We start from the raw sequence: 144,179 nt of genomic DNA, 5'->3' as shown, positions 1-144,179 counted from the left end.
TTTATTAAAAAAAAAAAACAATTGAAGATACAAAAATATTAATGAAACCTATTAGAATTCCTATAAAAAATAAGTACAGTTAACATATTTATGTTTCTGAAAATATATCTGGGAATCTATCCTGTTAAAAGTGCACGTAAAACGTATTATATCGACCATTATGCCCTAGAGACATACACGTGCCCTCGGTCTTTACATGAAACCGAGTTTTAAGTCTGCGTTGCGACATTTAATATGATTTTAAAACTTCCTGATTGAATATTGCTTCAATTAAAAAGTTATAGCACAGCGTTCTAAGTTTAGTAAGCTTTATTTTCGAATTTTAAAAAGTTTTTAACTGAAGATTAGTCCCTTTGTGTGTGTTAACTAAGTATTTCTAGATATATTTTTAGATAGATAAAAAAATTAAGACTTTATTAGCTTCGACGATTCTCGTGAGTAATCCTTGGGCTAGCTTCTATGAGGTGTGAAGACCAGGAGTTCTGGGGTTCTCTTACAGGCTTAATCACGACGAAGGCAGCATGTCTCCAAGCTTGTAAACCTAACTATTATTCAAGATTGGAATTGAATGGGAAAAGAAGATACCACGTGTTCCCGCCATAGTCCCAAAGTAGTCCTAAGATGACCTTCGTGCCCTAGGTACCTTTAAGGGTGAGTTGCTTCTTGTCATCTGTCAGGATGTCAAAGTATTATCTAATTCTTGATTTGTATGTCTCAATATGAAAGAAAAAATGTAGTGAAGTATGAAAGCGAAAACGATAAAAAATGAGGGCTGTCCATGTTACTTATAGGTATTACTTTAATACTCGGAAGCGTCAATGTAATCCATCAAACTCTGCTCCTCTGCATACACCAAATGCCATGTTACATAATGTTTATTTCCCCATTGTAATCTTTTTTATTTAATTTAAAGACAAATGTTATCAGTAAAGTCTACTTTTATTATATATACATTAAATATAAAAGTGTTTATTTGGATGTTGTGCTCAAATGGAATATTATTAAAAAAAAGTATAAATTCGTCAGTGTTCCACTTTTGGGCAAAGATCTCTGCTTAATATTAAGTGTGTGTGTTAATGTAATAAATGTAAAAGTAGTTTAGTCATGAATTAATATTTTAATATTTAAGATGTTCTTTAAATAAGTAAGTAGTAGTAACAGCCTGCACATTTCCCACTGCTAAGATAAGGCCTCCTCTTCCAAAGATGGTTTAGAACATATTCCACCACGCTGTTCCAATGCGGGTTGGTGGAATGCACATGTGGCAGAATTTCGATGAAATTAGATACATGCAGGTTTCCTCACGACATTTCCTTCACCGCCGAATGAATTATAAACACAAATTAAGCACATATATATAGTGGAGCTTGCCTGGTTTGAACCCGCAATCATCGGTTAAGATGCACGCGTTTTAACCACTGGGCCATCTCAGCTTCTTTAAATAATCTATAAAAATAATTAACATTGCTGTTGTTGTTGCTGATGGGTATTTAAATAAAACGAATTGTAATTTGCACAGTTGCGTCGTTTAAATATGTCTTCTATACGCTTGGGTGGTTCCACTGCAAGCGGGAGATTGATCATTTTTTTTTAACTGTAATCAACCTTAGTTAACAAGTTTATTTTATGAGATTTATCTGGTAATAAATTTACAAATAAACATTTAAAAATAACAACAAAGTTTTTTGTTTTTAATTTTATTTTAATGTCGAACGATAAACACTGTAAATCGTCGTAGCTGCTGTGTTTTCAATATTTATTTTAAAATATTATCTGAGAAATTATTAAATAGGCGATGCGTTTGTACAAATGCATTTTAAACGTAGCAAATAGTTTTAAATCGAAGGAGTTCGTAATATATTAAATAGGGTCGCAGAATATTAACTTACTCGTTCGCCAACACTGCGACGCCATCTCTTGTTTAATTAAATACGTAAAGTGCAAATACAGCGCCGTGTGCACGGGACCCTAAAAGGGCTTTCCATGACCACCGTTACTGATCACTGTATTTTAGGGTTAAGCCCGAAGACCTAGTTTAAATGGATTAAGTTTTCGTTTCATTTCCAATTGGGATAACTGCTTGTACAACACTGTTTATCCTCTCTTAATTTGGGGTATCAATAGAATCGGGTGACGTCCTATTTCGTGTTAAAACTATTTTAGGTCTATTAGGTTATTTACGGTTGAATGCAGATGTATTTAAATACATTTAAGTGATAAAGATTAATGTAATCACTACATAGTGTAAAACAAAGTCGCTTTCTCTGTCCTTATATCCCTTTGTATGCTTAAATCTTTAAAACTAAGCGACGGATTTTGATGCGGTTTTTTCAATAGAGTGATTCGAGAGGAAGGTTTTTTGTATGTAATACATAGACAATATAGTAAAGAAACACTGATCATTTTAGAAGTTTTTAATGTCATGTCGGAAGTAAACAAATTCTGTAGTATATTTAGTAGAATCGCTAGTAAATAATAAACCGTTATTCACAGCATAATACTCATATATTTGAGTATACAAATACATTGTTCATTTTTATATTTTTAATCATTTTTAATAAGAAAACAGATAAACCAAAATACACTTGAAATTGTTAGAGTTATTTAGCTCACTTTATTCATTTGATATTCTCCTGTTAACACTTCTAATGCTGTTTTATAATTAATTGTCTATTAAAGAAGTTACTATCTATCACTTGAATAAATTTGCTTAGTGCAGTAGTCAATGCCGGATTTAGGTACGCGACGGGACAATTACCTTGGGGGCTCGACTCGAAGAGATTCTGACGAGTTACTAATTTTATACATGTTAAGATATCTAGATATAGTCAAATTATGATAATATTACTAATTACTGTCTTAACAGTTACCGATATAAAGAGTAAATGTTATTAACAAACCTGATTGGCTAAATGATAATGTTCAAATTAATTTGCAACATAATAATTAGGGATTCCAGTCCTGTGTTGTTCCAGGGCCTGGAGGACTTAAATTCCAACTTTGTGAGGACTCATTAATATGTCATTCTATAATAATTTAAGATTAAAGATACTCAAAGAAATTACTTACGTAAAATTAATTACTTATCCTAATTAAAATAACATATTCACTTCAGTAAAACTTAGCATACTCATACGTACACATTACGTGCCATTTATCATGATAGTAGATTGCACTTGATACTAGGAGAAAATTAAGTGCTGAAGCGCCATCTACAGGCAGCTATTATAAAGTTGTTTACAAAAAAAAACATACATAACTATAAATGCCACCTTTCGTAGTGATCCATGAAACAGCGCAAATATTATCATGAAGTCTATATTAAGGGAGAATTAACTTTCCGTATCAATGAAACACGTAAAACTTATAAAAAATGCTGCTAAATATTACTTTTTATCGATACAAAAATTTGAAAACACGAACTATTTTTTTATCTTTTTCACATTAACCGGTCCAATTGAGAAGTTATATTTAGTTGATACAATTGACAAGTGCAGAGGTACATAAATTAAATGGACGTATTACATCCTCAGAACAAAGCATCATAGAAAGGTCTACCCTATTTAAATTAGGATAGCTGTGATTTGGATTTGCGTGGCCGTCTCATCCCATTGTATCATTTCATTGAGTCATCTTCTTTTCTTCTTCAGCTGCAACAGTTATTAACGCCAGAAATGTAAAGTTACCGCTAACACCATAAATAAGATGGTCATGCCAGCAGGGTCAACGGTATCGCTGCTGTTGCAGAGGTCGTTGAAGCACTGACAAACGGTGCCCAGATGGTCACTGTTGTCGTCCTTGTAGCAATCTCTTTCATCACGCACCCACCCACATCCTCGGGTGACGCGTACTTCGGAATCGCGGTGAGGATGGAAAACTGAAAGAATGATTTAGAAAAATACATCTTTATTAATATCCTTTATTTAATGATCATCAGCAAATCCCTTATGCTTATTATTTGCGAGTTTAATTTTTGTGTCAAATGTATAGGAAGACTTTTATTTGAAGACCTACTCCTCTTTTGCTATTTAGGTTATGCTATTTTAACTATATTTTTATATTACTATATCTTCATTTCTCCAGTAAATAAAATAAAATTATTACAAATGCGACTCCAATGATTTGATTCACCAAAAATTGAAATTTAATAGTATTTCTGATAAGGAAAGTTAACAGGATAAGGCACCATCATGTGAGTATCATATAATCCCTTTTAAGATAAATAATAACAGTATATAAATAAATATTGGACAATATCACATACATTACTCTGATCCCAATGTAAGTAGCTAAAGCACTTGTGTTATGGAAAATCAGGAGTAACGACGGTACCATAAACACCCAGACCCAAGACAACATAGAAAACTAATGAAGTTTTTTCTACATCGACTCGGCCGGGAAACGAACCCAGTCCGCTAAGTGGTGTACCCATGAATATCGGTCTACGTACTACTCGACTTTGGAGGTCGTCATACCTTTTTAATGATGCTATGTATCATAAAGCGTATGTAACGTAACACACGCCTGATCACCAAAATCTCCCGCGCACGAGACTTCATTTAAAATGGCTGCAATTGAAATCAGATAGTAACAAAACATTAACAAATATACTTACTAGTTTGAACGATTTTCCTGCAAAAGAAACTCGGGGCTATGGAACTTGGTATAGCAGTATCGCACTTCACGATCGGAATGAGCCGTGCCCTGATCTCGTCTTCGTACATATTGACGTCCAAACAGGCGGTGTTGTTAGCGCTGTTGCAATAATAACAGCTTATACACGTGGCTGAAATTACATTAATAATATCATTGTCTGTTAAGTATAACATTTAGTCTTTGTTTGACAAAAATAAATTAATTAATATTTATAATTAATAATATTATATTTTATAAGGGATGAGGACAGGAGGATGATGCTATTTTACGACAAGCTTATTTAAATATTGGACAATAACACATATTACTCTGATCCCAATGTAAGTAGCTAAAGCACGTGTGTTATGGAAAATTAGAAGTAACGACGGTAACACTAACACCCAGACCCAAGACGACATAGAAAACTAATGAACATTCAACATCGACTCGACCGGGAATCGAACCCGGGACCTCGTAGTGGCGCACCCATGAAAATCGGTGTACACACTCCTCGACCACGGAGGTCGTCAAATATTTTATTAACATAACAATTATGAATGAATTGAAAATGGTTACTGTATAAATCTTGTCTGCGCGGAATGGTGACAAGAATGCAAGCATTGAAAATAGCAATTGTAAATTAGAACATGAGAACACTTTTAAGTCACAGTTTCACTTCATAACATCCATACATTTAAAATGCTATCATTATAATCTTTTAATTATTTGATATGTTATATAACGAAAAAACCAGGTACCTAACAGTAATCAAACAATATAAAATTCGGTACCATAACTACACTGAGAGGTTAGGTTAGGTTAGTACTGCTATTACTAATTATTGCCTTAGACAGATTGCTCTAGCGTGGATTAGTGAAGAGACATTTTATTCAAAACAAGTTTCCTCAAGATGTTTTCCTTTACCACTGAGCCACTGAGTACGTGATCATACAAATTAAGCACAGTAAAACCCAGTGCTGACCGAGTTTGATCTCGAAATCTTCCATGGAAAATTCTCTACAAGGTGTACAGTGTTCCTTATATTTTTATGTATGCTCAAGTACATTAAAGATTAGAATAAAGTTTAATGAACGTTTTCGTCTCAAGAGGAAATTGGTGTAATAGTTGTGAATCTGAGCATTATGCAACATTATCGATCTATTTGCTTATTCTTCCTATCCCATTAACCATGAGTTGTGTCATTGGCGTTGGTAGGTGAGGTAGGGCCCCGGTGCATAGAAAAGGAATCGAGCCCTCACCCCCTCCTTCCCATCCCTCTTTAACTAATAATTATCCTTTAAATTTATATATACCAAATAAGAAATATTGTGCACAGGGTCGTTATTTTCTAGCTACGCCACTAAGTGGTATTAAAATGAATGAAGAACTTTTTACATCATGGAACTCCATGGATTACACAATATTACAGAATATAGAGGCATCGAAAAATATCTTGATTTCAAAAATCTCGAAACTTTTTCCAATTAATTAAAAATGTTATCTGTATACGATTATTATAGTGAGTACATATATGAATAAGTAAATATTATAAAGGATAAAACAAACTTACATTTATACACTAATGATAACAGTATCACCAAGGAAAACACAATTCTACCCGAAGAAGCCATATCTGGAATTATAAACACACAAATTGTAGTATTACCGTTCAATTAAAATATAAAATTATTTAAAATTGGAACACCCAATAGCTAGTTTATATTTCGAATTGAAAACAAATACTTTTTGCCTCAAAAATTATCTGTGGCAATAAAAGTATAATTCGCAATGTGTAGGTAGCAATTTATTAAAAAACAAATCACTAAAAAGTTATCTCCATATTTAATTAATCAAAACACACACATAAAAAATATATACACGTATTACACACATATGTATATTTAAAAAACGAAACTAAAGATGGAATAATTAAATAAGAATTACTTTACCTAATAATTACACACAATAGCACGAGTAAATTGAACGTAATTTGTTAGTAACTGGTCAGCTAGTATATAAAAGTTACATATAGTAGAGTGTATGTTTACATGTGATGCTATTAGAATATAGAGCGCCGTTATAATCTTGATACTTTATAAAACAAGTTAATCTTTTTGAGTGGGATTTCGTTATGAATAATTTATATTTAATTGTATTACCAGAGTACTTAAAATGACCAGAAATTAAATATTTTATACACTATAATTATGTCATTTCAGTTGATTTATGATTACATCAATGTATTATCAATTAAGTTTTATTATTTATTTAATTTTCTATTAAATGCTGGATGCGAGTAGCCGGAGAAAGTCCACAGTAGCGTGTACTTGGAGAGGCCTATGTCCAGCAGTGGACAAAAACGGGCTGATGATGATGATGATTTCTATTATTAATTGGTTATTTTAACTTTTAAAATTATATATTTAACTATTTATCTTTACATATCATAAGATTGGAGTGTCTGTTTGTAATATTAAAATACGGCCTTTTTACTCAATACATATGTATATATACTATAATAACATTTATTTAATAATTTTCTTTCTATCTGTTTGTTTCGGCTAATCTCTGGAACAGCTTTACCGATTTCTACGAGAAATTCGCTGGCAGATAGCTGATGAAACAAATAGTAACTTAAGCTAAAACATTAACTTTTTTTGTTGTCTTAAATTTTCGCGATTATGACACATTTAATAGACAGTCCACCCATGACCACGAACGCTGTAAAGTGCTCGAAACGTCGGGATGTCAAAAATAATTAATATACGCGATTAAAATCCGTTATAACTAGTTTTATTTAAATTAACTTTTTTTGTTAAATTCAAACACGCACGAAGTTGCGGGCACAGATAAAGTTTTAAATAAAATCCTGAGTAATTTATTTTGAAAGTAATATTTTCTTTAAACTATTCTAACTCTCAAGTGGTATTTGATCCCCAAAAGTTTTATCCTTATCATCTGTCAATGACCCGAGTTGACATCGACATATTATATTAACAAATTACGTAAGACAATTTATTAGAACGATTCGTACTATATCGTTAAAAGATATGGAGAAAGAATTAGAAACAAAAAGTATTTACTAATAATTGCCAACCTATTGTAAAAAAATGTTATCTTCTACTAAAACGCCTAAATACCGTAATTATTGAAAATCATTACAATTCAATTAGTAGTTGTGGGCATAAATCAACATTTTTTTATAAATTATCCGTAGGTCTGTCTGTAGGTGGTGACCATTTGACATTAATATTGAAATGAAAACCGCTATAACTATAAAACTTTGCCCAAAAAAATAAACAAGAAATCTTTAGTATCTCCCAAAATTCTTATCTTTTATAGATAAGCTAGAATAAACATTACGTTTAAAAAAAAAAACAACTACAATAAATACCGACAACTTTAATATACCTAATTCAAGTTTCCTTTGAAACTTTGTCAAAATAAATAACAAATCCCACAAAAAACATAAAATGTAAAAAAATGCCAAGTCTCTCGATGCAGTCCTTCGTAAAAAGTTTTGAGATCTCATAGAAGCCAAGTCCTATTCAAATTATTTTGTAGCTATAAATCACCATTTAGTTATTGTATCAATAGTTTTCTTTATATTATAATAATAATAAATAATAAATAAATATGAGACAACATCACATACATTATACTCTGATCCCAATGTAAGTAGCTAAAGCACTTGTGTTGTGGAAAATCAGCAGTAACGACGGTACCACAAACACCCAGACCCGAGACAACATAGAAAACTAATTATAATCTACATTGACTCAGCCGGGAATCGAACCCGGGACCTCGAAGTAGCGTACCCATGAAAACCGGTGTACACACCACTCGACCACGCAGGTCGTCAAATTATACTTAAAATGACTTGGCAATGTATACAACCTATTGAATTGGGTACTGCGACAAATATTAACTACTAGCTGACCCGGCAAACTTCGTACTGCCATAATCGAAATACTTAAATAGTCCAAATGTGATGCGCATAGAAACCATTGCACGCAGCGACTCTGGTGATCTAACAGTAACATTAAATAACTGATACTTACATTAAAAACGACACTATCAATATTTTGTGATGTTGCTTATAATATTTTAAAAATATTGTCTGATTTATATTGTTCAAAAATAGTCACGTCACAACAATTAGATACTTAAATAAATAAAAATTTTAACAAAAAGAAAAACCGACTTCAAACAAAACGATATTTTAAAACAAATTAATATGCACTAAAGAGTAATAAAAATAATTGCGTATTCAAAATATTTATTAGGGTCCTCCTAAGTAAAAAAAAATGAAAAACATTAGAGTACTCGAAAGTCGATTTTCGATTATATAATTATATTAACGTAGTTACAATTATTGTTCTTGTTGTTGTTGTTATCGAGTCAGTATTTTATCGTATAAAACCAAGCCAGCCAAGAGCTGATACCGACTCCAATTATGACGACCTCCGTGTTCGAGCGGTGTGTACACCGGTTTTCATGGGTACGCCACTCCGCGGGCCCCGGTTTGGATTCCCGGCCGAGTCGATGTAGATTATCATTAGTTTTCTACGTTGTCTCGGGTCTGGGTGCTTGTGGTACCGTATTTACTTCTGACTTTCCATAACACAGTGCTTTAGCTACTTACATTGGGTGATCCCAATCACATGCATTACTCTGATGAGTAATGCATGTGATGTTGTCTCTTATTTATTTATTTAATTGACCTTAGTAAAAAACTTTTCAAAAGAAGTAATTTATGTCGTACATCATATGGTCATACATCATGTTGAAAGGCAGCAACGAACGTAAGCACATTCAAATTTTACTAAGGACAATAATCCACCTATCGCATCCTCGCTGTAAGCTGTTTAGGAGTTGCATTGATTTATCATATTCGAATATGACTTGTGTTACTTGTAATAACTAACTAACTAAAATATCCAAATAAACCATATGAGATTCCGCCAAGTGTCGCTAGCGTGGTCCTCAGAATTGAAGAGTTTCGTTACTTTGGATCCCATGCTCAGAATCTAACCAAACTTTCACCCCTTAACAGATAACAGTACCCTTAAGTATATCCTTTCTAATAAAAAAAGAATCATAAAAATTGGTTGGCGTGATTTTGAGTTATTTACCTATTTATCGCGCACATGCATAATGCAAATTTAATACTTATGTGGTTTTCATATGAATACCATCATCAGAATTTTTGTTGGATTGTTTTGGATATTATTGAATTGGATAAAATTAAAATGGGACCACACGGGACCACAGTTTCGCTGCGTGTAATGGTTTATCGTCTGCGTTTTTTTTGCGACTGGAAGAAATTATTAAATTCGAGAAATAGTGGTAACGAACTCATATGTAGCTCACCGCATGGACCATGTATCATATTTTAACGACAACGTGAAATAACTATAGATCAAGAGGTTGATCTGGAGCTGATATAACGTTATCAATTTGATCCGGAGTTATTTTAAGGAACTGGCAAATTAATACATGTGCATTAGGCAATCCCCTCTGTTGCTATTCAGTGGAATACATATTGCACCTCTCCAAATATACATAATTTTACAATTAAATCCATAAGTGCTTTCAATTTTTGTCGAAAAACACGTTCTGTTATTTCATGACGATCAGTTGTCGACTGTTCTTCAAATAAATTGTTTTTAATATCATCCCATTGCGTATTACATGTAAACGTAATGAACAGATCCAGTCGACCATTTTTCGTACTTAAAAAATTGCGTCTTGTGCATATTCGTTCATATGCCGTGGGTAACCAATAAACGAAGATGGCAATATAGTCAATCGCCCGATGTCATTTACATTAGTATCATTCACTATAGTATCTTGCAAATGAATATTTTCTTTGGATCTTAATTTTGCTTGGTTAACGATTAAAATTAGGACGGTCAGTTTCTATTTGGGCATACATATCAACGATGTACTGATGATATAGTTTACCACATCTCGAGATATAATTTTGTGCTAGTGGACGAACTATCAATTGATACGAATAAAAATTCATGGAACTAACCTTTATTCTGCATATTTAGACATGAAAATAAATGCACACGCTGTACATTTAGATGTTTTTTTTGGAAATAATAAATTGAAATAATACGTATTACCTATTGAAACTGGTGGATGAGTGTACTCATTTTTAATTAATACTAATAGTTTTATTTTGATAGCACAGTTCCCCGTCTAAAAAATCTCCATTAACAAAACGACCCGCCATTTATTGAATTCATTTGTTACAAAAAATGTGATAAATGACGAACCACTCGACCGATTTTGTGCAAACTTCACATAAACCATCTACTAAATAGTCCGAACAACTCCTGAAAATTTGGTTTGAATAGGTGAGCCCAAACTTCAGTTATAAAGTGACATCGAAAATACCACTTATTTTTATATATATAAATTCGGAAAATAGATGTAACGATGATTTAAATAATGCAAAATAAATTTTAAAACATCAATGTTTTATTGTCTAACATCGATAATCATAGAAAATCAAAGATAATTCTCTAATAAATCTATTTCTAAGGAAAAACAAAGTTGTTGTTTTTATTATTTTCCTAGCATTTTTATCATACTTACTCACCTTCTAAACCTTCCCTGGACTTCCACAATTAATTCAAGACTAAAATTAGCCTAATCGGTCCAGCCGTTCTCGAGTTTTAGCGAGACTAACGAACAGCAATTCATTTTTATATATATAGATTTCGGAATCGCCATTGCGTCAGGACGTTGAGCCCTAAGATGTTACGTTATATGTATGTATGTTGCCCTTTCTTAAAGGCCGGCAACGCACCCGCAATCCCCCTGGTGTTGCAGATGTCCATGGGCGGTGGTAGTCACTTTCTGTCAGGTGAGCCTCCTGCTCGTTTGCCACCTATGTCATTAAAAAAACGTCCCTTGTGCCTGTAGTTACACTGTGTGTGTAGTTTACTCGCCCGTCAAACCGGAAAACAATATTACGAAGTATCTGCAGCTGCTGAAGTTGTCTGGCGGTAGATTTTTTTTTATGTTGCAGGTTGGCGGACGTGCATATAGGCCACCTGATGGTAAGTGGTCACCATCACACATAGACAATGACGCTGTAAGAAATATTAACTATTCCTTATATCGTCAATGTGCCACCAACCTTGGGAACTAAGATGGTATGTCCCTTGTGCCTGTAGTTACACTGGCTCACTCACCCTTCAAACCGGAACACAACAATACTGAGTACTGTTATTTGGCGGTAGAATAACTGATGAAGTGGGTGGTACCTTTCCAGACCAACAAAGAAATTAAAGTAATTTGTCACATGTAGGTTTCCTCATGATGTTTTCCTTCACCTTAGAAGGAGATGAATTGTAAACACAAATTAAGCACATAAAAAGGTTGCCTATATTTGAACATGCAATCATCGGTTAAGATGCACGCGTTCTAATTACTGGGCCATCTCAGACAATGTAGATATATCATTATAATTTAAAGTATGGTGTGAAATCCTTGCTTGACCTGTGCGAAGTCGGGACGGGCATCTAGTTAGTATTAAATATGATTAAAATGTCAATTTTCTTTAAATCAATCAAACTTGAAAGTCTAATGAATATGAAACGTATAGTCTATTTATGTACAACGTGTCTTCGCCCGCGGTTTTTCTTGTTTTATTTGTCACATAAATTGTAGCATATGTCCTTCAGGATTTAGGTTTGAGTCATATAAAATGTTATGAAATTCAGATAGGTTTAGTTGTGAAAGAGGATCTAGCAAGATTTTCTTTCGTATTTACAATATTTATATAAATAACATCCTTTTGTTTCATTTTTATTAAATGATTTATTGCCTAAGCGTGTCATTTTAATGTCTAAAAATATTCATTCATTCATTCATTCGTGTAAAATATATCAGAAAAAAATTTATGAAATATGTGATGACTAAAATGTATTAATTAAATTAATGAAAGTGAAAAATAAATAATGCATCTAATGAAGTTTTCTTCCAATATGTGTTTAATCCTTTCTTCCTGTAATGTGAGCATTCGACTTCATACGGTTTCAGGTCTATATAGAGAACACTATAGTTTTGATACTTTTCATATATTTAACGTATTTTATAAAAAAAAATTGTAAAACAAAAAATATGAATACTTAAATTAATCTATTTTCAAAAAAGTCGAGATCGCGTAAATGAGACTTTTTTACCGGAAAAGTAAAAGATTATATTTCGAAGTTGAAGATAAAACCTATGTACTTATAATATATATCATTCTGCCTAATACCTAGATAAGAACAGTGTCGTGAAATTTACTGCAAGCGAACTCTATTATATAACATTACCAGCCTGTAAATTTACCACTGCTGGGCTAAGGCCTCTTCTCCCTTTGAGGACAAGGTATGGAACATATTGTGCCACCACGTCGTAATTGTCTCTTGTGATTTGAGAAAAGTCAGACCTTGACCAAAGCGTGGCTCTTCAACTATTATATTTCATTTTACATTTATTAACAATAAGACAAGGCCTCATCAATCGTTTTACGTTCCTAATACATTAAAAAAAGACATTTCCATTTCATTACTGACCCTCAAGTGACACACTTCACATACTCACATAACTGTAGCAATCATTAGGAAAAGTTAGTGGGCCGGTGGGTCGGTGGGTGGTTTAATAGTACATTAAACAGTTTAATGTAAGGGTGTTTAAATAACCACAATAGTGTTAAGTGCATTGAAATGTATTACTTGTCAATTGCACTTTAATATAAAACTACGCTTTATATAAAACGCGAACTTTCCCGCGTCTTTGTTTCTCGAAATTTCCATAGATCTGTTGTAACCCTCATTCTTTAGTCTATGACTCTTCATCCTTCATGAGGAAGGAACAAACCAGTGCCTGATGGTAAGTGGTCACCATCACCCATAGACAATGACGCTGTAAGAAATATTAACAATTCTTCACATCGTCAATGTGCCACCAAACTTGGGAACTAAGATGTTATGTCCTTTTTGCCTGTAGTTACATTGGCTCACTAACCCTTCAAACCGAAACACAACATTACTGAGTACTGTTATTTAGCGGTAGAATGACTGATGAGTGGGTGGTACCTACCCAGATGGGCTTAAAAGTCTTGTTTTTTTTATTTCATGATGTAGGTAGGCAAACAGCCAAATTGGCAAATGGTTACGGTAAGAGGTCAGCTCTACCCAAGATTGTAAGAAATATTAACCAATAACCATTCCTTAAATTGTCAACTCGCCACCAACCATCTTAGTCAGGACCTACGTATTAGGACAGAAGTTGTTTGGTCCAATTTTATTGGAAATTTTTCTTTTAAACGCAAAATTTCTATCGATAATTATGTACATAGCTTTTTTGTTCTCGAAATAAATATTTTGATGACATTGAATTCAATCTTATATATTTAATTTATACTAATTGAAAACACATATTTATTGCTATATAGGTTTAAATTTAAGAGTATTTGTTTTGTTTTCAAGAACACATATGTATTTATATACGAGTAACATTTCTATAAAGTCCCATGAAAAGACAAGTATTTATCGTTTGAATGTGTATTTAATGGGAAGTTGCAAAACAACTTGCTATTAGCGGAAGTGCCTTTTATTTAGTTTCAAACCTCACTCAAAAGCAACAAGCGTTCTCTGCGCGTAATAATAACTTTAAAACGAATTAAAACTTAAGACGAAAATGCCGAAAGTTAATAATAAAAATAAAGTGCATTTCACAATGAAAAGAAAAGACTACATAACGAGCAGTCAATATCTAAGAGATTTCTACATAAAAGACTTCAAATACATTAGTCCTGAAGTGTTAAGAAATAAGAAAAATGACAATAAATCATCCGGTCGAACTGAAGCTTGCACATTGTTCGTGAAACTGTGGTTAAGGGAGGTATTGAAAGGGTTCAAACAATTCCTCTATGAGGGATCCCTTCACGGTGTAAAGTGAGTTACATAGTACCGAACCAAACGCCCGTAAAATGGTTTCTTGTGTCAGATATCGCTTAATTAGTTGTAAATACTTGGAATTACATCTCAGGATACTTAGAAAATTTAATTATATAAATAATATAATTAAATTGTCTAAGTTCTGGTCACGTCGACATTGTAGTATATAATTATCGTAATTAATACGCGTTCAGTCAAATACAAGTAACTTTCATAAACTTTCATCACCTGTGTGCAGTGGCATAGCTAGGTGAGGAAGGGCCCCGGTGCATAGAAAAATAATCGAGCTCTTTAACTTATATTTACCCTTTAAAATTTTAAATTATAGATACCAAATAAGAAATCTAGTTCGCAGGGCATGTTTTTCTAGCTTCAGAAGCTTAAGGTTTAGTTTAGAGGGGCCTCTGAACTCCGGGACCCTGGCCCACGATAGCTACGCCTACCCTATGTAACCTTTTTCAAAGCTATTTGCCAGTACTTTTACGCTTCGCAAGAGTGAATAAGATTCACCAAGCGTAGCTACAATACTGTAAGAATATAGTTTATTACCGTTTCTCAGTACTACAGTTATGTTTGCTGCTGTGACTGACCCTGAATTTTTCTTTGTCATCAAAACAACGACCGCTTCGTTCTGGCAAAGGCAGATCCACATTTTATTTTTAGGCACTGAAACTTAAAACTCGAACTGAAATTCCTTTATTCAATAAAGAAGCAACTCAAAACTTACTAATTAAACACTACCAACGTTTCGGAAAAGAAAATACCCTGACCAGAGAAAAACTTTGCTTTTTTGTATTTTTTTTTTTGTCCAAGTAATCCTTTCCAGTAGAGTCTGCATCTGCTGGGGAAAAAGTCATTTATTTAACATTTATTTTCTTTCTTAAATTACTATTTTCGTATATTTGATGTCTGGATATTTTTAACTATTGGTTCGATCGAATGTCTTGAAAATAATTTGTGATAATCATATCATTCTTTGTGGGTGTAGTATTTAGGGGTCTTTGTCATTTATTTGACAAAAATAAATCGGCTTAGTTTCTCTTTTTAAAATACTTATTATTTTAAACCCACAACGGAATATTACCAGTCTAATCTAATGAATGAGATGTCTTGAATTGAGATGTCTCATCTTAAGTAATCTTTTTTTTTGTCTTAACAATGTTGTTTAGTGTTCAATTATTCATCCACCTGAAGTTGCAATTATAGGATAAATATTAAAAATTAACATCTCCAAATCAATAAGTAGAGTAACAGTCTGTAAATTTCCCACTGCTGGGCTTATGGACATATTCCACCACGCTGTTCCTATGCGGGTTGTTGGAATGTTGGTGGAATGTACATAGAATTTCAATGAAATTAGACACATGCAGGTTTTCTCACGTTGTTTTCATTCACCACCGGGCACGAGATGAATTATAAACACAAATTAAGCACATATATACATTATTATAGTGGTGCATCCTCAGTTCAAAACCAGGCAAGCACCTGTTCTAACCACTGGGCCATTTTAGCTCTCATTATTTATTGTAGTATGTTAACATTAAAGAAGTTTTAATAGACTTTGAAATAATAATTTAATATGTGTCTTTATTTTAACTCTTTTTAAAAATTATAGGTACATCTTCGAACCTTCGTTTAGTTACAATGAGAGAGTTACTTGGATTATTATCGTTGTTATCAGTATCAGCATCTGTGCTATGAATATCATACAGCTGGTCTGCAAATGGACATCCACGCCCTTCGTCAACGTTATTGACTCTTTGCCGACACCAATATGGGCTGTTCCCTTTCCGAGTGTGGTTTTATGTCCTCACTTGCACATCAAGCTCTCGTTTGCAAACGTCTCCAAGTTAAATGAGTGAGTTGGCAGTTTTGACAAATTAACATTTAATTTAAACAAATGGCACTAGGCTAAACATTACGTCCAACAGCTCCAAGTATCCTTGAATACTTTTGTTGATTCTGCTGATAATGTGGTTGTGGTAGCCTACGATTTGTCAAATGCTTAGCATTAAGGTATTAAAAGGAGCCCATATATAGAAAGTTAACGATTTATTTGAATCAATTGACCCAACACCCAAAGCAAAATTGGAAATAAAAATTTAATTAAAGAATTTGATACCTTTATGGTAGTTACACGAAGATTAGTGTTTTTAAAGAGACGAAATCCCATAATTGACTGATGATGAGACAAAATATCTTACCCAATAAAGAAAAAAATATATAAATATATATGAGTACCGTAATAAAAACATTTTTTTCAGTATGGAAAGTTTTTTCGCATCTTTGGTGTGCCCTCAAATGGATGAAAGAAAATTCGAAAGAGAGGAACGCCTTAGTGTCGTGGAAAATAAAATGTTACAGGATTTCATATTAAAGGTGAGACCATTTCACAACTGGCAACAAGTAGCGAATGATACTCGTTTATCTGGTTATTATATTCAAAAATAATTTGTTAGATAGATAGACGAATTGTCTACGAGGTCTAATAGTCGTGTATACGTAATTGTATTCGGGTAGCAGAGAAACAGGTACGAGAGAAACCAGTAATAATTTGTTATTTATAATTCAAACCATCAAAGAACCATTGGATACTTATGTCCAATAAATATTTGTTAAATATAGGAACATCAAGCTATAGACCGATCAGGGAGGGCATGTAAATGAATAGCAAGTAACTGTGCTTTTGTCTCTCATGGAATAGGGAGGATTATACGGAACTGACAGCCAACTTTTACTAGAAGAGCCAATGAAGAAGGACATAAATATTTTACATGACTTTTTATAGCATATTTTTTTTATTTCAGGGGTCACCGACATGTTCGGATCTAGTAAAAGTATGTCATTGGCGTTCTGGTTACGATACGGCTTGGTTTCGTAATGACTGCTGCGAGAAACTGTTGAAGCCTATCTTTACTGAGTATGGACTCTGTTACACCTTCAACAGCCTACCGTTAAATGGAATGTAATATTATAATTTTTTAATTAATTTAGTCGTGACATATATTTGGAAATGCAAATGAACCGGTAAGCCAAATATTATGTGGACGACGTTAAGACTCATGCAATTTCCGCCATCTTGAAAAAAAAAAGGTTATAATTTCCATTTATGATAACAACTTGGTTATTAAATAAAATAACCGAAGTTATTCTTACTAGGCCCTCTTCACGTAATACCCAAAATTTGGCTTTCTCGTTTCATTTGCGTTTCATCCCCATTTTTCCGACGTAATGACTCGATAATTTTTAAAACATTATAAATTAATGTTTGACTTTAGTCCAAACTTTTATTATCTTTTGATCGAAGATATTAGGTTAAAAGTATCAATTACTGTTACGAAATCCTATAACGTCCTCTGAACAGAAATATTTCCTCGGTAAATTTAAAATTAATTGTATTTTTTTATTACATTAAATATAATTTCGTATATTTTTTATGAGTGATGTAAGTATGTAAGCTTTGGAGATTAAATTATAAAAATATTCTACCGTGCAATTCATCGTACGTTTATTATAACTAGAATAGAAAATCATTTTTTACAATGAGCCGGTGACAAATTAAATCTTTATTTAGTTCGTTACACAAGAAAGGGCCAAGATAGTAATATCATCGTCGAGTAATATTTTTTGTTTAGGACAAACGAAACAATAGCTTGGCAGAAAACCTTCAATCGAATATCTTCTTCCGATCCTCTGGAATGGGATCTCGACAGCGGTTATCCAAAGGTTTTTCCACCGAAACCTGGTACATTACCCCTCAGGGTTATGGCGTCGGGAGAAGTCAATGGATTAAGCATTGAACTATATTTAAATACAAGTGAACATCAATATGATTGTGATGGAAATAACGTTGGGTTCAATGTAAGTAATTTAACAAATTTTAGCCAGAAGGTACTTTTAAATGAATAAACAGTAATGAAACAGTTATGACACAGGCGGGAGGGCAAATGAGCCATACGTTGATAAGTGGCCACTACAAGCTATAGACATTGACGCTATATGCAATGTGAACCATTTCATACATAACCAATGAGCCACTAAAAATGGGAACTGATATATTATGTCCCTTGTACTTGTAGTTGGACTGACTCACTGACCCATCAAACCGTAATGATACTACTATATAAAGCATTGGTGCCTGGGGTTGGAATATATATGATGAATACCTGGCCAGACTGGCTAGCACAAAACTCTACAAATAATAAAAGATAAAAGATACACACATCATAATGTGTATTCTCTTATAGATGAAATTCATTAAGAAGTATTGCAATCATGTATTTAATCATTATAATAGGTTGGGGAAAAAGTTTCTTCGTATTTTATATGAAAATTCAAAAAGTTTTTTTTATAGTTTATTTACATTTGACTAAAGTATGTAGGTGCCATTTTGTTCCATAACTTTTTGCCATCTTGTTGGTAGTGACATGATCCCATTGCTGTAAAAATTTTGGGGCTTCTGATCGAAAAACTGCGACAAGTGGTTTTGGCAGTCCTCTCGTGATGTTAACCTGACACTGCCTAAGGAATTCTGCAGAGACCGAAACAGATGAAAATCTGAAGGTGCAAGGTCAGGACTATACGGCGGATGCATTAATACCTCCCAGCCAAACTCTCGTAATTTTTGTTGAGTGGCTAAAGATGTGTGAGGTCTAGCGTTGTCATGGTGAAAAACCACACCCCTTCTGTTGATCAATTCTGGCCGCTTTCTCTCAATTTCTTGCTTCAATCTCATCAATTGTTCGCAATACAGTTCTGAATTGATGGTCCTGCCGGGCGGTAACAGCTCATAATTAATGATGCCCTTCCAATCCCACCATACACACAGCATTACCTTGTTGCGAGTTAATCCGGGTTTTGCCACAGTCTGTGAAGCTTGACCGGCCTTTGACCACGATCTTTTTCGCACGTTCTTGTCGTAAGTGATCCACTTTTCATCATCAGTTATCAGCTTCTTCAAAAATGGTTCGGTTTCATTACGTCGTAATAAAGAATCACAAATGAGTACACGGTTCATTAGGTTTCTTTCAGTGAGTTCATGAGGCACCCATATATCGAGCTTTTTTGTGTACCCAGCTTTATTCAAATGAGTCAAAACCGTTTTGTGGTCAATTGCCAGTTCTTCAGCTACATCGTAACTACTAATATGCCGATCTTGCTCCACTTTTTCAAAAATGGCATCAATTTTGTCCGTAACAGGGCGACCAGAGCGAGATGCATCTTTGATATCAAAATTTCCGGCTTGAAAACGCTTAAACCAAACTTGCGCTACTCTCACAGATACTGCATTAGGTCCATAAACATCACAAATTTTTTTTGCGGCTTGAGTTGCATTTTTACCTTTTTATAGTAAAATTTTAAAATGTATCGAATTTCTTCTTTAGATTCACTCATTTTAACAACAACAAAAACAAATGAAAATCACACAAATTTCTAATTTGAATTTGGAAGTGCCTTCTTTAAAATTAAAACTTTTTAATGATACCAAAACCAGCCAGATACAAATGGTATAGCCAAAGAGATTTTATTACAAGTTCATACATACTATATGCGAAAAGACTTTTTCCCCAACCTGATATAATGGTGCCTCCGTAAAGGATCAATATAAAATAAAGTAAGATAATAAAGAAATTTACAGGTTTTGATCAGCTCACCAACAGACCACGTTTACACCAGTACCATATTACGTCTACCCATGGACAGGATGACGACTATAGAAGTTTCACCGATAACATACAAGACAGACACGTCCTTAAGAGCGCTGTCTCCAGATCAGAGGCAATGCTTTTTCCAGAACGAAAGAAAACTTCAATATTACGAATTCTATACGGACACCAATTGTAAATTAGATCTGAGAATTCGTGAAACTATGAAACACTGCAGATGCGTTCTGTATAATTGGCCAAGTATACAAACGATTTATTTAATTATTATTTATAGGTAGACAAGACTGGCAAATTGCCATATTCAAAGAAATTTAGCAGTCAGAATATCCTGTATTCAAAATATTTTTGGGAACTAAGAAGTTATGTTCCATATGCTGCTGTGATACATTTATAATACCTTTAACTGACATCTGATCGATTTTCACTTTTATTTGCATATTAATAAGAAATAGATTCTCTGTCGATATTATACGCGGGTTTTTGATATCTAGATTAGTTTTGGAAAATTAATGGTCATCATGAACATCATGAATAAATTACATAGATTAACATTTTATCGCGTTTTTTTGCTCATAGCTTATAATGGAAATCTCATAGCAGAATGTACATATGAAAATATACTTACACTTAAAACAAGATCACATCAATACTAAGTGATTTTTAACGTTTGAATAAATTACGAGTGGGTGATACCTACCCACATCATCCTTATCACCAAGTCAGTTATCTATTAGACACCCAAGTTAAAAAAAAACGACTTATTGATTAGAATTAATATGGCGGACATATAGAGTATTCCAATCGAAGTAGGAATAAAGATAAACAAACTTCGATATACGTATTTCATACGATTTGCTTGTAACTCAGTTTTAATTAAAGGTTTATCTTTAATTATAATACAATACTATTACAATTAACTACTTATATCCACTTTAATTTCACTTTCAAAATTCCGATCAGTTTTTCGAGTTCAAAACGTCATTTTTTTGCAAATCCATAGTGACTATGACTGTGATCACTGACACAAAAATTGCCCAACGATATTGATACATAAGATTATCTTGTTTTAGGAAAATACGTATGGAGTCCTATATGTTCAACTAAATTGGATTTCCAATGCGTTGCAGAAGTTAAGGGTAAGGGATGCTATCGCTACTGTTTTTCTATTTGTTTATTCTACACCCCATCGGTGGTATCGGGACCAGTAGTAGGTGGTAGCTAAATCTAAAACTACCATCTCCAACTATGAAATGATGATTAAAAAGTGCTTGTCAGAACTTACATGGATATATATAACAAACGGATATATGTTCCTCGACGTTGTTTAATCCAACACCATGAAAACACATTTTCATGAAGGTTTTAGTTCTTCTAACTTGCCACTAGATAACACAGTTACTCATTAAGTTCTATACAATTCAACCTATAGATGGCTATAGGTACAAAATCTGGCAGAATTACTGTCTGCATATATGGATATATAGACAGTAGCTGGGTTTTGTCTTTTAAAGGAAAGTTTTTGATTGCAGTTAAAGTGGGGGAACAGCTCATTTATGCGTATTACGCAGACAGTGAAGAACAAAGGCAACCACACGAGGGTGCAACTTCTTGCTACCCAGCCTGTAATGATATCCTGTACTCCACGCAGGTCTACTATTCCGACCTCATTAGAGATCATAATAGTGGCAAAGCCAACGTAGGCAAATCGAATAAGTAAGTTTTGGAATGCTTTATTCGACTTAAAAAAGGAAGATGCTCTCAATTCCTCGATGTCTTTATATTTGCATATTTGTCTCGATTGCCTCTTAGGTCTGGTGGCTATAAGGTCACAAATCCAGAGGTCCAGAGCTATATCTTAGCTAACCTCAATACTCTATGTCAAAAAAGGGTATTGAATTTTACATTGTTAAATTCTTGGTAAGAGATCGAGTATGCCAATTTGAAGTGGGTAAAATCTCGGAAAGCGTGTAAAGTCTTAACTATTTCCGCTCGCGTTGGATTGGCCGCCTTGTTGTATTACAAGATTGAATAAAGATAGAACCCGTGTTGATGCAAAAACTTTTGCAATAATAATATTAAAAAATCGATGAATATATTTCAATATTATAATTTTCAGAGGAGAAAAGACACACATAAATATACACTTCTACGATGACATGTTCCTGGGTCAACATCGTCACGCCCAGTACGACGACTATTACTTCGCAGGTCTGTAGTCTGAATATTATGTAAACACCGGTAACAGTTTTCTATATTATTACTGATGGTTCGACTGGAAGCAATAATAGAAATTGCCTGCAAACCTACGGCAAAAATTTTAAGGTGTTTTATAACATTTGGGAATGGTGTTTCAGTCATCCACCAGATCCTCATATTAATTGATACCCTAAGGCCCCAGAATAATCAAAGACAGCCATGCCCACTATTAGCAGCTATTATAACCTTTTGTGTTCACCTAGTATTTGTGGATTTCTTGCAAACTGACGATACTTATATACGATGTTCGATAGTTTGTTGAAAACCAAAAATGACCGCTCTGAATTGATAAATATCAATTACATTTGTAGCTCGCTATGAGCTTTCGAAATGGTATCCTTAAACGTCAAAAAATATGGTAAAGAGACAATCAATCATCGAAAAAACTCTTCGCAAAGTACGACTGAGATAGTCAGAAAGTGATATGTGACTTTTACTGTACTAAAAATTCAAAACATTTAAGGACACACGACACAGTTATCAAAATAAGTCAACATTTAATTCTTTGGATAACAACTGAGTCATACAGAATAACACTGTACGACAAAATAAGTCACTTTGAAGAAAATTTAATACTTACTTTTACAAAAATAGAATTGAAAAAACCTAACAAAATTAAGTTAAAATGCCAAAACATTATTATCCACGTAGATAAAATTAACCAGGAACAAATGTATTGCTACTGATAAATGGCTCAAATATATTCAATTCATAAAAGCGGAATTGCCCGCTATGTGTTCAGAATTCATCCCTACAGGGCATTTTGTAAAATGCGACCGTTTGTTATTTTAACTATGCCGTGGGAAAGGGACTTCCCTTTAGTCGTAGAGTCTTAGATAAAATAAATGTAGTGACTTCCTTTTTTTAATCAAATGTTCAATTCACAGAACACTTTATCATAATTTTAAGCACGTCTTTATTATTTTTATAATAAGGCAAAAGCCTTTCCCGGGTTCCTTTCTAGATAAGGTGTCATCACACTAATTATGAAAGACGTCAATAATTTAGTGTGATAGATTTGGCTGATCGACAGATACTTTTGGATAAAATATCGATTGACGAATCTATGTCGGTATTTTTCAAAATGTCTCGATCGACTGTATCTTGTTTGATCAAATCGTCTGATAGCACCCTTAAATTTATTGTAGGTACACACAAATTCTGAATTTTATACACTGATATATTTACCTTTTTTTACCTATAGCATATGTCCTTAACTCAAGAAGTCCGCTACCTAATTTTATTACGACCGTTTTTAATGTCGGAGCTGAGATGGCCCAGTGGTTAGAACGCGTGCATCTTAACCGATGATTGCTGGTTCAAATCCAGGCAAGCACCACTATATCCATATATATGTATGTGTGCTTAATTTGTGATTATAATTCATCTCGTGATCGACGGTGAAGGATAACATCGTGAGGAAACCGGCATGTGACTAATTTCATCGAAATTCTGCCATATGTGCATTCAACCAACCCGCATTGGAACAGCGTGGTGGAATATGTTCCAAACCCTCTCCTTAATCGAAGAGGCTTTATCCCAGCAGTGGGAAATTTACATGCTGTTAGTTTGCTTTTTTACTTTACAATTTTAAAGGTTAAACTCGAGAATAATTAATAATTGAAATATTATTACTATAGCCTATTCCAATGGAAATAGGAAAAAAGTTAAACAAACGTTAGATTTATTTACTTCATGCTATTTGTTAATAAATCAGTTGTATTGTGCACTACTAAGAGCGTGTGATTAATATATATTTATTTATAAAGTAACACTACTGCATTTAACCACTTATTTTCACTTTAATTTTACTTCCAAAAATTCCGATAACATTTTCGTCGTTGTTCAAAACGTAATATTTTCTCAAAGCTTTCGGCCAGTGATATCGCGTCAATTTGCGGTCAAATTTGGTTTGTTTGGCTTTTTTACTCTTATGTAAACCATACAGAACATATATTTATACAATACTACTGCCTTTATATAAAAATGTGCGTATATACGACCTCCGTGGTCGAGTGGTGTGTACAACAGTTTTCATGTGTTCGTTTCCCGGCCGAGTCCATGTAGGTTAGCATTAGTTTTTTATGTTGTCTTGGGTCTGGGTGTTTGTGGTGCCGTTGTTATTTCTGATGTGATGATCACTAATGGTTTAGCTACATACAGTGAGATCAGAGAATAATGTATGTGACATACATTATTCTTTAATATATCTATATCTGTATATTTCTACACCTAAAGGCGTATGAAATATTTTGCAAGTGACCTAATTGAATTCGGGTTTTTTTTTCAGGGGCCATTGGCGGTCTCCTCAGCCTGTTCCTGGGATTCAGCATCATATCGGTCGCCGAACTGGTTTACTTCGTCATGTTAAAACCTATACATATTGCTTTCAAAGATACTTATTATAAAAAACGATAATATATGTTCTTTTAATATTAAAAATACTTCTAGATTTCTTAATAAAGCCTTTTTATTTAAAATAATATAATAAAATAGAAAAGATAGAATAAACGCCTGAATGTCTCTCATGTATTTAACAATATATAACACCACGCTTCGACCTACGAGGTCGGAGAATTAACTTTTAAAGCGGGGGAAACCATTCTGGAAAGCTAGTATAATATAAAACGTCTCGAATTATATTGCTGGCTGAATTATTATTATCACACAGCTGACAGCATAAACCAGACATCATGAAACACGCACGACAACACAATGCACGATTTTAAATTCGATCACTCATAACGAAAATATTTATAGAAAACAGCTGTGAATTTTAAATCAGTAATATAACAAAATCAAAATCAAAATAAATTTTATTCAAGTGGGCTTTTACAAGCACTTTTGAATCGTCATTTAACAATTAAGTGAAGCTACCACCGTTTAAGAAAGTAGATTTTACCGAGAAGAACCGGCAAGTAACTCAGTAGTTACTCTTTTTCAACATTTAAAATATACAATCATATTAGTTAAATACAACATAATGTACCCTGACTGGAAGTCAACAGATATTAATTCCAAGCTTTTTTACCATTTACAAAATCTTGTATCGAATAGTATGCATTTTTTACCGATGTATTTTTTATAAACGATTTGAATTTACGCACAGCTGACAGCTTAAACTAGACATCTATTTGGATGGGACATCAATCGAAGATTTTGCACAATTTTAAATTCGATCTCTCATAACGAAAACATTAATAGAAAACAGCTGTGAATTTTTAATCAGTAATATAACAGTATGCATGACAGAGGCCATATTTTAAATCGATAAAATTTCGTAAACCGTCATCGAATATTATAACGAATGAACTATTGAATGGTTTAAGAAACGGAATTCAAAATTCATATTTAAAACTATTGCTCGTCACAACTCGCTTCATATAAGTACTAGCGACCCGCCTCGGCTTCGCACGGGTACAATACTGATACTAAATATACTACAGAATTTGTTTGTTTACGACGTCACATTGCAAACTTCTCAAATTATCTGTGTTTCTTTACTATATTGTTCATGTATTGTATACAAAAACCTTCCCCTCGAATCACACTATTAAAAAACCGCATCAAAATCCGGTGCGTAGTTTTAAAGATTGAAGCGTACAAAGGGACATAGGGACAGAAAAAGCGACTTTGTTTCATACTATGTAAAGTTAATTCATAACAGTTGAAATACCTAAAAATCCTTTCTTGGTGATGCTTTCTTTTTATAATAAACTTATGTATCAAATTTCAAATTATTAACTTTCTACATTTTTGATTACACAAACATTTCGTGTAATTGTATTAGTCCAACTATAAAAACAAAATTTTATTTTGTCTCAAAAGGATAGAACACTCTTTTTTTGTTTATAACAGATTATTCTGTACTTCTGCAGCCTATCTAAAAGAACAGGAACCGGCTGATGCAGTTTGTAAGGAATTTATTGTTTACTGTAGGGGTTCATTAAATTGAAACAACATCTACAGCTTTCTTATGAATGTCATGATTTTTTAAATATACTTATATAATTTAAATTGAAATAATAATATTTAGTACGGCTTTAATTTTTAAATACGTTTTATTTGAAATAACATTTATTAGTATAATTATTGATTCGGTTATCGGTACTGTATTGTGGGACTCCCGTCACATCCTCTCGTGGCGCGGTGCGGCGACTGGTACTGCCTGGCACGAGAAAAACAAAAGGCGGTGGATTTTGAACGGACAGGGCAGAAGAAAACTAGATTCGTGGTTGGGTGGTCAAAGGATATAATTATATACAATAAGCGGATAAATAATATATGTATCGATTGGTAAATTAATTGAGTGACATAAATTAATGTTGTGTTAGTAATTTTAGTACATGATATAAAGTGATTTTTATAATAACATTTTAGTAAAATAGTTTTGTTAATATAAATAAACCTGCTTAATCATTTTGACTTTTACTATTTAGTTGTATTCAGTTGACGTCAGTGACGTTACAAAATCTTACCTTGAAAATAGTTTCTTATTTAATTTTACAAAAGTATATTTAAGTAAATAATACAATGTTCAGTGAAGATGCTTGTCTTGGAAGTTCGTTTAGGATAGATAAATTAAGGAGTCACAATGACGCTCTCAATGCAAGAGTCGTCGACGAGATAAACGAGTCACAAGAGTTATTGATGCTTTCGAGTTTCGCGAGAGAGTCCAACGAGTATCAGTTCAAAAAGTCTCTTCAAGATAGGTATAACACAATAGCCCATAACGTACCAACTTTTGGAATATCCTCTAATCTTAAGACACAGTGCAAAATTATGAGTGTAGCATTATTTTATTTGATACAATATGTATGTTACCTCGCGCTGTTGCTCTTCATCGCCGAGAACGATATGAATTATAAATCTAAAATAGTCCAGAACAAATTACAGTTGCTAGAACGGATTTCATATCAAAATTTTGCGGTTAAAATAAATAATTCCAATCGATTATTAGACATAGCCGACAAAATTTATATCTACGTCCTGTTGCATAAACTTTTTGATATAATTATTCTCCATTTGCCATCGAAAAACGTTTAATCGCTTATACCATTTAAAGGTTTTATTATGTTTGAGATCTTATATAAAAAACGCAAAGTACAATCAGAGTAAGAAAACCTTCGTCAGTTTTCAAAGTCATTCCTTTATCAAGTCTTAAACTCTTCGTACCTTTCTCATTCTCAATCGATAAAGCAGATTATCGCTCATACTGAGCTCACGAAAATAGATCTTAAGGTGACGAACCTTTTCTTACCCCGACTGTACATACGCCTGAACATAAAGTAAATAAGGTTATCATAAACTTTACTCCATTAGAATATCTGATGTAGCTTCGTGGCGATGGGTCTTAGAAGATTTGTTCAAGCGTTTAGAGGAAGCGATTGGATCTTTAAGATACGAGCACAACGCATTGCATACAGTAGTACAGAGGATTCGGGATGAACTAAATTATCATTCTAGAGGAGCGTCACGGCCAGGAGCTATGTGTCCTCTAACAGATGAAGTAGAAAAAGCAATAGTACAGGTAAAGACACTGTCGAATTATTAACGAGTTCAAATTAACGAGATGATACTTTAAAATAAGGTGTAGATTTTTAGTTAGGTAGGGTTAGGTTTGTTGTCACTAATTATTACTTGTCTTATTAAACTACTAATTACACTGTATACCGAAGTGTACCACGGATACGTCAGGCTATCTCCTTGTACCTCCCGATACCTTACCTGATTACCTTCTTGTTCTGACATAGCCATCTGGCGTACTGTCAAATATTACAGAAATATCAAATAACTAATCAAAGACTACTAAAAACACTAGATTTAAACACAAGCAATTTGACTACTTTTTGTTAGTTATTGTATTCCCATGATTATTATCATTATGTATACCTGTTAATTTATATTAAAAAACTGTAGCACAAAGTATGAATGTTCTGCATATTTAATATACCTAATAATTAACAAGTTTCACCCGTACGGTTTTACCTGCCGATAACATATTTTTCGTATCACGTTATAGGCATTTAGTATCTGAGTGTTTAATTTGATATCGCTTGTCAAGATGAAAACATGAACTGTCTTAATTCATATAATCATTTACCGTATGTGCTGCATTCGTTATCAACAATGATAATTAATTTCAAGCAAGCAAACGACATCACAATAAATTAAATTACGATTATATAATACTATTTAATATAAGGCTGATAAATTTATCGAAAAAAATAAAACAAATAGACGATGAATAAGTTCAAATTTCGAATTAAAACAACATTTGTAAAATTAGTTCAATAACCTACATAAACGACAAGCTCGGCTGCGCGAGCGCTCGTCAATCCCGCTCACTGGCTCCAGTCACCTCACCCTATAAGTTTAGCCTGCATTACTTTAGTTTAACAGTTTTGAATGAATAGTTCGGAACGGCAACGCTTGACCTATTTTAGACGTAAGTTATTGACCCGCTAGTGTTTATGTAACATAATCTCCGATATAATCTTGTAAATTAATTAAATGAAAAATATTCTAAGTTAATGAAGACATTTCATTTCTTTTTGTCTTTGGACTTACACGCTATATATTATGAGGGGTACCAATTAATACGTTGACGTCACATTGTAACGCACTTTTTTCTTATAGGAGTTTGAATACCTCCGTAGACAAGAGAACAACTTTCAAAAACTTATTATAGAATTAGATAAACAAACGTCAGCAATAGAAAAAACTAAGAAGAAAATAGAAGATGATATTCTCAATAAATCACAATCTTTATCTGTAGACGAAACGTGTGCGAACAAAGATTACAGGAATGAAGTGCTTCAAAACAAGAAGAAAAAACGAAAGAAGTAATTTATTATATCAACATATTTATTTTTATCAAACACCCATAAATGTAGAGCTTTGTGCGTGTAGACTGTCTAATTGATTACTACCCGTTCAGTACTTATTAACACGTTCACTGCCACCTAAATTTTTCCTATGCTCATAGCGATGCCGCCATACATAATGCCGCGAACACGCTAAGCGTGTCCCCGGCATCGCTAGATAAATTGTATGGACAAGCGTAGCGTGTCCACTGGCACAGGAACAAAAAAATGATTATTTTTTTGTTAAAACGGTCTTTGTTAGTTAATATTTCTTGTGTTATGCAATAATTAAGGTGTTTAGAATAATGTTGTCAGTGTTTTATCCGGGAATTATGACAAAAAACCGCTTTTATGGTAAGTAAACATCATAATGTAATCAGTGGTTGTAAAACTTTTTAATAAATTCCCACATATCATATTTATATTGGTGTCGAATTTGATATATACTTTTTATCGCGTTATGATTTAGTTCGTATTTCAATAAAAAAATTGTTCATGATATATACTGTTACCTGTTATCTACTGTTGTATCCCTGCAAAGGACGCGGGTCAGTTTGAAAGTAGCAAGGTATAATCAAATAAAATAAAATAGAACTTTCAATACAAATTAAAACAGAGTTTAAATTTCGCTTCATAAAGTGTCCATAAAAATCCACCTTCTTTTTTTGTTTTCTCAAATACATACTTATTAATTTCTAAAATCAATTTTTATCTCACTTGTTTCGTTCACTTTCTTATTAGTTGCTAGAAATGTTCAAAGGTCATAGGATATCGATTCGGTGCACATGTCTTGATATAATAATAAAGAACAATTAAATAAGTAATAATTAATAAACAAATAATTAAAAAATAATCAAGCTTCTTGTAAGCTAAACTCGTTTTATTGTTTCATTACTTCAATTCTTGTAACACGAATTTGAAGTTGACATGAGTTTACATTTTTAAGGTAAATCAGCCTTATTAAGTGTTTAATTTTATATATTTGGTGTATGTATGTGGTAGTTAATGATTAATCGAACTAACATATAGGTACTTGTAATACATAATCAGTATCAACATAACACAAAGTAAGACAATTTAGTATAAACTTTGTCATTAAATAGGAATGGCAGAATTACGGCTTATATAGTTTTCAACCGACTTCCAAAAGGAGGAGGTTATCAATTCGATTCAATAACTATAACTACATTATATAATCGTAAATCGACTTTTAAGTAGTCTAATATTTTTCATTTCATTTAACTTAGGAAGACTCTAAAAAATATGTTGAATACGCAATTATTTTTATTACTTTTTCGTGCATATTAATTTGTTTTAAAATAGTGTTTTGTTTGAAGTCGGTTTTTCTTTTTGTTAAAATTTTTATTTATACTACAAAGGTGTATAAATTTTTATAACAATAGATATTTGTAAAAAAAAAAATGTAACAAAGTTCCGCAAATTTGAGAAAACAATAACAAAATTAGTTCAATTTTCAACAAATTGGTAATAAGCCATAAATAAAATGTGGTTTGTTGAAAAAACAGTTTGACAATCTATGATTATCTTTAATAAGTGAACAAGCCTAGCCTAGCTTAACTATTTTTAGCGACTTAAAGTAGGTACCAAGTGAACCATTATAATTATTGGACATCGACATCAACATCTTTGTTCCCGTCATTGATGGAACAATTCCGGTGTAAGTATTAATGCCATAGAGTTTTGGAACTAAATTATTATCTACATTAGCAGGCTCTTTAGACTCACTGTCTACTTTCAGTGTCTCACCAGACCCAGTTTATGGGGCTCGAGTTAATAGTGATTCATATCTGGGCAGGTGCCTTATAGGGCACATTTATGTTCCAATTTTGAAGTTCTGGTTTTAATCACTGACTCACACAAGAGTATCTTGTTAAATTTAGCTTCAGATCTCTTTAAGAACCTGATATATGTTTTCACAGAGGTTTTCCTGTAGCACGCTGGTTAAAACGCTGTGATGCTTTGAAAAGAGCCGGTCTTAAGGCCCTTTGTAACGCTGTCATAACGCGACAACAGGTTAATTGGCTAATATGTTTTTATTATAGCAATACAATGCCATCTCTTGAACAACATACTAAAGATATATTAATAATAACAGTGTACTACGGATTTATTAGTATCATGACAAGAAAACGATGTCAGTTATACTTTAATCTTGCGATTATTTAGGTTCGACAAGCTAGAGTACAATTATCGATAGCAGCACAAGCATACGCTTCAAAAGTAGATGCTCTTCTGAGAAGAAGATTGTGTTCAAATAAAATCAAGCTGCAAGATCTCGTATGGCAAAGAGAAGAGGTAACTGCCTCAGAATGTATGATTAAAAAAATTGTCCGTTATAAAATTCCAAAACAATAACAACTACCTGGCTCTTTTTTATATTTAACGTAATTGAATTTTTTTATGTAAAACAGACTGCGTTATGTATAATATTTATTTCTATTTGTAATTTTTTTTTTTTTAATTTTCTCTATAACCGAATGACAACTCAAAACATAATTATATAGTTGAACACTAAATTTTGCACGGTTTTCTATTTTCGAAAGTAATATTTATACTCTGATAGCACAAAATACACGCAAACTTCATTAGATAGTTCATATTCTAGCGAATGCTGAATGCTTATAATTATTGCACTTTTACGCATTAAAAATATCCTTTATATTTTTAAACAAAATTATTGGGGCTAAGCTAAGGCGAAGCAAAACTAAAAGTTGCACCCGAGATGTTACTCATGTTTTAACCTAAAAGAGTGAAATTTTATCTTTAATTCCATTAGAAAAAGAAGTTTTTCAAATGATGATTGGCTTGGCATTGCGTTGATAGCCTATTTAACGAAACATAGCATGTACCTATACATTTTATTGTAAATTAATAAATATTTTAGGCAATACGTGATTATACAATGCTAGAGGAAGAATTAGTATCAGCAGAAAAAACTCTTATACAGACCATGGATCAAGAACACATTGTCGAAGGCCGATTGAGCGAACGAACGAGAAGACCAAATCATGAACTTACAAAAGACGATGTCAATAGAAAGTTGAGAGACGAACAAACTCAACTAAAACAAAATGGAAAAATATTGAGAAATAATCTTGAGAGAATTATGTAATATATATTATTTAATGTATTTTTTAAACGCCAGCGTATTTCAGAAAACTTTGCTGGTATGGTATAGTAGACGTTTGATTCTGAATAAGAAAAGATAATAATAGATTTGGAGATCATGAAGGAAATGTCAAAAATACTTTTTGGTATTAAATAAATCTGCTTCTTTACTGTATTTTCTGGTTTTGGGTCAAATATTTAAAAATCGAAATATAAATCTAGATTCTATATTTAATATTACGTATGTGAAAGTAACGTCTGTCTGTCGGTCTGTTACTCTTTCACAACCAATCCACTGCACCGAATTTGATGAAATTTGGTATGAAGAAAACTTGAACTCTAATTTTCGAGTAGATTTTATCAATAGGTAAAAAAAATAACTCAGCTCTAAAGTATTGAGCCTCGTTTGATAACAAATGATAAAAAAAGAAAACCTAATTATTTCATACTAGTAGTCGTTCGTTGCTATGAACGTAGACTATGAAGTAGACTATGTCCTTTTATAACAATCTGCGTAAAACAATCTTTTGCCACCAAATTCAATACATAGTATGAGGATTACGTTCCAACGACCATAAATAATGATCATAAACGACCATCACTTATAAATAACTAAGTTAACCATTCACTCGCCAAAATCTGTCACTATCACGAGTCCAATGTCCATAACAGAATTACTGCTTACTGCTTTCAGAAATTTACAAAATGAGTTATGCAAGGCGATAGCCCATATAGATGGCTGTGCAGAGGATCTAGTACAAGTAATCGATTTAGACGAAGAACGTGTTAAGGGCCGTCAAGGAGAGCAAAGCAATTCTTCAGAAAATCCATCTTTACCTACCAATACAACTTTAAGAGATCATTCTCAAGTACAAGACAATCGGCTAAGTGTCATTCAAGAAGAAGACGAAGAATATCCATTGAACTATTGATTTAAGTTAAAGTTTATAAATATTTGCAGGGTTGCCAATGTATATTCACCTCATTTTCCAAAAATCGTAGCGAAATTCCCCAAATTAGGGAAAACAAATGTCCCAATTCTCCACAAATTCCCCGCACAGAAATAAAGGAAAAAAATCATGTTATCGTATGTTTGTTTTTCATTTCCTAACAAAAAATGATTATCATGATTATAGTGACGACCTTTTTTTTACATACCTTTTTTTTACATTTTTAAATACACCAATCCTAGATCGACTTGCGATTCCCTGTAATTTGGGGAATTCCCCACACATTGGAAACGCTGAATATTTGGCACTTGTTTTATAAAGAGTTTTTTTTTTGGTTACCCAATAACTGCATTCTGTATAAAACAAAATACTAAAATTGTTTTTTATGTGATTTATTAAAGTTAATTAGTTTCATTACGGTTAATTTTTTATTTAAATATATTATCCTTAATATTTGTGTTTAAAATAAAAGCTGTAGTAAATTTTATTTATTTTCCAAAACAACTTAAAAAACAATGTTTGTGACTATGTTCAATCGTCTCAATCGTAAGAGCCTCTGAAAAGTGTAATAACATATTTCAAACACACATTTTACTATAATTATTGGTGGCGACAATATATTTAATTTAATTCCTGTTTACATAAGACACTTTAAGTTACATTCAATTTGACAATCTTAAATGTTTAAAAAAGTAATTATTTGATTTCGTTTATTATTTATCAAGTAAATATTTACGTTAAATTAAATAATTAATGCCTTTGTTTGGAGAAATTGTTAAATAGTGTCAATGCCAATTTCATTCAAATGGCGGCAATTCAATGCTAATTGAATAATGACAAAATGAAAGAAAAAATTGTTATAAAATTGAGATTAACCAAATCAGAGCCCCTAGCCAATACATTTTTAGTTCCTTTTCTAACTCATTATATATTTATTTTCAAACAATGCAATTTTATTTACAATGATGATCTTTAAAGTGATGCAGGTATACCATCATACTAATCAAAGCTTTATAAGTACAAATTTGTTTTCAATAATTTCATTAATTTTTAAAAATGTATTTAGCAGTTATTAGCGGTTCAGTGAGCCATTAGCCTGCACTGCCTAATAGTTAATCTGACTCTGGTTTAATCAAACCCACTAAATAATATTTATAAATCCATTAAATTGACATTTATATCTATGTATGATAAAATCCATAGAAACAAAAAGTGTTTTAAAATAAGGGTAAGGATTACTTGGGGTCATAAAATATAAGAAAAAGTAATAATGTGAAATCATTTAAACTATATTTGAAACTATGTCATTATTCTTGTTCCAGCAATAAAATAATAACAAAACATTTCAAGGTATTTTAAAGCAAATCCATAAAAATATAAATCTTTGACAGGATTATTAAATACAAAATGACATAAATAAGCATGAATTACAAGCACTTTAGTAGGAAAATGTTCAAACTTTATAATTTACAAATCAAATTAAAAAAATATATGAATATGATATATTTTATTTACATTGTACCATATCATTCAGTGCCAAGAGTGGGTGCAAAATTTTAGCCCAATTGTTTGTATGAATGTGCTTAAAAGTTCATTTATTTCACACATGTGCAATGAAATAAAAGCTTATAAAAATAACTATTGACTCCATTGTAATTGTTATCTGATTGAATTAGCTAATTAGTAATGTTTTTTGAGTGAATACACTTGGCATGAAACATTAACTGAATTGATTAAGGTGTGCTTCACTGTGGACGTGTTCCTCGATACTTTGAGCATTGCAAAATATTTCCATCTGACATTTATTGCAATATGCATTCTTCTCATGCTCGTCTTTAAGAAAATCTTGAATAGATACCTCCTGACCCTCTATTAGGTCTTCAATCTCTATAAACCACTCTACATGCTCAGGGGAATCATCGATATGCTCAAGGACACTTCTTGCGGTATTCTCGATGTACTCATCGCAAAGTTTGCACCATAACTCATCATCGTTGTCAACGCGGAATATTCCATTTAACGGTTTCAGTTTCTCAGCTACATTACTACGATGGACGATGTCGTTAACGTGAATTTCAATATTTTGTAAAGTACAATTTACATTGCAATTGCACACTTCACAGAATACTTCTTCACTCTCGCTAGCTAGATATGAATCAATGTTGATGAACTCGCCCTCTATTAAATTATCCACAGCCGCCATCCAATTGGCGTGATCGTCGCTTTCAATATGAGACGCGACAGATTCCTCTTCAGAGAGATTTACGTTACAAGGCTTGCAATACAACTCCTCATTGTTATATACCATTCCATGTTCGACCATTTGATCTATATTCTCTTTATGTTTCGTACCATTTGTGTGCTCTTCGATGCATTTGTTAGCCTTCGGTATATAAACTCCACAAAAAACACATCGCATTCGCGATTTCGAATTCGCAACGATGCCGTATAAGGGTCCCGTTTTCATTATTGTCTACTCAATTATTGTTACGCAGAGATTCCTATGTATTATAATTGTTAATAATTTTCTAACAAAAAATTTCCTCTTCGTAATTTCTAGCAACTAATTTGTTTTAAATGGTAGTATCGAGAATGTGAACTTGACGATGTTGACAACTGACGTTGACACTTGACAAATGGACGGACGCGCAAGTCTAAAATATATCATTAACCTAGCTATTTCAAAATATAAATTAAAAACCAAATATAACGTTTTTAATCCTTCAGCAATAAAAATTGTGGATGGATCAATAATACTATTAATGTTCACTGGTTATTAGACAGGATTGAATTTGTAAAGAATACGGTGCATTTATTGACAGTTAACAAATCAGATTTTTTTTTGCACATCTTACAACACCAAGCTATGAAAATAATTTAACAGGTTTGTGGACTATGGAGTATTCACTTTCTCTTAGAAATTACGAGCCACTCTCCAGTACAGATATTAAATGCTTATGAATAGTAAAAAATTTAGGTCCTAATAATACACAAATAATATTTTTATTACTTTTTAATATTATTTTCAAATATTTGTCAACTTAATAAACAAGAAACTTAAAAATATCTAATTAATCTAAAGAATTTTCCTAAACTTACATAAAATTTACTAAAAATGTTTGTGATGAATAATATAATGTTATAATACACCAATATATACATGTATTTAAAAAATATTAACACATAACAGTTATTCTTTTTACATACACTTTCATAAAAAAGATTAATATTATTAATATAGATGAAGATAACATTGTATTAAGTTAAAAAATTGTGATTGTATTACTTTAAAAATGAGTTAAGAGTTAATTTAAGAAGAATATAATGTGTTAGTTGATTTTCTTATCATTAGTCAGACTTTAATGAAATTTATGCAGTAATATGCCTCTTCCCTTTTATATGTCTTTCAAGATTATCTGCATTACAGGAAACCTCAATTTTACACTTGTTACAAGTAGCCTTATCTTCTCGTACATTTGTTAAATATTTATCAATTGTTATATTTTGACCTTCAATCAATCCTAATATCTTTGTTAATCTAGTGTTATGTTCCTTATCTTCATCAACATGCTGAAAAATGATTTCAATGTAATTTTCGAAATAAATTTGGCATATTTTACACCACAAGTCATCATCACTTCCTTCTACAGAGAATATTCCATTATATGGTTGTACAGCCATAGCTCGAGCTCGTTTGTGCTTTGAACTTTTAATATGGTCTTTTATTGTCTGAAGACTGAAATCTATATGATCGTCACATATCGAACAATAAACACTTGAATCACTTCCCCTTCTATTATGGGGTAAATCAAGAAATGCTCCATCCCTTTCCACTTCATTATTTATCTGGTAAACTAACTCTTTGTGTTGTGAACTTTGTAAGTGAGTTATTAAATCTTCAAAAGTCATTTTACAAATTAAGCATTTTGCTTTGTTATCACGAATCACAATATTGTTCTGTTTCATTAATCTGTCTATGTATAATTTTTTGTGATTTTTACTACTAAGGTGTTTATCAATTATTCCGTCATTTATTAAATGTATTTCACATAGGTCACACATTGTTCTGCCATCGTCACCAATTATAATATCTTCGTAATATGCCATTTTTCATATATTCAATTAAAATTAAGTTTATTGAACACGAAAATAAAGCTAAAGTACATTTGTAAAGTTGCTTAAATTTATTAACGAACACTTATAATGATATATTTTATGCCTTGATTATTAAACAGCACCAACAGAAATGAGAAAACTGGAGGAAACATCGAATAGAAAATTGTTTTTGGGGAAGTCCCATTTTGATATGAGTGTATGACAAATGATAAAAGTTAATATTGTAATAAAGAATTAAGGTTTTTAAAACTGTTTTCGCTTATCCCACTTTATTTTCTATCGGTATTTACTTTTTTTTTTAATAAAAGAACGACATTTGTTTTATAATTTCTAAATAAATTCTGAGTGTTTTTGTGAGTCAAAATTCAGTCTTTAAACAATAATAAAGTCTTTTTTTTTTAAATGAACGGGTTGAAATATATAATGCAAAAAAATATTTATAATTGTTGCCAACTTCGGGTTTTTGTTTTTATTTTGTAAATGTGAGTAAAAATGGAATGGAAGTATACAATTTTCATCAACATTTTTATTCATTATTCTAATTAAAGTATTTTTTTTTTATTTTAATTTAAAGAGCAAAACAAATTGTGAAAATTTTTACCTTTCCCCTTCCAACTTTCAAGCATTCAAACTATATTATTATGAAAACTAAAAAAATAAAGAATTAGTCCCTGTTCTTATATAGAGTTCTACCTCCAGCAGCGCCATCTAAATTCCATATATTTTGTGTACAATTTTTATACACAATAAAGGTACTTTTCTTTTACTCTACTCTCCATCATTTTTAGCAATAAGCTCAAGTAATAGTAATGAGTATCAAAAACGTAAAAAATGATTACTATTACCAAGATTATAATATTAAAAGTCCACAACACTGATTTACGACTAATTTTGAACTGAAATTTCATTTTATTTTTTAATATTTATAATGTTTATTAAATAATATCAATTGTATTCTTATTTATATAATAATACTTAGAACAGAACTTAGTACTTATATTAATATCTTTCAACTTTTGGTCATTTTGTTTTTAACTTATTGAACTTGACATTGACAATTTGACATATCGCTGTGAAATGCTTGAAATATATATGTATTGTTTAGTCTTAAAATAAACTGATTACAAAATAAGTAATCGATACATTCATTAATAAATAACCATGTCGGCCGATACAGAGGATCAAGTTCAATTATTAGAAAATCTTCCAGAAATCATGGAAAAGTTAACAGTGAGTAAACAGATCAATGTTGATCAACTTCATCTTAATAATAAAAGGAAGTCACAGATGGTTATGGGCTTTTTGACTGTTCTTAATTTAAAAAATTCGATTAATTTGTGGTTCTTGAACGTACCACTACTACTTTTATCCCAAAATATTTAACATAAAAGTATTTTTCTATTTCTTATTTTCTAGGAGGAATTGAAAGAGCTGTACAAGTATAGAGATTTATTTTTCGAAAATCATCCATTAGACATGGCTTATAAGAAGAATAAATGTGTGGAAGAAAAAAAAGAAGTCTTGGTTGAAAAATTTGAAGCAATTGATGGTCAGTTTATTTTTAAATATTTTTATAAAATTCGACTTTTAGCTGAATATTTCTCATTATATTTTAATCATCTACAGTCCCTGGACTTTCAATCTTATACAATTACCATCTAAGTTATATAAAAAAAAAACAAAACAAAATTCCATAGTACCATCCCAATCTCTATTTTATATGTCTTAAATCTTATGTTTATAAATAATTTCAGTGGAAAATCAGATACCATTTTCATTAAGAGCTGAATTCCTGTACATGAAAGGTAGATGCTATAATGTTAGCCCTACCTATGATCCGAGAGCAACCCAATGCCTAAGCAAGGCAATAAAGCTGAATCCCCACTTGGTCGCTGCATGGAATGAACTGGGTGAATGTTATTTGAAAAATCTCAATGTAAAGGAAGCTAAGGCCAGTTTTGAGGGAGCACTTAAACATGTGAGTTGATTTTAGTTTAAAGAAATTTTGTAGTTTTAATTTTTTGGTTATGACACTGAAAAGACATTGATGATTTGAGTCTCATTGTCCAATGAAACCATGGGACAATGAGTGAAATAGAAACTGTATATATAGAACTGAAACAATTATGTAATTCAAACATTACAATATTCCCTTTGCATTTGGGTTACGTTGGAAGTGTTTCAACATAGCCAATATTAATAAAAAAATAAAAACAGTATTATAAATAGTAGTAATAAATTTACTCAGTAAGCTATAGATAAAATTAGAATAAATGTTAAATAAATATATGTAATAATTACAGGAACGTAATCGTCTTTCATTAAGATGTCTCTCTATAATTCTACGACATGAAATTGGAGACATGAAACGGAGTGAATCAACACCAATAATATTGAAAAGCGTTGATCTTGCAAAGGAAGCAGTTGCCCAAGATATCAAGGATGGTATATCATGGACAGTGCTAGGGAATGCTTACTTATGTCAATTCTTCATGGTGGCTCAAGATCCTTCTACGTTAAAGCTGTGCATGAGTGCTTACAAGCAGGCCTGGACAGATCCTGTAGCTAAGGGACAGCCGGATTTATTTTACAATAAGGGTGTGGTAAGTTAACATATGTTTTGATATTACTTTGCTGAATTTTGATAATAATAATTACTTCTGGAATTCAGTAAATATACTAGCAACCATGACATTTATTTGTCAATATAATATGTCCAACATTTCTTTGTAACTCATATCACACTGGTAAAAAAGTAAAGTAAAGTAACAGCCTGTAAATTTCCCACTGCTGGGCTAATGGCCTCCTCTCCCATTAAGGAGAGGGATTGGAACATATTCCACCACGCTGTTCCAATGCGGTTTGGTGGAATGCACATGTGGCAGAATTTCAATGAAATTAGACACATGCTGGTTTCCTCACGATGTTTTTCTTCACCGACAAGCAGGAGATGAATTATAAACACAAATTAAGCACATATATACAGTGGTGCTTGTCTGGGTTTGAACCCTAAAACATCAGTTAAGATGCAATGTTCTAACCACTGGGCCATTTAGGCCCATATATCACATTGGGTGATGAATTAAAACTTAATTTGCTCTGTGCATTGTCACATGGAAATGGAGCAGTAGTCCATCAGTGGAATTTTCAGGCCCTTATTCGGTTTTAATGTACAGGCGCTGAAGTATGAAGAGTGCTACGGGGAGGCGCTGCAGATGTTCGAGCACGCGTGCCGGCTCGACCCCGCGTGGGTGCCGCCGCGCGTCGAGCGCTCCGCCCTCTCCGCCTTCCTCGCCGCCGCCACCGCGCTCGTGCGCACGCGCGGCAAGCTCAAGGCCAAGCGCCTCGCCAACATGATACAGGTGGGCGTACGTGTGTGTGTGTGCGTGTGTGTGTGTGTGCGTGTGTGTGCGTGTGCGTGCGTGCGCGTGTGTTGCGTTTGTGTTATCGTCAGGAGTTATAAAACTTTTTACGGTACTTACCATCAGGTGGTCCACTAACTCGTAGCTTTTTTTAAAGATAAAATAATCAATTAAGAGAAAAACTAACAGTTCATATATTCTTTCTTTCAGTCAATCGATAAGAAGACTATGCTGGGCGATTACGGGTCGGGCGCGTTCCACAATTTCGGCCCCAGGCGTGACGTGGTCTTGGAGCATGTGAGGATAGACCAGTTGAAAGAGGGTCCTAATGAGGGGAAGGTCATACTTGGAAGGGTCGTTGGGTCCATACATAACGAAAACGCTGTACCTTTGTAAGTAATTCCATGCTATCTATAAAAAGTCTTACTCAGTCATTGTAAAGGTTTATTCATTTGGATGTAGTATCGAAATTACCTTTATTTTTAATATATTTTTTTGGTGTACTGGTCTAATAGATAGTTTTCAAGGCTGTCAAAACCCAGGGTTTGTTCCAAAGGCTTCAAATTCTGGATAGGGTTAGTAAAATGTAATTGATTCGCTGCCAAGAAAAACAAAAGGGTCAGCAGTGTTCACAGTTTTTCCTTGGACATCACTATATAGGATAAGCAAGACCCAATGTCGTCTATATTGTAAAATATGGGATGAAGACAAAAAAAACTTGTTTTTAAAAATTTACGTGCTCTTTACGAATTGATAATAACACAGAGAACTAGCGCGCACTGGTAATTTTTATCACGGTGACTTTAAAGTGTTTGTCACTGTCACGTCACGTTTCCAAAGTGGAGTGCGCTCATTAATAGAGACAGTGACAAAACATTTTCGAAATCGAAGTGTCATTTGCCACTATGGATTTCGAAGAGACGGCCGTTCTCTGTGAACTCGTGAGACTCGGCAGAAAAAGACTTTAATTTTCACTTAAATATCTGACTACTCTTTCATTTTTTTTATCATAAATAGCTGTAGTTGGTCTCTTTTCCAATTCTTCTATTAGAACATCATTATCAGTATCGTCTTCACGAATGTTTACGTTTTGAATAGATGGTGACGCCAAAGTCGGCAAGTGCAGATAGCGCAAGACTGACGACGAGAGTGACAAATTTGTCGCTAGCGGACACAAATGACACCCAATTGTCACGTCGTAGCGTACGCGCACCTCCATACATATTCATGGACTCGACAAGAGTGACGAAACAGTCACCGTGACAAAATTCACCCGTGCGCGATAGTTCTTAGTGCTACTAACAGCTCTTGATTAATATGTATTTATAATATAAGACTATTCCACTCAACTATTTATATCCACTTTCATTTTACATCCAATTTCATGATAACAGCTTCGTCGACGTTCAAAACGTCATTTATTCCAAAATATATTATTCGAGCTCTCGAGCAATGACGTCACGTGAATTCGTGGATAAATGTTGGCCATACGGCTTATGGTCGGAACAGACTATAGTTGAGGGTAGAGGCTAAAGCTCGGTGTCGTTGCAGCACGTTCGCGCTCATCGACGAGAGCATGCAGTGCGTGTGCGTCACGGTGTACAACTGGGCGGACGGGCGCGGCGCGCTCATCGGCGACGCCGTGGCCGTGCCCGAGCCCAACCTCGCCGCGCACCAACACCAGGTGCGCCCCCACACGCACACACACACACACACACACACACACACACACGCAATCACACGCACTCACACGCACACACACACGAACACAAATGCACACACACGCACCCGCACACATACACACACACGCACACACATACACACACGCACACACACGCACGCACACGCGCACACTATACGTCATGTCTGTTTATTTATTCCATTTATGAGTCTCCAACGAAAGAGACACTAAATATTATTAAGAAGGTTACAAGTTGTGAGCTCCTTCAATTATAGGAGACTACAGCGTGCACTATTAAGTTAAATATATTTGAATACAATGAGGAAAAAAAGTTAGGCTACATTTGATCCCAAATCATCTTATACTACTCTATTTGTATGCGCATACTTAATTACCAATTTTTGGCCAAAATTATTTTCTCAGTTTTGGCAGTAGAACAAATAATTGATTGATTCTTTGTTAACACGAATTTTAAGTGATGGTCTGGATAGGTCCGCTCTCATCGCGAATTGTAAGAGATGGATTAATGTTGTCTTAAATTTTCGTGATTATTACACATTTAAATAAAACTTCGAGCACTTTACAGCGTTCGTGGTCACGGGTAGACGAAACGTCGGGATGTCCAAAATAATGAATATACGCGATTAAAATCCGTAATAACTAGTTTTATTTAAAAGAGATGGATTAAATTTCTAACAGCGCCAATTTGTAGCCGTTTTGTGGACAAAAGAACCAATCTTGCAACTGATAAATTTAGGAGACTAATCTTCCCAATAAATTTAAAAACTTAAATACATTTGCTCATAACTTTCCATTTAGTTTTCCGTTGTGTCGATATGGCTCAGTCGTAAGAGCGCTTGTATCTTAACCGATGATTGGGGTTTAAACCCAGGCAAGAACCACTGAATATTCATGTACTTAATTTGTTATAATTCATTTCGTGCTCGGCGGTGAAGGAAAACGTCGTGAGAAACCCGCACGTATCTAATTTCATAGAAAATCTGCCACATGTGTATTCCACCAACTAGCATTGGAACAGCGTGGTGAAATATGTTCAAGTTTCCCAGCAGTGGGAAATTTACAGGATATTGTTGTTGTTGTTCCATTTACAAATGTGCTCATCGTTTATAATGTTGTCTTAAATTTTCGCGATTACACATTGAAATAAAACTAGTTATAACGGATTTGAATCGCGTATATTAATTATTTTTACCATCCCGACGTTTCGAGCACTTTACAGCGTTCGTGGTCACGGGTAAACTGAGGTGGCATTTGTCTATTTGAAGAACAAAGAAAATATTATTTACAACTACCGCCAACGATTCCTCAATTGGTATCTTGAGTAATGTTCCGGTTACACTAACTGTATCTTTAGGTCTTGCAGTCTGTTGGATTTGGGATTTTTAATTTTTATTTATAATATTAAATCGTTTTCTCATTCAGCATTTCGAGTTCAAATCGATCCGCGTCAACAATCCGATGTTTTTGTTGGTGAACGGCAAGCGCGTCGGGCGCCACCAGTTCGCGAGCACGCGCGTGACGAGCACGTACGAGATACACTGACGGTACATGCGCTTCTACTAGGAGCTCTGGCGACGCCCAACGTTGGTCTATTTGACCAAATCGTTGGCAAAATGTTGGACCACATTTATATTTTTATTTAATTTGCAAAAATTTTTGTTAGATAATGAGTTGGACCCAACATTGTCCAAATATTTTGTCAAACATTGGGTGTGATTTTAACAAATGTATGTGTGGTCAATTATAGTACGGTACGTAATTGATAGTGTAAATGTTATATCCTAATATGATTAGCGTTTGAGTTTGTTTTTTAAATATATTTATTAACATATATTAGCGTCCATTCCAATATATATGATATATAATTATGCATGATAACTTTATAATATATTTATAGTATTAAAGTATCAAGATTAGTCAAAATGACTAGTTAATTTCTTATTGCTGTTTATGCTACATTTAAAACTTTAATATATGTCCGTTTGCAAAACTAAAATTTTATATGTGCTTGTATAAAGATTTAATTGCCAGTGAATTGGATAGCTTAATTTTGTTGTTCAATTATTTATTGGACCACGTATTATGAAGACTGGTCTTAAGAGATATTTAATAGGGAGTTATGGGGATGAACGAGGCCTTGATCCGCACTGGGAAACCAAAAGGCTACTAGAAATTATAATATATACATACATACATATAGTACGACACAACTTAGATGTAGCATCGGCAAATTCAATAAAACCGATTACTGTCGATTTACACAACCAATAGAAATAGCTCCCTATCGCGCCATTCGACGCTATTCGTCGCTATAGATTCTGCATGTAAATTGACAAATATATTAGGTCATATGATATTACAAGTTATTACGTTTGTGTAAAGATCATATTCACAAAAGAAATAAATAATGATAATTTGGGATAGCGTACTCAATTCGGATGCGATCGGTTTTACGAATTTTGCCGATGCGACATCTAAGTTGTGTCGTACTATACTCATTTGTAAATACAGTCTTAATGTATCTATATGTCGTATATGTTAAAAATTTGCTAACTTGATAACTTAATTATGATCTTTGCTTTGACTAATTTTAATAAAGTAGATCAATCAACGCCTTATAAATTGTTACTATAATATATATGTTATGGCTAATAGTGATAAATTTTGTAAAATTATTAAATATATAATATATATTAGATGTATAACTGTTTTCGGGTCTCAAATGTTTGATAAAAAACATATGAAAAATTATTGTTTTAAATTGGAACATTTTTTTATAAAACATAATTTGATAAGAATCTTGATTTACGATTTTCAATACCTCGGTTTTTATTAATTTTAAACTTTAATTAATTTTAATTTTATTTATTGATTGCTTTAACTGTAATTTGCTTACGTCTATCAATTTTTGTCTGTGTAATTAATTAATTATGTATGCTCAAATATACCGAATGACTTTTTATGGAGTTCTTCGTATAAAAATAAAAAATATTTTTGTCAATTTTTTTATATAATGATTAATTCTGATTTGTCTTTTATCAAGTAACAGGACCCCTCTTTTTGACTGTTATTTAAGCGTGCACATCTTTAGTTAGATACCTACTATTCACTTAAAAAAAATAAGTATTTTATGAAGCGTTTTCCTCAAAAAAAAAAGTATTTTCGTATGAATTTGTTTAGATTAGAAGCTTGTGTGAAACTAATTAGAAGTGGCCAAAATTATATGTCCCAATATTGTTTAGATATTTAACATACTATATGTAATTTTTTACGTGAGTCTAAAGACTCCCTATGAATATTATCTTTGTAATAACTACCTAAGTACTGTCTAATGTATGAATTAGTGTAAAATTCGTAATTATATACAATGTAATTAATTTAATTTATGTCGGGGACAGGGTGGGGAATGTTTATACCCTGAGGCTGATATGGGGTGTTTGTAATTTGTACAATGCACTAGAAGAATTAATTAACTCATTTTTATATAGGACTCAATTCGCTCTATGAGTACATTGTCTGAAAAAAAGTATATTAATTATTCTTTATTGTTAGTACAAAAGGTCGTATGTGAATTTCTTTGTCAACTCAATTATTTTTGTTTTCATATTAATATTTTATTATTTTCTTGATAACTTATTAATATTACGTCTAAAACATAACATATTCTCTATATATTTAAATGACTATTGTTCGAATATCTGTCTGTTTGTCCGAAATAGTATTTATAATGAGAATTTAATACAAATTAAATATTTGTATTTTTTTCATGAGTCGTTTTTTATTTATTTCATCAAAATATATCATAAATACATTGAGATACTTCTTTAATTTGAAATTTGGTCTTATATTTTACATAAAACCTTTTCTTGTAAAAGTAGAAATTGGTGTTATGTTTTACACTATGTATAAACTAACTTCTCAGCACAAGAAAGAGATAGCAATATTGTTAATAGTTTAGTTCAGAGATGTTTAAGTCGATATAAGATCTCAAAGTATTGTTATATTTCTCGTATTTTGGTTTGTTACTTATTGCTGTCTTCTTCTAACGAATTTAATATCGATGATGATGAAAAGAGAGGTCAGTGTTTCGTAAGAGGGGATTGTGCTCTATATGCTAATGTATATATATTGTAATGTATTAAGAAATACCAAGTAAATTTTCTTCAAGTGAAATACTCATATGAATGAAAGCAAAGAATTGGATTTGAAACTCTGTCTAAATAAAATGAAATTTAAAGTTTTTTTTCACTTTGATCTTATGATATGCTAACTAAGCAAAGGTATGAACATTTGGAGTTTAATTATTGACGTCAAAATATTAAAAAAATAAATTAGTTGAATAAAAACATTTTTATAATAATTTAGTATAAAACGTTTAATAATTTTGTCACTAATTTGTAAATTATATAAATTACACAATGCTTTCATACACTAATAATATGTAATATCAAAATGTAACCAATTGTGTCAATAATTCTACACGAAATAAAAAAAAATTGTATGTACACTTACTTAGTTTTATTTTTTAAAAATACTGGTATTTATAAGTTTGAGGTTTTATTATTTGGTATTAAAAACTATTCCTGCTACGATCTTAATAAGAGCCATTACGTTCCTTGTTTGACAATCTTCTGAACCAAAACAATATTATATATATTATTTATCTGTGGTGTAGTACTAAAAGGGCCTTACTACTCGTTTGAGTAAATTATACATCATACATTATGTGTCAATTTATAAAAAAATAATATTATGCAAAAAAGGCATATGTGATATAAAGCAACGAATAATATTCATTGTTCCTATTTTTATAATAAACAAGGATTATTAATATAGGCCCTTTTAGAACTAGGCCACAGCTGATATGTTCATTTATACTCTCAAGCATTTACTTCCCAGAGTTTCATGTCGTTTTCCACAATTTCCCTGTATTTTTCTCTCTTGTATCGGTCTTTAAATAAAGGTCCTAATATTTTCAAATTTAATCCCAAAAGTGCTTCATTGTCTAGCATTTCGTTGAGCTTATACGCGAGAATGGGATTGTAGTGTACCCTCAGAAGGCTAGGTCTCGAATATAGGTATTGACTATCCAAGAGGTTGTTCCTGGCCCATCGTTCTATCCTTTTATTACCACTGGCAATCTGAAAAAATATAATTTTGAACACACTGATCAACATAAGGGATAGAAGCAACAATAGGAAAGGAAGAAAATTTTCTTTCCTTTTACTTAATTTGTTTTTATCAGAGGCCAAATTTCTGCCATTAAAAATAAACTTGTTACACTAAAGGGCTCTGAGTTTTATATTCAATGAATTGTTAAATTAGTAATAAGGATCATAAATTGTTTTATGACTTTTTGTAGGAGACTGGCAAATCTGAGGATTTAGTACTCGGCATTAAATTTGTAGAACTAGAGGTAACACGTATTTTTTTTAATATAATTGTTTGATTTAAAAGCAGTATAAATGTATGTTTATAAAGAAATAGTTTCTAGACTGATATTCCGAATGTGCCCCTGAAGAGCTGTTATTTATCTTTTTGGGATTCTGGATACTTTTCCGCACTGGATGCTATGCAGCTAGTCTTTTTATAATCGAATCATATGTACTATGGACCATCATATTTAGGTTGTAGTCCAGAATCTCTTTGGTAGTCGCTATTTTTACCCTCTTCACTAGAGCTGATAAGTATATAACAGTGCCCTATAAAAGATCCTTAGCTATGTGAGCTGAGATGGCCCAGTGGTCAGAACGCGTGCATCTTAATCGATGATTTCAGGTTCAAACCAAGCACCACTATTTATATTTGCTTAAATTGTGTTGATAATTCATCTCGTGCTCGGTGGTGAAGGAAAACATCGTGAGGAAACCTGCATGTGTCTAATTCATCGAAATTCTGCAACATGTACATTCCACCAACCCGCATTGGAACAGCATGGTGGAACATGTTCCTAACCCTCTCCTTAATGAAAGAGGGGGCCTTAGCCCAGCAGTGAGTAATTAATAATAAGCTGTAATTTTTTAGGTTTTTTTAGGTATGAGGCTTTCTAAAACACAGTTTAGAACACGCTAAAACAGCACAATGTCAAAAAATTTCGGAACTGCAATTAAATTTTAAAATACACATCACAACAGTATACTCACTCTTATTTCTCCAACTTGCTTAAGAAAATACGACGAAAAGTAAAATCTTAAGTTGCCAAAGTTAGACTTGCGTTGCTCACGAACTTTGATGTATGCTTTGAGAAGATTATATCCGGGTCTCTTATATTTGAACACCTGTAAATTAAAAAAATAATATAATATATATTTTTTATTTTATCATCTGTACAAAACATGATAGCGTTATATGCAGATTAAAATCGCTTCAAAAATCTTCAAAATAATCTTAATATTTAATTTTGATGTCAAAATTTAACCCAATTTATAATAATGATATATAGCGCATATAAAAAAGAAACATTAATTACAAAAAAAATATTAATAGTATATAAAGTGTTCTGACCTGGTAAATAAAGTTCCCAGTGACGAAAGAATCAATGTAATGAGTCCCATAGCTCTTCATAAAACGCCTCACGGCTGTAGAGTCACTGGCGTTCAAACTATTTATTTCTCTTCGGACATATTCCTTCGAACGAATATTGCTATCAAAGTCCATTTTAACCGTTTTGTGGACCTTAGACAGTTTGACAAGGACATAGCAACAGTTGTCCCTTTCTAGATCAAACTCCATGCCGAAGGTCCTCATGATTTCATCCTTTATCCAATCTCCTAAGAACGCTTTCCATGGTATTTCTGTACTAAAAGCAGATCAGTGGTTATGTTTGAATTGTAATTGTGTTCATTTTATTCTAAAATTAAGGTAGGAATAAATAATTCGCCAGTAACAAAAAAGAAAGAAGATTAACGATCTACTTTCTTTTTTGGACATTTGGAAAAATACATCAAATATATATATATATGAAGAGTTGGTTGGCCTGTTCTAATGTCTTATAATAATTTAATGAAAATGGCGGAGTCAATCTCAGCGCCACTGCCTTTTCTTGTGCTGAATGTAGTAATTTCGTGGCCAGGGGTAAGAGAATCACAGAGAGGACACTTGTGTTTGTCGATTGAAATGCTGTGTCATTTTGTACAAACTGATACGCATAAACCGAGTTCATAGAATAAGCTTAAAATCTTTCCTTCAAGTTTTAAGGAGGCTTTATATATTGTAAATATTTTAGTTTACTTTAAAATAGATAGGCATACTGGCACAAAGGTATGATTTGGAATGGGCACTACCGGTTGAAATTGGCCTTAGGAAATGCAAAACCAACCCTTATTTGATCAGTTTTGTTGAGCTTGGGTACCATTATGTTTCTTATAGCTGTAGGTATAAGATTATGTATAATTTAAATAATTTACTTGTTTACCCTTCGATTTTGAAGTTCTGGAAGTACTTGGCGAGTAAATCTTCGAAAGATTCACAAAGGAGTATGTTCATATCAATCCCCGGGTCGCCCGGAGTCTCCTTGCTGGTGACATTCTCGAAAACCCTGATGTTCTTCTCGTGGAAAAGTTCAGTTTCCACAACATTATCACCTTCTTCATAATTTGCAGACACGACTTGTGTTACTTGTGATAGATCACCATAACTGTTGCAATGACAATTATAATAAAGATATATATTGTTTCATCGAATATAAATCATCTAAAGCTTTATTGTTACGGTTAAAAAGACAAAAGGTACTCGTATGCTTACGCATAACCAATAATTCGCATAAAGCTGAAAATTGGTGTAGATCCTAAGTTTACCATTAAGAATGCAATAAGCAGTCCCCACCTAGTATATATCTGTTAAAAAAATCAAGTTCTTTTTAGTGTCTAATTTCCCTTGTTATATTGAGTGTTGTTACTCTGTATATGTAGATTATTCACCGAACATGCAATGTACCACCACCAATGTAGCGGTTCTTAGGCAACCTATAATCACTGTGCTAGTCTATATTTACCAGAAAAAAATGATTTTGTTACAGATTTCTTTTAATTTTTAAAACACAGCAATGCCTCGGGTCCTGAGTATTACACGTACACTATGTCGGTCGCGTTAATTTAGCTTATTATAATCTGAGGTTCAAAGTCCAAATCTCGTGTCGGGAATTTCTCATTTCTCTAGCTACTACAGTGACTCTGGAATGCCCAGAGCCCCAGAGTTTGGTAACCAAGACGCCGGATGGCGCCTGACCTAAGTATCAGTATTTGCCATCCTATTGGATAATGAGAGCGACGGTACAGAAAGTGCTCCTGTTTTTGCACACACTCTACTATACTGTACTGCATAGTTGGCTAGTCTTATTTGAGAATAGCCACTATAGCCAAAACGGTCAGGAAAAAGGCAACCAGTCAACAGTTAATTGCATTGATCTTCATTAATTAATGAGTACATATTAGAACATTCCTAAAGTAGTTTATAATATTTCAGATAATTACATTTTGCCGGAAAAACCCGAATTTGACATTTATCATATTTATACTTCTGCCAAGGACATCTCTACGGATTAGATTTAACTATCATAGGTACTTACAAGTAACATTTTTCAATGCTATTAATTAGTCACATAATTGTTGCGCTCAATGCTAAAAAGTTATTTCGAAATTGATAAAATGGCCAAGCATAAATAAAAACAAATTTAACTCAAGTGAAACCGGATCAAACTACTGCTAAATCTGAAACTGGTTTGGAAACAATAATATCACAAACGAAATATAATATCGAATGATATAAAACTCACTTTGCAAATACATCGATCGCGTTTCCTATATTCAAGCTGTAACTGAGATCTCCTTCCTCACTCTCACACAAGCCACAACAGAAGAAAACAGCCAGAAACCACAAAAACATCTTCAGACGAAACACAGCCGTGTAAAGGTAGTTTCAGATTGTGCACATAGTACGGTACTCGCCGCGTGGAGGCGGCGTTCTAACTGAGATTTTTTTAACATTTTGCTAATGTTGATGAATAAACATTGTGAACTTGACCCAAGAGATTAGTTATATATTAATGATACAAGCTGTCGTATATGTAAGCGTTTGAAATTATTAGTTCAATCATTGTTGTAGTTAATTGGCATTGATATCAATTATATTCAAATTATGTTTTTATATATCATTCTGGCGGTCCGTGAAAATTTAAACAGACTTCAGTGACGTCATTTTATCTATTGGCAGAAAAATAAATGGAGTGAGAAGATTATGGATTAATCGGTTTGTGTAATTAAGTATTATGATGTTTCTTAATTATATATGTTTTATTTATAAAGTATGTAAAAATAACGTCCTCCTGCCTCTGGATAAAATTCTTAAGTTCTATGGTAATAATATGGGTTCAAATCAACACTGAATTCTGAGGTGTTTAACTTGTTTCTATAAGTTATTTCGTGCTCAGGAGTAAAGGAAAACATCCTGACCTGACAAACCTACACGTATTAAAGGACTCTGCACATGTTATATCGAATGAGCTTCATAAAGCCTTCTGAAGAGGATAGGATGGTCGTCAATAATAGGAAAATTGGTGTGGTACTTTATATGTTATCATTATCACAGTACCTATATTTCCAACATGAAGGACAATTCTAAACATCGATGAAATAGAAGTTGAAAGATGAAAAAGAAGTTTTTGTCAAAAAGTAATTGAAATAAAATTAGTGAAGGCTTATAAATAAATTGTCATGTATTGGTTACCTACATATGTTATAAAGACATGTGTCATTGATTCATTTCGATTAAGTATAGTTAAGTGAATAATTAAAAGGCAGAATGAAATGTTTTAAAAATTGAGAAGATCTGAACTTACAGATTAATGAATGATCCTGTAAGGTACAATAAAGTCATCCATGTCATCAAAATAGCCATGGTAAAAGTGGACGTAATTTTCAGTTAGCGCATGAACCAATCAAGTACCTGATAGGAACACACCTCAACTACCAGTGAGGTAATCTACTTGCGAAAGAATTCTCAAAGAAACCACTCCAAAAAATGGGCAAGCAAAATTAACTTGCTCTAATTTTGCTTGCCCATTTTTTTCTTGGCCAATTTTTAAATATTTGTACAGGTAATGTATAATTAACTACTTACTTTATAACTGCTTACTTTTATCTTTCCCTATTCTTGCAATCAAAGTTCCTGGAATACTGTCTGTAATTTACATTTAATTGTTGAATTTAAGAAATTGCTTTAGTCGCAGCCTCTTGACAGGGCTCTGCCAAAGTTCTTCTAAATAATAGTCTATATTATATTCTGTTTTCTAGCCCACCTTAATATGGGATTAAATACTATGATTAAAAATGCGAAAATAATTCTGTAAATAGCATAAAAAGGTATCAAATTTTTAAGTTGTGCAATATCTAGTTCTAATGGTCAAATCACTCGAATGTGATAAAATTTTGTAGCATTCAAGACTGAAGGTCAGACATAGGCTATTTTTTATACCCAACAGCTGACAGCTCACCCTAAACGGGACCGGGAGACTTATGATTCGATAAATGAGAAATAGCTCGTTGTAGCAGTAGTAGTCTGTAAATATTCCAATGCTGGATTAAGTCCTCCTTTTAGGGAGTATATTATGCTGCTCCAGTGCCGGTTGGTCGATAAATATGTGGCGTAATTTAATCCAAACGAACATCAAAACTGATGTGTATTGTAAACATAAAATTTGAATATGTTGAACTAAGGTTCTCTCTATATATGGCTGGTTTTTTTGTGGATATTCCGGTGTATTTTGTTTGTTCTGGAGCAGCGAGTCATACATACCCGACTTCCTGTAGGGGTATGTAAGACTCGTTTTTTCGGGAAAAAAATGTTCTATCTATCAATCATACCGGTATGTTTAAACATTTATAATTAGGCATATTTTTGTAGTTTCCAGATATTTGTCCATTTCAAATGTCGTCACGACCTTAATTTTTGTTCTAGTTGCTACTTAACCTGATAGTATTCGACTATATGAAATGTCACTTATCTCCAATACGACATCTAATAATAATTTGTCCCATTTAAATTGTATTACGAGTGAACAAACGCACAAAAATCAAGGTCTAACGTAAAGTCTTCTGACACGTTTACCGATAACCCGACGATCTTTTCGCGTGAATTAACATTTATCGCAATGGAATATAGTTTTTATAAATATTCAGACAATTTATATTGAATAATAATCGTCTAGTTCGATTGTTTCATTGTATAGAATAATTAAAAGTCACATATTTTGTATAAAAGTTGACACAGCTGTTATCATCTCATTAAAGTCTATCCAGTGCCGTTAAAAGGACTTAAACTTGATGGCGCCGAATAATATATATACACACTCTTTGATCATATCAACTTTGTCATCTTATTTTATTATGAGGACGAGGAAATGACAAGAGTGCACTTGATTTGGCGCACATACTCATGTATTGCCGTATGTCATGTCTCTCTATTATTCGGTTAGTCTTCCTTGAAAATTGTCGCCGTGGCAGAATTCAGCATCAAATTCATTATCAGCTATCACCGTTTGAAAGTTGAATTGAATTAATTGGGTAATCCCACTTTGATTGACGTTTCAGAAAATTGTTATCTTTATAAACAAGAAAATGTTTAAACGGAGAAATGAAAAGGGTCTTGAGCATTGATGTGGATGGATATAGAGGTAGAAGACGACCAAAGAAACGATGGATGGATTGTGTGTAAGACAATGTATTATATATGGTTTGAAAGAATGTTACTTGTGGAAGGGGAAGACATACTGCGCCGACCCCAAATAAAATTGGGATAAAGGCAAGATTTAGAGATTGATGATATAAACAATAAAAAACCAGTTTGATGTAGTATTTTGAGCACATCATTCACGCACCTAGACAATAGGTATGAAATGGCAAATTATTCTAAATAATAGAGTTGAATGACACACTATCAGTCACGCATAGGTTTGCTTTTGATAAGCCCGTGATTTAGATAATAACCTCATTTCATCATAAACCATGGATCAGGACGGATGTAGACTTTAATTGGGTCAAGCTAACAGGAGGCTTATCTGTGGATAGCGTGACATGTAAAGTAATTCTGGGAGTTATTTATAATGAAGGTAACTTTTTCTTTTAGTCGTTAGAATTATATTCTCTTATTTATATCTTATAGCTCATATATTTGGACGGTAGATGAAACCGGAAAAAACCGGCGGGGAATTAAAAGGCTTATGTCGTGAATCTTGATAGTATTAATTACTTTGATAACTTGTTAACTTCGCATAGCCGAGTCAGTCTGAAACGACAAAGCATCGAATCTAAAACGAAACTATATCTGATAATACCTAGAGATAAGTTGTAAACACTATTTCAACTCTCTGCTTAGGTATTAATTTGTATATTTTCAAATAAATAGTCATAGAAGCCTTTACACAATATAATTTTTCGGCGTTCAAATCCAAATTATATATTTTATTTGCAATTAGAGAGCTGAGATGGCCCAGTGGTTAGAACGCGTGCATCTTAACCGATGATTGGGGGTTCAAACCTAGGCAAGCACCACTATATATATATGTGCTTAATTTGTGTATATAATTCATCTCATGCTCGACGGTGAAGGAAAACATCATGAGGAAACCTGCATGTGTCTAATTTCATCGAAATTCTGCCACATGTGCATTCCACCAACCCGCATTGGAACAGCGTGGTGGAATATGTTCCGACCCCTCTCCTTAATGGAAGAGGAGGCCTTATCTCAGCAGTGGTAAATGTACAGGCTGTTACTTTACTTTACTTTTGCAATTAATGTTGTATGGAATGTATTATACAACTTGATATGTATTAGTGGATGATGATAAACGCATGTTGCAGTAGAAAATTACCTAATGAGTACCAAACGTTACGGTCCTTTCTTTAACTATATTATAACACTGATAATGTTACGTTGAATAGGTATGAAAAATGCTCCGCACAAACAGTCTCTCTGTTGAACCAGCTTTCGCTAGAAGTTTTTCCGAACCGATACTACTTGGGAACGTTATAAAAGAAGCTAGACATTTCTTAAAGGCTGGCAACACATCTGTAAATCCCCCGGTGTTGCAAGAGGAGGTTTCTGCCTGTTTGCTACATAAAAAAAAAATCAAACAGATTATCGTATTATGTATCACTGTCATCATTTTAAAAGATCGGCATGTATTAAGGTTTTTTGGTGGTAGGGTTTAATATAAGTTCAGGACTCAGTCCTACCACTCCTTATCCTTTAAACTTATCTGGTCAGATACAACTGTAGGGTAAACCAGTAACTATATCTATAAGGAGCATTAGTAGGGCCGTATTTAGGGGAGGGCAACCGGGGCAACTGCCCTGGGGCCTCCACATTAGTGGGGACCACATTTTTCAGCAAGTTAACAAATACCGAGATATAGTCAAATTATAATAATGTTATTATTTAATATTTTAAAAGTCAACGATACAAGTAAATAAATCATAGCTTACTGATTGAAATGAAAAAGTAATTAATTCAAGATAGTATAATTATTAGGTTGTTCACGCTTCTGTTTGTCTAGGGCCCCCACTGCTTTGTGGCCCGGGGGCCTCCAGACTTTTAAATCCGACTCTGAGCATTACACTGTCAGTATAAATGAGTAATATTATTTACAGTACCACCGTTTACGGGCAGTGACGACCACTTACCACTAGGTAGCACATTTTCCAGTCCGCATACTTATTTGACTTACTAAAATAATGATGCCATATATTAAAAGTTATTATACTGGTTCGATCCAGTTTCAATCCACAAATTTCCACTTCAGACTGGATCGATTGTTTCAGTCATACAAATGAACAAAACAGAGTATGACTGTTATATTAATTTAACTTATAGTTCGAGCTTTGATTATTTATATATTTCGATCGACTGTAAAAGCTGTAATTGACAGTTGGTCAATAAGTTCACGCACACTAGTAAAGAAGTAAAAGATAATGTACGTAAGGTAGGTTGGCGTATGAACATATGGGCCACCTGCTGGTAAGTGGTCACCACTGCCCATAGATAATGGCGATGTAAGGGATAAAACTATCTCTTACAATGCGCCACCAACCTTGGGAACTAAGATGTTATGTCCCTTGTGCCTGTAGCTACACTGGTTCACTCAGCCTTCAAACCGGAACACAACAATACTGAGTACTGTTGTTTGGCGGTAGAATGACTGATGAGTGGGTGGTACCCACGCAGACGGGCTTGCACAAGGTCCTACCACCAAGAAAAGTAAGTTCTTTTTTATAGCGACAGTAACTAGATATGTAAATTATGAGAGTTAGATTGTAGAGTACTACAAATTTAGAATATACACGTTATATGATTAAAATAACAAAAGAATTATTGTTTTATATGGGTTCGCCACTCCAAGATCCCGGGTTCGATTTTCGGCCGAGTAGATGTAGAAAAAGTTCATTAGATTTCTATGTTGTCTTGGGTACCATCATTACTTCTGATTTTCCATAACAAAAGTGCTTCAGCTACTTACATTGGGATCAGAGTAAATGCCCGTGATGTTGTCCAATATTACTTATATTTTAAATAAAGCAAGCAAGTTCAGTCATAAATCGTTTTTATTCTGTCTATCTTATATATCTCAGGTAATATTTACATAGCATTTCGTTTCTGTAAATGCGTTCATATTTTGATCCCGCTTTCTTATTTGTACATACTTGGAAATAACACTAAATATTATTGCACATAAATTATATAAAAATATCATTACCGACATGTCAGTTTTTAATAAAGCAAATATTACAAAGTTTTGTTATTATTTGTTCCAATTTTTAATATATCATATAAAATAATTTTTTTTTATTAAAATATATAGTAATTTATGTAATTTTTAAAATATTTTCTTTACATAATTATATTTTATAGGCACTTTCATGTATAATAAAGTATTGTATACTACATTTTAATATAAATAGTCATGTGTTCCTTTTAACTGACATTTATCATCACATACTGAATACTACATAATTAAATACTTACACGCTATTATTTAAACAAATGAATTATAATTATTTTGTAAAATTTATACACCCTTTTTTAAATTTATCACATGCGAACAAGTTTGTTTAACGTATTTTAAAACTAATTTGTTGCCAGTTTCAAAAATATTTACTTGCACAGATATTATAATACCGGAATTGAATAAAAGTGATATTAAAAAAATATATTTTATCGTCTATATCGAACATTGGAATGAAATTTACGATAAGAATGTACTTATTAATACTTTTTTTTTTATTAAAAACAGATAATAAATAAAATACAAATGATTTTTAGTAAACGTCACTTTACCATTATGTCCTGTATAGTTTTAATAATAATAATACACAAAGATTGCATGATGTTTGCTGTCATTTGTCTTCGGAACTTTTTAAAGCGACTTAATTACTTAAATTAACTAATTTATCTATCACCATTATCACATATTACTCTCCCACAGTTTTAAATAATTGTCTATTACTTCTTCGAACCATTTTCTTTTCTTCGTGTCTTTGAATGCAGGCGATAATGTCTTTAATTCTAATTGTAATAAAGCTTCGTTTCCCAGTAACGTGTCTAAGTTTCTCAGTAGAGTCGGTTCTCCATGTAGTTTTAATAAGCTTGGATAGGAGAATATGTAGTAGTGTACTCTTAGACGCTTCATCGCCCAGCTCTCCACTGTTTTGTTGCCACTTGCGACCTGTAATATTGGTTGAATCATACTTAAATTTACTATGTTAATTATAATTATTATTTAAGAACAAAATGTATTATTCATTTAATTTATTTCTTTATTTAATAGGCTATTTGACTGGTTTTTAAAATCAATTTTATATTATTTAAGGAATCCAGTAAAAGTTGGTTTATTTACTTCTAGTACATATTTGTCGAAAAATATCGTATTAAAAATTCCATATTTAAATAGCGCGCGAAAACGCTACTTCGAGAATATGGCCCTGCAATAGGGTCAGTGACGTCACTTTCCTGTATTTTAATCCGTGGTACATATTGTAGAAAAGCAACGTTTAAAAGTGACTTCATCATAAGCCCGGCCAATCAGGACTGTTTTGTGTCACGTGGCAAACGTTTGAAAAAATCCATTTTTATTTATTGATTTTTGAATAAATTAAGTATTATTTTGAATTTTCGTTAGTAAATAACTATTTCTAAACTCACAATTTACACTGATTATAATAATTGACACTTTATTTTTCGCATTGTCAAATAGCCTATTAACGACACCAAAAAGTAATGCAATCAAAATACACTATAAACCAAGTCATCATAAATTATTGGCTAATTGCCTACTTTTATACAGGTGTTCTAAAATTACATAATAGTTAATGGTATAAATTATTTAAAATATATATATTCGAAAATGATACTGATACAGGTATTAAAAAAATATATAAATTTAGATAGAATGAACAATGTTTTAATGAATTATGAATATATATGAAAAAGGCTTCTAAATTATTATCATGCGCATTGCTCATGCGAAAATTTATAATAATAAATAAAAAAAGTTACTAGGTATGCCCAATAAAAATAGCTTCTGTAATTCAAAGTCTATAATTTTTTTTTTTCATTTTAATATGCGTTCAATTTTTTGCGAAGACTATAAAGTTATTTTTACCTTAATCTGGCCAATGTGTTTGGCCTGCCAAGGTGAGAAGTAACCTTCCAACTCCTTAGCCGTTATATCCGCAACGCCCTTGCTTTTAAGTCTCTCTTTGATCATAGAGTATGCGGTTCTAGAGAACACAAACACCTGGAGTGAGAGCATAGACAAGATTCACGTTTTTATAAAGTCACTGTTTGACAGCTGTCAGTTGGGCGCGCACTCGCGGTTCTCTGCCAAGGTTTCAATCGAACACAAACCTATTTTCTATTTCGATCACATAGTTTATTACGGTTTTTTTTTTTTTTAATAAAAACTCAACACTATATGTTTCTTTTTTAAAACATAAAAATTTTGGCATACTTTCTTTTGTTAATTTAAAAGTACATTTGATGGAAGTGTATGTGCATGCATTTAATGAAGATCAATATATATCGATCACAAGACATGCTCACATGAAAATGATAAGAAAGAAATAGAAAAAGGTTTACAAGAAGACTGAGTACCGAGTCCTCTTAAAGCGTCATCCATATCAAGCATAAATATAGAAGACAAAATGGATGCAACTCGTTCAATAGCTTGGTTCTGTTTGATAATGTTACCATTGTAAAAAAAAATATTGAATTAGTTTTTTTAATCTGTTCTAAATGAATTCATATAAGCTTTTATTATTAACTAGAATAATTATTGTTTATATTTATTTATTGCTTTAGAAATACCATCGGCATATTCACAAATCATATTTAGGAAAAACAACAAAAGAAAACTTGTACAGTGTGATACCATTACAGGTATTTACATTTTATATTTACGTAAATGATTTTATAATATGAGTATTTTATCAAGCAGAGCCAAGCCGTTTGATTCAAACCTTGATAGTTCCGACGTGCTCAGCGAACAGGGGCGAGAAGTAATTGCTCATTTCACTGGTCGGTATGTCCGACACGCCCCGCGACTTCACTCGCTCTTTGATACGCGAGTACACGCCACGAGAAAACACGAATACCTAGACAATATTTGTTATAAAAAAGACTATCAAAGGATAGTCAATAATTCAGGCGAATGATTATGAAATCTGTTTTTGTGGATAGGTATTGTTGGCTGCATTGCTAGACGACGTTTTGTCACAATGTTGCCAACTTGGAAAACTTAATTAGTTTGATTTGTATCTGAATAAGGATTTTCTATCACATGACATTCTTGAACAGCACAGCAGAATATTTGGCGGTAGAATAATTGGTAAAGTGATACCTTACACTTAGAATTTTTTTTATAGTATTACGATAAGAATTCATAGGAATTTAATTTAATTATGAATTTATATATTCCGTAATAAACGTTCACTCAAGCATTTGTTAGTCATTTGAATATATTTTTTTATGGATATATATATGTGCCAAATCAATTTCATAGAAATTCTGCCGCATGTGTATTCCACCAACCCGCATTGGAACAGCGTGGTGGAATATGTTCCAAGCCTTCGCCTCAAAGGGAGAGGAGGCCTTTAGCCCAGCAGTGGGAATTTACAGGCTGTTGTTGTATGTGCCAAATCATTATCATAATTACATAGTATAAAACAAAGTCGCTTACCGCTGTCAATCACTGTGTACCTATGCTTAAGATCTTTAAAATTACGCAACGGATTTTGATGCGATATTTTTAATAGATAGAGTGATTCGAGGGGAAAGTTTTTTTATGTAATTAAAAAAAAATCTGTAGTATTTTTAGTATCAGCATTACACACGTGCGAAGCCGGGGTGGGCCCCTAGTTATTTATATAAGATATCGCTTTCACTATATGCAAATATACTCGTATGATATTTAAAATGAATAACAAAAAAAGTACAACATGATTCGAATTTTTACAATAAAAAGAAAGATCAACTCAACGATGAATTTTTATTATTGTAAAATGATAATCCGTCGAGAATTATTTAACAGCGGTTTATGTCGGAACATAAACACACAACGCAAGGAACATGGAAACGTATTACCGCCAAGCAAAATATCCGCATAATTTGAAAACAATGTCACGTTACTTGAAGCGTTTCTTGAATGACAACATTTACACCGGTCACTGTTTCTTGTTTTACATATTACATAGGAAAGAAAAACAATGGCTATCGTCGGATACTGTTGGAAAGAAGTTGTTATTTCTATATATTATGTAATAAATAACAAGAAGGTTGTAAACTACCCACAGGCCATATGTTAGTCTAGGCTAAGGCCCTTTCAAAACCTTCTCCCCTTGAGGAGAAGGTTTTGAAATGAAGGTTGGTGGAATACATATATGGTAGAATTGCTTTGAAATTAGACACACACACATGCAGGTTTCCTGACGATGTTTTCCTTCACCGCCGAGCACGGGATGAATTATAAGCACAAATTAAGTAAATGAATGTCAGCGGTACTTTTCTGGGTTCGAAGCAGCAATCATCGGTTAAGATGCACGCTTTTTAACCACTGGGCCAGCTGAGCTCAATAAAAGCTTATAAGTTTATAAATAGAGAACACAACGAAATAAATCAACAACTAATAAGAATAATGAAATTAGATATAAATAGAAATTAGCATTGTCATCAAAAGTCTTGTTTAATATCGACATTTTCGGAGTGGTGGACACTCCATATGCTTGAATTTATCGGACAAATTGATCACAACTATTAAATTAACTATACTAAAACAATTTTCAAAAAATGAAACTCGTAACTTCAGCCAAAGCTTTTCACATCAGAAAAAATTACGGACTGATCGCACATAAGGTGTTACATTTGCATATGTCAAAAAAAAAGTTAGGTCTATGTACTGGGGACTATATATTTCTCATTATATAGAGAACTTCTGCGTGTGTTTATAAACACTAATCCGTTATTGAGCGCATTGCGTGACACGTGATTCCGTCCTTTTATAAACGACTTAATCGTTATAGCATTTAAACCTTAATTTATAGTAGCTTAAGATAAAATACGACGTTTTTTTTGGCACACGCATGAGCTGTATTATCTTAAAATCAATATTATTTATTATCAATAAATTATATTCTTACAAAAACGTATTGTACTTAAATGGCAATTTTTATCAAATTAGTTATATCGAGTATTTTACTAAATTTTTGGTTATTGTCGATATTTATTTGTGAATTCTGTCTGGGTAGGTCCACATTCTCGTCTGTTATACTACCGCCAAATATTTCACATCTTATTTGATTGTTGCTGTTTGAAGTCAGTGAGCCAGTGTAACAGGTACAAAGGATATGAGTAAGTCTGTTCCTTACCTCATTACGACTAGTGGACTGACAGTATAGACATTTCATACATAGTCGATGATTAGAACTTATGAGATCGAATGAAATATAAAATTGCTGCAGATTGTATCTGCGATTATTTGCGATTTGCCTTCTATTAATAACAGGTTATTAATGTTCCATTGCTGGTCAGACATTCCTTCCTTAGGGAGAGGACTTGGAGCTTGGAAATGATGCTCAAATATGATTTGGTAGATATATATCAGGATTTTTCCTTCACCGCTGAGCACTCAAAAATGAAAACTACAAATCAATCACATAGAAAGTTATTGCTTGTTCCGCTCTAATATCTTCTTAAATCTTCAGGACTCAACAAAGAAATATTGCAAGTATATCGTTATTAAGATGATGTAGTAGGTAATGTAGTCTCACCTGATACAAGGAGTTACCCGTGATATACGACGCGATGTAGTGCGATCCATACTTCCTGATGAAGTCCGCTACTGACACCGTGTCTCCGATTTTGATCTCTTGTATGGCTTCGTTCACTACGTCCTCGACTACGATATTAGGAGGTAGGTCTTTGAGCTTAGCTGTTTCACGGAACCTGGAATTGAGACAAGTGTGATCAGATTCGAGATGGCCCAATGGTTAGAACACGTGCATCTTAACCGATGATTGCGGGTTCAAACCCAGGCAAGCACCGCAGATTCATGTGCTTAATTTGTCTTTATAATTCATCTCGTGCTCAGCGGTCAAGGAAAACATCGTGAGGAAACCTGCATGTGACAAATTTCATAGAAATTCTGCCACATGTGTATTCCACCAACCCGCATTGGAACAGCGTTGTGGAATATGTTCCAAACCTTCTCCTCAAAGGGAGAGGAGGCCTTTAGCCCAGCAGTGGGAATTTACAGGCTGTTGTTGTTTTTTTATTTTTATTTTTTTATTTATTTAATAAGTACACTAACAATATTAATATGGCTTACACAACATCCAAAAAAAGAAAAACAACTTCTGATACGTACATCGATTACAAATGTACATAACATTCATAGTGTATCGTGTCAACATATTTGTTTAAAGTTGAAATTAAAACATATTTTACAATTTAAAAAAAAAATGACCTATGCTATCGTCGTTTATAAACATAATAACTAAATAATATAACAGAAAAGCGAAAAATAAAGAAAACAAAAAACAAAAAAAAAACAAACTTGTTGTTGTTGTTGTTGTGATCAGATTACCACGTAGCAAGAGTAGCTTTTACTATGAAGCCTCTGCAATGCACTCACTGCATATTGAAACCCACTGATATCTGCATCTTTTTATAATTTGCATGGCAATATCAATTTTTTATTTCTTATTAAAATTAATTTAAATTCAAACCTCTCTGGGTTTTTTATACTTTCAAATCTCGCAGGTCCTGTAGTCTATTAGCCTATCAACTATGCACAAAAATGGAGGCAGTGTGGCGAATAAAGTGTTGAGTATTCAATTGTTTTGTTTTTTTACCTTTTTATACTTAAGAACCTAACCTAACCTAGAAGCTGAAAGAGTTTTAAAGAATTTGCTGTGGGCTTGTTTAATCCCGAACTGGTATGATAGGATTATTTTGAATCGAGTTGTATCTTTAGGTGTGCTTATGGAAACATTATACAGGCCGTTTTGGTTGCCATGTTATGTACGTGTTAGTTCAATACACAAGTTTTGTCATTTCAGACAGCATTAATACGTGTTTTAGAGTTAGCGATTTAATTATGATAAACATATTTATCTCATTAATTTTGTCTTATAGGGATGACAGTCACATAATTACAAAATATACTGCGACTTGCTAATAGTTTTATAATTATTAAACTATTAATTTTTCGCAATTTACAAGTATTTATAGTAATTATAGGTATTTAATTTCCATTCGGTATTAGTAGGAGAGTTTGTAGAATAAGGCACGTATTATTTCGTGCTATATTGTAATCGAGGCCAACTAATTTATCTTTAAGATTCAATTAGTCAAACAATTGGATTTTCTTATTGAGGTGGATTGATGCCGTAATATTTCCTAATTACGAAAAGTGCTAAGATAATTAAAAAAGTGATTTTTAGGTTGTTCAATTTGTTGCTAAGGCACAAATATATATTTAAAAATAATTGTTAGCTGTAACTGATGGTTACAAAAAAAAAACAGTTATGTAAAAATAAAATGGTGGCAAAAATATTGGGGGTATAGATTGTTACTACAGGTAATATTAACCTTAGGGCCCAGTGGTTAACCAGTGTCTTTTAAGAATAATAAGTATATATGTATACTAATATTATAAATGCGAATTTCTGTATTTTTAGAACGTTGAAAGTTTGACTGTATGTTTGTTGCTCTTGAACATACAAACCATTGAATTGATTTAAATGAAATTTGTTATGAACTCCAAGGTAAGAAATAGGTTACTTTTTAGGCCTTAAATCTATTGATCAACCACTAAAACACGAGAAAAGCGAGGGCAAGCACTAGTATTTAAATTAAGAACATTACATTATGTTTTCTTGTTTGTTATACAAATGGTTTCAATTTAATTATATATTAAACTTTACCTACATATAATCGTGTCTAGATATAAATGTTTAGCTATCAGGTCAGTGCCAAGGCTTGCACTCTTAATCCGGTGTATAAGTCAGAACTATTGTTTTATGGGAAAAAAATAGACCGGAACTGGTAGGCTATAACGTGTGTAGGCAAAACAATGAAAAGTATTTTCACATGTATCTTACCTAGAAACCCTTACGAGTACGTAGCAATGGTCACCGTTGATGAATGAAGAATTGATACCAAGATTACGGGCCATGATATCCGTGGGCCAGCCAGCGGTGAACGCTCGCCAAGGGCGCTCTAATCTGAAAGGATATTATAGAATATTTATGTAAAATTCAATTAATTTAATAAACATAAATAATAGCATATACATTAAAGGAATTTGTGTTTATTAAACAATGTGTTTATTAGCTCTATTATGAGCTGTTATATGTACTGTAAATACTTCTTTTTTTGTTAATTTTGCTGACTTTTTATGAGAGAGGAGATTTTGTACAATGCACTAGAAGAATTATTTCACTCATTTTTATATAGGACTTACTTCGATTTATTATTCTTTATTGTTTGTACAAAAGTCACCTCTACATTACTGTGAATTATGTTCATAATTGAATGTTTATTATTGAATAACAAAAAAAATACTGAACCGCGTTTCTTACCTTTCGAAACTAAAATCCCTAAAATATGCCTGCAGAAGTTGCTTCAAGTTATCGCAAAATTCCATATGAAAGTCTCCATCGAACAGCGTCTTGGCTTGGCGCGGTTTGGGCGCGACCACGAAGCGTTCCGTGTCCTGGAAAACGCTGACGGTCGGCTCTCGGAAAACCCAGCCGTCTGTGTCGTTCCGCGGAACCACCCGCATGCAAATACTGAGGTAGCCATATCTGAAAAATAACATATTAATTAACAGATTTTATTGACTACATTTAAACAGAAACGCTTGGACCTTGGAGTAGTGGAGCAAAAAGCGTGATCAAAAGTATTAAACCTTGCCTCATTGTCTCCACTGGTGACAGGAGGGCTGGTTTGTTTTTAGCACAGAGGATCGAAATTGCGATTCAACGAGGAAAACCCAGTATCCCACAAATGATTGTCTTCAGTTTATATTATGATGAAATTAAATTTAGCTCATGACATCATCACTATCAGTTATAGTTGGTAGAATTCAATTATTTTAGATAGATTTAGATGTTTTGTTCACCGGACCTTCAATATCCACAAGTAAGTGCAGGGATTTTTTTTATTTCCATACTTTTATTCAGGTTTTATTTATCATAGTGATCGATTTTGATAATATATCCGATAGATATGTTATGTAGATATAGCTTTATCGCTGTTATTAAAAAAAATCCATATTTTTTCACGTTGGTAGGTGTTATATAATAAATATTTGTTATGTATTACATCATAACAAAACATTTGTTGTCACTAGAAAAACATATAAGATATAAAATAATTTCTCGAATGTTTTGTTTCCTGTATTATCGTTTAGTATGCAATAAAAAATGTTATATTTTTTAGGAAACATTTTCCATACAACGATTTAAATTCCAACAATATAACGTACTCTACGTTTTGGATTTATTTCTGGTCTCATTCTAAATTCTTAACGAGTATCAATGTCCAATGATAAAAAATAACCCAAAAATAACCTTTAAACATTTTGTAATAAGAGCGTGTTTTGATTGATTTTTAAATTAGTTTATTTTCAAAGTAACAAACGAATATGGTAATAAAATAGTTGGTATGAAATATGAATACCTAGTATTGCATTGTTTGAATAACAATAACATTAAATAGTTTGTAGCTATTAGCCTTAAAAGGTATTATAAGTTCTTTTTATAATTGGCGCTTAATCCTATTAAATTCCAATGACATATTGTTACAAATTCAACAAGCCTTTTAAATGTTTCGATCGCCAGTTCGAAATGTAGTTTTTACTTAGAGTGATTGCTAAGAGAAACAATAGTTAGTTTAGCTAGTTCCATCGAAATATTAATGAAAATCAATGCTTTCTATATAATTTCACGCCTTTTTTATTAAGTATAATGTATATTTTCGAATAATAAACCTGATTTATATATAATTTTATCAGTGTGTGAATTTCGGGTACTACAGGTACATGTCAATAAATACTATTTATTGACATAATTCATGGAGTAAGGAATATATATAAGGTGAATACATATATGACATGACAACAATGACATACATAAAATGTTGTCATGTAGTTATCAAATAAACTTAAATACGATCTTTGGCAAGTACTAGGAGCTCATATCAGTTCTGTAGGTTTCTTTCTATGTTAGTTGACAAAGAACTATATATATTTATTCAGATTAAATTAAAGTATATATTTGTCATCTATATTAATATTATAAATGGGAAATTAATTCTCTGCGTCTTTCTGTCTGTTGCCCTTTCACTACCCAACCAATAGAGCGAATTTCATGAAATTCGTTATGAAGCAAACTTGAATTCCATGCAAGGAGATAGACTACTTTTTACCTAATACGAGACAACCAACTCTTAAAATGCAAGCGAAGCCGCTGGCAGCAACTAGATCCAATATAATTAAATTATTAACATCAACAAACAAACGAAGGTGAATTAAATGATAGTATTATTATTTATAAACACAAATATGATCTTTGGCAAGTACTAGGAACTCATAAGAGTTGAGTATCTCTTTATGATTGCTGACAAAGAACTATAAAAATTCTCAGGTGCTCCTTTTTCGTTAGTGAAGCGAATTTAACCTTCCTGTACGTTACGATATAATTTCTATAAATGCAACAATGTATTTATAGATTAATTAATTTGTTATTACTAGCGACCTGCCCGGCTTCGTACTGATGGACAAAAGTTTTTTTTCTTCCGTCATCTTTATCAACTGTCGTTCTAATCCAACTTTTTATACAAAAATCTTAATAAATTATGTACACCAATCTTCCCTGTGAATCCCTCTATATATTAATAGTAGTAGTGATATATTATTAATTTAGTAAACTGTTGCTATAAAATATTTGTTGCGGATTGATTAATTTGTTCCATTTGACCAATCAGTAGTAACTGTAACTAATATTGAAAATTTTTAAATAAAGTTATATTTGTTCATTTGCTTTTTTTATGACACGTTGTCCGGGATATATAAAGGATAACCTTTATATCTATAACGATAGGTTACCTAACGTCGGAATCAATCGTCCCATCACACACGGGCGAAGGCAGGCAGTAAATAGTATATAGTATAAATATATTTTTATGTACATCGATATCTAGCAAATATGATATAGATGATTTCATCTGGCAAATAATATAAAAGAACACTAAACTTGTTACAGAGTTTCTTACCTCTTCTGTACGGTAGATATTTCTGAGCAGGTGGTAATTTAAGATTCAATAAAATACTGTAGGTAAGTGACGTTTCAAAAGAGCTTGTAAAAACCTAAAGATTATTTTTACGTTTATGTAAAACACATCCTAAATTCATCCATAAATATATGAGTATTTTATTTCGTGATTTGTTTAATTCTTATATGACGAATAAAGTAACGAATCACATAGATGTTTCCTAGATGTACTATGTTTTTTTTTTTATAGAATAGGTTGGCGCCATCAACCTTGGCAACTAAGATGCTATGTCCCTTGTGCCTGTTACACTGGCTCACTCACACTTCAAACCGGAACGCAACAATACTACGTACTGTTGTTTAGCGGTAGAATATCTGATGAGTGGGGGGTACCTAGTACCTACCCAGGCGGGCTTGCACAAAGCCCTACCACCAAGTGTTTACGAGTATGTTTTGTTAATAGTAGTAGCCACATAGCGAGACACGTACCTCATAAATATGTTGATGGATTTGCCCACGCCGAGCTCGGAGTCAAGTGTGGCGGCGCGGCACAGTGCAACCGCCAGCAGGAGCACTGGCAACCGCACCATCACACCGACTCTGAACACCTGGAACAAACATAACAATCATAAATATCATCATTATCATTACATAATATAAAACAAAGTCGCTTACCGCTGTCTGTCCCTATGTATGCTTAGATCTTTAAAATTACGTAATGGATTTTGATGCGGTTTTTTTTTAATAGATAGAGTGATTCCAGACAAATGCCTTCCATTTGTATGGACAATATAGTAAAGAAACAAGAAAAACTGTGTAGTATGTTTAGTAATACACCCATGCGAGGCTGGGGCTTGTCGCTAGTATTTTATATAATAACCAATATTGTAATTTTTTTCTCATGAAACTATTCAAAAAACAGAACATACATATCTGTTTCAACTGATGTTTGGTAATACAGTATGGGTCCGACTTATGAGGTGGTTTAAGACCGCTTATAACAAGAGTATAATTAGTCTGCAATACTGATAACTCTTAGCAATACAGACTCTGTATTGCTAAACAAAAGGCAGATGCTACTATTTCAAAATGTTTTTCTTGATCTATGTCACGGAATCTTTTAACATTAATTTCAAAGTCTTCATGACATATGATGGCCATGAAAATTGGCTTACTTACAATTGATCATAATGACGAATGATAATACAGTAGTAATTTTCTCTAGTATCGTGATCAGGAATTTCGAGACAAACAAACAAACAACCACAACAACAGCCTGTAAATTTCCCACTGATGGGCTAAGGCCTCCTCTCCCTTTGAGGATAACGTTTGGAACATATTCCACCACGCTGTTCCAATACTTGTTGGTGGAATACACATGTGGTAGAATTTCTATGAAATTAGACACAAGCTGGTTTCCTAACGATGTTTTCCTTCCCCGCTGAGCACGAGATGAATTATAAACAGTAATTAAGCACATGAATATAGAGTGGTGCTTGCCTGGGTTTGAATCCGCAATTATCGATTAAGATCTAACCACTTGGCCACCTCGGCTCCTTAACAAACAAAACCAAGGCTGCAATTGCAGGGAAACTACGTATCACCATGTACTAGGAGATTAGTGTCATTAAGAGTAATGCTTAAGCGTGGTGTATAATACGTATATGTTGGCTTAGCTTCTGCTATTTATTAGTGCTAGTAGTCGCACGCGGCTTCGCTCGCGTTTTAAGGTGTTGGTTATCACGTGTCAGGCAAAAAAGGAGCATATGTCTTATTTCATTAAATTCGGTTCAATTGCTTGACAGTGAAAGAGAGACAAACAGACAGACAGCAGAGTTACTTTCACATTTATTATACTAATATAGATTCAATATTAATTATATCAAAAATTTATTATATATATAAAAAATCAAACCATTGATAGATGTTGTGTTTTTTGAAGGTTGATTATTAAAAGGTTCTAACTTTTCTATTACATTAACTTTGGTCACGTTCGTTACTTGACCGGCGTGACGTTACGCTATCGTTAGCATTTCATGCGATTGTTATATTTTAAAATGGTGCCATCGTCATGGTAATATACTTGGCACAATTCAGAGGATTGTTGATTGCTTCCATTGGTGACAGGAGGGCTGGTTCGTTTTTTGCCCAGAGGATCGGTATTGCGATTCAACGGGAAAATGTTGCTAGCATTCTTGCCACCATTCGACGCGGTCAATATTTATACAGTAACTAGTTTTATTTCATATTTGTATATATTTGAGGATTGTTTGGGTATTTAAAGTTACATGTATTTTATACACACATTAACGAGGGTTAGCAGCGTTTTAAATATTTTATAAAAATCCAGTAATATAGATTTAATCAATCATTTGCGCGCTCGGCCACGATAAGTTAATTACTATGTAATAAAATTAACTAAACAAATATAATCTAATTTGTATTTTTTTGCTCTTAATCGTACGCACACTAAGATCTTGTAAACACGTCTCACTCATACTAATGCACATCGAAATTAATTAAACGTGTAGTGTAACGCATTCTCGTAAATGTATATATCCTATATATATACCTAATGTAAACCACATTGAATATAATCGTGTAAAATGACAATTAAGAGAGGCAGCCAGACTAACACCGGACGACCAGGAAGTAGTATGCATCGTCGATCTGGTGCGGGGTCAAGATTATTTTCCTCTGAAGAATATTCTGAAGAATTGCAAAGATCGGGTGTATTATGGCAGAAAGTCACGACAACTTACGAGCTTGGATATCGGATTGGTTTAAGAAGGCTCTCATTTCTATGAGAGGTTTCTATAATAGTCTATGCGTCAAAAATATCTCAATATTAAATGTTCATACTTTAACGTGTTACTCTAATTTTACAGTGTAATATTTTTATAGTAGCAACATCGTTTTTTTATGTATTCTATCGTAACGTAGATTTGGTGCAATCGGCTTGCTGTTGCTACCGTGTAATTTCAAAGTGAGAAATACTTCTAAATATCCATTACTTTGGGTTGTCTTACAGTTATTGTATTTACAAATACTGTTATCATATTGCTTAACTCGTTATAAGACTCGTATTTAAATACGATGATATATTTAATTGTTTAATCTTTCACTCACTAGGTGGCGTTGCATAGACATCGAATCTCTATGTTAAATTATTTAATAGGAATTTAAAATTATAATATGTATATTATTTATTTATTTAATTGGAGAACATATAGCCGTTGCTAAACGAAATAACAAATATTTAATAACTATTAGGCCAATAACAGTTCTCACATATAACATTAAATAGACTGAGAATAGAAAAAAAGTATCGGTAAAGAAAAAGCTAAAACTCATTGTAGTAAAAATACACGCTATGTCTCTTAGACTTGAAGAATATTTTATTAAAAGAATGACCCGATAAAATAATGATTAGAGATTAGATGCAATAAAACACAAATTGTTCACACTTGTAACTTCTAACCCTTGACCCGGTTCCCGCCAAATTAAAGCAATTGTATTCTACAAATTGCATTCAATCGTAATTCATTGAAGACGTCACGCCACTCTAAGCAAGCGTGATAATTTAAATTGATTTTTTATTCGATTTATTTGGAATAAATTAACCATTTCAAATTAAGTTGCTGATTGATTTTTTTATATTTCATAAATAAACTTTTGTCCAAGGAAATTAAATACGTGAAATCTCTTTATTTTGGTCACAGCACTCACCGATTCAAGTTAATTTTATTACTCAGTAATAGATGTCGTTAGTATATGTGAAATATTTCATGAGCTCTCGGAATAAATAAATTGTTATGTTTAATCTGTTTCGTAGTAGCGAAGACGAGATAATGAATTATTAATTTGAATTTTATAGGTTGAATTTATTTGTTTTGTTATTTAAGTTATTTTTTTAATAACTAAGCAGTTCCGCATATCTGTAGCAGATGTCGCTAGTTTGTTAATTAGCAGAATTATGTATATAATACATAATAGGTATATGGGATTTTAAAAACAACTTTATCGTTTCAAACTATTTTTGCTAGCACCTGTTATATTATACAAATATAAATACTTATTTAATTTTTTTTAATAGGATTTCTACTTTTTGTTTCCTCTTTTATATGTTATACTTATATTGAATATCATTAAATCTATTTAATCAACGAAATAATTTATATATTTATGTTTAGATCACTAGTTACCACTGGTTTCTGGGACAAATCTTGTAATTTTATTTGGTATTTGATTAAGTGGATGTTTCAAATGTAGACTAGCAAGAAAAATATTTTATTAATTGAATAATACTCAATATCTAACGAGTATTGTAACCTTATTTCGAGGAGTAAACAAAAACAAACCATAGATTTACATATTCTATATTTGCGATTCGCTAATAGCTCTGCTATATTAAGCACTATATATAGTACTTGATTAATATATCTTTATTAATTACACTGCACTTTATTCTACTTTACTCCTTATATGTTATAAATTATATGTATAAGTTTAGTTCGCCATAAATAAAAACGCATTTTAATAACAATACATAATAATAACTGTATGTTCAAGCTCTTGACCAATCATAACACGTTTTTTTTCAATTCAATAATAATAAATTATTTTTTTTTATTCCTGTAGTTGGAATTGGGAGGGCAAGGGCTGTATAATTAATTTATAGTCACTGTCACTCGGAACATATCCCAAACCTTCTCTTCAAAGGGAGAGGAGGCTTTAGGCCTTTAGCCCAGCATTGGGAAATTTACAGGCTGTTGTTGATGATCTGAGGTCTATAATGATAGCCCATACATCCAAATCTGTTCAGGCATTTAAAGGTTATAGTGTAATAAACTCACGAACATACATGAATCCTAAACACATAACACACTTTTTTAAGCGGTCGAGTAAAAATGCATGCCATATGCATGTTATCATTCCGGGGCAATTATGATTTGAATGTACTAATTAAACGTGATACGCAGGCACTTGAATCCACTCTTACAATGATGCAAGCCAACTAATGTTACCAAAATACATACGAGTGTTTCAACAATTAGTAACAACTGTTATTATATGTGTTTTGTTTACCAAAAGGGCTTATGAGTCTTAATTATAAAGGCGAAAGTTTGTATGTAATAATTGTTACTCTTTCATGCAAAGACTGCTTAATGGATTTTAATGAAACTCTACAATATTATAGCTTATACATTGAAATGAGAAATATATTGTGTAAATTATATAATATGACAAATAAAATTTAAAACGACGAAGCCGTTTGCGAATCTAGTATTAAAATAAAAATTAACAGCCAGGTCTTTTTCTTAGTAAGTTTCAAATGAATGATTTGTGATAAGAGAATCTGTGTTTGTGTGTGCACACAAAATACTTTTAAAAAAAGGAAATAAAGAAATGTTTATGTTTATTTTTTATTTTATGTTTTGAACGATGTTACCTCTCCTCCGAGCTTAGACGTTTGGTTATTACTATACAATACTGTTAATATTATTTCAAATACTTAACTAAGTATATTTACACTGGGAGTAATCCTCATCATAATGATAATTATTATCATTACATAGTATAAAACAAAGTTACTTACCGCTGTTTGTACGTATGCTTAGATCTTTAAAATCACGCAACGGATTTTAATGCGATATTTTTAATAGATAGAGTGATTCCAGAGGAAGGAAGGTTTTACATGGACAATGTAGTAAAGAAAGAAGAAAATATCTGTACCTAGTATATTTAGTACCAGCATTGCACTTGTGCTGAGCAGGGGCGGGTCGCTAGTTTTATTATATAGATTGCAGCGAAATGGTCACCATCGCCCATAGACATTGGAACTTAAATCGTCATAATGCGTCACCAACCTTGGGAGCTACGATATTAAGCCTGTAGGTATAGTGGTACTCTTCAAATCGGAACATAAAAAGACTAAGTATTGCTATCTGACGGTAGAACAGTTGATGATGGTACCTACACGGACTTGTACAGTGAGAGTAAGAAAACCTTCATCAGTTTTCAAATTCAGTCCTTTATCAAGTATTAAACTTTTGGTCCCTTTTGAATCTAAACATCAAATTATTAAGACGCAAATCAAATCAAATCAAAATAAACTTTATTCAAGTAGGCCTTTACAAGCACTTTTGAATCGTCATTTTACAATTAAGTGAAGCTATCCCCGGTACGAAGACCGGTAAGAAACTCAGTAGTTACTTTTTTTCAACATTTAAAAATACAGTCATGTTAGTTATATATGTCATTCTGGATCGGAAAAGATTATCATTTACACTGAGCACAAGAAAATAGATCTTAAGGTGACAAAACTTTTCTTAGCCCGATTGTACAAAGCCCTACTCCCGAGGAAAGATTATGTTAGTTAAAATTGTTTTTGAAACGATTTGAAAACATTTAAGTTAAGTATCTCTTGTCAAGTTAATACCCCTCGGGTAAATATTTTCTTGTGCGTATTTATAACTTGCGCTATATCAACAACGCTACGCATCTGTTGTACTGACAGCAAAACATATTAGGTTCATTATTTATGTTTACTATGTTTTTGATAATAGAACTATTTCAATTAAACATTTGTTGTTTACTGATACAAATTAAAATATTTAAATGAATTCGTAATATAATTATTAGGGTCTTCACGCCTCTGATGCTCTAGGGTCTCCCCCTCGTTTATGGCCCTAGGGCCTCTAAACCTTTAAATCAGATTCTGCTCAATTATTCTACTTTGCTAAAACGTTCATAATGTATTTTATTAAGTTACATCTTTATGTTTAGTAAATACCTTAGACACAAAAAGAATTAATAATTATATTTACATATATTAATAATGTGTAAAATCATTATAAACAAAACTTTTTACTACGCCGCAATAAAATTAATGACCAATTTCAACTTCATTATGTCAAAAGTTCAAGGAATAATATTGTGAAGGTGTCGTTTGTAAATCTATGATTATTTAAGTATGTGAAATATTGAAATTATAATAAAATGTCATATATAGCGTTGCGACATTAGGTCGTAACGTCATATTCGTTCTAATGATTTGTATAATATATTTTATGATAAATTTCAATGGTTTCCGAAATAACTTGTGATAAAAAACACGTGATATTTAACGAAGATATATAAAGTAACAGCCCATAAATTTCCCACTACTGGGCTAAGGCCTCCTCTCCTATTGAAGAGAGAGTTTGGAACACATTCCACCACGCTTTTCCAATGCGGGTTGGCGGAATGCACATGTGGCAGAATATCGATGAAATTAGACACATGCAGGTTTCCTCACGATGTTTTCCTTCACCGTCGAGCACGAGATGAATTATAAATACAATTAGGCACATATATATAGTGGTTCTTGTCTAGGTTTCAACACGAAATCATCGGTTAAGATTCACGCGTTCTAACCACTTGGTCATCTCAGCTCTCGAAGATTTATATCGGCTGTAAATCAATTCATTAGATTATTAATGTTTTTAATTTGTTTCTATAATTTATCTCTTGCTTGCGGAAAGGAGAACATCGTGAGGAGATTTGCATATATATAGTATGAAAATTATTCACATTAAATAATACTTATACTATGAACTCCAGTAGTTTGCCCTCTATACAGCAGAAATGCATTGCAAATTTAAGAATACATTGTACATTTTGTCAAAAATAATATATTTCTATTTATAAAATAATTCATTACATTCAATCTTAATATAAGTTTTATAATAGTTTGCCATTAACTAAAATAACGGTTCTTTTTTTGAATTTAGTTTGATTAAAAAATATGTAGAATGAAATAAAGAGGCGGTAATTTCATACTGGGTGAAAAAGTTCATATGAAACTGTCTGACGTATTCACGTTTAGATGTATTACGGATGCTGATATTCTGGAAACTTCTAAACATATTATATTGTGTAACGATAGATTAGGACATTTTCATTGTTTTTTACGATAAAAACAGTGTAATTTATAATACTATCATATTTCATTATTGCCGATCGAATTCACATGTGTTTTTGTTATCATTCGTTGCCTGTTTGTAAGTGTTTATCAATCTATATCAATATATTTTAAAAACTTAGTATAACTCTGGTTAGATATTTTTAATACAAGATACAAACCAGCCTCACACTATAACTCCTTTGCAGAACAGTATTCATATAAAAGTTACCAAGACCAATATGAAAGAAAAACTTTAAATCTGATGTTTTAAATATAATGCGGGTTAAGAAACGTGACATGAGCGTATTGTCAATAAATTCTTCAAAAACATAATTCTTCTGTATGTGTGTATGACACTTAATTGCTCTTAACTAGCTAAACAAATTTTGATAATATTTTTAAGTAGTTGCATTTAGCCGAGATAGCCCAGTGTTTAGAACGCGTGCATCTTAACCGATGATTATGGGTTCAAACCAAGGCAAGCACCACTTAATATTCATGTGCTTAATTTGTGTTTATAATTTATCTCTTGTTCGGCGGTGAAGGAAAACATCGTGAGGAAACATACATGTGTCTAATTTCATAGAAATTCTGCCACGTGTGTATAGGAACAGCACTGGAACATCGTGGTGGAATATGTTCCAAACCTTCTCCTCAAAGGAGAATTGACAGGCTATTGTTGTTGTAATAGGTAGTTCAAAAATCGAACATCTTATTTCATCCGTACAAAGTCCGGGCACCTAATATTTTACAAACCATTTCGTTCTCATAAAGTGTGAATTTCACCATCACTTACAAAATTGGTAATTAGTCACGTTCAGTTTCTGTTTTTCACTGGCACAGTCTTGTCTTCCGCAACGCCTCCAGAATCTAGATTAGCGAAACATTGACGCCTCGATGTCTGTATTATGAAATAGTCATTTCGTTTTGTGTGTTTGTAAGTGCCTTTCGGTAATCTTCGCGTTTCCGAATACACCCGATTACAAATTTGTTTAACTCTTCGATGTTACATTTATTACCTAATCAATACAACTGGGAACTTCGGCAGAATACGTGACGTCATGAAAGGTCAATGTCATGTATCGTAATTTTTTGATACGCAACTTTGACTACCTTCTTCAATATTAATAGTTTCGTGCAAGTCTACGATGGACCCGATCGAAACTTATACACAATTATACATATACAGATATTCAATTTAATTCTTAGATTAAGGGACATTTTGATATTAAAAAATTCAATGACATAACAGTTAAACTTCAACAACGGGGTATTCCAAACAATAATTTCCAAAAAGGGGTACAATTACTGTACTATGGAAAAATTATATGTTATATGAAAGTAAGGGATAAACCGTAAATACACGTGGAGCCAGGTTTTTTTCTAGTTATAATAATTTATATACGCACATCGTACTATATCAAGTCGGTTTTCGATATTTCAAATCATTGAAATACAAAATTACTTCAAACAAAATAATAATGTGGAACTATGTCAAGGGTATTCTTTTTTTATAATTTCCATATGATAAATATATGCCTGTATTTAAAAAAAATGGAAGAAAATTTATTTAAAATTTTAGTCCCGACTGTTTTTTTTATTAGTTGATGTTTTGCCATCGGTACTTACCTTAATGTATTCGGCGCATTAGCGTTTACCAACTAATTGAATCTCATGTAAACATAAGATGTTTAACTTGTTAAAATAACTACAAAGTTAAGTTAACCGACTTTAACGAAATAGGTATTAATTACTCATCTAATTGATTTAAAAATAAAAAAGGTGGTATTACATAATAAATAAAACTCTTTTTATGTAACCCAAAGACAATTTAAAATATAATATAAAATATTTAAGTACATTAAAAAATATATACATATTTAATTTTTTTATTCAAGAAGTTCTAATAGAGTCATTTTAAAATAGAATTGTGATTTAAAATAAACCAAAATCAGTATATATATTTTTGGCTGTGAGTGCAAATAGAGGTTTAATCTATCTATTAAAATATTTATAACAGAGCCTATGAAGAAGAATAAAATGTCACAGTAATGTATTATGAAGAGAACCTTCCAAAGTAAATTAAAAAAAAATCATGCTCGTATAAGGCTTGGCTGTTTAATTACATTAAAAAAACTTAAAAATCAAACAACTAGTAAAATAAAAACAATGCATGTTTTACTTTATTACGTATGAGTAATTAATTATTTCCTCTTTTTCTCTTATTAATTGCTTCTCGAATTTTATACCAAAATTCATTTTTTAACCTAATAATTTTGATCGTATATCAGAAGTTACAATATGTAACTTAATATACATTATTTAATAAATAAAAACACATATAATATACAGAAATATCAATATAAATTGCATTTTTTATTATCACGTGTAACTTTGTAAACATAAAATGTAACATAAATAATTGAACAGTCAATTACAAATTAATTTAATTTATGTATCACAGACATAATTGTGATAATTAAATAACAGACATACACAAGTACTTACGTAATATAATTATGTATGTATTTATATACTAGTTATTAAATAGGGTTCAAGGTCGTTAGAATTGTAGGATCGGTCTTTGTTGTCTATATAAATATTGTTGATCATTCTTAAAAATATTAAAGTTTGTTAAGGATAAATGGATAAGTTACACCATCACACCAGACTGGATGAACGGATCTACATGACTATAGGTTCTTTTTATCTCAGGAATTATACCTAAGATCTATTTCTTTTTATTTACAATAACAATCTGTAAATTTTCCACTGCTGGGTTAAGGCTTCCTCTCCCTTCAGGGAGAAGGTTTGGAGCATATTCCGCCATGCTGGTCCATTGCAGATTGGTGAATACACATGTGGCAGAATTTCGTTGAAATAGTATAGTATATAAATAATATGTAAAAATAAATAATAGTAAATAGTCACATGCAAGTAACCTCACGATGTTTTCCATTACCGCGAGACGATTTATTAACACAAATTGAGCATATGAAAACCCAGGCAGGGTTTGAACCCACAGTCATCGATTATGATGAACGCGTTCTTACCACTGGTTCATCTCGGCTTTTTATTTATTTATTGTACATTGTAAGTAAGCTAAAGCTAAGTATGCAACAAGTAAAATATAAGGCATGCAAAGGCATGCCTTATCCTATAGTGATCTCATCCAGGCGACCTCTATTAAGAGGTCAAGGGAAAGGAAATACCGGCAATTCTGTGCACTAACAATTATCTTTGAAGAATATAAAATTATACCAAAAAAAATGAACATAACTCAACCATTCAAATTAAATTATTTTCAAATCATAATTGACCCAGCTCTCTGGTAACAATGTGAACCAAAAATTCTGATGGTTTTACAATTTGAATTCATTATCTTTGGTAGGCATCAAAGATATTCATCTATTTATCGCATGACATTTGTTTATTTAGTTACTAGCTGTACGCCCCGCTAGCACGGGTAGTATAATATGGTACACCCATTAAAAGTGTATGAATATTATAGCATACATTGTTGTAGTGTAGTGTGTTATAGTAATCATCATATTAACTCACACTTCACCTTCCTCGAGAAATCTCCGTCCGTAGGTGATACGTATCAAAATCAATTCGTTAGTTATTGTGTTTTGTGATAGACAGACAAACGCAGGGGAGTGCGTTTACTTTGTTTTATAATAAGTAGTATTGGAAGAGGAATAAGGAAATAATTATTTTATATCAATGACCTCACATAGTTTTACTATATAATTTTTATATATCAACTTTATGTATTTGGGTCAGACCTTTTAATCATTACCTTGGCAGCACCTTGACAATAGATACGTTCTGCTTCTTATAGTTTTATTAGTTTCCCTAGTAAACTTATTTTAAATAATTGATTTGATATGTTTATGAAAATATTGTAAATAAAGAGCTATTTATTAATTTGAAGGTGAACGCGCGTAAGGGTCACCTAATGGTAAGTGGTTATTTTACTTTATATTTTATTGTACACCACACAAGATAATAAATACAACATGGATCCAGCCTAAATAAAAGAGGCGTACAATCTTGGCGACCTTATATAGCGATCTCTTCCAGGCAACCGATAGCGTAGGTTAGGATAGCCCTTAGAATATGAGGTGTGTGGTGCTGTAATAATAAATAAAATAACATGAATCTCAAACTAATAAATGGATGTAAATATAGAATTGCTACTTGGTGGTAGAATATTATGAGATTTTGATACCTTCCCAGGCGAGCTTGCACAAATATAGTACGACACAACTTAGATGTAGCTTAGACGTAGACGCTATTCGTCGCTATAGATTCTCGCGTGAGTTCAACCCGAGAAAGCAATTGTATGTAAATCGTATCAAATTGAATTGACGAATATATTAGGTCCTATGATATTACAAGTTATTACGTTTGTGTAAAGATCATATTCACATATGACAAATAAATGTTGATAATTTGGGATAGCTTACTTAATTCGCATGTGATCGGTTTTAGGAATTTTGCCGATGCGACATCTAAGTTGCGTCGTACTATAACTATTAAAGTAATTTAGACGACACGTAATGGCTCAAGGTTATTTATGTAACAAAATAAATAAGAAATGACTATACGCACAAACATTTCTGTTACAGTTTTATTATATGTATAGATGAGTCAGTTCCTAAGAGGAGGTGAATGTCTGAATGAAATGCGGCAGAACCTGACTGTAATTTGTAATTATATTAATGTCAACGCGAGAATAGATGATTGCTTTGAATAGTAAAGAATTCAAAACGGCAACAGGTGTGTCGCAAGCATTATAGTGCCTTTTTGCATTTGATATCTTATATGGCTTAGGTTGAATATTGGAAGGAATTAAATAATTGAATAACCAGAGACAGTTTATTTACACGTGATATGTATTATCGTGATTATATTTTATATGAAAATTCGTAACTTATTTATTTATTTATTGTATAATATTCGGCACAAAACTCGCTCATACGTTTGGCGTACTGACAAATTATGTAGACACTATCTAATCAAAGACATTTAGTTAATTATATTCCTACTATATTTATTTTAGACATGATACATATATTTAAATATAAAAAGCGTTAATTTACTAATTCATGATGTTTACGATTGGAAAAGACATATCTTTTCCAATAGGGATGAAATATAAAAACTATTTTTATTTTATTTAAATCAATAAACTTGGAACAAGAAAAAATAAAACTTTGTTTAAAGACGTTGGTAGAAAAAAGTGTGTTATCCCCAAAGATTTTGATAAGATATTTTTATTTCTGAACGAAACAATGACACGGTTTTTATGACATTTCTCACGGGAAAGAAGTCTACATTAATTGATATTTTTTATCAAATGATAATTGTATGTAATTAAATATTATAAAATTAGATAAGGTAGGTAGTCTTCTACAAGAGTTAATATGAAAAAAAATCACTACAAGCAACGCTGATGTTTCATGTGCTTAATTTGCATTTGTCTATATTAATAAAACTTTGTCTGTTCTTCTTTCATGGCTAAGCCACTGAACAGATTTTGATGAAATTGGTATGAAGCAAGCTTGAACTCCAAGGAAAAAACCTGATGAAAAAACTACAAGAAATTAAACTCAAAAATTAAGTTCCCTCACTAATCCGCGTTGGTGCATATTAGTACTCTTAACCTATAACCACAAATAGACAGATGGTCTTTGTCTAGTATTCATTAGTATGCTGTTTCGATTAAAAACTTTAATCGTTTCACCTCCGTGGCCGAGTGGTGTATACACCGGTTATCATGTGAACGGCCGAGTCGATGTAGATTATTATCAGTTTTCTATGTTGTCTTGGGTCTGGGTGTTTGTTATACCATCGTTACTTCTGATTTTCCATAACACGAGTGCTTTAGCTACTTATATTGGGATCTGAGTAATGTATGTGATGTTGTCTCATATTGATACTTATTTATTTAATAAAATGAATTCAATAATTAGACTAAAAAAATCATAATCATAATTAATTAAAAGACTCATAGACTTATGCAACGAATGAAAAAATAAAAATAATTACTTTATATTTTCTGCTTGGTACCACACCAATCAGCTAACAAGTTGAGTGGACCACCAACGCTGACAAATAGTGATTCTGTAGTTTACAATATAAACTACCTTATTTGCTATAAAGGATAGCTAATCGCTTTGTTTTTCAAATTAGTTTAGTTTGATGTTTAAATAAAATAGCGATTGCCTTAGACCACATACATAAAATTTATACTAATATTATCCATACGAAATCATAATATAGATAAATTTATGTTTAATAACTTTATTTAATTATGACACACGTTTGTAAACATTAGAATTTATACTTAGTTGGAATGTACATACAACGATACCTAACTAAAGCGAAATAAAAACATAATTTAAAGCTAGTAAAAATATAAATGTCAATATTATTGTAGATTAAGTAGTATTACTACGGTATATAAGCCCTAGTAGTAATGAATAACAGTACTTAGAGGTCAATGCCCCGTCTAGCTCGATCACCGATATCCTGCTCAATCAGGGTTGCTACTTATAAAAAATATCTTGGATCGGTACGCTTGTGCGTTTTTCATTGTCATTAAATTCAGCTAAAATAAATCGTTGCTAATATATTTAAATTAGGAATATCGAATTCGCACTGTGAAAGTAATAGTGTTCTGCAGAAATGTTCAAATCCGTAGAGAAATAAAAAAAAGTTATTATGATTTTTTTAAAAAAAGAACGCTTGTCGGTGACAATTTGTAGCACATTCAAGCACACTGCTTAGATTTGTAAAAAGATTTATACGTGTTAAAATTTTTCCAATACGTGCGTTACCTAATGATTTATTGCGGCACTGGCAAGTACGGAAAATTAATGAACAAGTTGGCTAAATATAAAATATTATTAATAAATATAAATCACTTAGATTTTGATTAAACTAGTATGAACTATTTAAAAAAGAGTGAAGTCTGACATTATCAAGGACGAGATTTGTTTTTAATTCAGATTGTTTCAGAAGCATTTCTGTAGGTTTAGTGAAAGGGATGTTTGTCTGTTTTGACAACCCTGGACGACAAATCGGGTAGTCCTATTGCGGTGAGCTAGGCCTAAACTTGTTTAATCTATCCTAGGCATGTGGGGTGCGTATGCGCATTCGATTACTCGTAATACTTGTTTATCTTCAAGTTTTAAAAGTTAACGGTAAATTAAGAAGATTATGTATTATTTTTACTCTGGACCATAGCTGTGGGTGGTATTATGCAAGAATTAAACGAAACTCGATCGTGACGTCAGAGTTTGACAGGCGACACTGAACATTAATTACAACACTGACAGTATACTGTAATACTACCTACGTCAAATATATAGTAATATTTATACTGCATGGAAAGGATTTAACAGACTTTTGAGAAACGCAACCCCCTTTTAAGAATGCATTTGTTAATTTTATCAATGCGATTGCCTCAATCAGTTCTCACGTCACTTACTAGCTTAGATAGGGTATCTCTATTAAGTCTTTGGTTGAACGACGTGGATTAACATTAATTAAAGGGTACACGCAATAAAAATTGTGCGTATAGCTTGTCCGTCATTGCTACAACGAACCAATATATGATTTTTATTATAAGAGTTTTTAAACAACAACAACAGCCTGTAAATTTCCCACTGCTGGGCTAAGGCCTCCTCTCTCTTTTGAAGAGAAGGTATGGAACATATTCCACCAATCTGTTCCAATGCGGGTTGGCGGAATACACATGTGGCAGAATTTCTATGAAATTAGACACATGCGGGTTCCCTCGTGATGTTTTCCTTCACCGCCGAGCAAGTGATTAATTATAAATACAAATTAAGCACATGAATATTCAGTGTTGCTTGCCTGGGTTGGAACCCGCACTATCGGTTTCCTTCGCGTTTTTTAAAGTAAAAAAAAAGTAAAGTAGTAGACTGGGATTAACAAGATCAGGGTCTAAGGCACTGGGAGAAGGTTTTGGTACACTACCACGCTGTTCCATCTGGTTTGGTAAATAACCTTGTATCAGAATTTTACGCGTCCATGCTCCTCTCGTTGTCTACCTTTATGAACGAGGTTAATAAACACAATTTAAACATGTGATAACTCAATCATGAAACATTATTCGGTTACTATTTATATAAACTAACTATTGGGCTATTTTATACAAGATTTAAATTAACATGGTTATTCTTATTACTACTATCATTTAAAACGGGATTAATGTTTTGTATTTCTATTTGGTGGAGCTCGATGTCTTGTTCACGAATGTCTTGTTTAGTATTGTGAACAAGACATTCATTATATCATTTATCATTATCATACATTGACTAGGTCGGGAATCCTCGGAGTGGCGTATAATTAGCCCATTCCTAATCCCAGTATTATTATATAAACACAGAACGATGTTACACAATTACTATCAAAAGATGCTAAATTAACACACTATACAGTTCCAGACCAAGGAGAAGGAACTTGCCTTGATACTTATAACCATTATATAATTTTCCAAAAGATTACATATGACAAAACTTCCCTCAATAGGGCTTTGCGCTAGCCCATCTAGATAGGTAACAACCACACATCAGAATATCTACCGCCAAACGCTAATACTCAGTATTGTTGTGTTTCAATTCAAACGGCGAGTGTACCCGTGTAACTACAGGCACAAGAGACAACACATAAGCTCCCAAGGTCGGTAGAGCATTGTTATGATGTAAGGTTACCATCTCAATCATCAAATGGCCAATTTACTTGTCCGCCTATCACACAAAAAAAAATCTTACCTAAGTTCAAGTTTAAGGACATGTAACGCTTACTGTTATTCAATTATCGATAATCGATTTCTTAACAGTTTAGTAAATCGATTTTATTATCGAATTAATAATTCGCTATCGAATCGTCTCGGTTGATATTGTTAATGACACGCTTGTTCAACCTTGGCACTATGGTAATGCTTATACATCTGTTTATATATTCAAATGTTCATGCTATGTCAATTCTCTATGGCTATTAATTCCTTGGAACCGGTCGACTCACGTGTATGAATAACTACCTATTGAACGCGATTTAAGTGACTAAGAGGTAAATATGAAATATACATAACAATCAAAATACCTTTATTGTTATTGTACTTCTTTAATTCATTAACAACAACGAAATCGGTACCGCCAGATTCCTTAACTAATAATGATTGTACTACACGCCAAATATTATTACTGTATTTTTTATGGTATAGGTTGGCGGACGAGCATATAGGCCACCTGATGGTAAGTGGTCACCATCACCCATAGACAATGAAGCTGTAAGAAATATTAATTACTCCTTACATCGTCAATGTGCCACCAACCTTGGGAACTAAGATGTTATGTCCCTTGTGCCTGTAGTTACACTGGCTCACTCACCCTTTAAACCGGAACACAACAATACTGAGTACTGTTATTTGGCGGTAGAATAACTGATGAGTGGGTGGTACCTACCCAGACGGGCTTGCACAAAGCCCTACTACCAAGTAAAATTATATACTTCCAGTTAAGTATTTATTATATACTTCAAAACATGATACATATTCATATTTATTTAAAAACAAAGTTCAAACTTCATACAGCTACAACAAACCTCAAGTACTATTAAAGAAAATCTTAGATAAATCACAACACAATACCAACCAACGAAGTTGTTAAGCTTCAATGAGAAGTTCAATAAGAGTTGAGAGTTATCTCCAATTAATTCAATTAAACTTCAACAAGATTGGAACACGTTAAACTAAATATAAATCTAACAAAAGTATTCCGTTTTACTCGAAAGATTTTATAAAAAAAAAGTATTCGTCGAATATATTTCTTATCTAAACCATTGATCGTGATAAAAGTTTGGTAACTCAAAACTCAAGAATATTAAGATTTTGTCCGGTTATGTTTGTCTTCCAATTTGTCATAATCATAATGATTACATAGTATAAAACAAGGTTGATTACCGATGTCTATCCCTATGTATGCTTAGATCTTTAAAATTATCCAACGGAATTTGTTTTTTTTTTTTTTTTTAACAGATAGAGTGATTCGAGACAAAGGTTTTTGTACAATACATAGGCAATATAGTAAAGGAACTCGGGTAATTTCGATAAAACAAAACTGACAAAAACTCATATCGTAATTATAACCAATAAACTATCAGCGGTGAAACGTTTAAGCTGATCGTGACTCACATTTATCTTAACACAGTAAAGATCGCTCACATACGTGTTCTGGTCTCAATAGGAGGACAAAATCTCGTTTGTTTTAGAAGTCAGCTGACATTTGACATATATCAAAAGATAAGAATGCGTTGCATTTATTTAGTGCGTGTATAAGAAGTGAGAGTCGAGATGGCCCAGTGGTTAGTACGCGTGCATCTTAACCGATGATTGCGGGTTCAAACCCAGGCAAGTACCGCTGATTCATGTGCTTAATTTGTCTTTATAATTCATCTCGTGCTCGGCGGTGAAGGAAAACATCGTGAGGTTTCGCATGTAACAAATTTCATATAAATTCTGCCACATGTGTATTCCACCAACCCGTATAGGAAAAGTGTGGTAGAATATGTTCCAAACCTTCTCCTCAAAGGGAGAGGAGGCCTTAGCCCAGCAGTGGGAAATTTACAGGATTTTACATTTTGCTCGAAAGATACTACTCGAGAATACCTTATTCTCAAGTAGTATCTTTCGAGCACTTTTGAAATCGATAATAAGATTAATTGCGTACCACGAATAACCGGTAAGAAATCATCAATACAGAATTACATAACTATGTCCTCTTGACCGATCTTGAACTAGTCGTACAATCTCAACTGAGACCAATTTACTGCGTAGGAGTATTGTAATGCGCAAATTTGTACCCAAATGTAAATACACAAATTCCTTAGTTGATATTTTAATAAATTTATCAACTTGATGATAGTGATGGGACGTATACACTAGTGACAGACACCAATACTATGTTCTATTCTGTCCCGGTTTGAAGAGTATGCCAGTGTAATTATAGTCATAACATATCATTTCAGTTTTCAAGGTCAGTAGTACTCTCATCAAATATTCTGTACTCTCTTGATAGAATGTTTGATGCTTCTAACAGCGCCGATGTCTGGGTGGTACTTACCACATGACCTGTTGTCCACTGTAACTATGAACAAAACAACTCAATATCAGGAGTAATGGTATTTATTGTAAACTTGTATTATTATTGAATTTAAATAACGATAACGCTAATTATGATCAAGACGTCCAAAATTTGATTTGATTTATGTTAATCCAGTAAATACGGCGAAATAACTCAATTACTACAAGTATTAAAACCGGGGTATATACCACGTGTTTTTGTTTTTATTATGTGGAACCCTATAGATAATGTCGAAATATCGGACTCCATAATGTATGACTTGCGTGTGTGCTGCATTTGGAGGATACTCGCTGGATGCGAGTAGCCGGAGAAAGACCACAGTGGCGTGCACTTGGAGAGGTCTATGTCCAGCAGTGGACAAAAACGGGCTGATGATGATGATGATGACACGGAACTGTGTAGTGTGTTAATTTAGCATCTTTTGATAGTAATTGTGTAACATCGTTCTGTGTTTATATAATAATACTGGGATTAGGAATGGGCTAATTATACGCCACTCCGAGGATTCCCGACCTAGTCAATGTTGAAAAAGTTCATTACTTTTCTGTTATCTTGGGTATGGGTGTTGTGGTACCGTCGTTACTTCTGATTTTCCATAACACAAGTGCTTCAGCTACTTACATTGGGATCAGAGTAAAGTAATTTTTATTATTAAATTTAATTATATAAAAATATGCCACATATGACCGTGTTTGTTTTATTTTATTAAATACATTTATTTACGATATTTGTTATTCATGCAATTTGCATTTCTAAGTCCTGTCACTAGCAATCAAATCAAATCATTAGCGACATACCTAACAATCATTTATGCATTTGCTTTATATACATTTGAATAAAACTATACGTTTATGAAAACAATTGTAAACATTTCAGAGCAGGACTTGAAACTTTTTGTCGTTACTGGTCTTTAAAAAAATAGTTTTAAAAAGAGCTTAAGTCTATTTTAGTACAAAAAGGAATCCGACACGTTCAAAATGATCAATTATTTTACATGCTTATCAGTGTATGGTAAATCTAATTGCCAATATCATGACTATTGATTGCTACTAAAATATTTTTAATTAAAAATAGATAATAATATTATAAATGTTAAAGTAAATCTGTTCGTCTGTATGTCGCTCTTTTACGACCAACTAATGAACCAATGAACCGAATTTGATGAAATTTGGTGTTCAGAAAGTTTGAATTAAGATATAAATATTTATAATTTGGGATGGCGTACTTAAGTCGGCTGTGATCGGTTTTACGTATTTTGCCGATGCTACATCTAAGTTGTGTCGTACTATACCTATTTTGGCTAACACATGAACAAACGACCCCCTAAAACGCGAGAATCGCCGCGGGCGACAACTAGTTTCCTAAAATTTTATGTTGGTTCCAATCAGGACTTGGCCTTTGTGTTGGCCTTATTACACCAATGTGGTAGTCATATAGGTTTTGCTATTTTCATAGTTCACGAAAACATTGAAACATAAATAAGACGTATATCATTTAAACCGCATCCAATATTCTGAACAAAGGTGACCTTTATGGCGCGTACTCCGAACCTTTGTTACATATAACAACTTGGCATTTTGCGTGCGTGCCTTATTCGATATTTATCTGTGGAATTTCAAAATGACTAGAACGTCAAAATTTCATTATTTTTTCAAAAACGCTCTCCTTAATGTTAGAGAGGCCTTAGCCCAGCAGTGGGAAATTTACAGGCTGTTACTACTATGATTTATAATATTGATATTGGTTGTTTGGTGTCGATGTTAAGGGCCTTCAGGTTTTCCTTAAGTATTTATTTACTATTGGGCCTTATGTAAAGTACCTACGACTGCACGAGCGTGACGCAATACTTGTAAGGATACGTCACGTAAATAAATAATTTGGAGAAAAAATACTTTTTAAATTTAAAATATTGACCAATAAAACAGCAACACAGATCAATTTAGTGATATTGTTACTGCTTAAATCAAGTGACGTCAATTTTATTGATTTAAGATGTAAATGACGCAAAGATGCTTATTTGAATATGGTATAAATTGATGGATAAAGAAAGTTTTTATTGATCAAGTCCTTTTATAGTTATACTGTATTCATAAAAACTGCAAAAAGTATTATATATTATGTTACTTATATTTACACATACATGCATGCAAGTAAATAAATACGATTTATTCTTTACTATTCATATAACATAAAACTTTTTTATTGATGTTGATCTATAAAATTTATTGTGGATAAGTTTCCACAATCTACCGTATGTAATTATTATTTGGAACAAACTTTTTGAACGCATCCATAAAAGAAAAAAATGGCAATCCGGTCAACTGTCATTTCATTGACATTTTATATCGAAATATGTCGAATATAAAAATATATATTCATATATGTTGTCAATGAAAAAATATATCATTTTCAAACGATCTATAATTGTAGATAGGTTACGATCGAATGTATTGTAAACCTGCACGTAATTATTAATTTAGCTTATTCATGACTTACATAACTTGGTCGTATTATATTCCAGTGCCTCGGAAACAAGTATAGTCTTTCCTATGCCTGATAATTTTCTAAGGGTATTACATTGTCATCTCATTAGGCCAACTCTTTTGAACCAAAATATATCTTGCGAAATTTGGCTCAGAGGATAAATAGCTATATTTTAAGCCTTGAAAATATACTAAACGTCTTCAAAATTTAAGATTAAATATCTCATCAATCTTATCACCAAGGTTTGGTGTAAAATACAAAAGTAATTTTGTTTGAATTTTAAATTAAGTGTTATTTGTGTCATGACTGCTGAACAGTTGTGGTTGCATAATGGTAGTGAAATTAAGGTGGTCATTAGTTTTTTGGCGGTCGTCGATTATCGCTGAGTAGAAGTGGGAAGTTCGAAGTTATAGAAATGATATCATAATTCATGACTGCATCTGAGGTTATTTTTGGGAGGAATAGCAAGATCGGAATAGAATCGGGAACGTAACATAGCCGTGATACATTACTAGAATTGGGCTACAGTATGTAAATATTACATCGTTAAATTAAGATTTGATTTCTAATGATGGAAGACAATAAACCGGCCAAGTGCGTGTTGAACTCCCGCGCGAAAGGTTCCGTACCATTGACTAGGTATAAAACAGTAGATACACAAATGTTATATTGCAAACTTTTTTAGTTTCTCTGGTCCTCTCTCTTTTTTATCGTGTCTTTCTGTAACCATAGTCTGGCTTTAACCGAATCTTGCACTCAGAATTTGACTCAAATCGTGGATTTTGGTAAGATAAATAGGTAATTTAAAGACACCACACCCTAAATATTATATATTTTGTTTTTAGTGTTTGTTATTATAGCGGTATAAGAAGCACATAACCCTAAGGATATACATACATTCATCATGAATTATAAGCACCATAAGGCTCGTGAAAACTTCTGCCTACTTATTAAACATAAATGTAGACATTTGTTAAAAATTTACATACTTAATGGGAGACTTATGTCTTATTTTCTGGGATTTCCGACAGTTGACAGAATTAATGGAAAGGGTGCTCAGATCATCACAATAGCCTGTTTCGCCTCACAATGGTTAATTTCCATTTCATTTTTTATATCGCCTGACGTCGCAACAGAGTTGCATTAGTAGTGGTGACGAGCGCGTCATTAAAACTCAAATAAATATTATACAACTTGACAGGACAAGGGACTTTTTAAAAAAGGAATATGATATTACAAAAAATGTCGACATTATTACAGAGTTACTTTCACATTTATAATATTAATATATATTATGTCTAAGTGTTTAAATTGTGTATTTAAATTTCCGAATACAGTTAACAATAATTGAAACCACTAGATATTCAATATCAAAAAACTCGAAACCGGCCGCAGAACACGATCGGGGAATGTCAGAAAGTGACATACGATACTATAACATTGACTGTAATTATTACTAGTATTCCGTACCGACTTTGTACGGAATAAAATCATCTAATATTACCCCTTCTACTTCCCTTTGAAATTAAATTACCAAAAATTACAAAGCGATTCCACTCTGCGTCCTCTTTTCAAAGTAATATCTATGCTACGTTTTAAGCCAATCAGATCTATGGTTTTGAAGATCTCGTGATGGGTGAGTCAATGATATTCACTTTTATACAGCCGTAGATTGTGTTTGTTGCTTTGGTTGGAAGCGCAAATCTCAGAAACTAATCAGAGGCTACAGTTCCAATCTTGGTCAGTTACTAACAGGTGGCCCATTTGACATTTCCCCTAGTTATACTATAAAAAGGACTGCAATAGGTATATAATATTACATTTTTTAAGAAGAAAAGTTACTATAGGAATAAGATAAAGGACCTGATGTATTTTTAGCCGAATTCAAAAAAAGAAGTATTTTGTTTTGCATTTTTTACTTCTGTCTCTCTTTATGATTTTTTTTTATTTAAGTTGTTTGGTCGTTATTTCAAAAATAATGGGATCAATAGGAAAATATATTTATATATATATAGTAAAAATACAACCCCAAATTATGAATGGGACGGGATAAATTGTTGGGCTTTTCAAATTTGATTCACAAATTAATTTTTCGAAGTAGGTATTATTTGTCATCCATTTTTTATTATTTATATTCAATATGATGTATTAACGGATTACTTCGCTGCATACTGATTATAAACAACGATGTAACCGAAGTCGGGACGGATAACACGTCAAATAAAGCTCGGTTACACTTGACGCTGCAGTATATGGCAAATATTTCTATTATCATCACGTTCATAATGTACCCTTTGGTCGTTTGTCGTGATCGTGACAAACGAACCATTGTAACATGAGATATGTTTGAAGAGTAAGGCCGTGAATACACTAACAGTTAGATGTTTAGAGGTTAAAGGATGCAAAGAAGGGAATAACAAGTAGTTGAAATGTAACGGATATTTAATGTTAAATACGAAATAACTGGGCTGAGTTATTTAGGACAAGAATGTAAGGAGACTCTTAGTATGCTATTAAGCTATATGACGTTTTTGTGTTAAGAATGTAAGTTTTGAATTTACACAAAAAGAGGTTTTACAATTTATACTTTTAAGGCAACTGGCCAAAAATTTAATTGATTTCAAATGTCTACAATAAATAGTAATAACTTTATATATATTTTATTTTTAATTCAGTTCAATCATTCTGTTTACTTTTTTATGACACAGATATGCCAGGCCCTCTTATGGTAAGTGGTCACCACCATAGAATGGCGTTGCTAGAAATATTAAGCAAAATAAGACACTAACCAGGGGAACTAAGATGATATGTCCGACCATATATGTAGTTAAACAGGCTCACTCACCTTTCAACTCGGAACAGGAGTGCGTGGTACCTACCCCGACGGTCTTGCAAAGACCTACCATCAAATAAACTGGTTGTGCTATTAGAAACGTAACAAAATAGACATTACTATACACACATAATTACTTTGCCTTATAATATATTCAAGTATATACAGTAATTTTAAATGATAATGTTTGAAGTCTAGTTCGAAAATATTAGAGTTTAAGTTAAAATCGTTGCTTAATTTGGTTCATGGTGTGCTAGCGTTAGTGAAAGTAGCTGGTTGGATAATTGCTACAGTTGAGTATTGCCAAATGTGCTATAATACTATACAAATTTATCGATAGCTGAATTTGTAAACGGATTGCGTGATCGATGACCATTTCTTAGTTTGATTTTAAAAAAATTTCCTCTTAAACTTATACGACGATATCTGTAAAAAAGTATAGATGGTGTAGAAGTATGAAAAGTATAAAAAAAATGAAGTATTAACGTCTATTTATCTATCCATGCTATTTATTTAATAAAAATAAAGTGTCTGTATATTTTAACAAGCTTACCTCGGAATTCAAAGGCTGTACGCTATAAAGAATCAATACGACTTAGTATTTCAGAGAATCAATATTTATCGTCTGCGAAACATCGCGAAATATAATACAATATATACATGCTCGTATAATATTATCAACAATTTAGTTAAATATGCAATACTCATGTCTATTTCAGATCTCTATACAACAATAATTTCATCTACTGTTGCAGAAGACACAATATTATTAAAATTATATTAACATATGAAATGTTTATTACGACAATAAAATACGTAAATGTTAGATGTTCGTAAATAAACATCTGTTGTTTTATTCAATATTTTAACAACAAAACGAATTCAATGGAGGAAGTCACGTTGGACCTTGAAAACTGCTTCTATAGACTTTTTGTCACGTATCTTATGTCACAGCGAAATATAATGCTATATCTATATGTGTTAATATATATATTACGTATTATTTCTATGAATCAAATACAGAGTACTTTGTATTGGTTTTAATTAAACTTTTTGATGACCTCCGTGGTCGAGTGGTGTGTACACCGGTTTTCATGGATACGCCACTCCGAGGTCCGGGGTTCGAGTCCCAGCCGAGTCGATGTAGATTACCATTAGCTTTCTATGTTGTCTTGGTGTGGGTGTTTATGGTACCATCGTTCTGATTTTCCATAACACAAGTGCGTTAGCTACTTACATTGGGATCAGAGAAATGTATGTGATGTTGTCTCATATGCATTATATTTATTTCACTAGATGCGTGATTTACTACAAAGGTATCTTATATAATATATATTGATACTGTAACCTTATAACTGCACATAATAAATCGGTTATGACTTCACTTTGATGAGCTCCAACCATATGTGTGCAGAAAATTAAAAAGGATGCTTGATTGCAGATCAATAAATTATTAAGATTGAACAGATAATAAATTGATTTAAGAGAGCGAAACTACTACTGCATTACTACTGGCTTTCGTAGGAGGTCTATCAGATTTTATAATTGTTTATTCCAGCCACGAGAGGACAATAAACATCATTTGATGTGACTTTACGCGATATTATTGGTCGAAATCTTGAATAGTCTATGATATTCACTATGGATTTCAGAAGAAAATGAATTTTCAACTTCGAGAAAACTGTTACTGTGCTTTGGAAGTGATTGACCTAAAACAAATCAAATGTAAATGTAATTTTTTTTTTATTTTTATTCCTTCTAAGATTAGTATACCCTATAGTTTTATTTCATTTAAACAGAATAACACTTACTTATATTAAAAAATAGCGATATTCGCCCGGCAATGTATGTCGTGCACTTACTAACTAAACAAATTACGCACTTATTTTTATGTAATAATATTTAATAAACTACCCTAAACGCTTAATTATTATTTACTCGTAATTCAACTTTGAAGATTACCCTGTTGATAAACTTTCAATTTACATTTATTGTGGGATAATAATATTTGTGTTAGGGCCTTCAATTTCATTTTATTGTATAGATGAAGATATATAATTACATATATAAATAATCAAACATATATTAATGTAAACGTATAAATTAAATGAGTTATTCATTTCTCAAATTAATACATTATAAACGGAAATAAACGTCGAGATTCATAACGAGTTCCGACTTATTTTCAAGGTATTTCTAGTAACCTTTTAATGTTTTTATTATTATTTATGTTGTTAATGAATTTGAATACATTTTAAATTATGATATTTGTACAAGATCTTAAGACTTTTGATAAAAACAAGGCATACAAACAATTTTTGTTTCGTTTTTTAGTGTCGGCATTGCTAAATATAATGAACTAAAAATAAAAACTTATACATCTATGAAACGACTAGAACGATTTTAATGAAACTTACACTGTTCCCTAAGTTGAAGTATATCTAACTTAGATTAAAAATGATCATCTCAATACGACTTTTAGTTTTCGAGAAATACTTTGACAAATATACATACAAAAATACACTCACGAAATTAAATACACGTGCTTGGAAGCCCAAATGGATCATCATACATACATACAAGTCTAACTGATACCTATTTTTTAGAAGTCGGTTAAGAGTTTAAAAAAAGAACATCTACAATATAAACACAATTTACGCGATGAAATCCGTCTCATTATTCGAGTGATTGAGTAACGAGCAATCAAATAGTCATTCAATACTTGAGACTTCGAAATAGAAGAACTGTTTGGCAAAAATATATTTCAGCATCAGCAATAATCACAGACAATAAATACTGTATCGTTATACTTTTGTATCAGTGGGACAAATCTTGTGTCTTTGATCGCTTGAGTTGAAATTTTGTACATATATTTAGGACTGTATACGTAGGGATGTACTTGCATACATTATGCATTCACTCATCGGATATTTTACCGCCGAACATTACAGTACTCAGTATTGTTGTGTTCCGGTTCGAGTAAGTCAGTGCAACTACAGGTACAAGGGACATAACATTTATTTTCATTTTAGAGTGCGCTTAGGCAATCTTAGGAATGATTAATATTTTTTTACAACGCCATAGTCTATGGGCAGTGGAGACCACTAACCATGAGATGGTCGATTCCCTTGTCTGCCAACCTACACCATAAAAATAAACATATATTATTGTTTTCGTGTCGCGTTGTGTGGTGGTTACTATAACAATATCTATACTCAGGAATCATCACAGTTGCTATAAATATATTTTATTACACATATATAACAATATGCAAGCTAGTACTCGATTATATTATGTTTTTGACAACACTGTTGTATCGAAATAGTGAAAGGCTTCGAACCGATCAGTTAAAGGCGTACATAATGGTAACATAGAACAGGTGTACGATATACATAACTTATCAAAAGCAAAACGATTCTGGATTGCGTAATTATCAGTCATCACAATTCACAATTAATTAGTGAATGGAGCGAATAAGTGAAAATTTGGCACTTTGTGGTCGACAAACCTGAATCACGCTATCAATATTTTTTGTAGCAGTTGCTATATAAACAAGTATTTCAATTAAGAAGAGTAATTTAATTTATATGTCCGCATTCGTAATAGTGGTAGCGTCATAAGCCGAAGACCATACTTACAGGAGACAAGACTTGCGTATTCTTAAGTGAGTTTTCAACATCCGGTTTGAGTCATACTAAGTATGTACTTAACCCAACTCTTGGTGACTTACAAGGTCAGTGAGGCCAATATCAGAAAAACAATTTAGAATCCTTCACTTAGCTCCAGTTACTAGCACATTTGATAAATCAAACACATAGGTATTTGTCTAGACAACATTCTGTATAACGGCGGATGGATTGATAACTTGGTATCCTTATAAATAGAGAAAGGATAATACATACTATGAACTGCTAGGATCGTTAGAGATACTGCTATGATACGGCTATTGCTGATGTCTTATATTACCGACTATAATCTAATAACTTATTTTAAATATTAAAATAAAAATATGATATTGAAATTAATAAAAATGCAAGAAATAAAGCAGTCGGGTAAAGGGCGAGAGAAGTAACACCCACCTTACCATCACAGATTAGGACGAATTTAGGTAATTTCCTTTTATTGATAGTTTGTCTTCGTGCAAGCCTATCTGAGTAGGTATCATGCACTCATCAGATATTCTACCGCCAAGCAGCAATACTTAGTACTGCATGTGTTACGAGTTAAAGGGGTGGGTGGGTGAACTATAGTGTTATCATCAAAGTTAAAATATTTATTCAATAAAGTACTTTTGAATGTCAAAACTCTACCGCCATTTTAGGATACATTTTTTCGGACTTGAGAACAATCAGCGAAAAAAAAATTAACGGTTTTTTTAATGTTTGTTTACAACCTTTAACAAAGGCGTCCTTTTCTTAACGACTTTTTTATTTGTTCAATTTAATATTCTTGAAAGCTTCTTCGGTACTCTTAAAGGGTATACATTGTACCAAATAATTATAAACCCTTTGAAGTCAGGTAATATTAATAATAAGCTTACGTTTGTTCCTTATAGTAACATTATTACTATGTATTACTGTTTGAACTGAGCACTTATAATCATAAGACTGAATATGACAAAACTTGTAATTAAACCAAACAATAAAATTAGTAAATATCTGTTATTAAAATGAATTTGTCCTTAGTTTAAGCGTTGGGCAACATATTAGTGAAAGGAAGAAATCAATATCATTCGAAACGGGAGCAGTTTCTAAACTCGTAACTTTTACGGTTACATTTGATGAAGGCAATACCTAGATTTGATTCGTGAATTCGGATCTTAATAATTGGCAATTGCATTTTTATAATATGTATAAATCTAGTTTAATGCCTCGTTGTCTCCATAAGGCCTCAGAAGCAGTGATGTACCTAGGTGAGGAAGGGCCCCTATGCTTAGACAAAGAATCGGGTCCTCACCCTCTCCTTCCCATCCCTCTTTAACTAATAATTACCCTTTAATATTATAGATACCAAGAATTCTTGTGCGCAGGGTCGTGATTTTCTAGCTTCAGAAGCTAAGGTTTAGTTTAGACGGCTGGCCCCGGGGCCCAAGAGCACTGCTCCACCTAGCCCTATGATAGCTACGCCACTGCTCAGAAGAGTCTTCAGATCAGGCCGATAAAACATATTGAATTTTAGGGTCCAAAATTTCACGGTTATGATCAGCAGTCATACAATTGTACCTCTGGAATATGGAAGATTGCACACTCCACTTTGAGTGCTGTCACACATGGTGCCTCGGGAAGTATGATAACCAATAACTGGAGCCTGAGCTCCTTACAGTCCTGTCAAATTTATTTATTTGGGAAACAAACACTTATGATTACACTTATTGAAAGGAACTAAAACAAATATAAGAAAAACGGAAATCAATTAAGTTTCCACTTAAAATTAATACAGACAATGACAACTCAGATTAATTTCTCAAGATCAGATTAAAGTTTAATAATACGACTTCATATGGAAGTAAAACTTTAGTGGATGTAAATCGTTCAGTTGAAAAGTGTTGTATTATAAACAGTGATAATAAACAATCACTAATCAAGATATCATTAGTCCACAATATAGCCGAGCTATTGGCAAAATAAATAACGTAAATCTATGGTTGGTTTATATTTATTTCTTCTTGGAATTGAACATACTATTTGTGCAAAAAATCAAAAAACACACTCATGCACATTTAATAATATAATAACAGTGTGATCCTGATCGAATTTCAACTAGCACAGCACACACAGCTATGTGTAATAGTTAGATAAGAAAGCATAACATAGAAACAAAGTCGCTTTCGCATTTATAATAATAGTTCTGATTACGATATTATTTCATTTAAATCATTACATACAATCCAATAACACGTACCAATATAACTATTTCAAGAGTTTATTGTAACAAACAAACTAATCTTTTACCTTTAAGTCCTTATTACCGTTAAAGTAATACAAAGCGAATTTATGAAAATCCTTACCTTTTGTAGTTAAATCTAGGCTATGACATAATTATATGTTGTTAAAGTCCATATCGATAATACTGATTGAAGCTGTTTCAACAGATAGGAGTTAAGAGCGTGGGTAAATTGTTTAGTGTTTGCAATGAAGAACATATTCCACTTCACTTGTTAAACTATTACATTCAATGTAGCGGCTAAACGTTTAATTCATAATAATAATATTAAAACCAGTACTTAATATAAAATATAAAAGGAGCTGCGGTTTTACTTACGCGAAATTTAAACTTGGTACATTAACCCGATGTTACGAGTTCACGATGAATGGATCAGTCATTAAAAGTCAATTGAAAATATATTAATATTGACATATTAAAGTTATCGATAAAATGTGGACAAAAGTACTAAAACATTAAAAGGTGGCGCTACAATAAAAATAATCGTACTAAGTAATGACATTTTCTTAAAACTTATATCGAGTGCTTGCTGTACTTATTAAATTTAAAATATGTATCTTTTACTATTATTTTTAAAGCGTCAAGTTTTGCAAAAAAGGTTTTATTATAAGATTCTTTAATTGATTGATTCGGAAATATAATATAAAAAAAACAAATACCTATATTAAGATCCACTCGGAAATTATTTGATACCATAATGGCTAATACACCACGCACTTTTAATGTTCGAATCAGGCGAACTATCACCCTGTTACAAACTTCCGTTCCTTTACACAAAAACACTCCCATAACTGTCATAAAAGCGACAGAAAGGTACACAACAGACTGTAAATTTTCCACTACTGGACTACGCTTCCTCTCCCTTTGAGGAGAAGGTTTGAAACATATTGCCCCACGCTGTTCCAATGCGGTTTGGTAGAATATTATAATAGAACTATATTGTTCAATTCTGGGCGTTGTTTAAATGAACATAATTTAACATTTTAACGGTAACAAATCCAACAATGGCAACGGAATTAGTGCAGCGCTCTGGGAAAACTACACCTAATGTTATTATTATGTTGACACGCTATGTTATCGGTCTATATCTATAGCGATAGTGTATTGTAATCGGCTTTTGTACTGTTATATTTATTTTTTAATAAACATTTACATATTTGTTTTACAAATGATAATATAATGTATTTATTAGTTTTATTTATAGATGAATGTTATTTTATTTATTATTATAGATCTACCCATTTCATTTTCTGTGAGCTATACTAACCTACACTTGGTTGCCTGGAAGACATCTCTTTTTTTTTATTTTTTTATTTATATAAACCATTTATTATATTATTATTTATTTATTTTAGGCTGTATAATTTTTTTTTTCTTTGTGGTGTACGATAGAGTATAAAGTAATAATGTTATTGTTCTTTTTTATAAACAAAAGTAACAAGTTTGAAAATTCAAATATTTATGGAATATTAGTTTTCGAGTTTAGTTCTATAAACAAACGAATTTTAATTTTTTATAATATTAAAATAGACTAGTATAGATGACCGACTCGGTAGATTTCTTGCATATGTATTATATATCAATTAACGTTTCATTATTGCAATCGGTTCAACAGTATCAATAACGAAATGCTGACAGACCTAGTAGCGAGTTAATACAAAACATTCTTGAATAAACAATTAATATAGGTTCCATTTTTATTGCTCAAAAATATTCACAAAGAGATTTTTCTATACGTATTTCATTATTTAGATATTATTGTCTAAATGTAGTGTCAAATTTGAGAACAATATGGCCAAAATTTTGCACTATATACGCGCACACTATTAAAGTTTGGTTAGTGTCAAGCGTAAAGATAATCAGATAAAAACTGTCAGTTTTTAGTCATTTTGTTTGAGTTCTATCTAGATATATAAAAAGTTATAGTATGAGATTGTATGGAGAATATATCTTAACAAACGGGAATACTACATGCATGACAGATTCCGCAGCTAACGGCATTATAACGACTGTGTTGATTCACATTACGTTAAGTAAATTGTGACATCATGACTCCTGTGTTTTTCTTTTATTTATAGTTTAAACGAATTGTTAGCGTTGCTATAAATCCTTTATTTTTATGCTATGGGTTGGCGGACGAACATATGGGCCACTTGATGGTAAGTGGTCACCATCACCCATAGACAATAACGCTGTAAGAAATATTACCAATTTCTCACATCGTCAATGTGCCACCAACCTTAGGATGTTATGTCCCTTGTGCCTGTAGTTATACTGGCTCACTCGCCCTTCAAACCGAAACACAACAATACGGAGTACTGTTATTTGGCGGTAAAATAACTGATGAATTGGTGGTACCTACCCAGACGGGCTTGCACAAAGCCTACCACCAAGTAAAATTATAATATTTTCTAAATTAAGTCGAAATGGCCCAGTGGTTAGAACGCGTGCATCTTAACCGATGATTGCGGGTTCGAACCCAGGCAAGCACCGCTGATTCATGTGCTTAATTTGTCTTTATAATTCATCTCGTGCTCAGCGGTGAAGGAAAACATCGTGAGGAAACCTGCATGTGACAAATTTCATACAAATTCTGCCACATGTGTATTCCACCAACCCGCATTGGAACAGCGTGGTGGAATATGTTCCAAACCTTCTCCTCAAAAGGAGAGGAGGCCTTTCCCAGCAGTTTGAATTTACGGGCTGTTGTTGTTCTAAATTAAATAAAATTAATTAAAGTACTTTATAATACTCTTGTTTTCTGTTGGTGACAATGAATTAAATTGTATTGTTACCAACATCAAAATAGTGTGCGAAACCACAGATCCATCAGTTTGATAAATATCAACTAGTTTCTAGTTTAACACAAACACACTAATAGGCAAAGTCAATCCATCATTGATGTAACGACGCTTCTTCCTAGATGTAGAAAACCTTGTCCAGTACCCAATGCCACAAAATAACAACAATCGTGATCGTTCAATTACCAACGAAGTCTTCCTCTTGTACTTCACCTTGATTTTCGTATTATATATCTATTTGTACATATAATATAACTAGTTTTCGCCCGCGGCTTCGCACGCGTTATAGGGTGTTGGTGTCATAGTAAAGTAAAGTAAAGTAACAGCCTGTAAATTTCCCACTGCTGAGGTAAGGCCTCCTCTTCCATTAAGGAGAGGGTTTGGGAACATCCTTTTTTGGAGTTCAAGTTTGCTTCATACCCGATTTCATCAAGTTTAGTCATGAGCGACAGTCAGACAGACAGTTATTTTCACATATTTATATATAGATAATATCGTTTATTTCTTTGTGTATAACAACAGTAATATAATGATATTGGTATGACACTATGACCAATACATGCGGAATCGTAAGTAGATTGTCATAGATTTTTTTTTAATTCCGTTGTTCCTTGCACATTTTGTCTGTTTATTGGCGAAAACCGCATCAAAATCTGCCGTGCAGTTTCAAAGATCTAATATGTACAAACGATGGGGAGCGACTTTGTTTTATACTATGAGAAGATGTAGTATAAAATTAGATTTTGTTTGTTTTTGATGTAATGCATTATTATTATTTTTGAGTATTTAAATATTCTCACTAAATAGTGGTCTCCTATAATTAATTGCAGGAGCCAACTTGAGTTGATTAATTTTAAGCATATTAATGTTAAGCATTTTTGTTGGAGACTCATCAATTAAATTATCTTATAAATATATTCATTTATTTAATATAGAGACAAAACAGTTCGCACGCTTATAATGTCATGGTTTTCCATTGATAAACCTATTATTTTACAAGCATATATTGATTGTAAAATGGTGACAGGTTTTAGATATAGGTTTTATTTCTATGCTCCTGAAGAGTAAACACAATTCCACGATGATCGGTGGAATAGTTCAGACATGAAAGCAGAACAAATCAATTCCTTGTCGCTTTTATAATATCAGTTGCAGAACGGTTAATAATTATTCACACTGCCACCAAGAGAAAATCTGTCTACCACCGACCAAACTTACAGTATACTAGCAACATCAGCATTATATCAACCATGTTTTATATACAAAACCTTGCTCTTAAATCATTCTATCATGTAAAAAAAAACGCATCAAAATCCGTTGCGTAATTTTAAAGATCTTAGCATACATAGATACAGACAGCGGTAAGCGACTTTGTTTTATGCTATGTAATGGTATTAACAATAACGTTAATTTGTCCTTATAAATTTTTTGTTCGACACAATTACCTAAATATTTTTTTAATTACAATCAAATGTATGATAACGGTTTGGAATTTTATACATCGGATCTACTAAAATAGTTTCAAGGTATACGTACGATGCGTACCGAGGATACGTGAATTGTTCTAATTAATAAACATTTAACTGTTCGTCTGTTTGTCATTGAGCCCAGATAGCCCAGTGGTTAGAACGCATGCATCTTAATCCATGATCGCGGGTTCAAACCCAGGTAAGCACCACTGAATAATCATTTGTGCTTAATTTCTGTTTATAATTCATCTCGTGCTTGGCGGTGAAGGAAAACATCGTAAAGAGACCTGCATGTGTCTAATTTCAGAAAAATTCTGCCACTTGTGTTTTCCACCAACCCCGCATTGGAACAGCGTGATGAAATATGTTCCACACCTTCTCCTCAAAGCGAGAGTAGGCCTTAATCTAGCAATAGAAAATTTACCGGCTGTTGTTATTAGTCATTAACAAAACAATATTATACTATTGTCCTAAGTCTAAGCATAGATCTGTTAGATGACTCTTAGTGTAACAGTTCTTTAATAGGGCTTTGTGCAAGCCCGACTATCACACACACTTTGACACACAATTTCTAAGTCATGCTATAGCTCTACTATTGCTGTTTCTCGCTTTCAATGGTAAATGAGCCAGTGTAATTACATATACAAGAGACATAAATCCATTTCCAAGTACATCTCCAGTTCCCCATGGTTAGACGAATTGTTTATGTAAGCGTTAGTTAACGTTACTTACAAAATTAATATACATATGTGTTATTATTAAGCAACCATTAAATGGACATTTTAATAAGCATTAAAAAAATCGACCCTACACCGATGATGTTTTAGTAAACAGATATGTTATTAACGCACAAAAAGTGAAGACTAGAAAACGTCCTAATTGGGACGTTTGCCTTTAGTCGTTTTACGTAGTAATACGTTATAATACATCATAATTACGTAGTAATACGTTTTGCGTAATTAACACATCTAGTTCCTTTTTACTTATTGTTTTTATCAAGATATCCTTTTTACTTTTAACGAAATGTAAAAATAAACTAAAATAAACGGTCCCCGGCGCGGCACACTTTTCTCTGTTGTTTAGTATGGATATAACATATCTGTTTATTTGAATATCATTGCCCTACACAGATTAAGCCTTTGTACCAATAAAATAAAAAAAAATACGTCAAAAAAAAAGAATTACAAACGTGTGTGGTCATTTTTGCGTCAGACGTTTTTTACTCAAACGTTACACATGAAATGGTTTCATAGTTTGACCTTGAAGCTTGTCTCTCATCGTGTGTTTGAATACGTTTCATTAATATAGATTCTTATCTTTCGTGGGTAAATAAAATTTAATCTTCCTTTTTAATTTGGTAAAAAAAATATTGCATTTTATTTGTAAACTAAAAAGAACAAAAGCTTACGAAACGTGTGAGATGGTGTTTTTATGATAGATAATAGTTACGTCAGATACACAAGCAGACACTGTATATTGTTGTGAATTGAAAGGGTTCAGATACGAACATTTCATTAATTCTACTTGGTGGTAGGGCTTTGTGCAAGTCCGCCTAGGTAGGTACCTACCACCCACTCATCAGGTATTCTACCGCTAACACAGTACGCAGTATTGTTGTGTTCCGATTTGAAGGGTGAGCGGCCAGTGCACAAGGGACATAGCATCTTAGTTCCCAATGTTGGTGGCGCATTGACGTATAAACAACGTTTAAATATTTATTATACGTCAAATATTGATTTTTACGTTGATTATTATTTTATATTCATTGTAACTTCAAGAATAAATAATATATTTAAAGAAGTTTCTTATTTGTTCAGAATTTATGGCACATTAGAATTGCATCTTTGCCTACAAATAGAGACAGAAAACATTATATTACAAATATACGCCGCGCGCAATTTTTTTTAACATGGCACAAATATTATATGCCGTTGAAACTATAGTAACTTTACTTATTATTGATACTATTTATTATCGTTTTTCTTTAAACTCATATACATATATTGTTTACAATATTGAAATGGCACTGAGAAACTTATCCTTAAAATAAAGAGAAAAACAAGTTGAGCAAATGAAGCCTTGTCCTTCTTTGATGATTTAAGATGCATGTTTTTGCATGTTAATGTAAATCCTATACGAATGAGGACACTCGATGTTATGTCATATTGCGCCTGCGCAATTTTGTCAATGTCACGATCCTTTTGTAATGTAACTCGTATTAAAAGTGTCAATAAATTTATTAAAATATGCAACATATCAATAAATATAGCTTGTATTTTTAAATGGGTTCAAATATGAGACCGTCTTATGATTCTGCAGCTAACGTTTACATAACATACAAACAGATGCATTAGGTGGCATAAATATGTGAATAAATAAAGTTAGTAGTGTTTCACAGTCTGATAAATCATAATGATAATTGTAGATGTTATCTATATAAATATGAAAGTAACCATGTCTGTCTGTCCGTCACTCTTTCACGACCAAACCGTTGAAACATATTTGAAGAAATTAAAAAAAAAAAAAAAAAGTAACAGCCTGTAAATTTCCCACTGCTGGGCTAAAGGCCTCCTCTCCCTTTTTTGAGGAGAGGGCTTGGAACATATTCCATCACGCTGTTCCAATGCGGGTTGGTGGAATACACATGTGGCAGAATTTCTATGAAATTTGTCACATGCAGGTTTCCTCACGATGTTTTCCTTCACCGCAAAGCACGAGATGAATTATAAAGACAAATTAAGCACATGAAACAGCGGTGCTTGCCTGGGTTTGAACCCGCAATCATCGGTTAAGATGCACGTGTTCTAACCACTGGGCCATCTCGGCTTTTTGAAGAAATTTGGTATGAAGCAAACTTGAATTCCAAGAAAGGACATAGGGTTCTTTTTTATCTAACACATGACAATCGACACCCTAAAAGTCGAGCGAACGACCCTACTAGTTTTTTTATATTACTAGTTCTTTGCAAAATTTAAATTATTGTTGACTCCTGATCGGGATCTAACGAGCTCGTACTTACAAATATTACTGACTTCTGAAATGGATTTGTTTGCCTTGAATTAAATGACCTTTTTTATGTCATTATGTATTTTTCTTCAATCTTATCTTATTTGGTTGAGTGTTTATCTTTTAAATAATTTTCCGATATGGCACATGAAAATTAGAATATAAAATTAAACAGGCTTTTAAAATAAATTAACATCTTTAAATTATTACTTTGTTTTTTACTCAATAAAAACAAATGTTATGTATTTGAATATATGTTAAAAGTCTATGGAAAAATTTGACGATTTGGAATCCGAGTCACCTTCAAAATTATGATTCATATGAATTTTTTCCGCCTTCACGGGCGTACGCCGAAGAAGCCACAGATGTTACTTTTGAAAGTCTACCCCTAAAAGGGGTAATTTATTATTTGTATGAAAGTCTGTGTCTTGAAATTGGAAACATGTCTGTCGATGTTACTAAAGGTACCATCATAAAATTTAAATATTTTAGTCTTTTAAAAATCGTCCCCTAACGGAGTAAAAATAAATTACATTTTATAGATATACTCCTTATAGATTATAATCTGTGAAAAGATTCTATTGCAATTGTCATAATATTTGATAGTTTGCTATAAAATTATGAAATGTTACAATAGTTTAAAAAAACTATAAGCAATTACAGAAGCTCGGTTACGTCTATAACTTGTATTTTAGCGACCTTGTCGTATTAAATAGCGAATGTATAATACTAATAGGTATATATTTCTAAAATGCAAGTAAATAGTTTCTAGCCATTCTGTTTCCTAATATAGTAATAATAATAACATAGTTATATATAAATATGTTTTATTTGTATATTTTCTTTTTAATTATACATATGTACATCAAGATTTGTGTCATACTTCGAAAACAATATATGGTCGTATTTTCAAAAATCAAAGAAACTCAAAGAAAGTGACGGCATTCTGGATAGACTTACATGGATTTTAAACGAAGGTCACATGTTTAAATTCGGCTAGCACCGCCTTTTTTATGTGACTGTTCGAAATTAAAACCTCATTTCCTATCAAATTCGACATCTTAGGACATAATACTTATTGTAACATACTTATGGCATAAGCTACAACAACTGACAATACTACCTTTAATAAGTGAAGAAAGTTCTAGTCCACAATTATAAACATATAGACTGTTAAAATATACACGCAATAACCATTTATATTAGGAAATATATACAGTAAGAAAAGGTTCGTCACCTTAAGGTCTATTTTCGCGTGCTCAGTATGAGTGATAATCTGCTTTACCGATCGAGATTATATGACACTGGCAGACATATTTTGACAATTCAGTAGAAGATATCATACCATATAAGTTTAATTTTATATGCAGTGTCAATTTAGCGCTTTAGTTTCGAAAGGTACTAAGAGTTTACAACTTGATAAAGGAATTTGAAAACCGACGAAGGTTTTCTAACTGTGACTGTACATACAATTGTAATTGAATATTTAATGATAAAATTTAAATCGTTAACTAACACAAATCTCTTACGAAAATGCGTCATATAAAACGTAGCAACATTTGTTGTGAACGAGACATTGACCGCCTTACATTACATAATGTACTCGTAAGCGTGTAGTAAATGCGTCTGACTCCATTTCACAACTAGTCTGCCTTATCTATCATTTAAAAGATGACAAAAATCTACAACACAGTCATAACTATGTAGGTTTTATAACTAGGACAGAACCGAATAAAGGTTTCGAAGTAACTTACATTCTTTCAACTCAATACTTTAATTGTGAAGTGGTATTTAACGTTGCATAAATTCAAAGTCACACACAGTCCCACTGTTGGGCAAGAGACGTCCTAAAACATTTTGCACGTGCAATTTTGCAAGAATTTGTTTTAAATACGTATATATACTATGCGTGGAAGTATTCGCTTTTGTAATTTCGTTTTCAAGTAATTAAGATTCTTTATATTACATTGACTTTATAGACTAGACATAGATATATCAAATGGCTCTATTAAAAAAGAGCAAACAAACAATTACTTTACTTGAGGTATTTGTACTTCTATTTAATAATAATATAAAATTTTTAATATTGATTTAAATATTTTAAAGATAATAACAGTAAAATAAATATAATACATCAATATAATATGTCTATATTTACTAAAACAAGTAACTGATATAAATATGTACATAAGTTATAAAAACAAATAAGTACTTAATTTAGAATAATCCCTACTATCTTTTTTGAACCATAATGACCGAAAAAACATTTATTACAATCGCAATGTAAATCCTTGAAATAATAAGATAATTAATTCAAAAAAATAAAATTAACATTCGCACAAAAATAAATCTTTTTAAATATATTTTTAGGATTTCAACATATTTTAACACCTCAATGTATTATGGACACACAAACACACTCATACACACACACACACACATACACGCGTATACAAATACTAGTACACATATTTTTAATTTACTCGGAGGTAAGAACGTCTTGTTTGCCGTGACGGGATATTACTCTCTTGCCTATAGAGTCGTGCCTCCATGCCTTATTCGATCTGTACTTGTGTATGTACATGGCATGTACTTATACATAGCGTTACTATAATTTTATATAATTAACAAGATTCATCATCATTACATAGTATATAAAAAAGTCGCTTACCGCTGTCTGTCCCTATGTATGTTTAGATCTTTAAAATTACGCAACGGATTTTGATTCGGTTTTTTAATATATAGAGTGATTGCATAGGTTGCTTTTTGTGATTAATACATGGACAATATAGTAAAGAAACACTTATAAACTTAAGTTTCTAATGTGATGTCATAAATAATCAAATTCTGTAGGATATTTAGTATCAGCATTGTACCCGTGCGAAGCCGGGGCGGGTAACTAGTATTCTATATTTTTATTATTTTTCTTTAATTGAAAACTTATTACATAACATTCGAGAAATATAATGGCCTTATTTTTGATATTTTCTATTGACTTCGTCTTTAGTCCAATACTAATTGAGATTATTATTATGAGTAATATAATCATACGATATAGGAAACAAATCAGTGTTGCCGGTACTAAAATATAATTTACATTGCGTTAACCTTGAAGCTTGCACTTCTCATCATTAACACTTACTAAGCAATCTTGCGGTCACAACTATTACATAATTTTATTTACAATTTATTTTTTTGTTGACAACCCTATTAGTATACAAATACGAGCTTAGTTTTAGCATCGGCAAAATTCGTAAATCCGATCACATCCAAACTATTATCCCGAATTTCTTATGTGAATACGATATTCACACAAACTATAATAATATATAATAAGTTGTAATATCATATGACCTAATATATTCGACAATTTGACACGTCAATTAACGTGTAGTTGAGAATCTATAGCGAAGAATAGTGACGAACGGCCCGATAGGGAGCTATTTGTATTGGTTGTGTGAATGTGCAGTACTCGGTTTTATTGACTTTGCCGATACCACATCTAAGTTGTGTCGTACTATATGTTATCGGTGGAATAACATAATTGCACAATAATAAATGATGATTGATGATGGAATATATTCCAAACCTTCTCCTCAAAGGGAGAGGAGGCCTTGAGTCCAGCAGTGGGAATTTACAGGCTGTTGTTGTTGTAAATGATGATTATTTTAGCATATTTCGAATTTTAATTATTTTTAAAAATCATGACTATGTGGTTAGGTTAATTAATGTAATTAAATAGTGATTCAAAACTCAATTAATGAATCAGATTTACATGGAACAATTAAAAAGATGACTAATGTCATTTAATTTGAGCTAACTAGAATAAAACTGATATTACAAATGAAAATAACAATTCTATTTCATTTTAAATTTTAAATCCAACAAATAACCATACTTACTTAGAAAGATAGAACTTTTACATAATATGTTTGTTATTAATAATATTGTTATTGAAAATGAGCCAGTTGATGGTAAGTGGTCACCACCGCCAATAGAAATTGGCACTGTAAGAAATATTAATTATCTCTTACACCGATAATGGTCCACCAACCTTATGGACTAAGATATCCAAACTCTCAAACTTAAACTCAACAACACTAAGTATAGCACTTCAGCGGTAGAAAATATGATGTGACTCCTAACCTTACACAAAACTCTACCACCAATTGGTACCACTTACAAAGCAACCTCTTTTTGCAACGTGGTATAGAACAACCTTAAGTGGATGACTTCAACTTGAATGAAACGGCGAAGATGTGAACGCATAAATTAGTTAAAATTAATTACATCTATTTTTTATAATTATTCATTTAAAACTCGTATTTAAAATTAGCTACAAAAAATATTCTGTTGTAATAACTTGACGTTAAAGGTCATATACCTGCGTCTAGTTAGTACCTTTTAGTTTAAATTTTATAAAGTATAAAATTAATTGGAATATATATATTTTTTTGTTTTTAAGTCGGTACATGTAATAAAATACGTGAATCGTGATGGAATTAGCAAGAGGTATCATAACACGGAACCCAAAAAAAAACAAGCGATTATGTTAGAACAAAATTATGAGAAACACCGAAAGCACTTATTTTTGACCTTGATACGAGTATGAAGAACGGATGATGATGATGTAAGATTGTTTCATTTGTACTTAACTTATTTTGGTAGCGTCAGCAAGACAACTTTATATCTAAAAAAAAGAACCTAATGGCGATCTATACATATGTAGATATATCTTCCAATATTATGTATATTGGGGATGATGGATGACATAATGATCAACTGGTGGAGGTGAGAATTGACAGGATATGTTTATATAATTGAAAGTGTGAACTCGCATGGCAGAATAGCTTTAAGAAAACTTTACCATGACCAAATTTCATACAAGCCTAGTCTATGAGCAAAGTTGACCACTTATCATAAGGTGAATTCATATAAGCATTTGATATTATTATTTGTTAACGCATGCGTCTGTAACTAATAATTCAAAGGGGAAAAAAGCTCCACCATTATTATGAATCAGGATTATGAAACGAAGACGGCTCTAGGGGTAGCCAAAGATTACGAAAACGATGAACTGTGTGAGAAGTGAGAAATAGATTACTGACTGGAGGAAAGATAAGCACTGAACAAAAATCTTCCAAACAAATTGTACAAATTATAATGAGTTCTCCAAGTAGTAGTAGTAAGTGCTTTGGTTTTAACGATTTGAAGAAACTATGATCACATGTATTATTATGAATATAGACAAAAAAAATATTAATTCAAAGTGTATTGTAATTACTTATATATTAAATTCAATCAACAAACAGATCAGCCAGATGAAGAATATTTTATAAAAAAAAATTGAGCTTGCCGACTATAATGCAAATAATTTAATCTAAAAAAGTATTTACATTTAGCCAATATTTAATTTAACAAGTTTGAAAATCAATTAAGGCAAATTGCGAATCCAGAAAAACATCCTGAGTAAATGTTTATTCTTGGACCAAATATTAGTAGAGTAAATCTCGTTGTAATTAATTATTTGCAAATATCGTTTACAAATATTGACCTTTTATCTTTAAAACTATTGGATAATGTAATTTAGGTATGTAATTAACTAACAGACAACCCAAACTAGCCAAGTCATGGCCATAGTGCCCTGTTACGACTTATACTTCTAATTTAGTTCCTGAGTTTAAGCTGACGAACAACCCTTAAACTACATTAGTAGTGGAGCAGATAACTAAGCAAAAACCAAAACCATCTTGGATCAGGAGGACTGTGCACTTGAAGATCACAGCACGAAAATTATAGATTCAGATGAAATTTAAAAAAAAACTATGAAAATTGTTTATTTATTTATTTAAAATAAATACATAAAAGAACTATTTAAGCATGTATACAGTTGTAAATGTGACTCTAAGTTATTAAAAATAGTATCGAAATGATTTAGATTATTGGATCTTTGAAGGCAGATGGAATGTTATTACGCTTATACAAATCCCATATTCAATGACGTAGCTATAAGCTAGTAATTTTATAATGATATCACCGAGGTCACCTTTCTATCGGATGGATGGACAACAGATGTAGGTCTGTGTTATAGAGAGTGGAGCAAGGTTAAAGCGGCAGGTGCTGATTGACTGATCGGATGTCGTAATAACAGATATTTGCAAATCGTTGGATCATTCATTGTCGTTCATTGATTATAGATCTGACTGGTATTGACTTTGTAGGACAAATAATCAAGGATATTTTTTATTTTTTCTACTCTTATTTCACAAAAAAAAACAAATCTTGGCACTTTGGTACAACCTAGAAGGTTTTATATGTACGAGAGAATCCTTCCGTATCATACCGTCTACTCAGATGATGCGTATGTATATATATTTGTATTTGGTGACATCTGACTAGTCTTCAATTATTTCTACTCAGAAAGTGCGATTTCATATTTGGTAGCATAAGTTTTTTTCGAGAGCCTAGAAGGTTATATATGTACGAGAGATAGTCCTTTAGTATCGAACCGTTTTCTCACATTATGTATATTAAAATTTCTTCGATTTTGGGGCCCGGGAGAGATTGATTAGGCGTTAACTTTTCAACACAGTGAAATATGTCCTTAATCATTTTTTGAACCATGTTTACGTAATAAATACATATAATGTTATATTCGTTTGCAGTAGTTCGTAATTTAAAAACGATTGGCGAATTTCTACATTGACTGAGGAAGGTATATGCTTTACAAATTCACAATACGACTATTACCGGAGCCTTTTGCTCCAAAAATATCAATCAATTTGATATCCCATAGGCTAGATGGCCTGGATTTGTATTAGTTCATAAAAATTGGTCACAAAAGCGTGAAGAAAAGCAGGATGTTATTTATCAATAATCAACAATAACATTATAGAACCTTGTCGCTATCACTTTTAGTATTGTAACGTATTAGTTTGCCTTAAATGGAATGCGAAAAGTTTGAGCAAATATAGTCATTAAGGACTTAACAAAAAAGGCAATTATAGTAAATCAGACACTTTAAAGTAACACTCTCGTCAAAAGTTGGGACTGAATACGGTAAAACTTGATGCAAGGTTCGACTGATTTGTATTCAAGATGTGATGACATAAAATATATTATGTAGAACACAGTGAAATCTAAGTCCTAATACATAAGGACTATATTGGGTTAACGGCTCCTTGTAAACACGTGTCCAACATATACAGAAACCCTGCAATAACCTTTATTTTAAGTATTAAAATATTCAATACCAAGAAACTGGTGTTCCGTTTACACTTAAATTATTTTGTGGAAAAATAATTACGAAGGTTTTGCGTTACGAACGTTTAGAAATTAATTGAAAAATAATGATTCTTCTAAGAATCCGAGATGGCTCTAAGAAGGATCTTTTAAAAAACTGGCCCAGTAAATTACCCGAGAGAATTAATTTTTGTACGAAAAGTTTAATATATCTGCCTTCATATGAAGTATAGAATAACTTTGATTGTTATTCAGATTGTACTTTTCTATGAGACCAATATTCTTGTTGTTTTAAGATCATTTTGTCGTGATTAAGACTCAGAGGTCGTGAATCGTGACACACGGTCACTGTAGATTATATTCGTTCGTAGAACTGAATGATATATTTGAATAATAATCCAAATTTAAATAATGTGTTTTTTGTATAAAGGTTTTTTTTTTTATAAATATGTATATATTATGTTATAAGGTTTCTATTAATATTAATAGTCATAAGATTTAGAAATTATATAGCATGCGGTTTACAGCTATACCTATTATACAGTACAAACAGTTTTTGATTCTAAGTATATCTTTACCGGTTATGGGTCCCGATTCTAACTCGATTTAAATTCGGCTATTTCTCATCAAAATAATATTCAGCTTAATCGTAACTTAGGGTCAAGTCTTTATTAATATCGATTATGATACGATTCCGATTATCATACGTAAACAGCTGAACGACGACGATAAAGTTTCGATTTCATTGTGATCGTGACAGTTAGTAGGATTGATGGTCAGTGTCAGAAGATCAGTTAAAACTAAACTAATCTATCGATATCGATCAATTGCTTTCATTACCTCCTTCCTTTACCGCCAAGCACGAGATAAATCACAAACATCATTTATGTATACAAGTGTATATATCGAATGAAATACAGTATACACAATTCGTTGAATGGAACTCGTTTGAAATTTAATTGCAAGATTTGACCCACAGATAATACTTGTAGAAGTTAAAAATAAACTTGTATAAGGCTGGAGTTTGAGATAGGAATATGCTTGTAGTGACGTATAGATTCGGTTAATATTCGTTTTAGTGGAGCCGACGTCAAAGTTAGAGAAAGGTTCTAAGAAATAATAATAATAAGGGTTATCAACTTGCTAAGGAACCTTTTAGTATGGCTAATGGTAAACTGGTTGAGAACTATGATTGTTTCTCTAGTGCTTTAGTTACTGGCGCATATATACCACAACATTATTTAAATATGAAATATGTTATTTAAAAAAAAAAAAAATTATTACGAAATATCATCTCTTAAGGCAAAAACTTGCAAGGTCGAATGGAATTACGCAATAAATATAACACTTTTGTTTTAATTTAATATAAATAAATTAAATATTCATTTCGAATAAAATACACATTAATAAATTCATTAACACAACCATTTTATTTCACAAATATATCAATAAATTGAAAGAAATATTAAGTGGCGTTCGCTTTTTTTTCGTAACTTGACAAACGAGTATCTGAATGCAATTTACAACGCTGATGCACGATGATCAGATCATTATTTCGAAACGTTTTGACCTTTACTGCAGATGAAAATGAACGGTGATCGGAATGATCGGCCATCTTTACTAGCACACTACTAACCCGATATGTATATAGCCTATTCCAAACAAAGAAATTAATGATACCAAATCTTGGATTTGAATATTTAATGCGATTTGCTAATTGCTTAGCTGTATTGTGCGCTATGAACAGTTCTTTATGAACTAGCGACCCGCACCGGCTTCGCACGGGTGCAATACTGATACTAAATCTACTACAGGATTTTGTTTATTTACATCACATTAGAAACTTCAAAAATTATCAGTGTTTGTTAAGCATATTATCCATATATTATATACAAAAACCTTCCTCTCGAAACACTCTATTTATTAAAAAGAACCGCATCAAAATCCGTTGCGTAGTTTTAAAGATTTAAGCATACATAAGGATATAGGGACAGAGAAAGCGACTTTATTTTATACTATGTATTGATATTTATTTGTAATACAATATTGTTCCACTTAACTTCTTATATTTATTTAATTTTACCAAAGATAATAACGGTTTCGTCGACCTTCGAAACGCCTTGTTCCAAAATCCATAGTAAATATCATATTGTTCAAGCTCTCGACCAATGAAATCGCGTCAATTTCGATGCCAAATGTTTCTTTGGCATTTGTTATCCTGTGGTTGGAAAAGACTATATCTACATTGCTACTATTAAGAATTCTTTTTTTTAACAAATTTCATTTAATAATCGACAGGCTGACAGGTACAAAACAATTTCAATAGGTATCTTATAGATGGATCTTTAAGTTTATTTATATTAAAGTGAATTTATCGCTGAAGAGTGCGGTTTCAAGTTGTGCAAACATAAGAAGTCTTAGCCCTTACTTACCTTACTTTACATTTAAAAGAAAAAAGTTATTAAGTATGCTGATCTTACTTATCTAATTAGAAAAGTCTGTGTTTATTTTAACCAATGAAACGAGCAGTCACAAAAAATATTCCACCAGTAATGAATGTCATTCAATGCGCGGTTGTGACGCAAGCGTCTTAATCATATAATGGGCTCAATCATTCCTTTATCGTTCTTCGATACATTTGGTCTACATATGACATTTTTGTCTATTACGAGCTGGTGTCGTAATTTATAATGACCTCATGACCGATTTCGGTCAAGGCGGTTATTCACGAGACAACTACATAGGACCTATTGTATTGGACAAAACCAACTACGAAGATTTCAGAAGCCGGACCAATAGCTCGAAAGTATACACTGCAAGGTTTTGGAACTTATCGATTCTGGGTTTAATTCAGGACATCTGTATCTGGGGACATATAAGCTGGCCTCTTGACAAAGAGGCGTGTAAACGAGGCAATGTATGATACGCGCAATAATGACCGGTTAGACGAAGAGAGGCTGCCGAGACGTTTGCGTATGTTAAACAGTAAAAAATAACGATAATAATCAACTATTTACGCAATTTTAACTGCGTAATGTAGGTGCCCGCATTGCAAGTCACACGGCATTTCCTTATGTTGAGTTGATTTAAAAGTAATTTGGTGCAAAGTTATCGATAAAATATTATGAACAGAGATGGTCCATTGGTTAGAACGCGTGAATCTTAATCGAAAACCCGAGTTCTAGCAAGTTTCACTGATTTGCCGTATCGAAACTTCAGAAACCACGGATCAGTATCGTGGAATATTTTCCAGACTTATGGGCTTACCTGTATTGTTTATGAAATTTTGTCAATGGGAGGACAACTTTCTGGGTTTACCTGCATAGTTTGAGCCGAGATTGCCCAGGGGTTAGAGCGCGTGCATCTTAACCGATGACTGCGGGTTTAAACCCAGGCAAGCACTGAATATTCATGTGCTTAATTTGTGTTTATAATTCATCGCGTGCTAGTTGAAGGAAAACATCGTGAGTCCTGCAAGTATCTAATTTCATAAAAAATCTATCACATGTGTATTCCACCAACCTTCATTGGAACAACGAGGTGGAATATGTTCCAAACCTTTGGCTCAAGGGGAGAGGAGGCCTTAGCCCAGCAGTTGAAAAATTATAGTAGTTGTTGTATTGTTCATCAATTATAGCCTAATTAAAGGTAGCAGTATAGTTTGAGGAGTTACATAGTATTATAACGACAAAACGCCGGCGCCAGGTTAAGAGATCAAACAAATGAGTTTAGGAAGTGTGCAGTCCACACGAGCGTCAATTCCCGAACTCAATCCAGCGTTCAATTGACCCCGAACGGTCAGGTCTGTCGTAAATTACAGCTTCCCGTCCGTCAGTACCACAAAGCCATATTGGTAGTTGATCCTTTAACCCATATTTATTCCTCGGTCACCAACAATGGGATGATTACATCGCTTTTTGGATTAGGGCGACGGTAATACTCACCACCAATATCGACATATAAAACAAATATATTTAATAGTTCTTATAAGATTATTACCGTTGAAAATTAGAAGTCCCATTTTGAGTATCGTTACTATAGGACACTTCCGCCGTCCCATGGAAAAGTTTACTAAAATTTCCATCAAACACAATCTTTCAATAAAATCTTATGAGTTCTATGAGCTCTCTCAATTATAGGACATTACAGTACTACCATCTACTAATTTTGTGGTTCGAGATGGCCCAGTGGTTAGAACGCGTGCATCTTAACCGATTATAGCGGGTTCAAACCCCGGCAAGCACCACTAAATATTCATATGCTGAGTTTGTGTTTCTCCTTTCCTTCTCCACAAAGGGAGAGGAGGCCTTAGCCCAGCAGTGGGAAATTTACAAGATGTTGTTGTTGTGGTTTTTAATAAAGTTGAAATACATAAATACTATTAGCATTAACAACAATATTACAAAACCATTTTCAATATATATACTATAAGTAATTTTGAATCGTTTGTCCACAGCCTAATTCAACAGACGGACGCACGTGGATATTAAGAAACGTTGTCTCAATGCAGAAAACCTGTTCAAGATGCGCAAGTTCTTGAGAAATTTAACCTTACCTTTTTCACCTTGGATAGCGATTTTGCACGGTATCTTTGGGTCAGTTAAACACAATATTATTGAGATAAATTCAAGTACCCGTAGATTTATCTGCTCATATAAAGTGGATTAAGATTTTGTATGTCTTTTGAGACTTCATTCAAGTTCAGATATTAGATATCTATACTAGGGGCCCGAACCGGCTTCGCACGAGTGGACATAAGATGTTTTTGTTGCTTTCTTTCGACATGTTGTTGTTGACCCAAAAACTTAAATTAATTACATACCTAAACCTTCCTTATCCCTCTGTCGATTAGTGAAATCCGCGGAGCGAACATACAGACAGACAGACAGGCCAGACCGAGGGACTTTGTTTTATATGTAGTTATATTTGTAGTGCCAGTTGTGTGGCTGTTGCTTTTTCACGATCGAATCTTTGAACCGAATTTGTGAGACTTGGTATATAAATTTACACTCCAAGAAAAGATAGGATTTTTATGTCTAAAACCTGAAGACCAATGCAAGAAGTTGCGGGTTATAACCATTAATAAATAAAGTAAATTTGAATGTTCCTTTGCTGGGCTAAAGCGGATATACACAGCTAACCGATTTATGTAATGTGAAGATTATAATGATTGATGATTGTCCTTAATTCGATGAAGTCAATTGAAATAAATGACAATAGCGTCTAACTGTTACAATAACAAAGAATATACTGTATTATTACAATGACAATAATCTATAATAATAAGATAAACGGGGAATTAAGGACAGATACTTTTCTTTAAAAAGATAAGGTACATATATAAATGTATTGATGTGAGGTTTCGAACCATATCAAAATAAAAGTTACGTAATTTGATGCAGAGTTCCATCATTTGACAAATAAATAAATATGTTTTTTTATTGTCACAGTTATTAACAAAGGTAGCAAATATAAAGCCGAATAAACAACATTTAAAAGAAGACATCAAATCTATGTTATTAATCATGCATTTGCGTCAATAAAAAAATTAGTTTTATAATATTAAATATTTATACGGAACTTTAAATTTAAATATATACTTACTTATATTCACAATAGTATTTATTAATTATACACGATGCTCCCCTGAGACCCTTTTCACCATTATATAGAAAGTTAAGATAGAAATAGAGACTATATATGTAATTGTACCGCCATCGTTAACGTGTCTGTATTACTTAAAAAGAAAAATCGAACATGTTCCTTTTTTAAAAAATAATAGTCTTATAATAATTGAGGGGTTTTCCATTATTTAAATTATAGAACGAGTATTCGAAACGTGTTTCTAAATTTAAAATTTGAGGCATTATCAATAGGAAAAAAACTATCTGACGTCAAAAACAAAGATGTCGCCAAATTCTTCGAAGTTCAAACATGTGTTTGTGTATCCACTTAGCGTTTCATAAGTGTTTCCGATATTATGTTATACCGGTGTGTTTTTTATACTTTCAAGATAGTACAAAGGTCGAAAATATTCTTCCTAAACATTTTTCATTCTTGATATTGATTATAAATTGGATTTAAATACATAACGTATTATTGTTTTATTAAATATACAAGTGACATATGTGACATGTAAGTGACATATCAATTTCATTGTATTTATTTAAGTAAGATTATTTTTTCTCAATAGAAAAAAAAAATAATAGCATCTAATAACAAAGCTATCTCAGTTGGTAGTTAAATTAGGACAACCTTTATATTATTTATAATTTATATTCTGTGGTAATGTATTAGTATAAAGTATTTGTAAACTCTATTGCATAAGATTACCAGAACTATAATATACGTATGTAGCGAAATACAGATTAATAATAATTAAATATTCAAAATTAAGTTATTCGTTGTCGAATTGACATTTTATCTTAAGGTCGTTGAAAACCAGTTGATATGATGAACACTGACCACCGGTAAATCACGGAAAAGGAACTGGTCTAAAGTATTTATTTAAATTTGGCTATATCGTATAAATACTAAAAATATTGAATTTTTGTTGATACTTAAAAGTTTTATCATAGAATTTTAACTTGAAATAATACGTACGTGATAAGATAGTATAAGCAACCGCTAGACTTGATATATATGGTAAATCGTTGAAGTCAAATTCACCTATTTATTTAGGATAGGTTTGAGAATACCGTAATATTGTTAAACAACATCGCAATCCCTGCTAATATTATAAATACAAAAGTAACTCTGTCAGTTACCTCTGCACGCTTAAATCAATGAATAGATTTGGATGAATTTTGGTATAGAGATAGTTTGAGTTCCGGGCCAGAATAAGGTTTTTATCGTGGAAATTTTGGTGGATAACAAGGAGTTGGAAAGAGGGAATGACACTTTGTATGGGGAATCAATCGAAGAAAAAAACATGTTTTAACTTTTGTTTAACGTAATTTATTGTTTGTGCAAAGTGAGCCAAAAAGGTTAATTATACTTACTATATGAGCTTGTTTGGTTAAATATCGCACCAGTGAAGTCGCAGGTTCAACAGTATTTTACAAAGACGAGACGTGCTTCTAGTATTACATCAAATAAAAAATGTCAAATATTGACATGGTGTAATTGAGAAGAAAAGAGATGTAAGTTCATATACAAGTTTTTAAATATGCATCTTATAGTAAAGTATGTATGATTCATATCGAATAAAAGAACTGTTTATTATATCACTTTTTAAAGTTGCTACACTTATAAACTTATTAGGTAGAACATTGTCACGCACATAGCTTCGTGTGCATTAAATAATATAAGTGAATATTTCAATAATTAAAATAAACGCCTTGGTTTGTAGATGTCTGCATTGTATATGAGGGAAGTGTCAAGGTGTGTGTCAGGTACTAAGTAAAGAGTCAGTCAATCAGTGTCATTCAAACACAGACATAAATATATAATTGAGCAAGACTGGGTCATCTTGACATGTTACTAAGCAATATGATACAAAACTTAAAAATGTATGTATTTAGTCAGTCATCATTCGCTTAGTTAAATATAAGACATTAAATGATAGGAAAATATTATTAAATATAAATATTATTAAATATCAATATTATTAATATAAAAGGGACCCCCTTTTATATTAATAATATTGATAAATTTTATTAGTTCTTATTCAGTTTTAATGGAGGTTGGTGAAAACCCATGAGGACGAATTTCACCAGACTCCCGTAACCTGCAAGAATTTCAACGTGATTTGAATTGAGTACGTACCCCAACTAATGTTTAATGTAATCCCTCACAAATTCCATCCATATTTTCAACCTCTTCTTTACATAGTATACAACGAAGTCACTTTTTCTGTCCCTATGTCCCTTTGTACGCTTTAATGTTTAAAACTACGCAACAGATTTTGATACGGTTTTTTTTAATAGATAGAGTGATTCAAGAGGAAGGTTTTTATATACAATACATAAACAATATAGTTTAGTAACACTAATAATAATTAATAATTAATAATTTTAAGTTTCTCATGTAATGTCGTAATTTTTTAATTTTTTTGCGCTCACATTGTAAACGCTGGCTGTACCCTACTAGATAGATCAAAATAATGTTCTACAGAATTGTACACCTCAAAAATATCTACAAAAAAGTCCGCGATGGTATATATTTATCTATTAAAGATAACACACAAAAAACATATTATTATCTTTTATTTTTACGAGAAAAAATGGCTTATTTTCGAAGCGATTTTAAGCAATATAGCATTAATCCTTATCCAATTAGGTACCTTAAATAAATTGTGCATTCAATATAGATCAATACGGCTCTTTACAGCATGTAATTTAAATGAATATTTTCGAAGATATTACAGTTTTAAAACGCTGGGACATAGTGGTTTGTATTTCCTAAGGAGTGAAAATCGTGTATATTGTACCTATTTGTTATCACTGCATAGTATGAGTGAGTGATTTAAAGAGAATGATTTTGTATATACAATACGTGAACAATATAGTAGATAACCAATGATCATTTTAGAGGTTTCTAATGTGATGTATGATGCCTCAACAATCAAAATAAATTAGCTATACAAGCCCCTTGATTGAGCCCCAGTATATTATCCTATAAAAGGTAATTTGTAAAAACATATATCTTTAAGTAAATCATATTATTTTTTGATAGATATACTATTGCGTTTTCTTGACTCAAGGTTTTTTCTGCGGTTTTTTTAATAGATAGTGTGATTCAAGGGGAAGGTTTGTGTATATAATACATGAACAATATAGTAAAGAAACACTGATAATTTTAGAAGTTTGTAATGAGATGTCGTAAATAAACAAATTCTGTAGTATATTTAGTATCAGTATTGCACCCGTGCGAAGCCGGGGTAGGACGCTAGTAAATAGTAATGTTATAAACTGAAAGTCACGTTCATACTAAACATTCTTGTGATATTAAAGCAAAATATTATTACTGAAACTTAAAGATTAGCTTATTATCGTTGTTAACCCAACAGGTTGATTTTTTGTTGCTTTAAAGGGGAAAAGGGCCATCTGGGGGTAAATTCACAATTGTCTATAGACATGGGCATCGTAAGAAAAAATAATCATTCTTTGGAACCAGCCTGGGGATTTAAGATGATTTGATGCTGTAGTTATACCAGCTCGCTCACGCTTTAAACCGCAACATAACAATGCTAAGTATTGCAGCTTAAGAGTATTGATGAGATCCAGAAATCGTAATATACGTACCAAATAATTTGAAATAAAATATACAGACTATCCAAAAATCGACTACAATACTTGTAACTAAGTAGATAAATTAATAACTTATAATTACACATTAAAAAAATATATTTCATGTGTTAAATTGAGTTTCTTACTGATCCATCTAGTATACTTTGCGAACTAGTAATTATAAAAAATAATACTTACATGAGCATAAATGTATAAGTTTATTCCAATTTTGACTTATATTTCAACTAGTTTTCGTCCGTGACTTCGAGCCCGTGTTAAGTCAGGCTATCAGCTGTTATTCTTCCAAATATCATGTACATCTAGTCCAGACGTTTTAGTAACAAACATTGACACATATAAACTTTCACATTTCGTAATATTTCTAGGAATATCTCATGTGAAACTGACAGGTACTCATTCAATCACGCTACGTGAAAGAAATATGGACTTATTAAGTAACTAATAACTATCAATCCTATTAATTATTTTATATTAATGAGCACGACTTAACTAATTGTCTTCATTCACGCAGATTAAACAAAAACTGAGTTACAGACTGTAAATGTCTCACTAAGAGTCTTTTGAGAAGGTTTGGATCTTTTTCCACAATGCTGTTCCAATGCGGGTTGGTGGATATATATGAAGCAGAACTTCATTGAAATTAGACACATGTAAGTTCCCTCGCGATATTTTCGGATTTTATGAAAATTCGGTGATTCTTGGGGTTTTGAACTCACAATTAAGATGCACGCGTTCTAATCAAGTTTAAATAGTTCTTTATATGTTAATTAAAAATAAACATATTTCCGTTTATTAAGGAAAGTAAACGATGTGAAATTTTATTACAGCTTAGTCACATGTCACAGAGTTTTCGGTAATCCTCAATTAAGTCTTCCAAATCCTATTTTAGTTTACCAGCCCTCCCTACACCTTGTACATATAGATTTACATGATGTTTATAGCAGAAAGAAAGCAGAACAACATATCAGACTAGTCACCAAGTACTGCGCCGTGAACGCGTTGCTAACAATGGACTCTAAGATGTCACATCCTTTGTGCTTGTAATTACACTGGCTCACTTACCCTTGAACCGGAAGGCAGCAATACAGAGTATTGATGTTGGACGGTACCAATTGATGAGTGGGTGGATCTCACCCAGACGCGCTGGACAAAGAGCTATTACCGGTTACAAGATGATACATGCAAAGAGATCTTTTAATTTGAACTGTCTCTTTGATCTAATGGGTTTATCAGAAGAGAAGGCTCTGGGGTATAAACCCAGGTCAGGCAAATACAGGGGCTTAAAATTTATAGGGCTTTTCTGTTAAAAAAAACCTCAGTGGCATTCCGAAGATTAGATGTTCTCGTATTGAACTTAATACTTTTGAGTATTATTTCGGAAAGCATATTAAGCGCTTGACATTGCGTTGAACTCTCTCCCGTTGTGAGGGATTTCCACTGAAATGTGCGGATGGTGTGAATGAGGAGTAGATTGCTTCTGTGTTTGCAAACACACCTTTGAAGTAGAAGAGTAATTATACTCTTGCGTTACCGACATGAACGAAATCGGTCAGAATGTTATCAATATTAATTGAATTTATTATATACTAGTAATGGCTCGCAACTTCGCTCGCGTCTTAGTGCGTTGGTTATCACGAGTCAGACAAAAAGTCTATGTCGTTTCTTGGATTTTTTTCAAGTTTGCTCCTCACCAAATTTCATGAAATTCGGTTCAGCGATTTGTTCGTGAAAGAGCGACGGACAGACAGAGTTACTTTAACATTTATAATATTAATATAGTATAGATATTTGAACTTGAAATAAATTAACATGAATGTCAGTAGCCTATTTCAAGCACAATAGGAACGAATGAAATCTTTGACATTGAATTTACACTGTATAATTGGTTGAGATGTAGAAATAGTCTATGATATTCATTATGGATTCGTAAAAACTGACAATTTAATGTTGGAAAAGCTATCAGACCTTTGGAAGTAAAATTAAAGACATAATTAGTTGAATAGAATAGTGTACAAAGATTTAATCCAGAAAATTTGTGTAATATAGCAGAGAAAGCAAGTCGCGTGAAATATTAAGTCAATGTTTATTTACTTCTTTGATTGTATTACAAAGCATAAAACCAAGTCGCTTACCGCTGTATGTATGTATATGTTTAAAATTATGCAACGGATTTTGATCCGGTTTTTTGTCCACAAACTACAACTACAGCTTGTAAATTTCACACTGCTGGTGTAAAGGACTTCTCTCCCTTTGAGATGAAGGCCATAAACAACAACTACAGTAAATTTCACACTGTTGGGCTAAAGGCCATCTCTCCATTTGAGGAGATTTGGAACATATACCATTGCGCTGTTCCAATGCGGGTTTGTGAAATACACATGTGGCAGAATTTCTACGAAATTTGACACGTGCAGGTTTCCTCACGATGTTTTCCTTCACCGTCGAGAATGAGATGAATTACAAAGACAAATAAACTATTTTAAATAGATATTGAGATAGAGTGATTCGAAAGGAAGGTTTTTGTATATAATGCATGGACAATATAGTAAAGAAATACTGATAATTTTAGAAGTATCTAATATAATGTCGTAAATAAACAAATTCTGTGGTATCAGCATTGCACCCGTTGACGTTCGCTAGTATAAATCTAAGAACTAAGATAGATTATTACATAGATAATTATGTAATATCGACTGATCAATATTGACGCGCTTCAATGAATCCGTTTGGTGGCGAAAAAACACAGTCAATTTTAAGTTATGACATAGTTAGCCTAGCCAATGTAGGTTAGGTTGCCGTTTGAGTGATACTTTAATTCAATATAATATTGTATTGCAATAGTAGTCAATATCCTTGACATTATACGCGTCGATATTTATACTTATCGTTATGTATTATAGGAAGTATTTTGATTTTGTTTAAAGAAAACACAAAGCATTTTAATAATTATTATATATGAATTATGATATATCGGTGGGTGGACTAGCAAATGGGCCCTTTGCTGGTAAGTTCATCATATCTTTCCACTATGGTATCCTGGGAGCTAATGTATTATATTCTTGTGCCTGTAGTTACATTGGCTCACTCACTCTTCACATTGGAATACCGTACTATTGCTATTAGGTGAAGGGGTGGTCCTTACCTATTCGGTTATGCACAAAGCCAGGACAACAAGTTATTATCATATATAAGTCAATTCGCTATATGACGCCTCCGAATTTTATGTGTATTGCTTTAGTACTTTCTTCAGTTAGAAAACACAACAAACTATCTTTATTTCTAAGTGTTTCAAGATCGAACTTGCGGATAATCGCCAATGAATTTTCATGTGGTTAAACTGTGTTGGCAGGATGCTTGGCGGTCAATGAGAACAAGAAAATCTGGCAAATGCGTATCCTCCAGCTCGCATTGGAGCGTGGTGGAATAAACTCAAAAGGAGAGGAAGAATTAGAGCAGTATTAGCAGTGGCGTAAATACGGCGGTACCACCTGTGCCCAGGCACAGGGCGTAGACTCTCGGGGGCGCAAGAATAGAGAGACTGGGAAGGACTATTGTTTTTTCGTTTTGCTCTTGTTAAGATTCCGCTGAGCCTCTAGTATCTATGTATCCAATACATCGCGCTCATTTTTTAGGCATTTTTTAGGCAGCGCACGAGCATATTTGTGTTTAGTGTGTATCCTTAATGGGCAACACATTTGCAGCAGTGAACCTGCGTTTAAGTTTTAGTGAGTGAGACAGTAAAATATGCAAAGGGTCTGCTTAAATAGGGCGTAGTTATAGAAGCTCGCACAGGGCGCAGATAAGGCTATTTACGGCACTCAGTATTAGTTGTTACTTTTATTTTTAATATTTAAATGGCATTCAGAGCGTTTACTTATTTCTTAAGCAGAGCTCTTTTTGTCATGTCACGTAAGTCACACTAAAATTTGTGATATTAAAATTTAATGTCAAGGTCGAACTATGTTAACCGACGTCATCAGATATCTTGTATAATCTTTTTAATAATGCAATAGTGTCATTTTAATTGACATTTACACTTCATTATTTCCCAAAGGTATTATAATATTACTTGATGGGCAATATTGAAGAGTTTTTGCTGGTTTGGAGCTGCTGTTTTGTCACTTTCTTGTCGAGAATCCTGCTACTCTTGATATGGTCCGCGAGGGTCTTCCCCGGTAGGTAATACGAACGCGTTTAACAAACGAAACCGTACGGAGAAGTTAATATGTTCTAAATTCAAATATGAAATATTCACATAGCTTATAAATTAAACAAAATTACTTGAAAATTGGTGAGGTTTTATGCCGAAATTACTTTTAAATATAATTGAAACGAAAATTATAATCAACTCAATATATCATTACAGCAACTCATGATTAAGTATATAAGATTTAACAATTATGTAAACAAACGGGAACTGTAATTCATATAAAAATAATAACAGTATATTTATAGAAATTTATTTTACTCTTAGTTTGTATATTTTGAAGAGGAAACACTTGGTGATTGAAGTTCGCCGGCTAACGATATGCGGACTACACATTACACTTAACCAATCGAAGTCGGAATAAAGATAAATAAATATTACTTTTACGTATTTCATGCAATTTTTTGTTAACTTAGTATTACGAGCTACTTAAAGCTTATGATAAATGTATTATATTTATTTATTTACTTTGATTTTACTTCTGAAACTCCGATAATAGTTTCGTCGATTTAAATGACTTTTTTTTGCAAATCCATAGTGAAAATCATAGATAATTCAAGCTCTGTTCATGTTAATTTGCTGTCAAATGCTATTTATTGGCTTTTTACTTGCTATGGTTAGAATATATATACTACTATTACTTTAAAACAGATCAATGTATTGTAAAATATATAAATTTGTCTGCAACAATAGTAGTTTTTTTTCAAGTCTTTTTTATGTCATTTTTCGTTTTTGTAATTTCTGACAACTTTTTTAGTAACGATATCGAAGTATGTTATATGTGTAAGGGCTAATTATTGTGTGTTTATTAATAGTAGTATAGTATTATATTAGTGTAGTATTTATTAATATTTCTTTTCAAAATAAAATAATATCCTCAAAAAACATTTTTTCAAAAATCGTAATCGTGTACTTAGTATTTGTTAATATATAATTTTATGATATTAACTTCGTAAATAAAATAGTGGAAAAGTGTGAGCAATGAGTTTGCTGATTCTTAGTAGACCGTCTTTCCCAGACCTGTGGTATCTTGATTATTTTTATGTCACAATATTCATCCGAACTGAATTTATTATCTTCGAAAGTATAAGTATAAAAAATCGTGAGTAAATAATTGTTCGTTTAGCTTTGTTGCATTTTGTATTGTTATGAGGTGACTGATCTTCGGGCAGTTGAAACTTTCATTTTAATTGTTTACAGATTTTATAAGTCATTTTTTTTATCTGTTTTGTTGTAAAATAATTAAATCGATTTTTATATCGATTTAAATAATCTATGAAATTTTTTTTTTTTTAAGTCAATCTATTAAGTATGAACGTGTTAGACTAAAACGTTCACTAGTAAATATGGATTCGAAGATCGCGGTTTTAAACCAACACATCTGAGTTGTCACGCTTATTACAATTAATTACTCTTGTGCTAGGCGATGATGAAAAACTTCTCAAAGAAACCTTTTTGCGTTAAAACTCTGTCACATATCTATCAACCTATATGTATAATAAATAAAATTTTAACAAAAAGAAAAACCGACTTCAAACAAAACAGTATTTTAAAACAAATTAAAATTCACAAAAAAATAATAAAAATAATTGCATATTTAACATATTTTTGAGAGTCCTCCTAGGTAAAATGAAATGAAAAATATTAGACTACTTAAAAGTCGATTTACGATTATATAATGTAGTTATAGTTATTGTTATATTTGGAGCCGGTGTCAGCCACAGGCACACGCTTCAACAATCAAAAGAAAGAAGCGATACGAGCCTCTTGATTGACCCAGTATAATATCGTATAAAAGGTAATTTGTAAGAAACATTTCTTAAAGTATTCTCGTATTGTTTTTTGATAGGTATAGTATAGGGTTGGCTGACACCGACTCCAAATATAGCAATAATTATAACTACATTATATAATCGTAAATCGACTTTTAATTAGTCTAATATTTTTCATTTCATTTTACCTAGGAGGACTCTCAAAAATATGTTAAATATGCAATTATTTTTATTATTTTTTTGTGAATTTTAATTTGTTTTAAAATACTGTTTTGTTTGAAGTCGGTTTTTCTTTTTGTTAAAATTTTATTTATTTTTTGATTTTAAGTGAAGCTGATGTAGACTAACATTTTTTTCTTAATATGGTTAGATTAAGCGTGCCGTTTATATGAATCAGAAACTACTTCAGGGACACTTTCAAAAGAAACTTTCGAATAAAGCAAAAATAGACTTTCGAAAATGCGGCTTTAATACGTCATGCGGCATAAACTACAAGGTACCACCCTCGAATGAGCTGTAATCGACCTCAGTAAAAAAGCTTTGCAAAAGAGCTATTCGTATGCTATGTCGTACATCATATGACATCACATCATATACACAAAATTTGATTAAAGATAGAAAGAAATTCTGCCCCAAATCGCATCCTAACTGTAAGCCGTTTAGGAGTTCCGTCAATACATAGTATAAAACAAAGTCGCTTTCTCTGTCCCTATATCTTTAAAACTACGCAACGGATTTTGATGCGGTTTTTTTTAATAGATAGTGTGATTCAAGGGGAAGGTTTGTGTGTATAATAAATGAACATTATAGTAAAGAAAAACTGACAATTTTAGAAGTTTGCAATGTGATGTCGTAAATAAACAAATTCTTTAGTATATTTAGTATCAGTATTGCACCCGTGAGAAGTCGGGGCGGGTCGCTAGTTGATTATAATATTCGATTATGACAATTACATGAACTTAACCACGTTCCGGAAGGTGATTCAAATATCCAAGTAACCCATAAATAAAAGATTCGACCGAGTATTGCTAACGTGCTCCTCAGAATTGTTCCGTTCCCTCCCGTTCCCTTAATTTGTCATGGATCCTGTGCTCAGAACCTTACCAAACTTTCACCAAACTACCCTTGAAGTATATATTTTATAATAAAAAAAGAATTATCGAAATTGGTTAACGTGATTTTCAGTTATTCACCTATTTGTGGCGCATATACATAATGCAAATTTAAGACTTATGTCGTTTTCATACTGATACCATCATCGGAAAAAAAATAAAAAAAAAATGGGACCCCACGGGAAGCACTACCTTTCAAACAAAAAAAAATTATCAAAATCGGTCCACCCAGTAAAAAGTTATGAGGTAACAAACATAAAAAAAAAAAAAAAAAAAAAAAAAAAAAAATACAGACGAATTGATAACCTCCTCCTTTTGGAAGTCGGTTGAAAAACTAATCAAGATATGAGTTGAATTTGTGCACTGAGGGTACAGTACCATAAGACTCCCTGACTGACTCTGGCGAAAATCACCTGACCTGTTTATATTATTATGCCACTTAAAATAATCTTCTATAAACATAGGTGAAGAAAATTCAATTTGTTTTAATGAATTCGTCAAATTATTATAGTATAATATTGTAGGGGTAACAGATTTAACAATATGTAATAGAATATTATTCGTTTACGCTTTAAGTAGATCACAAAAATTTCACGCCAAAACATTGTATATTTATCATTAATTATATCTCTGAAATACAGATCGAATAAGCAGTGTGTTCAAGGCCGTTGTGGCGAAAAATATTGCAAAACCAATTTTATAATCAGCAGGTACACGGCGTAAGGCGTTGATCGCGGTTTCAATCAAAACAAAAGTTAGGTATTAAAATTTATAATTATATCTAATTTTCGTTTAATATTTGTATTCAAAACTAACTAATCTTAAAGTATATTTTTTAAAGTAAACAAATTCGTAAATACAGATAATGTATGGCAATGATGTTAAAAATATTATCAATTAAGATATTCTCTAGAGATGCACGATATAAATAGACAAATATCAACAGACCAACTTAACAGCAACTTAGCTTAAGTTATTTTAAGTAAGTAAAACATTTGCTTACCAGAAGTGCAATCCCATCAATTTTCAAATATCTATTAATACGGATTTTTTTTCATTAAGCACTAACAACATCCTTTCATAGCTACACGGTTTGTTGATGTTCCATTCACGAACTCAGGACAACGTAAATACCGCGAAATCACAGCAAATTAGCAAATTAACTTATATTTAACAAAACATAATTGTTGAACCGACGCGCAAGGCACCACAGACTAACTCGATTTTATTTTAAAGTTGTTTCATTCTTGTCACAGAAATCCAAGTAGCTTTTGTTTTTTAAAAACGACAGTTTCGATACCGTACCGATATTTTTAGCGTAAAGGAGCGACACTCCAACTACAATTCGATTCGGTCACTGACTGCGAGTTGCGACTGACTGAACTCGAGAAGTCGAGACTCGAGTCGGCACTAGACTTGTTTGACTTGATTTTTTTGGAACGATTGAACTGTAGAATGTAATTGAATGAGTGATAGTCACAATACTTAGCTAGTTACTAAATATTTTTTTTAAATAAACTTAAAAGCAATTAAAATGTAACTGTGGTAAGAATTAATTATTTAAAATTAAAAAATATAAACATTATCGATAAAGACTTGATAAATTTGTTTAAAGGTTTAAAACTAGAAGCGTCATCTTGCGTTCATTTGTGCAACTAGGTGAAGTTTTTGAGATTCACAACAATTTCAACCGTCGTCGATAGATGGCGTGCTTTCGTAAATTTTAAAATGAAAAAGCTTTTGCTTATAGTTTCGCTTATATTCTTTAGAGGGCGCTATGTTAATAATACTTATATATTTTTTTAATTATTATCTTTGCACTTTTAATTTCGAGCATAACGAAATCATAATTATATAATATATATCATATTTTCGTTATTTATGGTAAATATAATCCTACGGTTTTTAAAAATAAATTACAGAAAAACTGTAACAGCAATATTCTTAAATGAATGTTTTATTTTGATTTATATTTATTAATACAACTATTCAAACGAAACGGTGCAAAAACTAAGCTTCTTCCTGGGTTGTAGTTACAGTTACAAATATGTAAATTATTAGTTCTATACGTTTCAGTTAGTAAGTAAGATTAATGAAAATTAAAAGTGTAACCTATAAACTTACGGATCCATTTTAGATTAACGACATTTAATGAAATATAAATGAAATTGCTAAAATTTTATTAATAATACAATTCGCCATAAAGTTACAAGATATTAAATATTTATTTCCATTTAATTTTACATGTTATTTAATCAATCGAAAGCCCGTAGAGATCTGCCCTTGTTTTGCACAATTACGCCGCTGCTCACTGCCGGTTTCCCTCCTATGATCTTTAAGTCCAATGAATCTTCATCGTCTTCTAATTTATAACTCTCTATATCATCGGGCAATTTAATGGTCTGTATAGAAGGATTGTCTTCGATATTGCCACTTTTGGACAAGACGGTTTTCTTATTATTCTTTATGTATGAATTGAGAAGATTATTGCTTTTTGGGTTTAAGTAAACAGACGGACGTCCGTTGTCCAATAATAAATTTAGTTTGTCTTTGTTACAATGATTACCAACACAAGCTGGTTTATTTCCATGATGTTTACATAGTTGTTTTGTCTCATGTAGTATTTGTTTAAAAGTCTTGCCCAAAGGTACTATACCCAAAATTTTTGGTGGATACTTTAGAGTTACAAGGACAGCTTCCAGATATGGTAATTTGTGCGGTATCACACATTTTTGAGCAGCTACTAATTTATTGTATTCCGCTGGGTCTCCTAATAAAATTGGACGGAGTTGCAGATTAGCTAAATCTAAAAAATTGCCATTGCTATCAACTAAACTTCCATCTTTGTTTACCCTTATACCGTTTTTATGTAACGCGTTCATTATGAATGTTCTTAATTCGTTTCTATCTATGGCTTGTGATTTCGAATGTCTATTTCGTTGTATTAATGCGATTTGATTCTGAAACCACGATTCAAATCCTTTTCCAGGCGATGTATCTAGCTGATTGGAGTGTTGGTTATAGGGAGTATAAAAGGCATCGTTTTGGGGGCGAAAGCGAGAATTATCCAAATTACTCACATCAGCTTTATATTTGTCAATTACACCAGGGGTCGGAACATGGATAATTTTATCTAAAATGGAATACTTATGGTCTTTTTCGAGCTCCACTCGATGAAGATCTTGGTCCGGTGTAAATATAAGTGGTAGTTTAAGAAATCTATTAGTATCAGTTTCTGGAGTTGCAGCATTTGGGTTTCTATTTTCTTCATTAAGTGGATTTCGTATATGCTGCATATTTTTTAATGGAAGCCTGTTCGTTAAATGCTCATTCCTTTCAGTGGTTTGAAATGTATATGCATTCAAATTCCCATTTCCTGGTAGACCATTTACACTTGGAAAATATTGATGATTTGTTACATATTCAGATACATTAGGTATATCAGGTGTAACATTTGGTAGTCCGAAAATCATTTCGTTTCCTCTTTTATCTGGCGAACTAAGAGTGTCAGATATTTGCGGAAATGTTTTATCAAGTCCGTTATAAAACAAAAAACGATCGTTTGAATTTGGAACTTTGTTTATGAGATTTGCATTAACGTTGTTGCCTGGTTTGGTTAGTGGCGTTATTCGTTTTCCTGGCATGAACTTTATTTCATTGTTGTAAGGATCATATATTTGGGGCCTAACGCCATTTAGATTACCCATAATGATTGGCGTAAACGGAGAATTAGTATTAGATGGTAGAGAGCTGTCGAAAACATTTTGCAAATCTGGCTTCGCTTGAACTTTGGGGACGGACAATTTTGGAAAAATATAAAACAGATCAGCAACTCTTTCCGCCTCAATTAGATTGAGTTCATCATCGTCATCGAGTGTAAGATCTGGTAAGAGAATCTGTTTTTCTCTCTTCGGAACGTATATAATTACTTTGTTATTTTTATTCTTATACAAGTAAACAACCAGTCTATCTTGTTCACCATCAAATGAAAGGTGTTCTGAAACGTGGATGCCTTGAGGATTTCTCGGTAAGCAAAAGCATTCTTCGGCATTGGGTGCACCACCATTGTCATAATGTTCAAAGTTGACTTGAATGTCGTCCTGTGGCACATAACCAGTCGATTTTGATTCTCTGAAAAAGTCATTATATTGTTTACGAGGTTTAAATTTGGAAGCATGGATATATAATTTAAATAAGAAAATATCATTACCTCGTGCATCCTAATAGAACCGCCAAAAAAACCTGAAATACCTGAAAAATAAAATTAATAAACGTCTATACTAATATTATAATTGCGAAATTAACTCTTTCGCGTCTAAGCCACTGACCCGGACTCCTATGAGGGTTGGTGGATTCACATGTTGGTTGAAATTAGATACATGAGGTTTCCTCACAATATTTTCCGTCACCGCCGAATTCGAGATTAATTATAAACATAAATTAAGCACATGAAAATTCAACGGTAAATAATAAACAATGATAGTAAATTGAATATCCATATTTTGTAATGTGAAAGATAAAATATATGCAAAACACGATACCTTAATTGTTTTCATATTTTGAAGTCCCAGGCAAGACTACCAACCCAACTGCCTTAAATAACACACAAACATATATTTATAATAATGGCGGAGTTGCAATTAGTCAACATGAACAATTAACTGAGACAAATGAAATTACTGTAATAACTAATGTAATTAAATTTCAGTACTAACTTGTGAAACAATATTTTAATGAATGGATTAGTGTTAATTAAAAAAAATAATGAAGCCGTTGGATGCATGGATTAGATTACAGTCATTAAAAAATTATGTTTTAAAAATAGAACTAAATTAAGGAGAAACTCCTTTTTCGTATAATCCTTCCCCTATAAAGTAGTCTAGGCCTTTTCGACGTATGCTGATAATCTGTGCAAATGAAACACAACCTGTGTTTTCTGTTTCGATATATTGTAATGATTGCGTGGGAACTGTTAAGCTTAAATTCTGTTGCTATGCATAGTTACTTCCATGTTTATCTTTAGTATCTTTGCTTAATTTATGGTTAATTTGCGTGACCCCTATACTCCATTAAACTGCTTAAATTTTTCAAATAAAAAGTAATAATTATCCTTTCGCTGGCCTATATTCTATGTGAATGAAAAATCGTCAATTATTTCCCCTTCTCATGCAAAGAAGAACTTTGAATTTTTAATATCATTGGAGATTATTGACCTTCTTCGTCATTTTTTAAAAAAAATATTTAGTACTGGTTGTTTCTTGAATCAAAATTACCTGTCATTTAAAAAGTCAATCAAACCAAAATTAACAAAATGTCCATCCTTGTATTTAGTAGTTTTTCGAGCCAAAGCGCTAAAATGAGGTCATATCATGTTATTTCAAACGTTTTTCAAAGGAAATGGAAAGATACTTGCCTTATATCTATCTTAAGTAACAAGAGTTTATCGACCCCATCGGGAACTCCCGGCAGTGGGGCGGGGAGGGGTGGTGGTGCTGGGGGAAGTGTAAGAGAATCTGGCGGAGGTCTTGGACGGTATGGAGCTGCACAAGAGGAACAGTTCTTCTTCAACAAACAAAGGGAGCAGTTGGAGAAGCTTAAGAAGAAGCTGAAGGAAGAAAAACCAGGTGAACTATCCCAAAAGAACGAAAAGTAAAATACTGATTTTACATATGACTATTCAATTACGTAAAATACTTGTATATACAAAATAATGTTTGACATTTGAAATATATAATTAAAAAAAAATTGTAAACTAATTTATTATTTTAATTTAGCTACCAGTAGCTATTATCCATCAGTGTCCAAATTCTTTTAGTATAGTGATTAACAGCCAGTAAAGGTCTGACAGGACTTCTCTGTGCAGTATAACGTTTTAATTTCTATGAAGCAGGATTTTATTCGAAATTCCCATAGGTCTGCACACAATATTTCCTTTAACCGTCAAGCTCTAGATGAATAGTTGTAAATGAAAATTAATAACACGAAAATCTGCTATTAGCCGTAGCCAAAATGATGTATACACGGGACATATATTCCAGAGTCATAAGTATTAATGTTTAGCTCTTGAATGTGTGAGTGTTTTGTAGTCTTAAATGTATTTGATTGAATATTTTTTTCAATTTGTCCATTTATATAACACCTTTTTTTAAATTCAAGATTGGATATTTTTAAAACGTAAATCACTGAAGATGACACCTACATTTCAATCATGTCAGTTTGTAAAACTGTCAACCAAATATTGTAAATTGATTATTAAAATTTCATAATGATTCTTACATCATAATCTGTAGAATATAATTTAGATATTGGAATTGTTTTTGATGAATGATTAATATTGGTAAAAACAAATAATGTTCCAACGAATTCGGTATATACATACAATTACACGAGGTTATCGAAAAAGCATTTCTGTTATGGAATCATTAGCTCTCAGAAGTACTGCTAGATTTTATGCAGAAGACTCGAGCAAAAAGCCATCTAAAGAAGAACTAGGCTCGGTAAAAATGCCCGGATTCGTTCATCCTCAAACGATACACGAAGAGGGTCATTTTACTCAGAAAGCAAAACAGCAATTAGAGGAATTGAAGAAGAAAGTGGAAAAACCGGCAGTAGATAATACGGAAAGGAAATAATGAATGAATTAAACTGTTTGGACATTTATGTTTATCTATTATTTCTAGCTTTACTTGAACAAAATTAAACTTCATAAAGTACAAAAAAAAAAAACATAATTATAAACAGTGTGAAATCAATTATATTTCAAGGTACAAATAGGAAAGATATTATCAACAATCTTTTTCCACATTTGTTTAGACAATTAAAAAAGTAGGTACTATTAAAGGATACAGTTCTTTAACGCTAATACAATCAACTAAAATTAAGAATGTGAAAGTTCAGCGGTACTTTCTCAAGTTTTATATAAACCCTAGTTTTTTTTGTATTTTTTATATAGTGTCATTGAGTCTCTTTTGATAAAATATAAATAAAACAAAAAAGTATACAATAAATGGCGCTTTCCCATCAGAAGTATTTTCCTGAAATGTATCAATTTAAGTTTTTTTTGAGCATTCGCCTGCAGTCAATTGTTTTTACAATGTGGGACAAATTATTATAGTTTACACTGTTATGATCAGCTCTTATTTACTTATGTTATCGAATCCGTCTTTTACAATAAATGCGAGCATTGGCGGTGAGGCACCGCTCAAAGAAAATGTTGTTGCATAGCACAACCATGTATTTATGATGTGAATGCAACTATATTTTCAAGGGCGACTCTTTAGCAAGTTTTAATGGAAGTGACGGGAACGAATTCTATTGATGTCTTGTATTTGTTTACCGGCAAACACTTATAATATTTTTGATATTGTTTAAAAATTAAAACGAGAAACTAAAATAATACTTTTTGGAAATTTTCTTTTATATTGCAATGTCTGTGTATATCCAGCATTGTCATTAATCTGTTGGATTGTCCAATGTTAAAAAAATCGACTTATTCAGGTATAAACTTTATTATTATATGGTAATAAGGAGCTCGGCCAGTTTTGCCGGTTGGTCACCAAACGCCTATAGACATTGGTTGTATGGACCACTAAACTTGGGAAATAAGATGTTATGCCCTCCGAATTTGTGACTGCTGTTGAAGACAATTGAATAATTGACAATTCAAGTTTTATTGTATTGCTCGCTAGCCGTCTGACTTTACATGGGTTCCATAAGGACCTATGTATACAAATTTAGATAAAAGAAAAAACAAGATTTTGTCCAGCTAGAAAACTTTTATATTGGCTTTTCTCTTCTATAACGTGTATGTATTAAAATTATAAATCTTCCAATTGTATCAACCTGTTTACCATTGAAAATTGTATTATGTAAATCAGGAGGGAAAGTATTTTGTTATATTTTATGCTATTTTATTGGATAATTACCAACATTTTTGTATCTTACAATTTATTGTTAAATAGTCATAGCCAAACTTCGCCAATAGGTAGATTTAATCACCGTTTTTTTTATGGATTAAGTTGATGAGTGGGTGGTACCTACCCAGGCGGGCTTGCATAAAGCCCTAACACCAATTAAGATCAAAAGCTATTGAATTTTTATGTTCCGTTTTAAACAGTGAGTCAATTCCCATTCTAAATGGAGAATTGTAGCTAGTTTAAAATAAAACTGAATTTGGAATTGATCAATTTAGTATATATAGTTTCAAATATGTATTTTTGGATGTAAAACAAAGTATGAAATAACATTTCGTTCCCATATACGAGCAAAATAAAAAATAAATGTTAATAGATGGTATCACGAAGTTTATTTAGTTGATCAAGTTGCAGGGAAGTGATTGTAGGGAAGACAGTGAGATCTCACAGATTGGCCCCACGCTGCGCACGTCATACGCGGCTTCTGGGCACTTGCAGTTGCGCTTGCGCCGGTACCGTTGTCAAAAAAAATTGTCATTATTCATATATAATGTAATTATAAATTTATTATAACTAGTGACTATCAGTGTTTATTTTAATTGCACATTTATTTAAAGAATATAAGTAACATGCATTGCGTTTTCAAATGTATTCTTTTTGAATTGTATTAATAAATACTAGCATTGCAATGATATGACATCATAATGTGTTTTGTACTCAAATGAGCCTTACAAACAGTTTTAAATCCTGATTTTGGAAGATTAATTAAACGTAAAGTTACTGTTGATATGTGTTGTAGATATAAACAGAAAATGTCAAGAAAATCAATGTTTATTCTTTATTTTTTTGTCATCGGTACCCTGATCTTAGTGACAGTGAGGTCCAAACCTGAAGCGGTGTACCGACCCGTCCCGCCTCGTCCGGACCATGAGGAATGTGCTTGAAATAAATCAACAAACTACTATATTATATTGTATAAAGTTTTAATTGATCACGCTGTATAATAAATCAAATATTAGGTCTCAATTTTGTAAATTAGAAATTCCAATTATACTAAAAATACAAATATTATAGATTGGAATTTTTTGACCACGCTATGTGTTATAATGAACTTTTTTTTTTAAATATAGATATGTAATTGAATTATCTGTGGCGATATTAATACTGCTAATATATTTCAATACACAGAGCTATACCTAAAATTAAAAGAAAAACATATATATGACAATTATCTCTAGAAGTATACATTTAAAAAAAGAACAAAATAAAAATATTCAATATAGCCAATTATGGCTACTCAAGACACATATCACTTGTCATAACCTTTAGGTATTGTGACATGGGTCTATTTTTTATTCCCTTAGACATTACAAAGAACAGTCCAGATTCTCGCTAAATGTACTCAAGGTCTCATAGTCAGGGACAGACAGACGACTCATAGTTCTGATTCGTTATTTATAATCGCAATAAACTCTGGTGGTCTGAACAAAGCAAATATTTTCAATGAGGTGCTTATCATCATTGTTGTGTAGTCTGTTGTTGTTGACAACACAGCTGTTGAATATAAGTACCTAATGGATTATATATAGTTGGATATTTATACAAAATAAAACCTTTATTATATGTTTAGTAATTAGTAAATTTAAAATTTTCTCTTATTTAGATAGCTATTTGCGTAGGGCAAATAGGTATCAAAATAAGGTACGGTATGTAGGGGTGAAAATATAATTTGCGAGTGTACCAGACTTCGCACCGGTCCAAAATTAACAAAAGGAAAAGATATGACACACGTAGACATAATTGATACCCTACTATATCATTAGTTTAGGAGATGATCTCTATATAAAAATTTAAGTTAAGAATAAGCGAATATATTTATGTAAGTTTATCATAGTCTGATACGTTACAGTATAATCGTATCTTATGTTGTTATTTCGATCACTACAAGTCCAAAAAAATAACTTTGTCCTTTAGGTACATTAAAAGCCACAAAGAGAAAAATATATAGATTTGAAGAACGAAGGCGTTTTTGAGGTAAACATTCACAGTAGTTATTAGTAACAAGTATTTGTGCCGATGAAAGGCACCGCCTCTTTTATAACGCCGAAAGTGCTTTACAGAACGCTCACAGAACCGTAGGGTTGCTTAGTATTCGATATTTTTGACATTAATAAAATTTTCACGTGCTGACTATCATCAAATTTTAAACTTAGATCTAGATTTAAAATCTAGTTTTAGATATTAGTTATAGATTAGATAGACCTAGTTAACCTAACCTAACCTAAATCTAATTTAGATTTTTTTCTAGATGCAGATCTAGATTTGAACAATTTTTCGAATTCAGATAGTACGTGACTGTGTCTCGTCTCGTGATTTCTTGAGACGCATCAAGTTTGTAGACCTGTGCTCGGTAGGCTTGTGCTTTTTTCCTTCAAAACTAAACTTGCCGCAAGATATTTTTATTTTGAAAATGACTTTATTCCACTTAAAACCATGTTATGATGTTCTACTGATGAAGTAAAGCATGAAGGAAAGTAGCCACTATTGTCAGGGATACTCGATTCATAAATATAAACCAATGACTGGTTATGATGTTTTTATAAGTTTTCTTGATCATCCAGCAGAAAATATCAAATAAAGGAAATAAATCCACAATATCGATTTAGGGGTATTAACTATATTTTATATTTTTACTCGGATTTAGATTTGTAGATAATGATGAAAAAAATACGTGGTAAATATCCTCCTATAAATAATTGTAATAATAAATATCCATTTTAATTTAAAATCTAATATTCGATTACGATATCTTTGACACTTAATATGGGTAATTGATATGCAATTGGCAACCCTAGGCGTTAATTACATGAGTTTCAATTGATAATAATTAACTTCACATTACTTTCTCTGATGAAAGAGATTCATTGTGAAAAGTGAATCAACAGCATTTGTTTTGTAGCGATTCGAGAGTAGATTTTTCTTTGATATTCTCCGATGTATGTTCTTTTACATACTTAATGTTGATTGGAACGTAATTACAAACATATTCCGTAAAACTTTTTGTTTTATTTCCAGGATCGTTGTAATAGTCATCGTCGTTCACTTGTTTCAATTCTCTCATTTATGTGAAGCTGATGCCATTAGTTCTTCTTAGGAATTGCCTTTGTTTTTATATATCACTTCGTTGTAGAGCTATGTGCTAGCCCGTCTAGGTAGTAAAGTAACAGCCTGTAAATTTCCCACTGCTGGGCTAAGGCCTCCGAGTCGAGATGGCCCAGTGGTTAGAACGCGTGCATCTTAACCGATGATTGCGGGTTCAAACCCAGGCAAGTACCGCTGTTTTATGTGCTTAATTTGTCTTTATAATTCATCTCGTGCTCAGCGGTGAAGGAAAACATCGTGAGGAAACCTGCATGTGACAAATTTCATAGAAATTCTGCCACACGTGTATTCCACCAACCCGCATTGGAACAGCGTGGTGGCATATGTTCCAAAACCTTCTCCTCAAAGGGAGAGGAGGCCTTTAGCCCAGCAGTGGGAATTTACAGGCTGTTGTTGTTGAAGGCCTCCTCTGCCATTAAGGAGAGGGTTTGGAACGTATTTTACCACGCTGTTCCAATGCGGGTTGGTGGAATACACATTTAGACACATGCAGGTTTCCTCACGATGTTTCTCTTCACCACTGAGCACGAGATGAATTATAAACACAAATTAAGCACATATATATTATAGTGGTGCTTGCCTGGGTTTGAACCCGAATTCGGTTGATGCACGCGTTCTAACCACTGGGCCATCTCTTCGGTACAGTAAAAATCAGTAGTCTACTGAGTACTCGCCGTTCAAACCGATCACAGCAAAGTATTGTTGTATCCCGCTTTGAAGGGTGAGTGAGCCAATGTATAGGCACAAGGGACATAACATATTGGTTACTAGGGTTTTGGAGCAGTGGTAATGTAAGGAATGGTTTGAGTCACAGACAATCAGGTGGCGCATTTGCTAGTACCCATACCTATATCATTAAAAAAATAAAAAACCTTCCAAAATGAATGGTTATTTAAGATAATCAAAAGCACTATATCAACAAGTGACGGTAGCTTGTTAAACGAATATCTTACTCTACCTACGTACCTACAGCATCATTGGATTAGGAGAAACATTTTTTTTTGATAACAGACAAACAGAAACTCTATTTTGTAGTTGATTTGTTACAAATATATGAATAGGAAATATGTTTTATAAAATATAAAATCAGTAATTACCTATTCAGTTGTAAGATGACCAATCACTAGATAGTATAAAATAAAATCGCTTTCTCTGTCCCTATATATATATGTATGCTTAAATCTCTAAAACTACGCAACGGATTTTGATACCGTTTTTTTTTAATAGATACAGTGATTTGAGACTAAGGTTTTCGTATATAATATATGGACAATATAATAAAGAAAATCTGATAATTTTAGATGTTTCTAAAGTTGACGTACATAAACACATTCTGGAGTATATTTAGTATAAGTATTGCACCCGTGCGAAGCCGGTGCGGGCCGCTAGTTATATATAAAGTAAGCTTGTATATTAACGAAATCAATAAGCGTAAAGGTCTGTTACCGATTTCGGTTACCCAAACAGTATATTCTAGCGCATTGGCGACGACGGCTCCGGCGGTACTTATAACTCAAAGGCTGGATAATGTATGGATTATCCTTCAAAGCGCCGAAACCTCCCAGGACGAGTGGCAGATTTCGGTTGTATTGTTGTTGATTTTGTCATATACGCCGATGTCGGGACAAAGTGCTCTGTGAACTAAAAATACACACAAGAAATGACTAAAAATATACACAAGAAATGACAACAAATGAAATATTTGGTAACTACATTTTGGCAAATATGTCTATGTTATACTAAATAAAATTATTTTTATTTGAGAAATATTGGCGGAAAATAACGAAAATTACAAACAATTAACCTAATTATTTTTTATTCATTCTATGATATACTAATTTTAATGTAAAGAATATCGCAATAACCACAAAAACTCTTTGGTGTGATTTAACCGATTAAATAAATATTTTACGGTATGACCAATATAAATAAATTAAAAATATGTATAAATTAAAAAAATGTCGATTTAAAGATTTTAATGTATCGTCAACAAAAACATGTAATCGCGTTCTATGCGTCGTCGCTTCACAAACAAAATAGACACATATATCTAACAATAGAATTCTTTTCAAAACAAGCGCAAAGCATGTCATCTGAAGGCGTTTTACTTACATGCTCAAAAACGATTCGAAATCACTGAACGATACTGAAAGCATCTTTCTTCATCCGATTTATAATCATCGGCTAGTATTAAGTATATAACAACCTATGTATAGCATTTGGATATAACTTTTTTCAATTATCATTTTTTCCCAATGAAAATTTAGTAATTAAATTTTATTGAAAGAAAGAAATATCTGAAGTAATGGAAAATTATGTTTGTGTTCCATCGAATCTATATTCATTGATTATGAGTTTAAATTGTGACACATATGTTTTTATGTACTTTTGTGAGGTTGTATAAATCAACTGCTTGTGTCTAACGAAAATCTTAGTAAGTTCATCCAGCAATTGCGATAAGCTCATTATCTCTTAGAAGAAAGATAAGGCCTCTGTCTGGCTAGGGTCATTAACTTTTTTATTTTGGAAGCGTCATTGTATTTGGCAGTTAAAACACGATTTTAGGTTTTTATTTATTTATACAGCGGTCAAGGAAAACATCGTGAGGAAACCTGCATGTGACAAATTTCATAGAAATTCTGTCACATGTATATTCCACCAACCCGCATTGGAACAGCGTGGTGGAATATGTTCCAACCTTCTCCTCAAAGGGAGAGGAGGCCTTTAGCCCAGCAGTGGGAATTTACAATCTGTTGTCGTTGTTGTTGTTGTATACAGTGGTAGGTACACAAACAATATAACTATAACATACATTGAAATTACGGACTCACACAATTTTGAGACAGACATTCATAAGCAAGGTTGATCCCCCTAGCTTAAAAACTCTTTGGTGCCACTTTAACTCTTAGTATTTCGATCGTTTAAAAAAAAAATCAATTCATACCTACGAACTGTTAAGTAATTTGTATCTCTGTCAATTTTCACATCCACATTACGGGTTTGCGGAGTACTCAGACCATGTTATAATTTTATAGAATTCGGCGCCATTTTTTTTCAGTGGAGGCGGCAAAGCATCGTTTTCAACAGCCAATATTGCAAGGAGGTTTTAAGCAGGATTTAAACATTGTTGCGTGTAATGGATATGCACTAGAGCATAAATCGTTCGTGTTTGTTTGCGGGGCCGACTTTAAAATGTTTATTGTTATAATGTTTTTGTATTATTTCGTTTCGGGATGACCATCGTCCGGCTTTGATCTGTGTAGAGTAGCGACGATAATAGTATTACTTGTTTTTTTTAAATGTGTCTGACTACTGGATTAAATGTTGATTTTTTTTTATTTTGCGGTGTAGCAAAGGTTTTTAATATAAGTAGCAAAATTGATACT

General features: G+C 32.3%; 8 protein-coding genes across 10 annotated transcripts; 3 read left to right on the top strand and 5 right to left on the bottom strand.

Moving 5' to 3' along the window:
• Positions 1-3,372: 3,372 nt before the first annotated feature.
• Positions 3,373-6,679, bottom strand: LOC124537863. 2 transcript variants are annotated; one of them, XM_047114812.1, is made up of 4 exons: positions 6,585-6,679; positions 6,206-6,268; positions 4,616-4,786; positions 3,373-3,877 (listed from the first exon to the last, which is right to left on the bottom strand). In XM_047114812.1, the coding sequence occupies exons 2-4, from the start codon at positions 6,264-6,266 to the stop codon at positions 3,663-3,665; spliced, it is 447 nt and encodes a 148-aa protein (XP_046970768.1). In that variant the 5' UTR covers positions 6,267-6,268; positions 6,585-6,679; the 3' UTR covers positions 3,373-3,662. The 2 variants fall into 2 exon arrangements, with proteins under 2 accessions (XP_046970768.1, XP_046970767.1); XM_047114811.1 differs by lacking the exon at positions 6,585-6,679 and having other exon boundaries at positions 6,206-6,339.
• A 7,703-nt stretch (positions 6,680-14,382) lies between these two features.
• On the top strand, positions 14,383-24,943 carry LOC124538112 (pickpocket protein 28-like). Its single transcript, XM_047115114.1, has 9 exons — positions 14,383-14,600; positions 16,219-16,461; positions 16,868-16,982; positions 17,411-17,568; positions 18,239-18,464; positions 20,242-20,509; positions 21,799-21,982; positions 22,386-22,477; positions 24,816-24,943. The coding sequence occupies exons 1-9, from the start codon at positions 14,383-14,385 to the stop codon at positions 24,941-24,943; spliced, it is 1,632 nt and encodes a 543-aa protein (XP_046971070.1).
• A 2,072-nt stretch (positions 24,944-27,015) lies between these two features.
• LOC124537833 lies at positions 27,016-34,247 on the top strand. Its single transcript, XM_047114760.1, has 7 exons — positions 27,016-27,237; positions 27,848-28,055; positions 29,165-29,370; positions 31,332-31,425; positions 31,579-31,707; positions 32,297-32,520; positions 33,215-34,247. Exons 1-7 carry the CDS (start codon positions 27,059-27,061, stop codon positions 33,450-33,452), a joined length of 1,278 nt encoding a protein of 425 aa, XP_046970716.1. The 5' UTR covers positions 27,016-27,058; the 3' UTR covers positions 33,453-34,247.
• Positions 34,248-34,743: 496 nt separating this feature from the next.
• Positions 34,744-37,849, bottom strand: LOC124537834. The gene has a single exon (XM_047114761.1). It carries the CDS (start codon positions 35,935-35,937, stop codon positions 35,191-35,193), a length of 747 nt encoding a protein of 248 aa, XP_046970717.1. The 5' UTR covers positions 35,938-37,849; the 3' UTR covers positions 34,744-35,190.
• A 781-nt stretch (positions 37,850-38,630) lies between these two features.
• Positions 38,631-44,958, top strand: LOC124537940 (tetratricopeptide repeat protein 5-like). The gene is made up of 8 exons (XM_047114913.1): positions 38,631-38,816; positions 39,003-39,135; positions 39,341-39,564; positions 39,890-40,189; positions 40,763-40,948; positions 41,159-41,340; positions 42,500-42,632; positions 44,073-44,958. The coding sequence occupies exons 1-8, from the start codon at positions 38,748-38,750 to the stop codon at positions 44,190-44,192; spliced, it is 1,347 nt and encodes a 448-aa protein (XP_046970869.1). The 5' UTR covers positions 38,631-38,747; the 3' UTR covers positions 44,193-44,958.
• A 2,487-nt stretch (positions 44,959-47,445) lies between these two features.
• Positions 47,446-51,658, bottom strand: LOC124537853 (torso-like protein). The gene is made up of 5 exons (XM_047114800.1): positions 51,424-51,658; positions 50,065-50,286; positions 49,155-49,449; positions 48,794-48,928; positions 47,446-47,791 (listed from the first exon to the last, which is right to left on the bottom strand). Exons 1-5 carry the CDS (start codon positions 51,531-51,533, stop codon positions 47,531-47,533), a joined length of 1,023 nt encoding a protein of 340 aa, XP_046970756.1. The 5' UTR covers positions 51,534-51,658; the 3' UTR covers positions 47,446-47,530.
• A 5,568-nt stretch (positions 51,659-57,226) lies between these two features.
• LOC124537918 (torso-like protein) lies at positions 57,227-131,149 on the bottom strand. Of its 2 annotated transcripts, none has more exons than XM_047114876.1 (7): positions 130,722-131,149; positions 68,960-69,078; positions 65,777-66,001; positions 65,297-65,419; positions 62,963-63,137; positions 60,158-60,292; positions 57,227-58,365 (listed from the first exon to the last, which is right to left on the bottom strand). In XM_047114876.1, exons 2-7 carry the CDS (start codon positions 69,058-69,060, stop codon positions 58,105-58,107), a joined length of 1,020 nt encoding a protein of 339 aa, XP_046970832.1. In that variant the 5' UTR covers positions 69,061-69,078; positions 130,722-131,149; the 3' UTR covers positions 57,227-58,104. The 2 variants fall into 2 exon arrangements, with proteins under 2 accessions (XP_046970832.1, XP_046970831.1); XM_047114875.1 differs by lacking the exon at positions 60,158-60,292 and adding an exon at positions 59,302-59,436 and having other exon boundaries at positions 130,722-131,148.
• Positions 131,150-131,881: 732 nt separating this feature from the next.
• Positions 131,882-134,321, bottom strand: LOC124537963. Its single transcript, XM_047114957.1, has 3 exons — positions 134,260-134,321; positions 133,929-133,969; positions 131,882-133,849 (listed from the first exon to the last, which is right to left on the bottom strand). Exons 1-3 carry the CDS (start codon positions 134,272-134,274, stop codon positions 131,974-131,976), a joined length of 1,932 nt encoding a protein of 643 aa, XP_046970913.1. The 5' UTR covers positions 134,275-134,321; the 3' UTR covers positions 131,882-131,973.
• Between the last annotated feature and the right edge of the window lie 9,858 nt (positions 134,322-144,179).

Source organism: Vanessa cardui, chromosome 19 (assembly GCF_905220365.1).
Source record: "Vanessa cardui chromosome 19, ilVanCard2.1, whole genome shotgun sequence".
In the NCBI taxonomy this organism is placed as follows: Eukaryota; Metazoa; Arthropoda; class Insecta; order Lepidoptera; family Nymphalidae; genus Vanessa; species Vanessa cardui.
This window is presented reverse-complemented; position numbering and strand designations above follow the sequence as displayed.

Excerpts from the sequence above, each read along its gene's own strand:
- LOC124537834 (XM_047114761.1), bottom strand. The coding sequence starts at position 35,937 with ATGAAAACGGGACCCTTATACGGCATCGTTGCGAATTCGAAATCGCGA.
- LOC124537863 (XM_047114812.1), bottom strand. The coding sequence starts at position 6,266 with ATGGCTTCTTCGGGTAGAATTGTGTTTTCCTTGGTGATACTGTTATCA. Across the intron at positions 4,787-6,205 it reads GTTATCATTAGTGTATAAAT|CCACGTGTATAAGCTGTTAT; the intron begins GTAAGTTTGTTT and ends ATGTAATTTCAG. Across the intron at positions 3,878-4,615 it reads CAGGAAAATCGTTCAAACTA|TTTTCCATCCTCACCGCGAT; the intron begins GTAAGTATATTT and ends TCATTCTTTCAG.
- LOC124537853 (XM_047114800.1), bottom strand. The coding sequence starts at position 51,533 with ATGTTTTTGTGGTTTCTGGCTGTTTTCTTCTGTTGTGGCTTGTGTGAG. Across the intron at positions 50,287-51,423 it reads GCGATCGATGTATTTGCAAA|TTATGGTGATCTATCACAAG; the intron begins GTGAGTTTTATA and ends TCATTGCAACAG. Across the intron at positions 48,929-49,154 it reads CTGGGAACTTTATTTACCAG|GTGTTCAAATATAAGAGACC; the intron begins GTCAGAACACTT and ends TTTAATTTACAG.
- LOC124537940 (XM_047114913.1), top strand. The coding sequence starts at position 38,748 with ATGTCGGCCGATACAGAGGATCAAGTTCAATTATTAGAAAATCTTCCA. Across the intron at positions 40,190-40,762 it reads TATTTTACAATAAGGGTGTG|GCGCTGAAGTATGAAGAGTG; the intron begins GTAAGTTAACAT and ends TTTAATGTACAG. Across the intron at positions 41,341-42,499 it reads AACGAAAACGCTGTACCTTT|CACGTTCGCGCTCATCGACG; the intron begins GTAAGTAATTCC and ends GTGTCGTTGCAG.
- LOC124537833 (XM_047114760.1), top strand. The coding sequence starts at position 27,059 with ATGTTCAGTGAAGATGCTTGTCTTGGAAGTTCGTTTAGGATAGATAAA. Across the intron at positions 28,056-29,164 it reads TAGAAAAAGCAATAGTACAG|GAGTTTGAATACCTCCGTAG; the intron begins GTAAAGACACTG and ends TTTTTCTTATAG. Across the intron at positions 31,426-31,578 it reads CTGTCATAACGCGACAACAG|GTTCGACAAGCTAGAGTACA; the intron begins GTTAATTGGCTA and ends GCGATTATTTAG.
- LOC124537918 (XM_047114876.1), bottom strand. The coding sequence starts at position 69,060 with ATGGTGCGGTTGCCAGTGCTCCTGCTGGCGGTTGCACTGTGCCGCGCC. Across the intron at positions 60,293-62,962 it reads CGGGTAACTCCTTGTATCAG|GTATTCGTGTTTTCTCGTGG; the intron begins GTGAGACTACAT and ends AATATTGTCTAG. Across the intron at positions 58,366-60,157 it reads AGCACGTCGGAACTATCAAG|GTCGCAAGTGGCAACAAAAC; the intron begins GTTTGAATCAAA and ends CCAATATTACAG.
- LOC124537963 (XM_047114957.1), bottom strand. Across the intron at positions 133,850-133,928 it reads GTTCTATTAGGATGCACGAG|AGAATCAAAATCGACTGGTT; the intron begins GTAATGATATTT and ends TGACTTTTTCAG.
- LOC124538112 (XM_047115114.1), top strand. The coding sequence starts at position 14,383 with ATGAAAAGAAAAGACTACATAACGAGCAGTCAATATCTAAGAGATTTC. Across the intron at positions 14,601-16,218 it reads GGATCCCTTCACGGTGTAAA|GTACATCTTCGAACCTTCGT; the intron begins GTGAGTTACATA and ends TAAAAATTATAG. Across the intron at positions 16,983-17,410 it reads TACAGGATTTCATATTAAAG|GGGTCACCGACATGTTCGGA; the intron begins GTGAGACCATTT and ends TTTTTATTTCAG.